This window comes from Lissotriton vulgaris, chromosome 6, assembly GCF_964263255.1.
Source record: "Lissotriton vulgaris chromosome 6, aLisVul1.2, whole genome shotgun sequence".
NCBI lineage: Eukaryota > Metazoa > Chordata > Amphibia > Caudata > Salamandridae > Lissotriton > Lissotriton vulgaris.
In genome coordinates this window covers 1,863,820,330-1,863,964,508 of record NC_141694.1, presented here as the reverse complement: position 1 = coordinate 1,863,964,508, position 144,179 = coordinate 1,863,820,330, and the positions used below count along the sequence as shown (strand labels likewise).

Below are 144,179 nucleotides of genomic sequence, written 5' to 3'. Positions count from 1 at the left end.
CAAAAATAAATGAATGCACTGTATACCACGTATCTCCACTCTAACCCCATAACTTTAATTTAACTATAGCATTAATAGTTAAGCAGAATACACAAGTTTTAGTTCAATGCACTGCTTATTACTTCACATATCACATCACTCAATGTTGTCCTATAACAACAAACATTTCTAGTAGGTCTCAAGGCAAATACAAGAGTGTGACCAATTATATTGCAGTGGTAACTAAGTTGTGTGATTTTGGTGCACTTACAGACTCATTAATCATTATTTGAGGTGATAGAAACTGCCACTACAGTTGAACACACTGCTCAATGTATTAAAAGATGAAATCTACCTCAGAAACTATTGTTGAAAACAAAGTAGAGACATTAACAGATGAGGTGTGAAAAGGCAAGGAATCAAGACAAAACAAATGTAAACAAATCATGGAAGTGGGGAAGTTCAGATATTTCCATTGCTGTAGAAGCAACTATCTAGCTAACAGCCAGTGTTGTCAAGCACAGTGTACAGTTTGCAGAAAATGCAGTAAGAGAGGTGTTTTAGCAAGAGTGTGTAGAGAAAGTGACGATACAGTAGTAACACTCATGATGACACCACTCAGGAAGAAAAAGAATTGTATTACACATACTCAATGTAAATCTTAATGAAAAGTCGATTTTCCCAGAATGTACAGTATGCTTAGATGGAAACACAGTTACTATGTTTGCTGATTCCTGTTCCCTGCACACGTTGCTAGTAGAGATGATTTTAATCAATTCCAAAATTCGGATGACCTCAAACCTGATATTTCTCCAAGTGGATACACTAAAGATTCCATTCCTTTTTAAGGGATGGGGAAAGTTTGCACAATTTTTGGGGAATGCTCAACTTTCAGAAAAGTGTACATTTTAAGAAGGTGCAAAAATGTATTGGGTCAGCAACACCAAAAGGAACTGGGTACCATCCTGGAAACCGAATAGAAAGGAGTTGTTTCTTCTGGTTGATCAAAACAAGGGTGACACAAATATTTGTGATGAGTTTCCAGGATTGTTCGCTGAGAAATTTCCAACATAGGATTACATTAAAGGTGGGAGCAAAACCCAATATCCACAAGTCATGTCCAGTACCTAACCTTATTAAAGTGCTGCTAGAGAAGGATCTGGATAAATTGTTTACCTTAGGAATCATCCAACCTATTTTATGTTCAGAGTGTCTAGCTCCTATAATTTTGGCCACTAAAGCTTAAGGTAATAGTTTACACAAATATTTGGATGGAGAGACATCCCTTGCCATGTATAAATGAGATGTTGAGTGCAATGGGGTAATCATGCTGCTTTAGTGTAATTGACTTATCTATGGCCCGTTACCAAGTAGAGCTTCATCCTGAATCATACCTTTGACTGCATACATAACGCCAGTTGGGACTTATATGTTCCTCAGAATGTCGTTCAGCCTAGCATTTTCTGCAGCAATATTTCACAAAATTATACAGCTAATTTAAAGGGAATACAAAACACATTGGGGCATATTCTCAAGAACGTGTGATAACCATCACAAAAGTTACTTAACGCAACTTCCAATATTGCAGTCTATTGTGGGAAAATTATGCCGTGTTAACCAAGCATTCTCAACACGGTGGTACCATGCGATAGTCTCCAGGTAACGCGTCAACTGACTGTGTTAAAATCAATGCCATGACGCAAAAATGCAAAACACAAACATACAAAAAGCTGCGATGGGGCCAATCGCGATACCAAAATCAGCAAAAACTAGCAAGAGGCCTGCAATCCACACGCATCAGGCGGGAAAAATCACCGTAAAAGTAGAAAAAACTGCCAAACAACAGCAAAGCACAATGGATGTTGCCGGAGCAAGTACGGCGGAGGACCAGACCCCCACAAGTCCCCTGGAAGACCTGCCAGGGACCTTGGGGTCAGTAAAGGCCAAGGAGAAGAAGAGTAGGAAGAAGTGTTTTAGTCCACAGGAAAACAGGATCCTGATAACGGAAGTGGTTGAACACCATCAACAACTGTTTGTCACCTCCAATGTTTCATTGACAACCAAAAATGGTATATATGGAAGTCCATCATGGACAAGGTGAATGCAGTGCGAGTGCTGAAGAGGACAAGGGAAGAGGTCAAGAGGCGCTGGAATGACGTCAAGCACGAAACCAAACTGAAACTCGCCAACAACTGAAAGGCAGTAATGCAGACTGGAGATGGGATTCCTGCACCACAGGAGGACCTGGACGAGATGGTGTTCATAGTCATCAGTGGGGAGACGGTGACTGGAGTCGGGGCACCAGACACTGCTCAACCTGACTAGACACAACAGCAACAGAGTGAGTAACAACCAGGGACTGGGGGGACGGGGGAGATGGGCACAATAGCACATCTGCGGACAAACCAATGCCTAGACCCCAACTCCGACCAAGAGACCAATGTACCAAAGTATGCAACACCTTAGCAGTGTATAAGCACAGAAGTCAAAGGCATATCCCAGAAAAGAGACACAGGGCAGCAAAACAGAGCAGCAGGGGCACCCCCCGAAATGTAGGACACACACATAGCATGCAGAGCGCAGCAACACTGACAACAATGTGGCACAAACCGCAACACGTCCAGAATAGAACACAGGACACATCTGGTGCCGACTGTGTGTAGACACTGGCCAATCACAAGTGGCAGACAGACAGACAACAATCGTTATTCAGCTGAGTGTCAGCCATGAAAGAACACATAATAAATCGACATTTCACAAAAGTTAACATAATAATATTTAGCCAGCATAACCAATGCACTAAAAGTCATTTCCCAACAATATGCCAAAGCCAGACTGTGGAGATGTAGTTATAAATCATCATGCAAAACAACAGTTGATGGTTAGAATGCAGAACAATGTCAAACATTCAACCCAGTACAGAGATCTGGGCCTAAATCCATCATTTTTTTGCATTCCACACCACCCCAGTTCAAGCATCCTAGGAGAGCATGGGACTCACGTCTGGGCATACCCATCCCACTCGGGTGACAAAATGCAAAACCATGGCCATGTCTGAACTGGGGTGGAGTGGAGTGCAAAAAAACGATGGATTTAGGCCCAGATCTCTGTACTGGGGTGAATGTAGAACATTGTTCTGCATTCTGTCCATCAACTGTTGTTTTTGCATTTGTCACCCCGAGTGGGATGGGTATGCTCAGACGTGAGTCCCAAGCTCTCCACACCACTGGAGTCAAGCTTTCCTAGCTGAAGACGGCTGATAGCCAGAAACCGGTCCTAGGATGCTTGATTCCGGTCCAGAAAAAGCCTTGGCTTGGCAGTTCGGGCTGGACTGTTCCCATGAGGCACAGGGTCTAGGCTGATTTGCATATGGCCATGTCTGAACTGGGGTGGTGTGGAGTGCAAAAAAACGATGGATTTAGGCCCAGATCTCTGTACTGGGGTGAATGTATGACATTGTTCTGCATTCTGTCCATCAACTGTTGTTTTTGCATTTGTCAGCCCGAGTGGGATGGGTATGCTCAGATGTGAGTCCCATGCTCTCCACACCACTGGAGTCAGGATATCCTGGCTGAAGACGGCTGATAGCCAGAAACTGGTCCTAGGAAGCTTGATTCCGGTCCAGGAAAGACATGGCTAGGCAGTTAGGGCTGGACTGTTCCCATGAGGCACAAGGTCAAGGCTGATTTGCATATGGCCATGTCTGAACTGGGGTGGTGTGGAGTGCAAAAAAACAATGGATTTAGGCCCAGATCTCTGTAGTGGGATGAATGTATGACATTGTTCTGCATTCTGTCCATCAACTGTTGTTTTTGCATTTGTCAGCCCGAGTGGGATGGGTATGCTCAGACGTGAGCCCCATGCTCTCTAGACCACTGGAGTCAAGCTATCCTGGCTGAAGATGGCTGATAGCCAGAAACTGGTCCTAGGAAGCTTGATTCCGGTCCAGGAAAGACATGGCTAGGCAGTTCGGGCTGGACTGTTCCCATGAGGCACAGGGTCAAGGCTGATTTGCACTTGGCCATGTCTTAACTGGGGTGGTGTGGAGTGCAAAAAAACGACGGATTTAGGCCCAGATCTCTGTCCTGGGGTGAATGTATGACATTGTTCTTAATTCTGTCCATCAACAGTTGTTTTTGCATTTGTCACCTCAAGTGGGATGGGTATGCTCAGACGTGAGTCATATGCTCTCCACACCACTGGAGTCAAGCTATCCTGGCTGAAGACAGTTGATAGTCAGAAACCAGTCCTAGGATGCTTGATTGCGGTCTAGGAAAGACATGGCTTGGCAGTTCGGGTGGATGGTTCCCATGAGACACAGGGTCAAGGCTGATTTGCATATGGCCATGTCTAAACTGTGGTGGTGTGGAGTGCAAAAAACGATGGATTTAGGCCCAGATCTCTGTACTGGGGTGAATGTATGACATTGTTCTGCATTCTGTCCATCAACTGTTGTTTTTGCATTTGTCACCCCGAGTGGGATGGTTATGCTTAGACTTGGGTCCCATGCTCTCCACACCACTGGAGTCAAGCTATCCTGGCTGAAGACGGCTGATAGCCAGAAACCGGTCCTAGGATGCTTGATTCCGGTCCAGGAAAGACATGGCTTGGCAGTGCGGGCTGGACTGTTCCCATGAGGCACAGGGTCAAGGCTGATTTGCATATGGCCATGTCTGAACTGTGGTGGGGTGGAGTGCAAAAAAACAATGGATCTAGGCCCAGATCTCTGTACTGGGGTGAATGCATGACATTGTTCTGCATTCTGTCCATCAACTGTTGTTTTTGCATTTGTCACCCCGAGTGGGATGGTTATGCTTAGACTTGAGTCCCATGCTCTCCACACCACTGGAGTCAAGCTATCCTGGCTGAAGACGGCTGATAGCCAGAAACCGGTCCTAGGATCCTTGATTCCGGTCCAGTACAGACATGGCTTGGCAGTTCGGTCTGGACTGTTCCCATGGGGCAAGGGTCAAGGCTGATTTGCATATGGCCATGTCTGAACTGGGGTGGTGTGGAGTGCAAAAAAACGATGGATTTAGGCCCAGATCTCTGTACTGGGGTGAATGTATGACATTGTTCTGCATTCTGTCCATCAACTGTTGTTTTTGCCATTATAAATCATCAAACAGATAAATTCATCATTTAAAAGAAGTAAACGAAATAATGCTGGCTGACTCTTTCTTATGTTTAAAACTCTTAATAATGGTTTTAAAAAGGCATATCAAAAAATCATAAAGTGCAGGGTGCTTTGTGTATAGTCTGAGTCACATGGACACAAATCAAGTTTGGCATCACAGTAGGGTGGCCTGCGAGTGGGGCTGCATGATGTGGGGGGTGCTATGTCCGCGGGCCCTAGGCTAGTGGCTTGCAGCGGTATGTGGTGGGCCCTCTTTTCCACACGCCGGTGGTGGAAGGTGAGCAGTGAGGCCTGGGTGCGCAGGTGCATGTATGCACGCTGGGTGGTGGGAGGGACTGGGCTGCAGCTGCCTGGGTGCGCATGGGTGGGAATGCACCGCTGGATGGCGGGAGGAACTGGTGTGCAGCTGCCTGGGTGCACAGGTGCGGACAGGCGATGATGTTGCGTGCAATTGTATATACCATGCCATTCATGTATTTGGACTCTGTTTCAGATGTTGGATCTGTTTCAGATGTGGGACCTGTTGGACTGCACGACATACCGGCACGTGGTGGGAGACACACCAGTGACAGCAGGTGAATAGTGTGGCCTGGGTGCGCAGTGCATATAGTCAAGTTCTGAGCTGGGATGGTGCAGTGAGCTAAAAAACGGTGATGGATCAAGCCCTGATCTTTGGACTGGGTAAGAGTGGTCTGCTTAATTCAGACACTCTGTTCATCACCACCCCCTTTTCTGAATCATTTTTGTCCACCATAAGCGTGGAAGGGTATACTCAGATGTGAGTCCCTAGCTCATTGCACCATCAGGATTCAAGCAAGCCGGGCCGAAGACGGCTGAAATGCCAGAAACCGGTCCCCGGTAGCTTGTTTCCTTCCCAGTATAAGAATTGGCTTGGTAGTTTGGTCTGCCCTGTTCCCATGATGCACTGGGCCAGGGTCAGACTAATTTGCATATAGTCAAGTTCTGAGCTGGGATGGTGCAGTGAGCTAAAAAACGGTGATGGATCAAGCCCTGATCTTTGGACTGGGTAAGAGTGGTCTGCTTAATTCAGACACTCTGTTCATCACCACCCCCTTTTCTGAATCATTTTTGTCCACCATAAGCGTGGAAGGGTATACTCAGATGTGAGTCCCTAGCTCATTGCACCATCAGGATTGAAGCAAGCCGGGCCGAAGACAGCTGAAATGCCAGAAACCGGTCCCCGGTAGCTTGTTTCCTTCCCAGTATAAGAATTGGCTTGGTAGTTTGGTCTGCCCTGTTCCCATGATGCACTGGGCCAGGGTCAGACTAATTTGCATATAGTCAAGATCTGAGCTGGGATGGTGCAGTGAGCTAAAAAACGGTGATGGATCAAGCCCTGATCTTTGGACTGGGTAAAAGTGGTCTGCTTAATTCAGACACTCTGTTCATCACCGCCCCCTTTTCTGAATCATTTTTGTCCACCATAAGCGTGGAAGGGTATACTCAGATGTGAGTCCCTAGCTCATTGCACCATCAGGATTCAAGCAAGCCGGGCCGAAGACGGCTGAAATGCCAGAAACCGGTCCCCGGTAGCTTGTTTCCTTCCCAGTATAAGAATTGGCTTGGTAGTTTGGTCTGCCCTGTTCCCATGATGCACTGGGCCAGGGTCAGACTAATTTGCATATAGTCAAGTTCTGAGCTGGGATGGTGCAGTGAGCTAAAAAACGGTGATGGATCAAGCCCTGATCTTTGGACTGGGTAAGAGTGGTCTGCTTAATTCAGACACTCTGTTCATCACCACCCCCTTTTCTGAATCATGGGTGCGCAGTGTCGGCACTCTCCCTCCCTGTCCCTCTCTTCTTTTCTCTGTGTCTCTCTCCCCCTCTCTGTCTGTCTATCTCTCTCTCTCCCTCTCTGTCCGTCTATCTCTCTCTCCCCCTCTCTGTCCGTCTATCTCTCTCTCCATCTCTCACTTTCCTTTGCTCTCTCTCTGTCCCTTGATGTGTGCAGGACAGACCTTTTCATCATGATTTTTGTCTTGCAGGCTGTGACCTACGGAGTGTCCTGAGGGGTGCCGCCATGTGTCTTCATTTCTATTCTGTGTTTGTTTTAATATATTTTCATTTGTTACTTCGAAGGAGAATGTGTGTTGCTCATTTTTGTGTCTACACATACATGTAACCAGATGTGATTGTGCAACATCAGGTGGAAAATTTGGTACGTGATTCTGTATGGTTGATGTGACATGTCTTAGTCCGGGGGATCAGGGAGGGGTGGTCCTGGGGGGGTGGCGTGGGTGCTGTGGCCTTCTTGGGTGTCTGGGCTGCATGATTAGTGGCTCCATGGCACTTGTTGTTCTTCAGGTTTGGCTCTGACCTTGGCTCCTGTTAGTGGTGCTGGCTGTGGTCCGACTTTGCACCAGTTCAGAGCAGGTGATAGTTTACTGCTGCTAACATGCCTTATCGCATGTTTTGTGATCTTATCGCCGAACTGCCTGGTCATTGAGAATGTTGCAAAGTGCTGTTGTCGCAGCTTTGTGCTTGGGAATGCCTACTCTGCATCTCATTAGTGACAGTTACAGGGGTCATCTGGGGCGATGTTTTTTGCAGTTGCTATCGCCGGTAAACTGGTGCTATGGGCTGTTAGCACCAGCTTGTGAATGGGGTGATAGATTTATTGTGACTTTGGCTGTGATAAAGTGCTGTTAACTCGGCGATACCTCCTTGAGAATATGCCCCATTGTGCTTCAAAGATGATATTTTGATATATGGGTCATCGGTTGAAGAAAATGATAGAATTTTAAGGAAAGCTCTGCGCAGACTCACTAATGCTAGTTCTACAGTTTAAAAGGAAAAATGTCAATTCGGGGTTAGCTCAATTGATTTTCTAGGTCAAACTATTTCCAACGAAGGATTTAAACCCAGAGTGCATCTGGCTGATGAGGTGAAAAGATTGCAAAGTCCATCTAATAAAGATGAATTAGAGTCCTTTTTGGGTGTTGTTGAGTACATTTCCAGGTATGTATTGGATTTCTTAAAAAATGTGACATGTTATATGAAATCCTAAAGAAAGTTTCTAAATATGAAAGGAGTGATTTTTGTCAGGAGGCTTTTGACAATCTAAAGATGGATATAATTATCTTTAGGGGTATTTGACAGCAAGAGAAAGACCATTATCAGAACTGATCATAGTATTATAAGGACATAATGCCACCCTCTTCCAATTTGTGAATGGAGAATAGAAGGTAGTTGCCTTTACATCCAGACACCTGTCCAAAGCGAAGGTAAAATTGAGATTCTCCAATCAACATACAGAGAGAATCTCTATTTCATTAAAGACAAAGGAGGCTAGCATTATGCATAAACCTTTTATTGCCGCCCCTACATGCAGTCCTTTAAAGAACATTAAGCACATCATAAACAAAAACATTCCACTGTGGAATATTCAAAACAGTATATAACTCCATGTTACTGTGTCATTGTCCTCTTTAAGGCTGAAAAATGTTTCTCTTGATTTTCTTGTAATAAATTCTTACAATAAAGTGTTATCTGAAAGCCAGAAAAAAACTGGTAATATGAAAAATCTTGGTCAAGTATGTATATAGCATACACTGTAAAGCAATATCAAGTTAATGATGAATCATGGCAATGGGGCGTGGCTAGGCTGCTGACCAAAATGGCAAAAACAACAGGTGATGGTCCGAATGTGGATCAATGTCACACACTCAACCCAGTCCAAAGATCTGGGCCCAAATCCAACATTTTTTTGCACTCCACACCACCCCGGGTTAGACAATGGCGATATGCAAATCAGCTCTGACCCTGTGCCCCATGGGAACAGTCCAGTCCGAACTACAAAAGCCATGTCCTTCCCAGAACGGAATCAAGCATCCGAGGACCGGACCGGTTTCGAGGTAACACCTCTCATCAGCCCGGCTAGCTTGACTCCAGTAGTGTGGAGTGCCTGGGACCCACGTCTGGGCATCCCCAGCGCACTTAGGGTGGAATTGGCGAAAATGGCAGCGCGGCGCTGAATCTCCACGTGATGGACCCAGCAATTACGTCCTATTGGATAATTATACAAGATGAATAAAGCCGGAACGGATGCCCACATAACTCCAGAAGAGGTGACTCCATGGTGTATTCGATAGCTCCTCAAACAAATGGAATCTGCTCAAACTCAGCACGGAACAAGACGGAGGGAGGAGTCTACTGCTGCAATGCTGTGCTGCCTAGAAGAGGACCCTGCCACTGCCCGTGCTTGATTATAAGCTTCCGGGCTACAACATCGAAGGTGCGGGGTCCCACCCTTGCTACAAGTGAGGTGAGTGCTCCTGGTGCGCATTTCCTTCCTCCTCTGTGTCGTATCGTCTCTGCCTGACTTTGTCTAGAGACAGGACAGGCAATACAGGAAGGGGCGGGGACCAAGAGGGAAAGGGAAAGTTAGAGGTTAAATACGAGTAGACACGAGAGAATAAAGACGTGTTTAAATCTACTCACGGCTCCTGCGCTTATTGGGGGACAAAGGCGACACTGGCGATGAGGGTGGGATTCCAAACACCCACTTCATGCCTTAACGGTCCCAGCCGTCCGTGCACGGCCTGGAAACAGAGAGCCTGCAGCCTGTCACTAGCGGCACGAAAGAGTGCGGAAAAGGTGAAAGACGCTCTACACGCCGCGTCGGAAGCTGCCTAGGAGCACGACGGCTCCGAAATCCATGAAAATTTCCTGCATTCAGCTTCGGTTGGTGCACCAAGGTAGCCCGACTTTAAAAGAACTGCAAAGCTGGCGCCCGAGTCGGAAAACGGCGCGAAACTGAGGATGACACCGGTGAATGTCCCCGACCCTGCCAATTGTGAGCGGAGAGCGTGAGGGTGTGTCCCGAGCGCTGGAATAACCGGCAAACTTGCATTTCATAAATAGGACAAGAAAGAAACTGGGACTTTCAAGTGCAATACAGTGTGTCCTGAGTGGCGGCCATTTTGAAGTCAGGCACCAGCCACAGACACCCTTTGAATTTCCGAGGTCGGCCATTTTGGAGTCAGGCAACACTGAATTTAGTACTAAAACTGCCAAATAAACCCAGTTAGAGCCAAGCAATATTGAACCCTACATCCAAACGGCAGAATAAATCAAGCAATAGTCAGCTGAGTGACTCGATTAAGCCGAGATGTCTGTCACTAACCCAACAGGTGCTCCAGGAGGAGGAGCAGCAGCTCCAGCCACACCAGTAGCCCCAGCCACAATACCACCGCTCGCACTGTCTCCCCAAGTGCTCATGGGAGTACCACATCTGCGGCCACCGGACCCTTTAGAGTTGACGTCCGGAAACAGCATGGGGCCTAAGTGGAAGAGCTGGGCTGAAGACTTTGAGGACCATATGACCGGGTCTCAGGTACAAGATCCTAAGCAAAAACTAATAGCTTTGCGAAATTTGGTGGGAAAGGACATTGCACAGATCATCAAAGAACTGCCTGCCGCAAATGCTACCTCATACGATGACGTAAAAGGAGCCCTTGATCGGAGGTTTCTACACAAACGCAACTTAGATTATGAGCACTACACGTTTAATCTAGCATCCCAAGAAAAGAACGAGCTCATGTGCGACTTAATTGTGCGCATCCGGCGATTAGCCCGACATTGCGAGTTTGACGCTTTCAGCACTGAAGACGCGTTGCGACTGCGCATAATCGAAGGCTGTCAATCCGAATCGCTGCGCCGGCGACTACTGAAGAAACACTACACTCTTGAGGAAATCACAGCAGTTACCCAAATCAACGACCAAGCAGAGGACCATGCAAAGAAAATGGAAGTTAATAAGACTGGGAGAAAGGAACAAGCATTCAGACTGCAAGCCCACAAAGAGAAGAAGCACCGGACAGATCATCCCAAGTCAAGCAAACCTGCCCATTTCGCGACCTCCCAAAAGATGTCATCACGTCAAGAATCGCGACACACTAAGACTAACAAGGCGGCACCAACGTGCTGCAGGTGCGGCCAAGAGTCCCCCCACTCAGGACAGTGTCCGGCCATTGGCCAGCAATGTCACCGTTGCGGATGAGAGAACCACTTCGAAGTGGCTTGTCAAACTCGACAGTCAGGACGAAGATCGTCCACGTCGCGATCAAACACACAACACCACGCTCGCGCAGTGAAAGGAAGAGAAGGACGCTCCTCTAGCTCATCCCAGTCGAGTGTACATTCTGCCAGCTCATATCAATCACGAAGATCGACATCCAGTGAGTCATCATTAGCCACACCTGTATCACAAGATAGTGATGAATACATCTGTATGGTATCAGACCCGGACCGGCTGAAAAGATACCCAAAGCTAGATATCCGAATCGGAGATTATCCTGCAAAATTTGTACTAGACTCTGGAGCCTCTTTAAACTACATCTGTGCCCTTGAATATCAAAGCAGGAAGCCACGACCGAAACTAGAACCCGCAGCCATCCGAGTATACACCTGGATGTCCAGAAAACCATTGCCATGTTTAGGTCGCTTCAGCATGACTCTATCCTACAAGGATCGAAAGATTCCAGCCTATGTTCATGTAGTCGAAGGCCCGGATCTGGCTGATTGTTTACTTAGTCTGCCGACGGCGGAACGGTTGAAACTCGTGGACCTCCTTTACATGACCGAGGATGCCCCGGACATTGTCTCTAAGTTTCCAAACCTCTTGAAAGGACTAGGAAAACTCAATCAATTCAAAGTAAAACTACACATTGACGAACGAGTGACTCCAGTGGCACAACATCACAGAAAAGTGCCTTTTCACTTACAACAAGCAGTTGATGATGAACTCCAAGAGTTACTAAAAACAGACATCATTGAGCGCACGTCAGGGCCAACCATGTGGGTATCACCAGTGGTGGTGGTGCCCAAGAAAGGGCAGGACAACAAAGTGTGCCTGTGTGTGGACATGCGCGCGTCCAACACAGCCATTGAGAGGGAACGCCACCCAGGACCACACATTAGCGATATGATCGCTTGCCTCAATGGAGCCACTGTATTCTCCAAGCTCGATCCTAATAAAGGATACCACCAATTGGAACTACACGAAATATCACGGTATATCACAACCTTCACAACCTACCAAGGACTCTTCGGCTACAAACGCCTAAACTTCGGCATATCCTCGGCTGCCGAGATTTTTCAAGAAGCAATACGGCGAGTGATTCAAGGGATCCCGAATGCTTTCAATTATAGTGATGATCTCCTGGTATTCGGAAAAGATCAAACTGAGCATGACACCGCTTTGGACTGAGTATGCCACGCATTACTGAACGCTACCTTAACTCTGAACCCAGACAAGTGTGAGTTCCACAGATCGACCCTGAAATATTTCAGACACATTTTTTCCAAAAACGGCATGAAGCCAGACCCGGAGAAAGTATCCGCTCTTGCAGACACTCCAACTCCACGAGAAGTCAGTGATCTTCGATCATTCTTAGGGATGGCAAGCTACTGTGCACGCTACATTCAGGATTATGCTACCATCAACTACCCCTAAGGGAGCTCACCCGTCAAGGCCAGCAATTTTTATGGACAGATGCCTGTGAGCACTCCTTCAACAAAATCAAAAACACGGTCAGCTCTGCCATCAACCTAGCATATTTTGACACCAAGAGAAAAACTGAAATTACGGTTGATGCCAGCCCGGTGGGCCTGGGCGCCATCCTGGCGCAGTATCAAGAGGACTCAGACCAACTTCACATCATCGCCTACGCCAGCCGCAGTCTCACCGATACTGTAAAGGCATACTCCCAACCTGAGAAGGAGAGTCTTGCGGTGGTATGGGCCTGCAAGCATTTTCACCTCTTCGTATATGGCAAACACTTCACCATCATCACGGACCACCAAGCTCTCATCACCATATTTGGAAACCCCAAAGCCAAGATGCCTCCGCGCATTGAACGGTGGGGTCTACCTCTCCAGGACAATCATCCACAAACGAGGAAAGTCGGAAAATCCAGCAGACTACATGTCCCGACACCCTCAGACGCATACCAGCGAGAAGTGCTCGTTGGCGGAGGAGTATATCCACTTTGTTATCGACACTGCATGTCCACCCACAGTGCCCCTGGAGGCGATCCGTGAAGCATCTAGCCAAGATCCCGTCTTTCAAGATGTCGTAGCTTGCATACGCGACAACTCATGGAGACACGTGAAAGATACACCCCAAACATCCGTTCAGTGTGTCCAAGAACTTGTAGCGTTCAAGCACATCCAGGAAGAACTTTCCATCAGAGAGGATGGTCTGCTACTGAGATGGGGAGGATAGTGATCCCACAAAGACTACAGCAAGGAGTGATCAACCTTGCTCACGAAGGTCACAGAGGAATAAGCGCCACCAAAAAGGCCCTACGAGAGCATGTCTGGTTCCCGTCACTTGATCAGAGGGTGGAGGCCACTCTCAAGGACTGCGTCTCATGCCAATTAGTGAGCGTGATGAACCGCTAGCCCCTCTTCAAATGTCAGAGCTACCAGATGGAGTATGGCTACAAATCGGCATTGACTTCTTCGGCCCTTTAAAATCAGGCCAATACATTGTCGTCATCATGGACGAATACTCCCAATTTCCGATTGCACACCTAGTGTCATCTACTAAGGCGACAGCAGTAATCCCAGTCCTTGATGAGACATTTGCGGCATGGGGTATTCCGCTGAGAGTCAAGTCTGACAACGGGCCACCGTTCAATGGCAACGAATTTGCAGAGTTCGCAAAGCACCTCAACTTTAAGCACAAAAAGATCACACCCTTATGGCCTCAAGCTAACGGCATGATGGAGCGCTTTATGGGAACTCTGAAGAAAGCAGTTCAACAAGGGTACTGGCTCGCCGAGACATCCAACAAGCTTTGAATAAAGTGCTGCGGGCATATCAAACCACACCCCACAACAGCACCAACCAATGCCCAGCCACTCTGATGTTAGGGAGAATTCCCTGCACCCGGTTGCCTACACTCGACAGCGCTCTACAGCACCAAACTGTGAACGTCAATCATGACACACTGGTCAAACTAGACCATGACAAGAAATTGAAAATGAAGACCTATGCCGACCGACGCAGACATGCGAAACACACGGACATCCAAGAAGGAGATTGGGTGATGGCTCGGCGTGACCGAAGAACGAAAGCAGACAGTCGTTATCTCGCCCATCCCTTGAGAGTTCGTAGCCGGAAAGGAACTATGATCACAGCGGAGGCCGATCGCAAACGGATAAATCACAATTTCTCACACTTCAAGAAGTGCAACTCCAGCAGCCACGATGAGATCCAGCCATATGAGTCCTCCACTGACTCGGTGAGTCAGAGTGAAGATAGTGACAGAGATCACCTTAGTCCGGCAAGGCATGAAGAATCTACGAGTCACCGAATTAGGACACCGGAACAACTTGGTCACCCCCGACGACATGCCAAGTGACCAGCGTACCTCATTAAAGAAATCTGAGAGACAGTAAGACTTTTGTACAAAAGGGGGATGTATCGTATCATCTCTGCCTGACTTTGTCTAGAGACAGGACAGGCAATAAAGGAAGTGGCGGGGACCAAGAGGGAAAGGGAAAGTTAGAGGTTAGGTACGAGTAGGCACGAGAGAATAAAGACATGTTTAAATCTACTCACGGCTCCTGTGCTTATTGGGGGACAAAGGCGACACTCCGTTCCTGCCAAGCGCTTATCCATCCCGCTTTGGTTGGGGCAGGCGTGCCAATTCTGTACTGCTACCGGAGGCCCCGCGGTGATAGGGTCTGCGGGTGAGCCTGGGAGGCAGCCTCCCGGCTGTTTGTATCAGCCTGCACGGGGGGAGCGCCACAATCTGGGAGTGCGCCACCTGATTCATAGGGTGGAATTCTTTAGTGCCATGAGAACCATGAGGAGACATCGGCAGTATATGACGGCCCTGAAACACCGACTGGCAGGAACGCACACTGTTGGGCAATTTTGAGGCTGGTCACCACATGAAAATTGTTAGCGATGGCAGGGGAGCTTTGATCCGACATGTTGATGACCCGCTGTCTACACATATGGCTCGCTCGGTGGCATGAAGGTGGCTATAACCTAATAACTCCCCACAAGTGCTGAAACGAGATGCGTTACTAGATGGGGCCTTGAGACCCCTGAGACTTCCCACACACATTGTGATTGGGCCCTGAGGGGAAAAATTACCCAGTTGCTTTGACCAGAGGCTTGCTATAGATAGATGCTTCCATCCACCGGACATATGCAGGAAGACAGGGGTCACAAAGACCCTAAGCAAAGGCTGTTGCATTTTGGCCGCAGAGAGAGTGCAGGCAACAAGTAGCAGCATGGTTGAAGCCAGACAAGAGGCCGCCCCTGCAGATGATCCTTCTACAAGCCCGACTTTCCTTTGACAGGAGCTGAGGGCAGCTTTAGAGCATTAGATGGCCAGTTCGATGCTGTGTAGGAATTCTGTTGAAGCTACAAAAACAGCAGCAGTCTTAAGAGCACAGATGCAGCTAGGTCTTCCCCCCTCACAGTGGCTCAGTGGCCAGCGTTGAACTCTTCTCCGCTGAATAATTCAGGGACCATTTCATGAGTCTCTGTGGCTCCGTTCCGAATGTTTTTTAACTGTATTGTGATAGCATAACTAACATGTTGAGTTGATTTACTGCAATGCTGGGATTCTGACGGGGCGTTGCCTATCCCCTGTGTGTTTAGCACGTTAAAAGTGTTATTAGATTGGAATGTATCTTACTTACCTCCTGCTTCTACATCTAGGATGTTTACATGATACATTTGGTTACCGTTTGAAGGGGGAGGCTCCTTGCGTAGGGTTGCGCAAGGATGGGTGCGGGGAGGTGGGAGGGAATGTTCACAGCTTTTGGTTAATACAAACTGTATACCAACATGCTTACTGTTTCATGAAGAGGTTTTACTATGATGCACTACATTCTTCTTTAAAATTTCGGTTAGATGACAACATTGAATAACTTGTCCACCTACTCTGACCTGTCTCTGATAACATGGAATGTAAGAGGCCTCAATAATGCTAGAAAAGGGAAGCACATACTACATTACTTACAGAGACATAAAATTGAGGTAGCTTTTTTACAAGAATCTAATTTATCTAAAACCGACATCACCGATTTCGCATCTAGCTGGGACCCAGATCGATAATTTTCAAAATATAGCACACACGTAAGGGGCACAGCGATATTGATACATAAGCGTCTCCCTTTCCATCTACACAAGACTCACTGTGATAGGGAAGGTCGATATACCTTAGTGGTGGGGAGGCTGATGGGCCATAGCGTGGTATTTGTGTGCTTATATGCCCCAATACCGATGGCCCAGAGTTTTTTCATGACTTACACTCTCAAATCTTGCAACTAGATGCAGAGCACGTATTTATGTGGGACGATTTAAATCTGCTGTTAGACCTTTCCATAGACAGCTCCTTCACCTCCACTGACACAAAACCGCGGGCATGCTGAGCACTGTTGGAATTGTGTGACTCTTTGAAGCTGTTAGATGTTTGGAGATGACGCAACCCGACTGGCTCTGCTTATTCCCATTACTCAGCCGAGCATGATACATGGACCAGATTGGACTACTGGCTGATCTCCCCGGGGCTGGTTCCATGGAATAGGAACACCCAGGTCCTCCCCAGAACGTATTCAGATCATTCCCCGGTTGTGATGGGGGCTCTTATTCCCAGACCAGAGGGATGTGAGAGGCAGTGGAGATTCCCAGGGGGGGCCCTTAACAACGACATGTTCCAATCCAAACTTTGGGAAGCAATAGAGGATTATTTTGAGATAAACACTGGGTCAGTTGAGTCCTGGGTGACACTCTGGGAAGCCTTCAATGCCTATATGCGGGGTGTCTGTATTTCTAAACACGCTGGGGTGTTGAAGGATCTTAGGGCCACACTGTCTCATATTGAAGTGTTGGACAGGGAGCTGCTGGACTTAGTCAATGTTTAAACCTACTGACTGAGTTCAGAAAAGCGGCAGATGGGAAACTCATTTCCCAACCAAATATGCCACTGCTTGCCATTACGGAGAGAGTGAGAGACCTGGCCGCACACTATTGTGACTTTTGAGGCCCACATATGGAAGATCTTGCGTCACCGAAATCAGATCTTTGTCAGGCCAGATCCTCACAGAAACTCCAGAAATTCAGGATGAGTTTTTAACATACTACGATGCACTATACACATCCAGAGTAACCCATAATGAATCAGACCAGGTGGAATGTCTGGTGGAGAGAGCCTTGGTCTATCTGGAAACATGTATGCAAGAGTTCCTAGTGGAACCTTTCTCAACTGATGATATCATATGTGCTATAGAAGCACTGAACGGCTCCACAGCCCCGGCGCCTGATGGCTTTATGGGTGACTTCTATAAGTCTTATAAGGATCTATTGGCGCTGCGCTTGCTTGAGGTGTACAACGAGGCGCTAGAGCAGCAAAAGTTGCCCCTAACTCTGGGAGAATCAGTAAATAATCTACTGCCTAAACCGGGAAAAGACCGACTAGCATGCGGGTCCGACAGACCACTGTCCCTCTTAAATTTAGATTATATGTTGGCCAAAATGATTTCTTTAAGGGTCGCCCTGTTGCTAGACAGAATAATTTCCCGGCTCGGTCTGGAATCGTCCCCCACAGATCAACCTCCCTAAACTTGAGAACCTTGTTTGTTGTATTGCATAGGATAGCTCCAGAAGCCCCAGCTGCAGCAGTCCTCCTAGATACCGAAGAAGCCTTTGACTCCCTAGAGTGGCCCTTTTTCCTAAAAGTGATGAGGAGGATGGGTATGCCCTAATGTTGCATTGACCTGACAGCACTGTTATGCTCCACCCTGACTGCGAGACCTCACTTAAATGGTATGTTATTACGTTCATGTACTCTCGCACACGGTACTAGGCAAGGTTGCCCTCTATCGCTGCTACTTTTTATATTAGCTATGGACCCTCTGGTCAGACATTTTCAGGAAAGACATTTGCAGAGAGGACTCTGGTTCAAGATGGGCCCTCTCCTTATATCTCTATACGGGGATGACATTACCTATACGTTTGGACCCCACAAACGAACGTTGAGCCCCTGATCAGGGAAATGATATGTTTAGGCCGGTTTTCAGGCTTGGGCATCAAATGGAATAAGTCAGTGATATTACTTCTCACCAGCAGCACCAAGCAGTGGAGCTGTGAATTCCCTCTTGAATGGTGTGAGGATTCGACCAAATATTTGGGAATATATATCCATATGGATACAGAACAAATATTCCAATTGAATTACGGCCAGGCTATACATAAACTAAAACTGCGGGTGGAGAGATGTTTGCGGCTTCCCCTCTCGTTTGCTGGCCGGGTCGTGTTAATAAAAATGATAGTCCTCTCAAAACTTGTATATTTATTCAACAATATCCCCATCCCACTCCTGAATAGATTCTTTCTGACGTTACGCTCTCACCTTATCAGACTAGTTCGGGGGGGCAAAAGACCTAGGGTTAGCTGGAAGGTTATGACCCTGCCGCACACGACAGAGGGGGATTTAATGTTCCAAACCTTCAGTTATATTACCTGGTTGCACAATGCGGTTATGCCCACTCCTGGTTTCACCCCATGCCTGGATTCCATACCTTAGACCAGAGGCCGATTTGGTCCTGCCTCTCTCAATGTTGCGCTGCCTCTGGGACTCCTGCCGGACCACTGTCCACTGGGTTTTCTAGACAGAAAATATTTTCTTTCTTCTTTTTCAAGGTGCATCTTTTAGAGGCTTTTATTTATTTTTGATGTTGCTCTGTCTAACTTTGGACTGCCTTGAGCCATTTCCAGAGTTTTACAGCAGAGTGTGTGATGACTAGCATAGGTTTTGTTCTAGAAGGGAACATAATGTGCGTAGAAATAGTTTTACACTTGACTTATTTGAGTTTGAAAGGTTTTGTGAAAAGAAAACTTTTTTGAAATGTCATGCATGCCTTAAGGAGGCGCATTTTTTTTATGTGAAGGCCTGTCAATCACTGTTAGTAGATTCGGTTCTTGTCAGAAAACTATGGGTGGTTGCATTGGAGGGCCTCTGACTCCCTATAGGACGCCCCTTGATGCAATCTAGTGCTACGTAATGCAAAACACTACTTTCTATCACTTTAGGACTTCTTTTCAGCACACAGGAAGATATACACTTGATAGAGATGCTTGTGCCTTGATAAATCTGGCCCTGAGAGTTTATTGAAATAGACGTTGTGCTCACAAGGCATACCAAGCTACTAGGCTCACAGAACGTGTATGTATTAGATGCAAAGAAGGCTAATAGGCGCCAAATTTAGAGATACATACAATCATGCATCTCCATTGAACCCTAACAGAGGGATTATCATTCGGTGTCCAATAATATCATAGCAAAAAGAAGTCCAACAGTTCAGACAGCCTCCAAGAGAGACAGCCATATTGGAACATTGGAATGTTGAGAGCTCCATTGAAAACAATAGAGTGCTCGGGGATTCTAATGGCCGGTAGAAGCCCGGAGCTCCAACATTCCAATGTTTGTTGCTGTGAACAAAAGGCCTCAGGGAGCCCGAGGGGATTTCTTTTACAAATTAAAACATTCTGCCCTTTAGTATACATGTTGGTTTCAGCATTCAGGGGGACGACAGGCTCCTATGACCTTGGGCATTTAGTGCACTCCATCCAGAAAATCACAGTGTAGAGCCCTCAAAGCACGGCCTTTAATGTTGCTCTGCTCTTGCCTATTCTGTGTTTCATTTAAATATTACACAAATACAGCGGTGCAGTCAAGGACACTGCTCTGGGTACCAGCCAGAAGAAATTGTGTACTCGATTGTACCGCTGAAGGAATGTAATATGTAAAATAAATATAGACTTATGTAAGGTACAGAAGCTTAAATGCCATTCTGTGGGCACTCTACACTGTGAGCCCCAAAACAAAGAGAGCACACATGGTGCTGACCTACTTTATTATTGATTCTTCTCCAAGCTGAAGGTATTTACAGAGCTGAAAACATAATCTCACGCTGCAAAACTCAAATGGAAGACCATGCAAAAGCAAGAGTACCTACCGCTCTATATTTCACTCTCTCTGCACTTGATCCAATGGATTGCACACAGAACATCCCTAACAATACACTGTTTCTCCACTGAAGAAAGGGGTGCAAGCTCTCCCTCTATTGCATACCAGTGTTGCAAGTTTGGGCAGTGTGAAAAAATACATCAAAGCATCATTTTTGGTGAAATAAGTTTTATAAATAAGATATGCATACGAAGTGAGAAACATTATATTCCTCAGGTCTTTCTTGCCATACGGTAGGGTCAAAGTTCCTCAGCTTCACCTTCAATGTTTGAACCCTGAGCAGGTAGGGTGACCAGCTGCTTTGGAAGTGAATTCTGGACAGTCAGAAAGGGTCAACATTTAGGACAAAAATTCAGGGCAAAAGGTCAGTTTTACAGACACATCTGAGGAGATCACACAATAATATAAAAGTAGGTAAATCGATGGCCGACATGTCAAAATAACTTTATATTCTTTGGTTTGTATAATCCATAGCAGAAATGAGAACACATTCACATGTAGCTGGATGTATGTAAGGATTAAAAAAATAACAATCAGACATGGCGAGCAGACTCTGACAGCTTCATGCACATTCCCTGCAAGGGTTCAAATCATAGCATGGGAGAAGTGACACCACACTTGCCAAGCACTCTGGCATAGCTTATCTGTGCTGCAAGCTACACAGCAGGTTGCTTGGCTCTATGGTCTGCAGGATCAAGCTCTGAAAACTACCATGATACGCCTGGCAATTTGTGTTACAGAAACTTGACTAAGTCACTCTGTTTAGGGGCAAGTGGTCAAAATACATTGCATTTTTCTGCCTCTCCAGTCTGTATATATAATATAAGAGACTTGCTAAGCATTCATGTGTTTGGGACTACTACATAACTGGGTTGTTTCTTCTGACCTCCTAGTGCTAGTTCAAGTCCTTGGCTCTTCTGTGCTGTTGTGGAAGAAACCCATTCTGCACAGGAAAGCACAGTACTGGGCCACATATCCAATGTACTGGCTATTGAAAATCCCTCTAAAAGGGTCTCCACTGTGTGGGTGATGAACAATACTCTATCCATCCATTGAATTCACTTGTATCATAGTGTGTCTCCTACAAGTCCTTCACCCACACTGGGGTTGGAACCATAGGACTTTTATTGAATGCCAGGACTGACTGTTTTCTACTGTGTGTTGAGTGTGAATATTAATCTTAGGATCAGTGACTCAAGCCGGCCTTTCATATTTGTTTAACTTACATCTGTATTGCAGTACCTCTGGTTGCAAGCATTTCGACCACATTGTTTAGGGAGGATTTCTTTGCAATACCACCCATTGTTTTTATGGGTCACTGTCTCAACTCTGCACATATGTCCAGGTTAGTATGAAGTATGCAAGTCCATCCTTAGAGTCTTTCTGGCGACTCACTCTTTTATTCCAGAACACTACACATGCCTAGTGAGGATGCATATGGCGTAGAGTTTCCTAGGACTCTTGTTGTGCAGGCTCTGTACCAAGGTTGAGTTCCACTACATTCCACCAATTGGAATGTCCTCATCCACATAACAGCAGTCAATTAACTTCGTCTTAACAGATTCAAGCATTTAGCACTAGCGATTTCCTAACCACGATAACCCTTTACAGAGGCAATACATGATTCGTGTTTCCAGGGACAGCCATGAACCATGTAAATAGGTTGTTCCTGGTGTGCACACCAATCGACACCTCTCCATCACACCTCACACACCTCAAGAGAGTGGGCATCCAGGCACCTCCAACAGCGAGCTATGTCCCTCTTAGCCAACAAATACACCACCCTGATAGATATTCTTTCTGCTCGGGAATCACCAATACCCTCCAGCAGCCCCAGCAATGCCTCCCGCGGACCTAATTTGATCTGATGACCCAGAACTGGAGAAACCTCATGATGTATTCTACTTCAGAAGGATGTCAGACATGGGCCGGACCGTGCCACGTGAAATAAATCAGCGTCTGAGGTGTGGCATCACACACAGATAGTCGGCCCTCTACCGCCCAATCCCTGTAGTAGTCGCCGGGATAGGTATGTGGCATGTAGATAGTTAATCTAAATCATTCTCGACAGGGAAGATGTAGCCACCTCCCTCGACGCCAGGTAGGGTCTCTCCAGTCCTCATCGTCTAGCTCTCCCACCCAGCCCTCCCATTTGTCATGGAGTTGCGGAAGTGAGTCCGGGGCATTGCTGAGCAGGGACCCAAAAATCACAGAGATCGCCTCTTTCCCAAGGCAGCCCATCAAAAGCTTTGCCTAAAGTGGGCTGTATTTAGGATTGTCCGTGTCTTCAGAGATATGAGTGAGGAGGACATGCCGCAATTGTAAGTAGTGAAAGAATTGTATATCATATAATTAGTATTAGTCTTGCAGTTCTTGAAAGATATTAAAAGCCCACCCTTATGAACATCTCCCAGATTCATAATGCTAGTGCGATCCCATTGAGAGAACCCCACAAGGCCAGCTCCCTGGCTCAGTTAGATAGCCCACCACATGGGGGTCAAATCCATGAGGCGACAAGTCGAGCGAGTGAGGCACAAGGCCGCGTTCCAACAAAGTACTGTTACCCGAATGCAAGATGGAGCCGTGAGAGTGCCGTATAGAAGATCCAACAGTCAGTCAAATCCCAGAAAGTACAATTCAATGTAATAGGTAGGGTCCTCCCAGTCCCCAGGTAAATAAATAAAAGCGTTTTTTCATGAATATGAATAATTTACTACTAGGCATTACTGTTTCTAGCATTCTTGTTAATTTAACAAGTAGCTTAACCGATGTAGTAATGACCAAGCCTGAACTCCTCATTCGGCAGATCACAAAAGAATTGTTGAACTGGGTTCATGACCATTGTCTTCTCCTAAGTCTCTCTCTACCTAGCTCAATACCTTGCAAGGGTAGTCGGTTGCTTACCTTAACTTCACCAGTCCATCCCCTGCAATCATGTAGTGTAGTTCTTATATTCCCAATAGGATCTGCGCATTGGAATAGTATATCCTATAGATATGAAGTATCTAAACATGATGATGCCCTCAAATTTCAAGACCCAGGTGAAAGGTTACTTTAGTAGAATCCATGGGGCATAGACTCAGGAAAAAGTGTACACTACCTATCCTTGGCTAAGAATTACCATATTGTATTCTCTGCACTATGATGTCCCTTTCTTGCCTGTGTAGGAGGTGTGGCATAGGCATATATGCAATTAGCAATTTCGTTGGTGTACTTCTAACCACAGTAACCCTGCCAAAAGTAAGATCTGTCAATGGTGGAAATTAATAGCACAACAGATTGGGGGAAGGGGGTTGGGAATTGTTCATGGTGAGGTGGATGGGGGAATTAGGGAAAGGTGAGATATAGACATACACAACACTCACTAAGTCCAGGAGCATATCGCATCTGTCATGGAAGGCAGATGACCTTTTAGATGCCAAATGTAGTTTTTTCAGTCCCCAAACTCTCAACTTTATCAATCATTCTCTATCCTTGAAAAATGAAAAAAGGAGGAACCAGCAAAGATCAACAAATAGATATAATACAAAAAGAGAAGTCCTATGGAATGCAAAAAGGAAAATTATTATTATTGAAGAATCAAGTTAAGCATGGTGCATGAAGAGTCAGGAGGTGGTGCATAGGCTAGCTCAGTAATGTGCCAATAACTAAGAGCGAATCTCAAACCAATCCCAGACAACCAGACAACTAGCTGCATGTTGTACCAATCCCAGACAGCAAGCTTCATGAACCCGTCTGATCACCGCAACAATGTCAACATTTAGCTATGCCGATCATGTGACATATCCAGGCCACAAACAATTAGAGTTTACAGCTTGAACCACTAGTCTGTATTTTTCCAATCAACACACCTTTCTCCAGACTACAGGGATAGGCCACTTTGAGTATTCTGATTCCTACAAAACTAGATAGGCATTGTTTCCTCATCTGGCTGTTGTCAATGATACTACCATTGTGTTCAAAAAGAGATCAAAATGTTGAACAAGATTATTAAAAGAAAATGAGCAATAGTCTAGGTACACTGAGTGATCTTAGATGAACCCAGTCTTTAATAACCTGAGTAATAAAAATGATAATCAAGTAGCATAACAATACCAGTGACACATGGAAAGTAAACATTTATCCTGAATGATCACTCACCCAAACATTACATGTTAGGTTTAGTTTACCTGTAAAGACATTCTCAGCCATCGCATGAACCATCATCATTTGGAATTCATCATTGGAAGTCACCAGCATTGCAACACCTTCCTATGCTGTGCAGTCTTTTGAACATTCACTGGAAGTCCAGCATGAAAATGAAACAAAGATTTGTGATGGAAGGGATCTTCTTGTTCTTTTTATGAAATGGAGGCTGCCACCGCAGACGGTACAGAACGGGAATATTGTTGCAAAAATATCGACTTACCTAAATATCGCTGCAAAAATATCTACAGGAAGAAATATCGATGACAAAAATATAGTCTGACCAGAATATCGACAGACAGGTAAGTAATATCGATAACATTAATATAGTTGTAATAAATATCGTTTACAAAAACATAGTTTACAAAAATATCGTTTTTTAAATAATTATAAGTAATGTAGTGTTTTTAATGAGTATTTGTAGTCAAAGTAGTATTTTTTGTAGTATTTTATTAGTTAATAATGTATTTTATGTTGAATTTAGTATTAATAGTTCCGTAGCGGGTTGTGGGTTTATAGGGGAGTAGGGTGGGAAGTAATTTAAATATAATAAAATAATAGATTAATTAATGTTTTAAATGAATATAAATAGTGTAATAAATAATAGTTAATTAATTTCAATTAGTTAATTGATTAATAATTATGTAATTAATTATGTTAATTTTTTAATTAATTTTAGGTGTGTGTACTGGAATTTTTTAGTGAAAATGTAGTAAATTAATTACATTTTAATTGATTAAATATTTAATTAATGATTAAATAATTAAAAATAAATATTTGTTATTTTATAAATGACTAAATACATATAGGCCCACATGCATCATTGTGTCATTTTGCATTTCTTAATTTGCGAAAAATAAGGAATCGCAAATTAGGAAGTGCAAAATGCTATGCATCATTTTTTTCGGTATTTCTTTGTGATTCGGTAAAAATCGCAATTTTTACCGAATCCCAAAGAAATACCGAATTCTTAAGTTAATTTTCGCAATTCCCATTGATTCCTATGGGCCAAAAGGCCCATAGGAGGCAATGCAAATTGCGAGTGGCACTTAGAAAATTTCATGGGTGCAGGGGGGGTCCAAAGGACCCCCCATGCACCCCTGAAATGTATTTTTCGCATCATGTTGCACACACACATGTCCTAAGGACATGTGTGTCCGTAACATGAATGTTGAAAAAAAAGCATTTTCAACATTTTAAACACTTTTTCCAAATTTACCGAGTGGTTCAACCACTCGGTAAATTTGGCACCCTATTTGCGAATTTTCACTTTTTGAAATAATGATGCATTGCTTTTAAGAAATCGCACATCTGCGACTTCTTAAAAGCACCCGCAATTTTAGAATTCGCAAACATGTTACGAATTCTAAAATTGCTTCATGCATCCCAAAAAGCACTTTTGCATTCGCAAACGGCCGATTTTAAGGAATCGCACCGTTTGCGAATGAAAAAGTGCTTGATGCATGTGGGACTTAGTAATTTTTACCCCTACGCTTTCCAACGCTTTCCCTACTGTTGCACCCTCTGGAGTGGGAATAGTAATTTTTACCCCTACGCTATCCAACGCTTTCCCTACTGTTGCACCACCTGGAGTGGGAATAGTAATTTTTACCCCTACGCTATCCAACGCTTTCCCTACTGTTGCACCCTCTGGAGTGGGAATAGTAATTTTTACCCCTACGCTATCCAACGCTTTCCCTACTGTTGCACCCTCTGGAGTGGGAATAGTAATTTTTACTCCTATGCTATCCAACGCTTTCCATACTGTTGCACCCCCTGGAGTGGGAATAGTAATTTTTACCTCTACGCTATCCAACGCTTTCCCTACTGTTGCACCCTCTGGAGTGGGAATAGTAATTTTTACCCCTACGCTATCCAACGCTTTCCCTACTGCTGCACCCTCTGGAGTGGGAATAGTAATTTTTACACCTACGCTATCAAATGTTTTAACTAATAATATATTGTATATTTTAATTATATGTATGTATTATTGTTGTTATATAAAGTAATGTGTTAAATATATGTATATTTACACATTTATTAAGTTTATAATGAAAAAGTGTAGTTAATTTGTTTTAAATAGTTAAAAAATAAAAGTAATGTAATGTATTTTGTTAATAGTACTTATATTTATTTATTATTTAATGTAATTTTAATTAATTTAGCTCCATGGCTGCTAAGGCAATTCCCCTCCTGTGCTGGGAAATTGCTATTTTCATTGTTTTATGACGAGCTGGGCTCGTCATCAGTGTATGAGGAGGCTACACCATGACGAGCCCAGCTCGTCATGAGTGTGGAAGGGGTTAGAAAGTCGATATTTTTTACATCTATATTAATTACAACAATATTTTTGAGTAGATATTTATGTACTTACAATGTTTAAGTATAGGGTGCCGATATTTTTGTAAACGATATTTTTACAACTATATTTCTGTCATCTATATTTTTGTAATCGATATTTTAACACCCTACCACCGCAGACTATGATATCATTACTCGTTTCACAGTCTCCTGTTGAACTGATAGTGAATTAGTCTTTTTCACCTATCACTGCTCAGTCAGCCTTGAACACACATTTCTGTGTCCTCCGTGATTAATTGCCATGCAGACTGGTCCATTTCAGTTCATGTACAATAGCTAGTGCAAGTGGTAATACGGCACACCAAATATCTGTATCTATTTTCTTTTTTTTAAAGCAGTCATGTCTGTTTTTGTGTTATTTGTATTATAAATTTAATGAGGAAAGACTGATACATTCTGAGGATGAAATGTCATTTTATTTTAATCATGGTCAGTCTCTTCACATTTGGAGGAGGGAGATGAGTTATCCTGACCATGATAACAACTGTCACAGCTGTACTGAACACACACTCCGAAGTCACCAAGCTATCAAACATGCTAGATACTTAATTGCTAGCCTGTTTCGGGCTAGTTACTGTTCCTTCTTACCATGCCAAAAGATCAATAGTAATTTTTCATTTAAAAGTGAAATACTAAACAACCAAGTCCTGAACAAAGAAGAAAGAGGAGTCTTCAGAACAGGATGAGGAAGTTGCTGCTGTGGCTGCAGTAGCCTCATCAGTCTCTTAACACTTTCCTCCTGTTAAATAAAGGATTTTGAACTATCAATTACCTGAATTATCTGCATGTGTGTTCATCAAAAGAACTGCAGTTCAGGTTTGGAATTGCCACTTCACACTCCAAATGATCCGCTCTGTAAAAAACATAAACCTGAAATGCATGCTGACTGACAACATTTGGAAAATGCTGATGGCATTCAAGCTGATCATGTTGTGTCCATGCTTCTAGCATTAGAATTTCACCTCTAATGAAAAAAGGGCAGTAGATTTGGGCGCCCCTGCAGTGTCGGTCAGAAGGTGATTAATCGGATAGGTATATAATAGAGTAAAAATTCTTTGGGCTTTATTTTATATTTGCCCTGAAGTTATTTTTGATGAATACTCTTTCTCTCATGATTCACCATATTCACATGTATTCTTTATTTGAGATTTTAATATGATAATGTCTGAATAATTGTATGGTTTGTGGCAATTTATTACAAAATGATTTATTTTCTGCTGGATTCTGCAAAGGTGTCCTCAACTAATATATGATCCTCTTGTAAAACACATATTATAAGAATATTTGTTTTTAAATGATTTTCCCTTTAATTGAAGTCTTGTTACTGATGTTGGACATTGGCATAAGCTCAGTGGTTAATTGAAATTAACAAAATTACATCAGGTATGGTGTAATTGAAACTTCTCCCAGACCTAAGTCAGACCCCTTAGGACTGGGAAGCTTGCACCCAGTAATAGAAGTTCTGAGGGCTGTCTCCACCATCCCACCTTCAGCTGGGCCCTTTGAGTCTGTGAAACTTGCTCCAGGCTGTGGAGTTTCCGGGGAGGTGGGCACCCAAAGCCCTTTGCAGCAGGGACTCTTGAGTCTGAGAAGCTTGCACCTGGTGGTGGAGTTTCAGAGGAGGAGCGCTGAGCCCCTCTGCAGTCAGGCCCCTTGAATCTCAGCAACAAAGACTCCATGGATGGTGCCACCAGCTCCTCCACAGCTGGGCTCTTTTAGCCCAGGAAACTTTCTCCTGGCTTTGGAGTTTTGGGGGTCCTCTGCAGCTGGGTGCCTTGAGCCCATGAAGATTGTGCCCAGTGGCAGAGTCCACGGGCGGGCACCAGCAACTCTCCTGACACAGGGTCCCCTAATTCCTGGAAATGTGCACCCATCTGCAGAGTATCCTGGTGCAGGTGCCATCAGCCCCTCCACAGCCCGGTCCCTTGAGTCTGGGAAGCTTGCCCCCCGCAGCAGTGATTATAGGTAGTGTAATAACAGCCTGCTGCACAGTGTCAGTTGGCCACAGTGTCTGTTATATAACTAGACTTTTCTATTTTTCTTATCTGTAGAATCAATAGAGGATCTTCAAAATCAGTGGACGGTCTTTCAAGGAGCCACAGATCCCACTGTAAAAAGATTTCTTTTTTCTTTTTACTTTTCAACACAGCTGAAGTCTTTCAGGACCTTCTGAAATGGGCTTAGGGGGCCTCACCCTTCTCCATTATGTGCCCTTTAGTCATTTCTTTCAGGACATTTTCCCTCATGTTGCAGCCAGTCAAGCAGATCCTTTCTGATCTGTGGATCCCACTTTGGATCCGCGGATCTCAAATGGCCAACGGGAAAATAAAATTCCTCAGCCAAAAGGATTTGAGCATTTGTTAAATTTTTGATTTGCAGATCCTAAACTTCCAATAAATCTTTAACATTTACTGAGGGTTAACCCCTTCATGCCCAGCCCAAGTCTGCCCTCAAATGCTGCTTTCTCGAAAACTACTGAACCGATTTGCAGCAAACAAAATCAACAATCTTGAGTAAAGATCTAAGTTTGTGCAGGGTTTGGTAACATTCAATTCAGACGTTTTTCTTTATCGATGAGCAATTGTTTTTATAGGAATTAAAATGCAATATTATATGTATTTAATTGCACAACATGCAGTGGAATAAAAACCCACATTTCACAGTGAACTATGACATATTTTGCATTTCCCACTGAAATACAGATTTTATTTTCATGAGGCTAGTCGCTTAAACCACTCTGCAGAGTATTATAATCATTCAGGTTACTAGGATTATGTAGCACGGAGGAACACATTGTGCTGCAATGTTTTCCCAATTTTGCAGCAAAAAAAGACAAATTGTATGGCACATTTTCTGGCACCATTATTTTTCTACATTTTAGCAAGAGGTTATGTAGAAATTATATGATAAATACAATAAATTCATAATTTTTGGGAAAACAAAACATGTACTCTTTAAAAATGACCTAAAGGGAAATATGTAATATGGTCCTATTTTGCCATCCCATGGTACTATTGACATTAATCAACGGATCACTGACAGAATATCATAAAACACAAATATTGTGTGGAAATATGATTGTGTCAAAGATATCGAAGGCCAAAATATTGAGAGGGTAAGTGCAAATAGGTAAGTATAGATTTACTATTCTTAACTCCACAGCTATGCATCTTGAAGATATATAAATATACTAGCTTACCCGTCGCTCGTTGCTGCGATCTCCGAAGAAAGAAAATTCAAGGAAACTCGTTATGATAACATTCAATTTACATTGTGTCATTTTTATTGAAACTTATTCATTTTAATATGGAAAACATTTCAAAGTGTCGTTTTAATTCTATTTATTCATTTAAGTGCTTGTGGATACACAATTTTTTGTTTTTCCGTTTGGTGCGTACATCAGTATTTGAAAGATTATGAGGGCCCTGGGGGGCCGATAGTTAAACAATTTTTATGCCAGAAACCTTCACGGGAGTGTACTCAACAACTTCCCAAAGTTTCCTGGCGAACGGATGAATGGTGTTTTAATTCTATTTATTTGTTCGAGTGCTTGTGAATACACAATTTTTTTGTTTTTCCGTCTTGTGCGTACATCAGTATTTGAAAGGGGGAGTATGGCTTGGATGCCAGAGGGAATTGGCGGCATGAGCTGAAGGCTCCGCATCTAATCCCCCAAATTATCCTGAAAACACTGCAACGACCAACGCGGATGCGATTCTCCGCATGCCGCTGGCAAGAGGAACCGTAGCAGCACCCCCGTGACAGAAGAAAAGCACCCGCAGACTGACCGACGTACCAACCGGCGCCTCTGCGAAACCTGGGAACGGGAGCGCCCGACAGTGACGGCCGTTGCCGGGAGTGGCGACCGGGGCGATAGAGCCCCGACAGAGCACGGCGCTAACAAAGGAGCTACCCTCAAAGCACGGGAGAGACGGCTGCCGAGGGTGCAGCGGGAGGCGCTGCATACCCGGTGGAACACTCAGCTCAACCCCGGTCTGCCCTTGCGGCTCGGTGATGACGACGCAGGATCACAAAATGGCAGCAAGAATGGAGCCCCGATTCCCGGCAACGACCACGAAGATTGGAAAGATAGTAAAGAGACTGAGAGCTCTGTCAGAGGCCGGACACGCAGGAAATCACCCCGTCTCCGGAGAAGGTGTCCTATGCGCTGCTGGCAGAAAGTGTGCACGAGGACTATGAAGTAGGTGGAAGTTGGGGCGGAGTGAAATCGAGTGAGGGTGGATTGCTTGGCCCTGCAAAGGAGAGGCCCACAGCTTCTGGTGTAATCCGGGTAAGGTCTTGCGCCCTACACTGGACCAGCTTTCACTGCATGCCGAATGGCTGACAGACTCTAAAGATCAAGGGCCCAAAGGGAATATAGCCTTTTGTGGCAGGGAAGGGCAGAGGCAGCGCACCAGCAGCGCCACAGCGAGAAGGTTGGAGGAAGATGACAGGCTGACGCTTGGAGGCGCTGGGGGCCCAGGGGAGCAATGGCGCCGAGAGCTGGTAGGTCCAGGCCTGGTGGACGACTGCAAGTCACGACCTAGAGTGCCTTGCTGACCGGAGACGGGAGCTGGCCGCTGTTGGGGTGCGAGGGGCTCGGACCTGCCTTGAGTGGGTGCGCCGAACGGACATCACCCAAAGCACTGACAAGACTTCTCCTACTTAAATACGATTTGGGCTGATTAACTGCGGATCACCGTTTAGAAAACCGCAACAGATGATAGAGGGCGCATGTACCACGACGGGGGTGACCCACACCTACGCGCCAAGAGGGGCACTCAAAATGATAACCCCCACAGACCTGGCTATCCCTAACACCGTAGCTGCCCGTATTCCCACGCTTTGAGAACCACTGACTCTACAAGGATCCTAGCCAGGAACCCCCATTTACACTACGGCCACGAGGGAACCCCTCACACTGAGGAATCTAAAGACTCAGCAAGCGCTTCATGACCATGGAGAAGAATAAGGGAAAGACAGAGGGAGCCGCTCTCTCGGAAACACCGGAGAGCTCTGCCCCAGGGTCCTCAGACCTACAACAACTCCAGGACCGCATACTGGAAGCTATTGCGGCAACAAGAGACACTTTGCAACAAGACATTGCGCAAGTGGCGTTGGGCTTGGGGCTCCTGCCCGCGGACCACGACAGGCTAAAAGACAGGGTCAAGACTACAGAATACGCCCTGCAGGCGTTGGCCCCTGCGCATAAAACATTGGAGGCATTGATGGCGGACGCCCATAACCGGATACAATCATTGGAACGGAGAGCTGAGGATGCTGAAAACAGGAGCCGACGCAACAACGTCCGCCAAGTGGGCCTACCGGAAAAAATAGAAGGAGGAGACATGATCAGCTATCTAGACAATTGGTTCAAGACGACGGTGGTGCCGGAAGGCCTCTCCCCCTTCTTCACGCTCGAGCGTGCCCACCGCATCCCGGCTACTCCTCCCAGACCAGGTCAACCGCCCAAACCAGTAATAGCCAGGCTACTGGATTACAAGGACAGAGACTTGCTGCTCCAAAGAGCCCGAGATGCGGGGCCATTCCAAGTTAACAATAGCACGGTATCAATGTTCCCTGATTACACCTATAAAAAGCAGAGGCTGCGGGCCTCCTTCTTGTCCATCAAGCGAGAACTCAGAACAGAAGGCATACAGTACTCCTTGCTCTTCCCAGCCAAGTTACGCGTGATGCTCGACGGCAAGACGTTGTTTTTCTCTACGTCGGCAGATGCATGGGAGTGGTGGGAGATGTACAAGGCGGGCAAGGACGGAGCAAAATGCCAGGAGATGGAGGAACGACGACCACCACTGGTGCGGAAATCGCAGAGACTCCGTAGAAGACGGCAGGGACCTCGGAAACCCTCGATGTCCCAAACGAAGGGGGAGAGGAAGGCAGCGCTGCAGGCGGTGGTGGCACTCTCTGGAACTGATGCTTCCCCTTCGAAACGAGGTTCAGAATCGGAGGGCCATATCTTGGGCTCGGAAACGGACCAATCAGAGGTGCACAGCGCCAAAGGCCCGAAAGTGACACTGCAAAAGTCGGAGGAAATCCTGAGTGGATGATGGGTGAGCGGACATTGGTGGACACTACTGATAACCGGGGAGTCTATGCTAGGTAATGCGGATGACTGTTGCAGACTGCGAAGGTGCACAGTTGCTGTTTATGGGGGGACACTGGATGCGGGGGCCTGGGACTGGCGTAGCTGCCTTCCGGTTTGTAGCCGCACTCCACTAGCCCTTAAGACAACCGCAGTGACAACTGCGGATTAGGCGAGAGGTTGGGTTGTTCACCAGAGTTTGGATGGGAACTGATAGACTGATATTGGGTCCTGTTCTGGGGGGGTGGGAAGAGGGGATTTTTGGGGATGTTATTCACTTGGAACCACTTGTTTTTGTTTTGTTGGGAGGTGGCACACAACGGTGACCTTGAAGAAATGTTGGGGAATTTTCTCCACTGGCGCTAGAGCGAGCAACTGGCTTACACCACATCTGTTGTTCTGGGACAATGGCTAACTCAGGCACTTTGAGATGTATGACCTGGGAGGTGAGGGGGTTACACACAATGGCGAGGAGACATAAGGTTCATGCCTATCTAGTACGTAGGGGAGTGCCCATCGCATTCCTTCAAGAAACGCACCTGAAAAAACAGGAGGGTTTAGCTCTACAACGCAGATGGCGAGGGCAACTATTTAACACTACTTACTCCGCATTTGCTAGAGGCACACTGATTTGGATCAGGGCGGGTACTCCATTCCAACTAACCAGACAGTCGATAGACCCCGAGGGCCGATACGTGGCCATTGAGGGCAAGCTCAGGGGCAGGGATATGGCCTTATGCAGTATATACGCACCAAACACAGACCAGCTGTCCTTCCTGACAAGGCTTTCAGGAGCGCTTGCGCACTATCTGACGGGCCCTATAGTGGTAGGAGGGGACTTCAACTCAGTGGCGGACGTTACTCCTGACAGATCTCATCCTCCGCTAGGAGACTCCCTAGTACACAGACTCACTAGAGGGAGAATAGACTGGCAGGGGAGATGGGACCTGATAGATACTTGGCGGACTCAACACCCCAATGACAGGGACTATTCATACTTCTCTAGTCTACATGACCTACATGTCCGACTTGACACAATACTATGCTCCTCGTCAGTGATGTCAACCGTTGCGCGAACTGAATACCTTGCCAGGACAATATCAGATCATAACCCCATGCTAGCTATTATAGATTGGATGCCCAAGACCTCATGCGTTCCAACTTGGAAGTTGCGGCCTGAGACATTGGACGATGAACCCTGTTCCATGCAACACTGGAGGAGGGGATAACTCAGTATTTCGCAGAAAACGCTGGCACATCGACATCTAGGGCAACAGAATGGGAGGCATTTAAACTAGTTATTAGAGGGCACTGTATCGGGAAGTACGCAGGGGCACGTAGAGCTCTGTTAAGTGATCTCGACAAAGCGGAGAAGAAACTGAGAGAGGCGGAAGTAGCTCGAGCAGGCCACCCTGAACTCCAGGAAGCTGTTAGTGAGGCTAGAGAAACAATGGCAGTCGAGGTGGAACGACTACGCAGTTTCGACTACAAGGCTTATACACTTCGAGCTCACACTGATGGGGACAAGGCTGGGACGCTGCTGGCGTGGCTGGCTAACCCAACTAAACGAAGCTCCCCTATCCTAGCACTAGAAGGAGAAGAGGGTTGTACGATACATACTCAAACTGAAATACTGCAATGGTTTCACTGCTATTATGAAATGCTATATAGAAGCGCGCTAGAGATAGATGGTTCTGACATTGATGCTTTCTTGGAGGGGCTGCTTCTACCACAGCTAGACCAAGATCAGGCAGAAGAACTGGCCAAGGATATAGAACTGGGAGAGATCAGGGGAGCTATTGAACGGATGGCCCGCAACAAAACGCCGGGAATGGACGGACTGCCCGTAGAATTCTATAGCAAATATGTAGACCTGCTGGCACCTCGACTCCAAGTGGTGTATAGGGAGGCCAAGACGGCGGGCCGCTTGCCTCAATCAATGCGAGAGGCGCTAATGATCCCCTTGTTGAAATCAGGAAGGGAGAGCCACAGTACGGATTCATATAGACCATTGTCCATGTTGACTGTCGATTATAAAATATTAAGTAACATTCTGGCGGCCAAACTGCTACAGCATATGACTGACCTGATTCACAAAGATCAATCCGGATTCATCCCCAAGCGCAACACGACTACAAATATCAGACGGCTTATAGGACTACTGGATGACACCCATCCGGAGGCACCTAACCCAAAGATCCTATCAATAGACATCAAGAAAGCGTTTGACAGCTTAGAGTGGGAGTATTAATATAATATTATGCAACAATTTGGGTTAGGAGACGGCTATATTCACTGGACATAAGTGCGTTAAGCCTCGGCAGTGGCAAGAGTACGGGTGGGTCCGCTCATCTCTCAGCAGTATCCGGTAGAGCGCGGAACGAGACAAGGGTGCTCGCTGTCCCCCCTCTTGTTCGCGCTAGCGATTGAACCCCTTGCGGTGGTGGCCCGGACAGGGAAATATTATAAGGGTTTAATCAACAAAGAGGGACATCAGTTTATTTCCTTGTATGCGGATGACCTGTTGTTATTCCTGGCGGACGCGGGAGCGGCGATGAAGGGAGCGGAGAGATTACTAATGCACTTTGGTGACCTCTCGGAATAAAAGTTAACTGGTCCAAGACCTGCTTATTCCCTGTGAGACGGGGGAGGCATGTCCTGACATCCGTCCCTTACTCAAATGGGAGCCCACCTGCCTGAAATACCTAGGGGTATATATATATCACACGGCAGCAGATATGCTGGAGGGAAATGTGGGCCAATGCATGAGAGCGTTGAAGGGTAGCATGGCCTTCTGGGCAACCCTGCCGCTTTCGGTCACGTCCCGGATATCACTATTGAAAATGATAGCGCTACCGCGCCTTCTATATTACTTCCGCACACTACCTGTGTGGATCCCCAGTTCCACCTTCCGACAGTTGAAATCACAACTGACCTCATTTATTTGGGGATCGGGTAGAAGCAGAATTGCGCTAACAACGCTCTCCCATTCGAAAGACGAGGGGGGCTTAGCGGTCCCAGACTTTGAGCTTTATTATATAGCAGCTCAGTTGCAACTTTTCATGCAGGAAGTAGCGAGGGTCTTCCGAGGTCCAGAAAATGATAGAGAGGGAGGTACCCCGCGTCATGTCCTCGCTTATATATTCCTACAGCAGCGGCTAGCCACTAGTGACTTGACGCTTGAGGAGAAGACGTTCCGGCTTTGCTGGAATCGCTCCCAACGCCGAGCGGGTATGCGACATCCTTACGCACCTGAGATTCCTCTCGGAATGATAACGGTGCTACCTCACGGAGGAGATTGGTCACAACTACATGCTTGGGAGGACGCCGGGCTGCAGGTTCTTGGCGATCTGTATGAGGATGGGGCGCTTTTGCCGTTCCAGACACTCCAAGAGCGGTTTGACCTCCCGAGAGGAGGATACTTACTACACGCTGCGGTCACTAGAGCTATGCAAGCACACTGGAAGGAAGGGATACTAGAACCCACAACAACTATGGCCTGCCAGTACCCCATGATGGCAGCGGGGACCTACAAAGCAGTCACATGCTTATACTCTAGAATGATCCGGGAGAATCTGCCGCTGTTGACGGCGCTGAAGGTCAAATGGGAGACGGATCTGAATAAGGAGATCCCCGAGACGGCCTGGATGCGGATTGTCAGACGAGCACGGAAGAGTACGAGGAATGCACGCTTTCAGCTGATACATTTCTTTATCCTCCATAGGGTCTACTTAACACCTGGTAAAATCAAGAACTATTTCAGAGCAGCTGAGGCAGCGTGTCCTAGATGTACCACGGAGGGGGCAGAGCTGGACCATATGCTGTGGTCCTGTCCAGCATTGGAGGATTACTGGAAGGCTGTGGGGGACAAGTTGAATGTGGTTACGGAGAGGCAGCTGCAATTTGACATGGCTGCCAGCGTGTTACATTGGTTCCCGCACACTCCCAAAACTAGGACCACAAGCAAATTTATAGACATTGGACTTCTTCTGGCCAAGAGAGAAATCACGAGGCTCTGGAAGACGAGATCAGGTCCCACGTACAGGAGATGGCACAATGAACTACTAAAATGGGCCGCTAGTGAAAGCACACTCCGATACCAAATGGCACGTCGAAGACTAGACAATAAGGCACTGGAGTACAGGCCTTAAGTGACTGTACGTCGCACGACGAGGAGGAAGGGCCTGATGCTGACATTGACAATCCCCAAGACACGCCAGGCACATCACATGATTAGACACTTCTTTAGTCCTAACCACACCCACAGATGGGGACTAGACAAGCTCGCTGGCGTAGGTGGTGAAATTCGGGGGGGAGGGTTGGGTAGTTGAGAATAAGTTATAAGTTCAAGGGGGAAGGGAGATGGTTTTCAGAGAAAGGGGAACAATTAAAGGGGAAGAAAAAGGAAAAGCGGACATGGAAAACGTTAAAAACTGATTACAGATTGATGTGGTGCTCTTGTTTCTATCATCTACCCACTTAAAGCCGCCCGCCCTCTGGGATGTGGGCTTAGTGGCTGTGTACGGAATTGAATAGAGCCCAGCATACTGTTGAAACCAGAGATAGCAGTTTTGTATGGAAGAATTGTGTGACCTGTAAATCTGCAATAAAAATTACTTTAAAAAAAAAATCAGTATTCGAAAGATTATGAGGGCCCTGGGGGGCCGATTTTAAAACAAAATGTATGCCAGAAACATTCGCGGGAGTGTAGTCAACAGCTTTCCAAAGTTTCATGGCGATCGGATGAATGGTGTTTTAATTCTATTTATTTATTCGAATGCTTGGGGATGCACGATTTTCTTGTTTTTCCGTCTGGTGCGTACATCAGTTTTCGAAACATTATGAGGGCCCTGGGGGGGCCGTTATTTAAAAAAAGTTTATGCCAGAAACCTTTGCGGGAGTGTACTCAACAACTTCCCAAAGTTTCATGCCGATTTTTTTTTTTCCGTCTTGTGCGTACATCAGTATTCGAAAGATTATGAGGGCCCTGGGGGGCCAATATTTAAAAGAAATGTATGCCAGAAACCTTCACGGGAGTGTACTCAACAAATTCCTAAAGTTTTATGGCGATTGGATGAATGGTGTAGTAATGCATAAAGGACAAACAGACAGACAGACAGACAGACATTCGTTTTTATGGATATAGATATATTGTCAAGGTGCTTATAAGTGAAGTTATGTGTAGTCAAACATTGCTTACCTATAGAAATTTACTTTCACAGTATTTCAGACCTCCATATTCTTGACACAATCTTTTGTCCACAAAATATTTTTACATCCATATTTTGTCTGCACACCTAATAAAGCTCTCATCCTTGAGCCCCACGGCTAATGATGTCTCCAGATTCGCTCGGTGACAATACTGGACAACATTGCCTGGCTACCTGTTAAGTATACTGAAAATATTACATGTAAGAGTTCCCTGTGTAACGTGGATTTTATTATCATAATGTCAGTCGTAAGCCACTCTGGGGAGCTTTACCATTGGTTTGGCTACTAAGGTCAAGCAGCATAGAAGATCAAATTATGCAGATTTCTGAATTATGCTGCATAATTTCTCTCTGGTAGGATTACTTTCAACTATTTTATCTAGAAATTACAATGTAAAATCCGCAAACTTTGCAAATTATGCAGCAAATTATGTGGCAAATGCAGTCAACCTGAAGTTATCTGGTAAATGCTGCAGCCACAGAATCACATATGTCCTTTGGCCCTCAGCATTGTACATTGTTTTTCAAAAAGTTACTCACAGTTTTTTTACCTAAGAATTTGAGATTCAATTATTGCCTGTGGCGAGCTGCTATTTCAGGAAAACAGGCTCTGTGGCCAACCTCTGCTGGGCACAGTCCAAGAAGGTGTGCTGCAAGTGTTGATCATTCACAGAGCTTTGGACACAGAGTCTGGTCAGAGGCCAGAGGTCAATCCCTCGCTGCAGGAAGCTGTAGGCTGTGCACGGTGGAGTTGGACACCCAAATATGGTTGGGAGCTGGGAAGTCAAACAAAAATACAAACAGCACTTTAAAATGATGGTTAGCATTGGTCATAATCAAATAATCGATAATGCTCAATGTATGTGTAAAAAAGCCTCTGAAATTCACTTACAAAACACTGTAAAATACAGCCACAGTTATTGAAACAACAAAAAAAGAAAAGCACAAACAATAACTTACACAACAGCAATGCAAACCATAATTGCACATCAAATGTGCTGCTTATTACCTCACAACACTTACCAATAAATAACAACACCCAAAGCTGAATTGTAAATAAAGAACACATAATCAAACCAGTTAATGGTGCTACACCTAAAGTTGTCTCTTTCAAAGTGATAAGTATAATGTGACATTTACTGTATCTGTAAGATGATTTACAATATTTGAAATTGCATCTGAGTCATCAAGGGTGAGGCCCTGAGTGTTGCACTTGGAGTGGGAGTTATGGTTTGCATGGGTGTTGTGAAAGTCCTCGGGTGTATTTCGGTGTTCTGTTGGCTTTATTTCGAAACCATAAATATGAATTGTCATATCATGCTGCTGAGAAGGATGCTCCTGCTCCTTTAGTTGCCCCGTTGCATTGATCCTACCAGAGCACTGAGCACTGAGGTGTCCCAAGTACGCGATTTCTCACCAGCACAATTACTAGCCTAGTTCCAACTGCCACCTGGCGACGGCTAGGCGCGGGCGGGCGGGCGCAGATGGGCTCGCCTTTAGCGCGCTGCTGCTCGAGTCTGCAGTGTGCGTCTGCTGCACGTCCGCTCTGAACACTTCCTTTTAACAAGGTGGAAGTGGGCATGTGGAAAGAGAAGGATGCAACATCTGGAACGCTGACCGAGAAAGAAATGGAACTTCCGGTGCGAGGATTGTTGGTGCGGGTCCCTCCGCTCAAGCGGCACAGGCCGTGGTGGAACTGGGACTGCATGTAAGAGAGCAAGGGAGGTTGGCCCAGTGAAAGATTAAAAGATTAAAATGCAGTTTGCGCAATAGGCAAGGCAGGCAGCAAGTTACAGCGTGCCATATCTGACCTGGTTTATGATTCCTGATTAAGGCTGCTCGTCGGCTCTGAACACTTCCTTTTAACAAGGTGGAAGTGGGCGTGCAGAAAGAGAAGGCTGCAGCGTCTATAACGCTGGCTGAGAAAGAAATGGAACTTCCGGTGCAAGGATTGTTGGTGCAGGTCCCTCCACTCAAGCTGCACAAGCTGTGGCAGAACGAGGACTGCACGTAAGAGAATAAGTGAGGTTGCGCAGTGAAAGATTAAAAGATTAAAATGCATTTTTCGCAATAGGCAAGACGTGCAGTAAGTTATAGCGTGCCACGTCTGACCTGGTTTATTATTCCAGATTAAACTGTGTCTATAGATTGGAGTTTCGATGATTGGCTTATTTGGCTTACTACCAAGTCCCTAGTATTGTGCACATTTGTGCCCAGGGCCTGTAAATAAATGCTGCTAGTGGGCCTGCTGCACTGATTGTGCCACCCACACAAGTAGCCTTTCAAAAGGTTCTGAGATCTGCCACTGCAGTGTCAGCGCACAGTTTTTACTGCCATGTTGCCTAGCAAGTGCACCCACTTGCCAGGCACTAACCTTCCTTTCTCTTACCGATAAGGCACCCTTAAGGTAGGTCCAAGCTACCCCCATGGTCAGAGTGCAGTCTATGTGACTTGTATTGGTGTGTGTGATATGCCCTGATAGTGAAATAATGTGTATTTAGTTTTTCACTAGTGAAAGGTTGTCCGTCCCACAGGCTTAACATGGGAGTTGCCTTGTAACATTTTACAAGCATAACTCTCCATTGGGATAATATAGAGGAATGGAGTTTAGGCTCTCTGAACTCAGAATTTAATAACACATCTTTTTAGGAAGTGTTTGAAAATGTAATTATTAGAAAGTAGGCTTTTTCTTGTTTAAACATTCTGTGTGCATCTGCTGGTTTGTGTACGGACTGTCTGGTTTTGGAGTGACAGGGGCTGGGGATGTGTATTCACTATAGACAGGTTGAGGTGTGTCCTGTCGTTCCTAGGTGACCCATAGTTGGCCTGAATAGGCCAGATCTGCATTTAGAGTGGTGGGAGGAGTTTTCACTATCACCTGAATTGGTAGTGTCTCTTCTGCAGAATGCTGTCTCCACCTCCTGTAGTGAAGCTGGGCTAGAGAGGGCCAAACTGGTTTGGGCTGGGCTGGGAGACCTTTGCACAAAGAGAACACAGAGAAAATATGGTATACATATTGGGGCCCTGACCCCAGGACTTTAGAACTCTTTTGGATCAAGGAATCTGCAAAGAAGAAGAGCTGGAGAAGCTGTGAGGAGGAACTACCACTTTGCTGGGTGCTTTGCTGTGTTGGCCTGCAGTGGATGCTTCTGTCTTGGCCACAGAAAGGACTGAATTACACTTTATGCAACTTATTTGTTTATGCTTATCCAAAGCCTTGAGGTAGAAATTGACCCCTGTTCAAGAAGTCTCAGGAACAGCACACAATTGTGAAGTACATCTGCTTCCTTCAATGGGATCTGTGCGTTTTGTGCTACAACAGAAGTAAAAGCAACCCGACGCCATCAATGATGTTGTTGCTGGCTCTATGTCCTGAATGCACCACAGAGGGCACAGCCATACTTAGCACCGCAACCCTGGTCTCACTGTTGAACCCACCCGATGACGCCACCGAGCCACTGCTTGCACAGTGATCTGTGGACTTTGCACCACTTCACTTCACACCGCTTTCCTGGTATCCCCGACGATAACGCTCCACACCGATATCAAAGCAGCTGCTTGTACCGTAGTTTGAGGGCACTACTTGTACGTTACATGACCCACCCCCATCCTACAATGCAGCCTTGGCCCTACTGACGCCATCGACTCCAGTTTGTCAGCCGATGACAGTGCTTCATCAACAATGCTGCTGCTTGCACCATGATCTGCTAGCACCGCAACGATGTTTGCCCCACTTTGCACTGCAGCCCAGGTCTTACCCATGCCACTGGATGCCGTCATAAAGCCACTGCCTGCACTGCGACCTGAGAGCACTGCACACCGCATCGCTGCACTTTGCACTGCAGCCCTGATAACTGCCAACGCCAGTGCTCCTGACTTCAACGATTCGCTCTGCAACATGTGTGACCTCAAGGGCTGAGGACTCCTACGAAGTCCTCCGAACTGGCGCATGTCAACACTGGATCTTCAGAGCTGACCGTGAGGTCCCAGAAGCCCTACATTTCTAATGGTACTCTTTTGCCGTTCTTCCCGACACCATAGCTGGCCCATGACTCCGCAGTCTGCCAGAACTGTTTGGATTTGTTGTTCACAACCCTGTGATAGCCCCGAATGGAGCTATCGACCTAAAGGAACTGTTTTAAGTCTATTTTCGCTAATTGATATCTCTAAGAACTGTATGGTAATTTTCATCACTTTTGGTCTTGTTGTGCACAGATAAAACATTGCATTTTTATCTAAAGCTGGTGTTATGTCCTTTTGTATGGTGTTCACTATATTACTGCTGGTTATGCGCAAATGTTTTACACACTGCCTATGAGATAATCCTGACTGCTCGTGCCAAGCTACCAAGGAGGTGAGCTGGGGTTACTTTAGAAGTGAATCCCTCTTATCCTTAACAACTTGCCAACTAGAGACCCCCATTTCTAACAGCCTTCTTTTTGTTTTTCCTGATCTTGTGGTGGTATCCACTTTAGGAAGCCCTGAAAGTGTCCTTGCCAGTGTCTTTTTGGCTGGTTTTCCATTTCCTCTCTAATTGTGTGCTTTGTCGTTTGGCTGATTGGATTGCATCTGGCCTACTTTCTGGCTCTTTTGTGTTGGCTGTGTTTGAGGGGTGCAAGAGTGCTGGCACAGTCAGATAATCAATTGTTGAGTTGCTCTTTGTTGGCGTTTATGTTTCTGGTGAGAGTGAGGGTGGGTCTGGTCTTACATGGAGCATTGGTCCAGTCTGCTTCTGTGCTACTGCTCCTGCTGCGTATCATCTGGCTGGTGTTGGCAGGTGTCTTGAGATGGGATGGTTATCTGAAAGTGGATGATGGAGTGATCGGCCAAATGAGGGGTATAGTGGAGGTGAACTTGACTCTGTTGAAGATAGCGAAGAAGGGGTAGATGGTGTGTCCAGTGGTGTAGGTGGATTCTGTGATGTGCTGGGTGAATCTGAGGATGTTGAGGCTCTCGAGGAGCGCTTGGGTTGGTCTGGTTTTCCAAGAAGAAATTGAGGTTTCCTAGGGGGATGTAGGCTCTGGAGTCCAAGATGATGGTGGTGACGAAGTCCGTGATGTTTTGGGTGAATTGGTTCTCAGTCCGGGTGGGCGGTAGGTGAGTGTTAAGTTCAGAGTGATATTTGATGTTTTTGGGAGCTTGAACTGAAGGTGCTCCATGGAGGGGAACTTGCTTTCAATGGTTGTAATATAGATGAGAAATTCCTTGAAGATGATTTTGACCCCTCCCCCTGGTTTATGTTGTCGGTACCATCTTGTGATCTTTATCCTGCTGGGATTACTGTGGTGCTTTCTGGTACAGATGAGAGGGTCGAACAGGTTTCTGTCATGAATAGGAGGTCCAAGGTGTTGTTGCTAACCAGGTCCTAAATCTTTATGGTGTATTTGCAGATTGAGCGAGTAATGAGCAGCATGCGTGAGAGTGATTTTGGAGTGCTGGTTTGCTGGTTGTGGGGTCGGCATGCTGTGGGTGTACAGAATGGTTGTATGTGGTGCTTGTGTTGTTGGTCTGGTGTTGTATGTGAAGTGGCAAGTATTGCATGAAAAGGCTCCTTGTGTGGTGCGTTGTGTGGCACTGCAACAGTGGGGGATCAGCAGCAGGGGTTGAGGGAATGTTGGAGTGCAGTAGAGTACCTCTGGGGAGCCTGGGTTCCTGGTGCTCTGCAGGATCCAGGCATGGATGGGTGCAGACAGGCTTGCATTTGACATGTCTTTGGCATGTCAGCAGCGTGCCTCCTGCACACATCCGCTACAAATCTGTGCTGCGGTTGCCTTTAAGTAGGTCTAGGAGGTAGGTGGAGCTTAGTGGGAGTTTGCGAAAACAGGAGTGGAGGAGAAGAAAAAAATGAGAAGCTGGTAAGAAGCAGTGTGGAGGAAGGAGAGAGCATGGGAGGTGGGAAGCGAAGAATGGCACACAAAGCAAAAGCATGGAAAGGAAGGGAAAAAGAAGAGGCATCAAGAGATGCACACAATGGTGAAAGAGGGAGCAACGAAGACCCAAAAAGGGCGAAAGCAAGCAAGCAGAGGCCCAAGGGTGAACAAGATACGGGAATCAAGAGACACAAGACTCAAGGGGATCAAAAGAGACACATTGGGTGAAAAATAGCAAGAGAGAGAGTTAAGAGGCACAAGAGTCAAGAGGCTCAAAAGAGGCACAGAGGGTGAAAAAGAAAGGGAGGGAGACACGAGGGAGAGTAAGAAGAGAGCAGTACGTGCATGGAGCAAAAGACAGGTAAATCAAGGCACAGGTTCCGGGTAGGCAACGGTCTTGACTAGTGGGTGGACTAGTCCAGGTAATTCAGGGCCTAGGCACCTGCTTCCTGGCTGGTCCACACTTGGGCCGCCATTACATTGTTCATGGGAGGGGACTGGGCAAGGGGGCAGGGCTTAACATAAGTGTGGGAGTAGCAGTTAAGGAGTAGTCTCTGCTGTTGTCAAACTATGGTCTACCTGCATTTAAATCAGTGGGCAGACCATAGTATTAGCGGGGAGTGAACTCTATTGCCACTTCCCTCTCTGCCAAGAATTAAATCATGCCCTATATCCAGAACTGAAATGCTCCTTATATAGAAAACTTAGTCTGGGGACGTTCCCAACTGAGGAAAATGTAGTCCGGTGCGGCAGGCTTCCAAAGTAGAATGATAATTGAGATTGTTCTGCTGGTGGAGCAGATACTGTTGTGCACTTTATGCTATTTTACCTTAGGTTACTTAGGCCTGTAAATCCACGCTACTTCATCTATTGAACCTAAATGGTGCTCGAACCATGGTTTGACTATACATTGATTTTAGCAATAAAAAGCATTACAATAATATTTTAAGTGCAGGGTTTTGCCTGCAAGAACCTTGTGATTTATGTACTATTACTCATTGCTTATAGCGCGCTGAGATGTTTATGTTTCGAATGTGGACTACTACTAAGGGCCAGATTCCAATGTGGATAGGAATGCCTCCTAACAGCATGTGCTCTGTCCAAATCGGATCGGGCACGTGTCTTTCTGACTGGCTCAGAAAGGTTTCTGACCAACCAAGTACGATGCGAGTTAGGCATTAGAAATATCCAAATCCTAACCGAAGAGCATTTGGAATGACAGAGCCATACAAAGCTGAATTGTCAATCAATCAATCAATCAAAGCATTTATATAGCGCACTACTCACCCGGAGGGTCTCAAGGCACTGGGGGAGGGGGGGGTCCGCTACTGCTCGAACAGCCAGGTCTTGAGCTGCTTCCTGAAGGCAAGGTGGTCCTGGGTCAGGCGGAGGTGGGTCGGGAGGTAGTTCCAAGTCTTGGCGGCCAGGTAGTAGAAGGACCTTCCTCCTGTGGTGGCTCTTCGGATGCGAGGGACGGCGGTGAGGGCGTGGCCGGTCGATCGAAGCTGGCGTGTGGGAGAGTAGAAGTTGAGGCGGCTGTTGAGGTATCCTGGGCCTTGGTTGTGTAGGGGTTTGTGTGCGTGGGTGAGGAGACGGAAAGTGATTCTCTTGTTGACCGGGAGCCAGTGCAGATCTCTCAGGTGTCCGGAGGTGTGGCTGCGACGGGGGATGTCCAGGATGAGTCGTGCTGAGGCGTTCTGAATCCGCTGGAGTCTCTTCTGGAGTTTGGTGGTGGTTCCGGCGTAGAGGGAGTTGCCGTAGTCCAGACGGCTGGTGACGAGGGCTTGGGTGACCGTCTTCCTGGTCTCGGTGGGGATCCACCGGAAGATCTTACGTAGCATTCGCAGGATGTTGAAGCATGACGAGGAGACGGCGTTGACTTGTCTGGTCATGGAGAGGGAGGAGTCCAGGATGAAGCCCAGGTTGCGAGCGTGGTCTGTTGGTTTGGGTGCACTGCCCAGGGCCACCAGGAGTTGTCCCAGGCGAAGGGTGAAGATCCCAGGATGAGGACTTCCGTCTTGTCCGAGTTCAGTTTCAGGCGGCTGTTCATCATCCACTTGGCTACGTCTGTCATCCCTTCGTGTAGGTTGGCTCTGGCGTTGGCGGGGTCGTTGGTGAGGGAGAGGATCAGCTGGGCGCCGTTGGCGTAGGAGATGATGTTGAGGTTGTGTTGGCGTGCGATGGCTGCGAGGGGGCTCATGTAGACATTGAAGAGGGTTGGGCTGAGCGAGGAGCCTTGAGGAACGCCGCAGATGACTTCGGTGGCTTCTGATCTGAACGGGGGGAGGCGGACCCTCTGCGTCCTTCCGGCGAGGAACAAGATGATCCATTCCAGTGCCTTCTCCTGGATTCCGACGTTGCTGAGACGCTGCATTAGGGTACGGTGGCAGACAGTGTCGAAGGCCGCGGAGAGGTCTAGGAGGATGAGGGCCGCTGTTTCTCCGTTGTCGAGCAGGGCTTGGATGTCGGCGGTGGCTGCGATCAGGGCGGTCTCGGTGGGCCACGTTTCAGAACGACCGAGTACGATGCTGGATTTGGACAGCCTTTCCGAATCGTGCCATCCGACTTGAATCAGCAGTCAGAATCAGACTTTGGGGGCATGTAGCGGACCCCCTACACCATGAGCCTTCCCAATCGGGACTGTGGGGGTTCCCATGGGTCCCCCTTTACCAGCCATGCAGAGTTTGGCAGGCACCAGAGGGTGCCCGCCATAAGGTGCCCAATTTTCCCAAGCCACCCCTTTGTTCAATGGGAGCCTAAGCATTCGATCGGAACATAGGCTCCTCTTGAAGCCAATGGGAGACCGACCAAATCGTATCTGGAAGTATCCGGATGCATCGTACTTGGTCGGTCAGCCTCTCCCGATCCGAGTCGGTCGGACATCCTTCCCAAACCCATTTGGTCAGGAAGCTTTCCAAACCACATCAGAATTGGGCCCTACATGTTAAATATATTACCTTAACGCCAGAGACGTTTTTTATGATATAGGCATTTTGAATTGTATGCAACTGTCAAGAATGAGAGTCCCAGGTTAGTTGTGTGTACCTGTTTATGATATGCTTTTAATTCATATATTGAAATTTTATAATGATGTGTTGTTACTTATGTGGTACATATTAGACTATGTAATGCCCAGTTTCAACAGTCATTTCATCTGCATTGGTATTTTTTATTGTAAAGCAATTTGCTGATGATAATAAATTAATTGAATGATTGACATTCCAATATATTTTCTAATGTTATACCAAAATTAACACCAAAGATTTTTGAAAATAAACACCGCTTTACGTTTAATTGCCCCTCTTCTTCGACCTGGAAAGATAAAAAAAACACCAAAAGTAGGATAAACATGCTGTTCTCAAGTTTTAGGTAAGTGGAGGTGTAAAATGTATAGTTATCTGCTGCCGCAGGACCCTGTGGAACTACCAGCAGGAATCATGGGAGAAAAACAACAAAATGCACAATCTGATTGGTTGATCCTGTGGGATACCCAAAGCACTGCCCAGTGTGATTGGCAGGATGCAACACGGAGACAAATGTTGCCGTTTTAGGACTCTGGGACTCGGAATCCTGAGTCCTGAAAAACCAAAAAAAAGTAAGGATTGGGTAGGCATACCCTGACCCCAGCCCATGTAGGGGGTTCCCACAGGAGGACAAACATAAACACATGTTTTGGGTTTGCTTTGGTCCTATGGGACTCTCATGGGAACCAGTCTGGCCCCCATCCCCTGAATGGTCTCCCACTGGACAAATTAACCTCACCTATGACTATCAGGAATTGACAAAGGCAGGTGAAAACCCTTCTCCAGAGACTGAGATCTAAGCACCAGTGTGTAAATCCCACTCAAGCAGTAAGTATATAGGTGTATGTGGAAAGCTTGGATTGTCTGTGAAGTTTGTGAACTCCCACAAAATGGAAGGTTTGTGAACATTCAGAAACTGCTATAATTCCACTTTCCAGCCTGGAAAGAGTTGTATTTTCACCTCGGCCAAGCAGTAGAATAAATCCCTTCCCAGGGTAGAATCAGGAATGGGTCACCACCAGGAGGGTAGTCGAAAGGATTTGTCCAAGGGATCAAATAATTTTATGGCAGACAAAAAGAAACATTCCTACTGTGGAGCTCTCGGCCGTCGAGAACGGGGTGCTGTGAAACGGATCCCAAACTTGAAAATCAGGTGATTTCCCAATGAATCTATATTGAAATGTGTGTAAGATGCAACTTTGCATACAGTTTGGAAAGGGAATTTGTGAACTTCAAAAAGTAGTAAAACTACACTCATGTTATGTTATAAATTGTTTATATAGCGCCCATCACCGCCGGTCTCTAAGCGCTTAACAGAAGAACATAACACACTGTTACCCAAACCCTCAGCTGTCCCCCCAATTAAGTTGGAGTCATTGCCTTTCTGAATAGGTGGGTTTTCAGTTTTTTTCTGAAGGGTAGTAGCTATGATTCTTCCTTCAGAGTGGCCAGGAGCTCATTCCACAGTTGCGGGAGAAGCACAGACAGGGCCCTACCTCCTCTGGTTTTTAGCTTAAACCTAGGTTGGATCAAATTGAAAGTTTTTCCTGAGCGCAGAGATCTACCAGGAACATATCTCTTCAGACGTTGCTTAATGTACTCTGGGGCTTTCCCAAAGAGTGCCTTATGGGCCACACATAGACACTTAAACTGAACTCTGAATTTCACTGGTAGCCAGTGCAGCTTCTGGAGCAGGGGGGTTGCGTGCGAATTTCTGGCCAGGGAGTAGATCAGCCTTGCTGCGTCGTTCTGTACTACCTGCAGCTTCCTCAACAGCTTCTGTGGCAAGCCGAGATATAAGGCATTGCCATAGTCAAGTCTTGAGATAACCGTGGCAGATACGATCGATTACAGGGTGGAGGCTGATAGAATGGGGACTAGCTTTCGTAATTGCCTCAACACATCTGTGCAAGAGCCAACAACAGGTGAAACTTGAGGGGCCATCGAGAGGTCTGCATCAATCCTCAGACCCAAGCTTTTTACCACCATCCCAGGAGACGGGGTGGTTCCCAACTCAGGGGGCCAGTACAGGTCACTCCAGGGATCCTCTTTGTTGCTGAACACCAGCACCTCTGTTTTATCAGCATTCACTTTCAACGGATTGTTAGTCATCCAGTTGACCGTGAAACTGAGCAGGTTCCTCACTGATTCCTAGGCCTCTTTGGTGTCTTCCAGCTGAACCAATAGCTGGGTATTGTCTGCGTAATTGAAGATTTCACAATTCCTACGCATAAGCTCCTCCACCAGCGGTTGTAAATAAATATTAAAGAGTAGGGGGGATATTGCCGACCCCTGGGGCACACCCCATGTTACTTCACTAATCCCAGACAACTGGTCTCCCAGCTACACCCTCTGAGTTAGTCCTGACAGGAAGGATTCCAGCCACTTAAGCACCTGGCCTGTGATCCCCAGCTTCGCTATACGGTCCAGCAAGATTGTATGGCTGACCGTATCAAAAGCCGCCGACAAGTCTAAAAGAATCAGGGCGCATGGCTGTTTATTGTCTACCCTGACTCTCAGCTCGTCGGCGACCGAGGCCATGACTAGTTCTGTGCTGTGTTGGGGCCGAAACCCAGCCTGCCTGGCATGAAGGAGATGGTGTTCCTCCAGATGACCGGCTAATGTGCCCAGGACGTGTTTTTCTAGGATCTTACTCAGGAATGGTAGCTGCGAGATAGGCCTATAGTTTTTTAAAGCCTTCGTGTCCGTTCCTGCTTTCTTTAGAAGTGGGGAGACCCTAGCTTCCTTCATCTGAGTTGGGAGGTAGCCTGCTTCCAGTGAGTTGTTCAGTAGACTCAGCACCTGGGGCTAGATACGTGGCAAGGCCATTTTAAAAATTCTTGGGGGGCATGGATCTGTGTTAGAGCCTGATTTGATTTGTCCAACAAGTTCCGCTAAGCGCTTGTCGTCGATGGGAGGAAAACTGTTCATAATCCTAGACGGCACCTGAGCCACCAGACTGGGCAGCATAGTTGTAACTGGCCGTGCATTGATATCAGTAATGATATCCTGTACTTTCTGAAGAAAGAAACTTTAGAAAGAATCACAGTCTGGTTGATCACTCATAGAAATTTTCCCACCCCACTGCGTGAGTTCCCTTAATATCACAAAGGTCTCTCGCTGTATGTTAATCGCCTCCCTAATTCTTCCCTCAAAGAAAGCTGACTTTCTCTCCAAGATGTCTGCCTTCTATTTTGAGAGTAGAGTTTTAAAGGTTTCAGCCTCTACTTGACAGTAATTGAGTCTCCGCCTTCTCTCTGCCTTGCGGAGGGCTTGCTTCTTCTCTTTCAGTGAGGCATCAAACCATGGTGCTCCCTTCCCTTTAGATCTAGTCCTCTCCATCCGCTCAGGGGCTAGTTTATCTAGAGCAGCGAGCATCCAGGTCTTTAGCACCGTAGCATCCTGATCCAAATTGATACCACTCATTTGTACTACTTTGTTGTGAATGGGCCCCACTGGACCTCCCTATTGGTGAAACTATTCCTAATTGTTGATTCATTTTGATTTGATTTTGTAAGGCACCTTCACCTGTGCAGAGCGCGAGGGTGAAGGTTTTGTTCAAGCAGATAACTTTTCATATGATTACAATAATGAAATGTGTCAACAATAGTTTTTAAAAATTTGCATGTGTATTACTTCAGTTATTAATTTAATCACAGGAGTGTCCACGGCCATGCTGATTTTATCAATTTCTAAACAGTAGCCAGTCCTGGATCCAGTGGAAGTTGTAGAAAGTAAAAAGGGCTCTTCAAGATACAGTTTACCTTCTTCTCTTGACCCATTCTGCCAGGGGTCCCAAAAGCAGTGCCAGGGGCCACAAGGGACAGCTCCATAGTGTGTGCTTGGAGGTCCTGGTGCAGTGACCCTCAGCTGTCCTGATCATCATTTCTGCTGTCCTGACCCCCTCAATAGCCCCCTTCAAAGGGAGTACTGGCCTCTGATGGAGGACTCCTTTCAGCAACTGCACACAGGCCTTATTTTCAATAAGGTTAGATTCACCCATGGCCTTAAATGTTGTTTATGTAATCACCGACATTTATGTAACATGCTCATCCCTTGAGGCATTTCCAAAGTGAGTCACTGGTCTCAAACATTTGTTCTGTCTCTAACGAAATTAGTAAACAGTGAAGGAAGCCGGTTTTTCTGGGAGTGCCTGTAATGCTTCAGCTTGCGACAGGGATACTTATAAACCATCCTTGGCTGGTGTCCAGTCTGTCTTTGCCAGCGTCATCCTTCCCTCCGTCTCCTCCTGTGTTATCCTATAAATCCCAGTCACAGGAGCAGCAGGATTCAGATATCACTGTCCCCGCCATGATGAAGACTGCAACCGCCATCTTGCTCCTGGCTGCTTTCCTTGGGCTCAGCATGATGCCTGCAGTGGAGGGAAAGACCTATCCTATAGGTGAGTGCACAGGCACCAGATGTACAGGCACTTCGGGTGGAGGGAGAGGGCTCTCCTGCAGGTGAGTGCACAGGCACCAGATGTACAGGCACTTCGGGTGGAGGGAGAGGGCTCTCTTGCAGGTGAGTGCACAGGCACCAGATGTACAGGGACTTCGGGTGGAGGGAGAGGGCTCTCTTGCAGGTGAGTGCACAGGCCTCAGATGTACAGGCACTTCGGGTGGAGGGAGAGGGCTCTCTTGCAGGTGAGTGCACAGGCACCAGATGTACAGGCACTTCGGGTGGAGGGAGAGGGCTCTCTTGCAGGTGAGTGCACAGGCACCAGATGTACAGGCACTTCGGGTGGAGGGAGGGGGCTCTCTTGCAGGTGAGTGTACAGGCACTAAATGTACAGGCACTTTGGGTGGAGGGAGAGGGCTCTCCTGCAGGTGAGTGCACAGGCACCAGATGTACAGGCACTTCGGGTGGAGGGAGAGGGCTCTCTTGCAGGTGAGTGCACAGGCACCAGGTGTACAGGCACTTCGGGTGGAGGGAGAGGGCTCTCTTGCAGGTGAGTGCACAGGCACCAGATGTACAGGCACTTCGGGTGGAGGGAGAGGGCCCTCTTGCAGGCGAGTGCACAGGCACAAGGTGTACAGGCACTTCGGTGGAGGGAGAGGGCTCTCTTGCAGGCGAGTGCACAGGCACCAGATGTACAGGCACTTCGGGTGGAGGGAGAGGGCTCTCTTGCAGGTGAGTGCACAGGCACCAGATGTACAGGCACTTCGGGTGGAGGGAGAGGGCTCTCTTGCAGGTGAGTGCACAGGCACCAGATGTATAGGCACTTCGGGTGGAGGGAGAGGGCTGTCTTGCAGGTGAGTGCACAGGCACCAGATGTACAGGCACTTCGGGTGGAGGGAGAGGGCTCTCCTGCAGGTGAGTGCACAGGCACCAGATGTACAGGCACTTCGGGTGGAGGGAGAGGGCTCTCTTGCAGGTGAGTGCACAGGCACCAGGTGTACAGGCACTTCGGGTGGAGGGAGAGGGCTCTCTTGCTGGTGAGTGCACAGGCACCAGATGTACAGGCACTTCGGGTGGAGGGAGAGGGCTCTCTTGCAGGCGAGTGCATAGGCACCAGGTGTACAGGCACTTCGGGTGGAGGGAGAGGGCTCTCTTGCAGGTGAGTGCACAGGCACCAGATGTACAGGCACTTCGGGTGGAGGGAGAGGGCTCTCTTGCAGGTGAGTGCACAGGCACCAGGTGTACAGGCACTTCGGGTGGAGGGAGAGGGCTCTCTTGCAGGTGAGTGCACAGGCACCAGATGTACAGGCACCAGGTGTACAGGCACTTTGGGTGGAGGGAGAGGGCTCTCTTGCAGGTGAGTGCACAGGCACCAGATGTACAGGCACTTCGGGTGGAGGGAGAGGGCTCTCTTGCTGGTGAGTGCACAGGCACCAGATGTACAGGCACTTCGGTTGGAGGGAGAGGGCTCTCTTGCAGGTGAGTGCACAGGCACCAGATGTACAGGCACTTCGGGTGGAGGGAGAGGGCTCTCTTGCAGGTGAGTGCACAGGCACCAGATGTACAGGCACTTCGGGTGGAGGGAGAGGGCTCTCTTGCAGGCGAGTGCACAGGCACCAGGTGTACAGGCACTTCGGGTGGAGGGAGAGGGCTCTCTTGCAGGCGAGTGCACAGGCACCAGATGTACAGGCACTTCGGGTGGAGGGAGAGGGCTCTCTTGCAGGCGAGTGCACAGGCACCAAGTGTACAGGCACTTCGGGTGGAGGGAAAGGGCTCTCTTGCAGGCGAGTGCACAGGCACCAGATGTACAGGCACTTCGGGTGGAGGGAGAGGGCTCTCTTGCAGGCGAGTGCACAGGCACCAGGTGTACAGGCACTTCGGGTGGAGGGAGAGGGCTCTCTTGCAGGTGAGTGCACAGGCACCAGATGTACAGGCGTTTCACAGTCTGGATGAAAACTTCACCTGAGGGATGGAAGTTGTGTCTCCTTCTGGAGCCTCACTGCACAATGAAGGGAATAGTCAGGCGAGTCTGCATAGAGTTGAGGAGCTTGAGTAGTGAGAGAGGGAAAGCCCAGGATGTGTAAGGCACAGTGCCCATGTTCAGGGTCTGCCTCACGCACTTGAAAAGAGCAGTTGATCCACAACTCTCAACAGGCAGCGGGGTACAGGTTTCAGGCGGTCAAGGCTTGAAAATTGGCTTTCAAAGCCTCAGTCTGCCTTGTAAAGTCTCCAGCTCCTTGCCAGAGCAACTCGTCTAGTCTGGGTTTTTCTTTGCATTCTGAGACTTTATTTCCTGTTTTTTCCTTTAGAAAATAAGGACTACACTACAAATCCCAGAATGCAAAGCCAAATTCGAAAAGATGAGCTATTTCCGATGGACTTGCAAACCTTGAAAACTCTGTACATGGACTATTGGGGAAGGGTAAAACGGTCCTACTTTTTCAGGTACATTGACCACTTGTCACCAAATAGCACAGAATAAAAGGACCCACCTGCTTGGTGCGATCCTAATCAGATTTAGGGGAAGTGGAGCATTGAAGCAAGCATCCCAAGGGAGCAGAACTCCTTAGAGTGGGGCCACTTGGAGGAAGTCCTTACCGAACTGTGTATTAACAAATGAGGCTAAAATGGTGCATTTTCCAGCACTGTGTTTGAACATATTTGGTCTAAAAGCCATACGTTTTGGGGCCTGTTCTGTAAAGAATGTCCTGAAATATTCTAATACTTCATGAACTAACACACTCCCCAGGGGCATTATTTCTCCACAGCAGCACACCATGTGTCAGAAAGTCCAGTAGACACACTGGCTGTGCAGAGCTTTTCACAGGGTTGAAATTTGCATTGCTAACTAAGCAAAGATATGCCTTAAAGTGTAATTTAAGAACCTCATAAAAGGCGACCCCCTTAATGCCTGGCTGGAGGTGGGGGATTCTTAGTAGCATTCGGACAACCTTTGTCTGTGCCTGGTATGTTCTGGGACTTTCCAACTGGTCCTGGGGTTACCAAAGGGGACCGGAGCCCGACTCATAATTGGATGTTAAGTTAAGTGTGCATATTTTTGGGGTTTTAGTGTCATGCATCTTCTAGGATGACAACCATATCTACTGATGAAGTGGGTGTGGTGTTTCCTGGGAGCCCATGGTGTTTCTGGATACTGCAGTACTTGGATAAATAGAGTATGTTCCGTCATATGCAAGCGCGTGGACGATGAGGGTGGGACACGACACTGTGAACACGCTGATAGACAAGTGTGGCCTACCTGTGCTGCATGCACTCAAGGCGCTCCATCCAATATTTGCTCATGAAAACTGTGCAGGTGAAACAAATTGAGAGAATATGAGGCACCCAGAGATCAGACACTGTTCATTCACCCCATTTCTATAAGACATGTAAAAACACCAAAGAAGCCCATGTTTAGGCTGTGAGGTTGACCCTGCAGTTATTATTACATGTCCATTCACTGTCTCCTCTAACACACTGTAGGTGTGGAGGAAGGTGCTGTCTCTGAGTGTGATCCTGTAGTTATTGCTCCATGCCCTTTCACTGTCTCCTCTGACACACTGCTAGGGATGGAGGAAGGGGCTATCTCTGACTGTGACCCTGTGGTTATTGTTCCATGCCCTTTCAGTGTCTCCTCTGACACACTGCTAGGGATGGAGGAAGGTGCTATCTCTGACTGTGACCCTGTGGTTATTGTTCCATGCCCTTTCAGTGTCTCCTCTGACACACTGCTAGGTGTGGAGGAAGGTGCTGTCTCTGAGCGTGGCCTTGTAGTTATTGTTGCATGCTCATTCACTGTCTCCTCTGACACACTGCTAGGGATGGAGGAAGGGGCTATCTCTGACTGTGACCCTGTAGTTATTGTTCCATGTCCATTCACTGCCTCCTCTGACGCACCGCTAGGTGTGGAGGAAGGTGCTATGTCTGAGCGTGATCTTGTAGTTATTGTTGCATGCCCATTCACTGTCTCTTCTGACACACTGCTAGGGATGGAGGAAGGGGCTATCTCTGACTGTGACCCTGTAGTTATTGTTCCATGTCCATTCACTGTCTCCTCTGACGCACCGCTAGGTGTGGAGGAAGGTGCTGTCTCTGAGCGTGGCCTTGTAGTTATTGTTGCATGCCCATTCACTGTCTCTTCTGCCACACTGCTAGGGATGGAGGAAGGGGCTATCTCTGAGTGTGACCCTGTAGTTATTGTTGCATGCTCATTCACTGTCTCCTCTGACACACTGCTAGGGATGGAGGAAGGGGCTATCTCTGACTGTGACCCTGTAGTTATTGTTCCATGTCCATTCACTGCCTCCTCTGACGCACCGCTAGGTGTGGAGGAAGGTGCTATGTCTGAGCGTGATCTTGTAGTTATTGTTGCATGCCCATTCACTGTCTCTTCTGACACACTGCTAGGGATGGAGGAAGGGGCTATCTCTGACTGTGACCCTGTAGTTATTGTTCCATGTCCATTCACTGTCTCCTCTGACGCACCGCTAGGTGTGGAGGAAGGTGCTATGTCTGAGCGTGATCTTGTAGTTATTGTTGCATGCCCATTCACTGTCTCTTCTGACACACTGCTAGGGATGGAGGAAGGGGCTATCTCTGACTGTGACCCTGTAGTTATTGTTCCATGTCCATTCACTGTCTCCTCTGACGCACCGCTAGGTGTGGAGGAAGGTGCTGTCTCTGAGCGTGGCCTTGTAGTTATTGTTGCATGCCCATTCACTGTCTCTTCTGCCACACTGCTAGGGATGGAGGAAGGGGCTATCTCTGAGTGTGACCCTGTAGTTATTGTTGCATGCTCATTCACTGTCTCCTCTGACACACTGCTAGGGATGGAGGAAGGGGCTATCTCTGAGTGTGACCCTGAAGTTATTTGTTGCATGTCCATTCACTGTCTCCTCTGACACACTGTAGGTGTGGAGGAAGGGGCTATCTCTGACTGTGACCCTGTAGTTATTGTTCCATGTCCATTCACTGCCTCCTCTGACGCACCGCTAGGTGTGGAGGAAGGTGCTATGTCTGAGCGTGATCTTGTAGTTATTGTTGCATGCCCATTCACTGTCTCTTCTGACACACTGCTAGGGATGGAGGAAGGGGCTATCTCTGACTGTGACCCTGTAGTTATTGTTCCATGTCCATTCACTGTCTCCTCTGACGCACCGCTAGGTGTGGAGGAAGGTGCTATGTCTGAGCGTGATCTTGTAGTTATTGTTGCATGCCCACTCACTGTCTCTTCTGACTCATTGTTAGAGTAATGAGTGCTGTAGACAGCAGTAATTAGTAGACAGCAGTAGATTGAAGAACACAGAGCGATGAGTGGTAAGGTAAAGAGTGGATACTGAAGAAAGCCATAGAAAGAGCAGTGTAGAGAAGAGTGGGAGAGAGAAGCAGCAATTAGTGAAGAGAAGTGGACTGATGAACATTATGATGAAGAGCGGAAGAAAGAAGTGAACGTTACTGGTGAAGAGCCATAGGCCGAAAAGGAATAATCTGAAAAGACATAGAGTAAATAGTGGAACAGTGAATAACACTGGAGCGATGAGCAGTGGAGGTATGAACGCTGAGGCAGGGAGTGGTCGAGTGAGGAGTGTGAAGAGAATATCGGGGAATGAAAGAATGCAAAGAGGTAAATACAGTTGAGGCACGAGGATGAGAGAGGAGGTCAGGTGAAGCGAATATAGAGCTAGTATGTGGGACAAGCTAAAATGTCCCTCATATTCATAGAAATGTCATAAAACTGCACTTCTGTCAACTCCCTTTGATGCAGCTTAATGGCATATTATTTCCCTTATTCCACATGAGTAATTCTGAGAGTTTCTTAGTAGCCTGTGACTGTAGTTCTTCTGTTAACGCCTGTGAGCTGTGCCTCTATTTCAAAATGTTAACAATCCTCCTGATGTGTTTCATTGCCAGAGATCCAGGGACTTGCCCCAAAATGTTGCTCGATTGCTTGTCCCCAGTGCCTCCTTCAATGTATCAGGGTGACAATGGGTGCTGAAGAATCAGACGTGCTGCGACCAGTCTGGGATAAAATGTGTAAATGCTGTGATAAGTAGAGTGTCCATAGGATCTCTACTTTTTCAAGTCAAGAGTCAATTATTAATCTCTTTTGATGTTTTCCCACATATCAATAGTCGAGAGAAAGAAGGAGGAGGGTGGTAAAGGAGAGTGGGGTGACACAATATGGAGGGATGTAGAGAGAAGAGCGGCAAAGTGAAGTGCGATACAGAAGATCACTAGGAATGATAGGGTGGAGTGAGGAGGAGTTGAGTGAAGTGTGGCAGAGTCATGAACAGTAGGGAGAAGAGCAGTAGAGTTAGGAGTGGGATAGAGAGGAGTAGTAGAGTCAGGAGTGGTATAAAGAAGAGTAGTAAAGTTAGGAGTGGGATAGAGAGGAGTAGTAGAGTCAGGAGTGGTATAAAGAAGAGCAGTAGAGCCAGGAGTGGGATAAAGAAGAGCAGTAGAGTTAGGAGTGGGATAGAGAGGAGTAGTAGAGACAGGAGTGGTATAAAGAAGAGTAGTAGAGTTAGGAGTGGGATAGAGAAGAGTAGTAGAGTCAGGAGTGGTATAAAGAAGAGCTGTAGAGTTAGGAGAGGGATAGAGAGCAGTAGTAGAGTCAGGCATGGTATAAAGAAGAGTAGTAGAGTTAGGAGTGGGATAGAGAAGAGTAGTAGAGTCAGGAGTGGTATAAAGAAGAGCAGTAGAGTTAGGAGTGGGATAGAGAAGAGTAGTAGATTCAGGAGTGGTATAAAGAAGAGCAGTAGAGTTAGGAGTGGGATAGAGAACAGTAGTAGAGTCCGGAGTGGTATAAAGAAGAGTAGTAGAGTTAGGAGTGGGATAGAGAAGAGTAGTAGAGTCAGGAGTGGTATAAAGAAAATCAGTAGAGTTAGGAGTGGGATAGAGAGGAGTAGTAGAGTCAGGAGTGGTATAAAGAAGAGCAGTAGAGTTAGGAGTGGGATAGAGAGGAGTAGTAGAGACACAAGTGGTATAAAGAAGAGCAGTAGAGCCAGGAGTGGGATAAAGAAGAGCAGTAGAGTTAGGAGTGGGATAGAGAGGAGTAGTAGAGACAGGAGTGGTATAAAGAAGAGTAGTAGAGTTAGGAGTGGGATAGAGAAGAGTAGTAGAGTCAGGAGTGGTATAAAGAAGAGCGGTAGAGTTAGGAGTGGGATAGAGAGCAGTAGTAGAGTCAGGCATGGTATAAAGAAGAGTAGTAGAGTTAGGAGTGGGATAGAGAAGAGTAGTAGAGTCAGGAGTGGTATAAAGAAGAGCAGTAGAGTTAGGAGTGAGATAGAGAAGAGTAGTAGAGTCAGGAGTGGTATAAAGAAGAGCAGTAGAGTTAGGAGTGGGATAGAGAAGAGTAGTAGAGTCCGGAGTGGTATAAAGAAGAGTAGTAGAGTTAGGAGTGGGATAGAGAAGAGTAGTAGAGTCAGGAGTGGTATAAAGAAGAGCAGTAGAGTTAGGAGTGGGATAGAGAGCAGTAGTAGAGTCAGGCATGGTATAAAGAAGAGTAGTAGAGTTAGGAGTGGGATAGAGAAGAGTAGAAGAGTCAGGAGTGGTATAAAGAAGAGTAGTAGAGTTAGGAGTGGGATAGAGAAGAGTAGTAGAGTCAGGAGTGGTATAAAGAAGAGCAGTAGAGTTAGGAGTGGGATAGAGAAGAGAAGTAGAGTCAGGAGTGGTATAAAGAAGAGCAGTAGAGCCAGGAGTGGGATAAAGAAGAGCAGTAGAGTTAGGAGTGGGATAGAGAGGAGTAGTAGAGACAGGAGTGGTATAAAGAAGAGTAGTAGAGTTAGGAGTGGGATAGAGAAGAGTAGTAGAGTCAGGAGTGGTATAAAGAAGAGCTGTAGAGTTAGGAGTGGGATAGAGAGCAGTAGTGGAGTCAGGCATGGTATAAAGAAGAGTAGTAGAGTTAGGAGTGGGATAGAGAAGAGTAGTAGAGTCAGGAGTGGTATAAAGAAGAGCAGTAGAGTTAGGAGTGGGATAGAGAAGAGTAGTAGATTCAGGAGTGGTATAAAGAAGAGCAGTAGAGTTAGGAGTGGGATAGAGAACAGTAGTAGAGTCCGGATGGGTATAAAGAAGAGTAGTAGAGTTAGGAGTGGGATAGAGAAGAGTAGTAGAGTCAGGAGTGGTATAAAGAAAATCAGTAGAGTTAGGAGTGGGATAGAGAGGAGTAGTAGAGTCAGGAGTGGTATAAAGAAGAGCAGTAGAGTTAGGAGTGGGATAGAGAGGAGTAGTAGAGACACAAGTGGTATAAAGAAGAGCAGTAGAGCCAGGAGTGGGATAAAGAAGAGCAGTAGAGTTAGGAGTGGGATAGGGAGGAGTAGTAGAGACAGGAGTGGTATAAAGAAGAGTAGTAGAGTTAGGAGTGGGATAGAGAAGAGTAGTAGAGTCAGGAGTGGTATAAAGAAGAGCGGTAGAGTTAGGAGTGGGATAGAGAGCAGTAGTAGAGTCAGGCATGGTATAAAGAAGAGTAGTAGAGTTAGGAGTGGGATAGAGAAGAGTAGTAGAGTCAGGAGTGGTATAAAGAAGAGCAGTAGAGTTAGGAGTGAGATAGAGAAGAGTAGTAGAGTCAGGAGTGGTATAAAGAAGAGCAGTAGAGTTAGGAGTGGGATAGAGAAGAGTAGTAGAGTCCGGAGTGGTATAAAGAAGAGTAGTAGAGTTAGGAGTGGGATAGAGAAGAGTAGTAGAGTCAGGAGTGGTATAAAGAAGAGCAGTAGAGTTAGGAGTGGGATAGAGAGCAGTAGTAGAGTCAGGCATGATATAAAGAAGAGTAGTAGAGTTAGGAGTGGGATAGAGAAGAGTAGTAGAGTCAGGAGTGGTATAAAGAAGAGTAGTAGAGTTAGGAGTGGGATAGAGAAGAGTAGTAGAGTCAGGAGTGGTATAAAGAAGAGCAGTAGAGTTAGGAGTGGGATAGAGAAGAGAAGTAGAGTCAGGAGTGGTATAAAGAAGAGCAGTAGAGCCAGGAGTGGGATAAAGAAGAGCAGTAGAGTTAGGAGTCGGATAGAGAGTAGTAGTAGAGACAGGAGTGGTATAAAGAAGAGTAGTAGAGTTAGGAGTGGGATAGAGAAGAGTAGTAGAGTCAGGAGTGGTATAAAGAAGAGCGGTAGAGTTAGGAGTGGGATAGAGAGCAGTAGTAGAGTCAGGCATGGTATAAAGAAGAGTAGTAGAGTTATGAGTGGGATAGAGAAGAGTAGTAGAGTCAGGAGTGGTATAAAGAAGAGCAGTAGAGTTAGGAGTGGGATAGAGAAGAGTAGTACAGTCAGGAGTGGTATAAAGAAGAGCAGTAGAGTTAGGAGTGGGATAGAGAAGAGTAGTAGAGTCCGGAGTGGTATAAAGAAGAGTAGTAGAGTTAGGAGTGGGATAGAGAAGAGTAGTAGAGTCAGGAGTGGTATAAAGAAGATCAGTAGAGTTAGGAGTGGGATAGAGAGGAGTAGTAGAGTCTGGAGTGGTATAAAGAAGAGCAGTAGAGTTAGGAGTGGGATAGAGAGGAGTAGTAGAGACACGAGTGGTATAAAGAAGAGTAGTCACAGATAGACATAATATCTACGTCCTACCTTGCCAACAGCCTGGGGTTTTATGAGGGCGAAAGAGGGGTGGCCCGTCCCATCCTCCTCCGTCCCCGGACGGCCACAGACGGCAAACCCTTAGCCCGGGCTTAGCCCGGCGTCCCGCCCGCATCCCGCGAGGGAGGGAGTACGCCAATTTTATGCGCCTCCTGGCGCTTGTAGATGGTGCTCGGCAGGCGCAGTGCCTGCTGGGGCTTGTGGTTCCCCTGGCCCGCCCTCCACACTGCGGCAGCTCTCCAGGTGACCAGGGAGGCGTGCGGCGGGAGGCGGGATACGGGATGACTCCTACGGCAGCAGCGAGGCGGCAGGTAGGCAGTCCGAGCAACTTTGCTGCAGAAGGAAACGTGGCACGGCAAGTTCAGCAAATGAAAGGTTCCCCCGCTCTGCAGGGAGTACGCCAATTTTATGCGCCTCCTGGCGCTTGTAGATGGTGCTCGGCAGGCGCAGTGCCTGCTGGGGATTGTGGTTCCCCTGGCCCGCCCTCCACACTGCGGCAGCTCTCCAGGTGACCAGGGAGGCGTGCGGCGGGAGGTGGGATGCGGGATGACTCCTACGGCAGCAGCGAGGTGGCAGGTAGGCAATCCGAGCAACTTTGCTGCAGAAGGAAACGTGGCACGGCAAGTTCAGCAAATGAAAGGTTCCCCCCAGAAGAGTAGTAGAGTTAGGAGTGGGATAGAGAAGAGTAGTAGAGTCAGGAGTGGTATAAAGAAGAGCAGTAGAGTTAGGAGTGGGATAGAGAAGAGTAGTAGAGTCAGGAGTGGTATAAAGAAGAGCAGTAGAGTTAGGAGTGGGATAGAGAAGAGTAGTAGAGTCAGGAGTGATATAGAGAAGAGCAGTAGAGTTAGGAGTGGGATGGAGAGGAGTAGTAGAGTCAGGAGTGGTATAAAGAAGAGCAGTAGAGTTAGGAGTGGGATAGAGAGGAGTAGTAGAGTCAGGAGTGGTATAAAGAAGAGCAGTAGAGTTAGGAGTGGGATAGAGAAGAGTAGTAGAGTCAGGAGTGGTATAAAGAAGAGCAGTAGAGTTAGGAGGTGGATAGAGAGGAGTAGTAGAGGCAGGAGTGGTATAAAGAAGAGTAGTGGAGTTAGGAGTGGGATAGAGAAGAGTAGTAAAGTCAGGAGTGGTATAAAGAAGAGCAGTAGAGTTAGGAGTGGGATAGAGAGGAGTAGTAGAGTCAGGAGTGGTATAAAGAAGAGTAGTAGATTTAGGAGTGGGATAGAGAAGAGTAGTATAGTCAGGAGTGGTATAAAGAAGAGCAGTAGAGATAGGAGTGGGATAGAGAGGAGTAGTAGAGTCAGGAGTGGTATAAAGAAGAGCAGTAGAGCCAGGAGTGGTACAGAGTAGAGTCAGGAGTGGTTTAGAGAGGAGCTGTAGAGTCATGAGTGGTCAAGAGAAGAGCAGTAGATGCAGGCATGATAAAGAGAGAAACAGTTAAGAGAATGAGAGTGATGAAAAGAAATCAAATGGTGGAGGAAAGACAAGAAGAGTGAATAGCGGTAGACTGAAAAGCATGGAGTGAGGTATGGTAGATTGTGGAACAGCAGAGAGAAGAGTGACCTTGTGGAATATGCTAAAGGGAGTTTTGGTGGAGAAAACAGCTGTAGTTAAAATATTGGCATGTGAGGAGCAATAGAGAGGAGTGGTGGGGTCATGACTGGTATAGTGAAGAGTAGGAGTTGAGGAGCGTTAGAAAAAGGAGTGGTAGAGTATAGTAGAGGAAAAATCAATAGAGGGAAGGACAGTAGAATAAGGAGAAGTAGCAAGAAGAGAAATAAAACAAACAGGGCAGAGTGAAGAGCAGCAGAGCTAATAGTGGTATAAAGATGAGAGCACAAAGAAGAGAATTAAAATGAGGACTGATAGAAAGAGTGATTGAGAGAAGTGAAGTAGAGAGAACAAGGGTAAAGAATAGTGGTACAGTGACGGACACCAGAGTGAACCTTTGTAGAGTGAGGAGTAGTAGACGGAGTAGTAGACAGGAGAGCAGTAGACTGTGGAATGATACATTGATGACTGATAGAGTGAGCAGTAGTAGAGAGAGGAGCAGTAGACTGTTTAGTGATAGAGTGATGACAGGTAAAGTGAGCAGTATTAGGATGAGGCGCAGCAGACTGTGGAATGATAGAGTGATACCTAGTAGAGTGAGGGGTAGTAGAGAGAAGAGCAGTAGACTTGAGTGATGACTAATAGCATGAGGAGTAGTATAGAGGGGAGCAGTAGACTGTGGAGTGATAGAGCGATGACTGGGAGAGTGATTAGTATTAGAGAGAGGAGCAGTAGACTTTGGAGTGATAGAGTGATGACTGGGAGAGTGATTAGTATTAGAGAGAGGAGCAGTAGACTCTGGAGTGATAGAGCGATGACTGGGAGAGTGATTAGTATTAGAGAGAGGAGCAGTAGATCTGGAGTGATGAGGGATGATTGGGAGAGTGATTAGTATTAGAGAGAGGAACAGTAGACTCTGGAGTGATAGAGCGATGACTGGGAGAGTGATTCATATTAGAGAGAGGAGCAGTAGACCCTGGAGTGATAGAGCGATGACTGGGAGAGTGATTAGTATTAGAGAGAGGAGCAGTAGATCTGGAGTGATAGAGGGATGATTGGGAGAGTGATTAGTATTAGAGAGAGGAACAGTAGACTCTGGAGTGATAGAGCGATGACTGGGAGAGTGATTCATATTAGAGAGAGGAGCAGTAGACTCTGGAGTGATAGAGCGATGACTGGGAGAGTGATTCATATTAGAGAGAGGAGCAGTAGACTCTGGAGTGATAGAGCGATGACTGGGAGAGTGATTAGTATTAGAGAGAGGAGCAGTAGACTGTGGAGTGATAGAGCGAATACTGGGAGAGTGATTAGTATTAGAGAGAGGAGCAGTAGACTCTGGAGTTATAGAGCGATGACTGGGAGAGTGATTAGTATTAGAGAGAGGAGCAGTAGACTCTGGAGTGATAGAGCAATGACTGGGAGAGTGATTAGTATTAGAGAGAGGAGCCGTAGACTCTGGAGTGATAGAGCGATGACTGGGAGAGTGATTAGTATTAGAGAGAGCAGCAGTAGACTCTGGAGTGATAGAGCAATGACTGGGAGAGTGATTAGTATTAGAGAGAGGAGCCGTAGACTCTGGAGTGATAGAGCGATGACTGGGAGAGTGATTAGTATTAGAGAGAGCAGCAGTAGACTCTGGAGTGATAGAGCAATGACTGGGAGAGTGATTAGTATTAGAGAGAGGAGCAGTAGACCCTGGAGTGATAGAGCGATGACTGGGAGCGTGATTAGTATTAGAGAGAGGAGCAGTGGACTCTGGAGTGATAGAGCGATGACTGGGAGAGTGATTAGTATTAGAGAGAGGAGCAGTAGACTGTGGAGTGATAGAGCGATGACTGGGAGAGTTATTAGTATTAGAGAGAGGAGCAGTAGACTGTGGAGTGATAGAGCGATGACTGGGAGCGTGATTAGTATTAGAGAGAGGAGCAGTGGACTCTGGAGTGATAGAGCGATGACTGGGAGAGTGATTAGTATTAGAGAGAGGAGCAGTAGACTGTGGAGTGATAGAGCAATGACTGGGAGAGTTATTAGTATTAGAGAGAGGAGCAGTAGACTGTGGAGTGATAGAGCGATGGCTGGGAGAGTGATTCATATTAGAGAGAGGAGCAGTAGACTCTGGAGTGAGAGAGCGATGACTGGGAGAGTGATTAGTATTAGAGAGAGGAGCAGTAGACTCTGGAGTGATAGAGCGATGACTGGTAGAGTGATTAGTATTAGAGAGAGGAGCAGTAGACTCTGGAGTGATACCATAGTCATCTGCAATATGTACAAAACACATTGACAAAGACAACAGTTACCACACAGGCGAAACGTTTTGGCTTTGCCAATGCTTGTTCTGGTTTATCAACATTCTGGGTGGGATTATTCTGCCAGGAGAGTTTTGACCTCTTTAAAGCTGGCACTGAGAGAAAGCACACTCGTTTGTTGTATGTTTTCCCAGGGCTGGTCACTTATCCGCAGCCTTGGCTCCACATCTCCTCCATTGGCTTGAGGTTTGCGATGTACTCTTCCATCTCCTCTCTGATTGGGTCTCTCCCTGTAGACTATAGGTAGTCTACAGGGTTAGAAGCTTTGCCTCAGGCACCTCCCAAGCAGCAATGGATGTTATCAAATCTCAATGAGGTTCTTGACTTATCAACCATTCCAAATACGCGAGGAGCTTCAGACTTCTGGCCCTCATGTTGGTAGGGGAGGCGCACTTGATGTCAGCCAGTGTGACAGGTTCTGGGGCTACACCATTCAAGAAGAAGTGCCAGCAGAAATAAAAGGATGTTTTGATTCAGGAATTCACATTTTTCTCTGTTCTGTGGCAGCCTAAAATCTTTCCTCTATTGTAGATTGCGAGTCAGGGATGTATGACATTACAACGCATGCTTTTACCACGCATGCTTTTACATCGCAACTTTTACAACGCATGCCTTGACAACGCATAGTGTTGAGGGGTGCTGGATAGTGAATAGTTTAATTTACTATTTCAACTCCAGTCCCCGTGGATAGTAGGGAAGGTTTTGGATAGTAAATTAAATCTATTCCCTATCCTAGAGCGCACCCAGCGCAATGCGCTGTAATGGTTTGCGTTGTAAAAGTTGCGATGTAAAAGCACTGCGTGGTAAAAGTTGCGTTGTAAAGGATGTTTCCCGCAAGTCAGGGGCTTAATTACAAGATTACAAAATCATATCTATGCGTGGCTTTGGATGGCCTCATGGGTATGGAGCAAGGCAAGGCAGCTCAAGGTGCTGCTTTGCCTAACTCTGCGCTCCGGAGGTGTTCTATGGCCGTTGCAATGGATTTTTTTACTCAAAACCCATGAATTTTACGCTGCCCCAGATTTGCAAGGTCATGTAAACCTGGGGAAGTGCCAAATCCTCACTCCTCCAGAGCCCAGGTTAAGAAGGAGAAATTGCTTTATTTCCTCTTGTTACTTTCTCCTGCTATGTGTGCTGCACGCTACAGGGCACAAAGAAAGAGGAAAAGACCTCTGAGGATTGTTTCTTTGCAGGTCGATGATCCTGCAGACAACACAGGCCCCCTTCCACCATGGAGCAATGGGGCCTGCGTTGGCGCCAGGCAGCTGAAACTGCGATAGCGCAAGGCGAAAGGACAGGAATGCACCGTAGTGCATAAATATGGTGCATTCCTGCCCTTTTAATTTGACGTAGTGCAGAACAAACAAAGGACTTCCTGCACTACCCTACAGCAAATCCCTGCAAATGAAGGCATAAGTCTACTGGCGTGGTCATCAATTGTTTTAGTGGGATCACTGTCTGTGACAGCACAAATGTCCTACCACACAGCGTTACCCTCAGTCTCTCGTGTAAAATGATACCTCACTTGTGTGGGTGGAGTAAGGCCCCTTCACTGCTAGGCCTTTTCCCCTCCTGTGCTAAGTCTTTTTTTGGTAATTTTGGGTACTTCACGCTTTGGCCCCTGTAACCTTTTGACCACATAAGTTATCCGTGCCAAATTGGCATCCTTTTCTTGCAACATCATGGTGATTTCAAAGGTACACAGGGTTTGCTGATTCCCCTGGAGGGGACCTAGAAATTAGCCAAAATACAGCTACATTATATTTGGGGGTGGGGGAAATTGGGTAAAAGTGCTGCTGATGAAAGAGTCTGTTTTTCTTCATGCAAATGGTATCAACAAAGGGTTTGTGGTGCTGAAATCACTATCTTCCGAGCTTTCATGGACTGAAAAAGGTTTGTCAGAAAACCAACATTTTTTAATCAGTTTTGGCATTTTACTGGGAAATAGCCTATTTTTGCAATTTTTGGTGCTTTCTCCACCCACACAAGTGAGGTATCATTTTACACGAGAGACTGAGGGTAACGCTGTGTGGTAGGACATTTGTGCTGTCACAGACAGTGATCCCACACAAAAATATGTGGAAAATGTTTTTTTTAGCAGAATTTAAGATTTGCATGGAATTCTGGGTTGGAAAACATTGGGGGATCCACGCAAGCCATGCCTCGCTGGACTCCCCCGGGTGTCTAGTTTTCAGAAATGTGTGGGTTTGGTAGGCTTCCCTAGATATCTGGCAAGCCCAGGGCCAGTTTTTTTGATGTCTCCTCAATATATTTTGGACCCTTGCTTGTTGGGGATACTTGGGGACCCCACACAAGTGAGGTACCTTTTTTATTGGGAGACCTGAGGGAACGTTGGGTAGTAGGAAATGTGTGTCAGCATAGTGATCACACAACTTTCACACACAAAAATTTCAGGAAAAAGTTATTTTTTCAGCAAAATGTGACGTTTGCAGGGAATTCTGGGTAAGAAAGCTTTTAGGGGTACGTGCAAGCCATACCTCCCTTGACTCCCCCGGGTCTCTAGTTTTCAGAAAGGAGTGGGTTTGGTAGGTTTCCCTAGATGGCTGCCGACCCCTGTCATAGATTTTCTGTTTTTACATTCTTCAATTGCATTTCATTCCATTTCAGTAATAAAGTATCTTCTTTTTTCACATTTGTCTCTCTCAATGTAGTGATAGTAAGTAGAGAAGGTGTATGCCAAGGTTTGGTAGAGGGAGAGCTATTCAGATACTGCACAACACAGTACTACAAATCAATTGCTTTTTGAGAGACCAGGGTCTTCTTTAAAATGTAATATGGAATGAAACCTTCAAAATACCAGCATGGCTGACTGACCACACCATGTACATGCTTTGCTTTCCCAATGCCCCCCTTACCACCACCACAGACCCGCAAGAAACTACTCTCACTCCGGTGGCATCAATACGGCCCTCGGGCACACCACAGACCATAATTTTTGGCCTCTGTGAAAATGTTTGCGAGTGCCCATGTCATAGGCAAATATACAGAGGTTGTGCCTTTTTACAATCGAAAAAAAATGCTAAAGGAAACCTGCTCCTTGGGGATGCACCAGCAGCAATTAGTGGTACTGTGGGCTAGTCTCTGTTGGCTAACCAGCAATAATGATGGCGCATTTGGGCTCCCTGCTACGCTGTGTTCTGCAGAGCTATACACCATAGAATACATGCATGGTGGCCTTTTTACCTCCGTCTATGCCATCCAGGCCAGGCACTGACAGCGCCACCACTATTACAAGCCACCCAGTCCAGGCACTGACAGCACCACTTCTATTACGTAACATCCAGTTCAGGCACTGACAGCATCACTTCTATTACATGTAATCCAGGCCAGGCACTGACAGCGCCACTTCTATTACGTAACATCCAGTCCAGGCACTGAAAGCATCACTTCTATTACGTAACATCCAGTTCAGGCACTGACAGCATCACTTCTATTACATGTCATCCAGGCCAGGCACTGACAGCGCCACTTCTATTACGTAACACCCAGTCCAGGCACTGACAGCACCACTTCTATTACGTAACATCCAGTTCAGGCACTGACAGCATCACTTCTATTACATGTCATCCAGGCCAGGCACTGACAGCGCCACTTCTATTACGTAACATCCAGTCCAGGCACTGACAGCATCACTTCTATTACATGTCATCCAGTCCAGGAACTGACAGCGCCACTTCTATTACGTAACATCCAGTCCAGGCACTGACAGTGCCACTTCTATTACATGTCATCCAGTCCAGGCACTGACAGCGCCACTTCTATTAATGCCATCCAGGCCAGGCACTGACAGCGCCATTTCTATTAATGCCATCCAGGCCAGGCACTGACAGTGCCACTTCTATTAATGCAATCCAGTCCAGGCAGTGACAACGCCACCGCTATTGATGCAATTGAGTACAGGCACTGACAGCGCCACCGCTATTGATGCCATCCACTCCAGGCACTGACAGCGCCACTTCTATCAATGCCATCCACTCCAGGCACTGACAGCGCCACTTCTATTACATGCCATACAGTCCAGGCACTGACAGCGCCACCGCTAGTGATGCCATGCAGTCCAGACACTGACAGCGCCACCGCTATTGATGCCATGCAGTCCAGGCACTGACAGCGCCACCGCTATTGATGCAATCCAGTCCAGGCACTGACAGCGCCACTTCTATTACATGTCATCCAGTCCAGGCACTGACAGCGCCACTTCTATTACATGTCATCCAGTTCAGGCACTGACAGCGCCACCGCTATTGATGCCATCCACTCCAGGCTCTGACAGCGCCACCGCTATTGATGCCATCCACTCCAGGCACTGACAGCGCCACCGCTATTGATGCCATCCACTCCAGGCACTGACAGTGCCACTTCTATCAATTACATCCACTCCAGGCACTGACAGCGCCACTTCTATCAATGCCATCCACTCCCGGCACTGACAGTGCCACTTCTATCAATTACATCCACTCCAGGCACTGACAGCGCCACTTCTATCTTTTTTTTTTTTTTTTTTTTTTTTAAATATCTTTTATTTTACCTTTCAAAAAAAAAAAAAAGCACACATTACAGAAAATAGAAAAAAACAAGAATGCAGCATTTTGTTCATACATTTGTTCATCTTACAATACAATCCAAATAAATTTCACGTTAAAACTATTTAACCGCCAAAGGGGGAAAACATATATCATAAATTAAATTATATAGTATAGTAAACACCATCATATTACATCAATAAAAAATAAATCAGCCTATTCCTGTTCTCCATTTCTCCAAAGGTCCCCATATCTTAATACCTCGTACTCTCCCACTCCTACCCTTTCTTGCATATATGTATTTTTCTAAGTTATGTATGGCAATGAGATTTGATAACCATGTTTGCAAAGTCGGGGGATTCTTATCTAACCATACCCTGGCTAACATTAATCTAAAGACAGCCGCTGCCATAAACAAAAACATTTCATCACCTGAATCCGCATACTCATTTCCAATATCCACACCCAGCATGATTAAGCCGACCGACAAGGTTATCCTGATCTTTAATGAATTGGTTAAAAAGTTTTCGACATCCTTGATTAGTGTGTATAATTGAGGGCAAGTAGCAAACATGTGGACGATATCTGCCTCAGTAGAGTTGCACCTGGGGCACGTAGTGCCTTCTGTACCCCCCCACTTCGCAATCCTGGCTGGGGTGTAGTATAGCGAAAATAGCGTTTTGTAGTGTTGGGATTGCAAGGGGGCGGAGCATAGGATAGACCGACCTAGCTCCAGTGAATCGTTAAATGATTCGGGTGTGACCTCTATCCTTTCCCCCCATTTGACCCTATGTTTATCTAGATCATCAGGTCTGTTTTTTGCCAGTGCAGCATATATTAGCCTAATGGAGTATTCCTCCCCTGTAATTAGCCCTTCCATCAACTCAGTTGGCTGAAAGCCCAGTGGACCTCCTTGTTTATTCCTAAGGAAACTCCTGATCTGAAGGTACTTAAAGAAGTCCCTTCTGTTTACTTTATATGTTCTAACCAATTCCTCAAATTGTATTATGCCCTCTGGTTTGACTAAGTCCCCAACTTGCTGTATCCCTTTACCCTCCCATTCTGCCATTAGTGCATCAGAAAAGATTTCTTCAGGGAATGATTTGTTTTTGTAGACTCTGGTGTACCTATTAAATCTACCCATGCCCGACTTCTTTAAAAAAATACTCCAGACTTTAAGTGCTGCCTTTAGGGTTTTGTGCGGCTGCCTTCTAAGGTACCCCAAATCCGTATAGTACAGGAATCCATTGACAGCGTTTTGTCCCAATATCATTGTGTAAGTTTCAATTGACATATTCATGGTCTTTGATGCCCCGCCACCTCCTCCAATTAATCCCTGCATGTACTGGAGTGCAGCCGCCAAAAAGTATAATCTAAAATCTGGTGCACCCCACCCCCCTCTGTCCCTTGGCAGGGAAATAAATTTATATGCCCTGCGAGTTTTCCCTCTAGCCCATATAAATCTATTGGCCAAGCTTTCCAACCTAATAAACCATTTGTTGTCAAAAATCAGAGGTATTGACCTGAATAGATACAAAAATGTAGGCAGGACCATCATTTTCAGCACGTTTGTGGTTCCAACCAATGAAAGATGTAGATTACTTATCCTTTCCAGGTCTTTTTTTACCTTAATAAGCAGTGGTTCAATGTTGCGCTCTACTAAATCCTCCAGTTTTACAGTAACATCAATGCCTAGATAGGTTGCATTGCTGACCACCCTGCTATCTAAACTTGATGCAAATCTATTCAGAATGATCTGTGTTTTAGTTTTATTTAGGTTATAACCTGACATCAACCCAAACTCATGCGCTTCTGCCTCTACTCCAGCCATAGCTATATCCGGATTCGGAGTCAAAATAGCCACGTCGTCAGCGTAGGCCAGAATTTTCACAGTGCATCCATTGAATGAGATGGGTTGAATAGCCCGGTTTTCCTCTAATTTACGTAGTAGTGGCTCAATATACAGAGCAAACAGTAATGGTGAAGATGGGCAGCCCTGCCGAGTCCCCCGTTGTACATGTATTAAATCCGAGTGCCCTCCGTTTACTCTGATTTTGACCACTGGGTCTCTATATAAAGCTTGTATAGCGCATATATAGCCTGACCCAATACCACACCACCTCATGGTTTCCCATAGATAGTCCCAGGCGACCCTATCAAAAGCCTTCTCGGCGTCTAAAAACAATGCTGAAAAAGGGTCGCCTGTAACATCTGCCACATCGATCGTAGTGATTAGCGTCCTAATGTGCTGAGTGGTACCCTTCCCGGGTATGAAACCATGCTGTGACGGGCTCACTAAATGTTCAATACAGCCTGCTAATCTCTTTGCCAACATTTTAGAGTAGACCTTGCTATCTGAGTTCATCAATGTGATGGGTCTGTAGGATCCCGGGAGGGTTGCGGGCTTCCCTTTTTTGGCAATAACAATTAAATCTGCGCCGCGCCAAGAATCTGGTGAAAGCCCTCCTTGTTGCACATGTATCATAACTTCAAACATATAAACCAACAAACAGTCACGAAATACTTTATAAAATTCGACCGGGATTTGATCAGGTCCTGATGCCTTTCCTGCTGGTAAGCTATTTAATGCATCTATAAATTCCTCCATACATAGGGTAGAATCTAACATTTCACCATCTTCTTTTGTAACTCTTGACGCACGCACACCTCCAAGATAGTTCCTAACTTCCTCCATATCCTCAGTATTGCCCTGTGTATACAGTTTTTCATAAAATCCTCTAAAAACCTCTCTTATCTGGTCTAAGCCTGTAACAATGGTGCCCGTTGGATCTAGTATCTCTTTTATTTCAGCATCCGCCCTTTGCTGTCTAGTTTTAACCGCAAGTATGTGACCCACCTTCTCACTACATTCATATAGTTCTTCTTTCTTAGCCAAATATTTTTCAGCAGACTTTTTCGAGAGGCTTTCAACTGCGTCCGCCTTAAGTGCTACTATTGTTAGTATTATATCTTCCAAGCTGGACTTAGAACTTACTGCAGAAACTAGTTTACCTTCCTCTATGATCAATTTTTGCTGAAAAGTTTCATACCTTAACCTCTCTTTCTTACGTCTATTCAACACATAGCTTAGAGTTTCTCCTCTAATGCCTGCTTTAAAACAATCCCACGTCTGCCCTACAGAAGCTGTCCCGTGGTTAATCTCCCAAAAAATCCTGATCCACTCTTCCATATGTTTCCTATATTCAAGATCTTGGAGCAGGCTCCTCTCAAACGTCCATGTGGACCTCGTTCTCCGTACTTGCGCAACCTTGATTGATAATGACAATGGGCTATGGTCAGATATAGTTCTTGGATATTTCTCAACCTGAGTCGCGTGAACCAAGGACCTAGAAACTAAAAAGTAATCTAGTCTTACCAACACCTGGTGAGGTGCCGAAAAAAAGGTACTACCATCTAAAAATGGGTGTTGGATTATCCAGAGATCTGCCAGTAGATTATTTTTGACCATATTAGTAATGGCCCTGTGTACTTTTTTCTTCCTGCCATTATATACTGCTCCTGTGCTCGTAAATGAACTGGTAGGATCATGCATGTTAAAATCGCCACAGCAAATTATAGGTTCAGGCCACTGTGCCATTTCTATATCTAAAAACTCCCAGATCTCTGAATCATCCTAGGTAGAGCCATAAATATTTATTAATGTGACATTGAGCCCTTTAACTTTTAGTTCCGTGATAACCCATCTTCCCCAGCGATCCTCTTTCTTTCTTATAACAGTCACTTCTCTACTTCTCCCCAGAATAACAACTCCCCTTGTCCTGGATCCCTGCCTGCTAGCTGCAAGTACATCAAAGCCCAGTTGGTTCATTAAGTAGATCTGCTTTTCCTCTATATGTGTTTCTTGCAAACATACTAAATCTGCTTGCAGATTTCTTAAGTACGCTGCTACATTTGTCCTCTTCCTTGGATCATTCAAGCCACATATATTTAATGAAACTATCTTACATGCCATTTTGTGCTGAAAAAAGGACCAACTCTTCCTAACCCAACTAACATTACCGACTTCACGCCCCCTCCTTCGCTCTTCCTCCCTCCTGCTTTACCAAAAAATTTAAACAACAATTTAAACAACAAACAAAATGCATAGTCAATGTGTGCTAATTGTCTTATCAAGATCATACGCTTCAACTGTTTTTTGCTTTCCCTTCCCCCCTGCCTCCCCTGCTTGACCCCCCCTCCCCTCCCTCTCCCTCCCCTCCCCCTATAGGCAAATAGGTCACTCATGACCTATGTGTGGACGCTTCCTGATTGAGTTAGTCGCACCCCTCTCCCGTCTCCTATAATGTGTCTCCCTCTTTCTCAAAAAATGAAATATTTGTCCCTCAGTGCCCCTCTTTCTTCGCCCTTTCCAAGTCCTGAATAAACTCCTGCGCTTTCACCTCTGATATAAACATCCTGACCTTGCCCTTCGTAACTACTTTCAACCTGGCAGGGAATAGCAGATATGCTTCTGAACCTAGAGCCTGAAACTCTGAAATCAATCTTCTGAGTCTCCACCTCCTTTCTACTGTCACATGACAGAAATCTGGTCTCGTGAAAAATGTAACACCCTCCACCGACCTTTTGCTATCTGGTCTAGCTTTCTGGATAAGCTCCTCACGGAGTAAGAAGTTCCCAACATAGACCAAAATTGCTCGAGGAAGTGGGGGTTTTGACCCTCCCTCGGCCCCGAAAACCTTCCGCTGGAAAAAGGGGAATCTGTGAGCTCTTTGTACTTCTACCTCCCACTGCCACTGGGACTCAGGGAATGCCCCCCTTAATAACTTAATCACAAAACCCCTTGGGTCTTGCCCTTCCAGCCCTTCTGCCACTCCCAAAATGCGTACATTGTTTCGCCTTTGGCGATTTTCAAAATCCTCCATTTTCCATAAAATGTCATCTGCTTTCTTCTCCTGTTGTTCTTTAAATTCACTGAAGCTACGAAAGTCATCCTCCATTTTACCTGTTCTCTCCTCGACCTCAGAGACTCTCCCTGCTAAGCCTTCATATAGTTTGTTAGTTTTCCTAAGCGTCGTTTGTATTCTCCTGAAGTCCTGCCTTGTTTTTCGGCTTGTAGATCTCGCTTCAGATTGAATTTGCTTCAACATATTAAACACCTTTCCAAGCGCATCTCCCTGGTTCGAACCTGCTCCTGACTCTTCTTGATATGTCTGTGATGTAGCTGAATAGTCCCAAACCAGCTTCCTTTCAGCACCCCTTGTCGGTGACCTTTCATGCCTATGCCTCCTTGTCTTTGTCTTTTTCAATGTAGACTCCTTATCGATATCTGTTTCTGAGGCGGTAGAGGTAGAGGCTGACCATGACTCATCCTCCTCATCGTCTTCACCCTCCCTCTCTGCCTCTTCCTCATCCTCCTCCTCCTCCTCCAGCTCGGAACCCTTCCTCTCCTGCTGAGCTGGGTCGGAATCCTCATCCACTGAAAAAAAACGGTCTCCCTCCAGTGAGCATATATCCTCCTTCTCCTTCTCCTTCTCTTTAGGGTGCCCAGTTGCTAACTTTCCGTGCGCCAGGCTGGCTGTGCTTCCCCCTGTAGGGTTGGGGTTGGGGGGTCTAGCCATTAGCTCCGCTTCCACCTGCATGATTGCCTGCATCATATCATTGGCTTCCTCATGGGTACTAGGTGCTACATTCTCCTTTATTACTTCCATCTCCGCCTCTTTGTCATTATCTTTGCCATTTTCTTTGCCAGGTTCTTCAGCCACCCTTTTTTTGCATTCCAGCAACCCCCTCTGAGCCAACACCCTTCCATCTTCGTTTATAGCATTAGTACTTGCGTCTCCCTCTGCCCTCTGTCCCGTAAACCCAGCTGTTACCTTGCTGCTGGCGTCCTCCTCGCGTCTCACCGAGGGCTCCGAAGGCTCCGTTGTAGGTTGCTTAGCAACTGCTGCCTTGGCGTCTCCCACGCTCTGAGCTCCTGCCTCAGCCGCCGCTGCTGCTGCTGCGTCCTCGAGGACGTTTCCTCGCCTTATTCCAGGATCGGACACTTGCTCTGTAACGCTGGACGCTCCGCTGCCTGTAGAGCCAGGACGGGTGAAAGTTTCAGGTAAGGTAGGCTGCGTGAGAGGGGTTGCTTTGGGTCTGGTTTTGGAGATCACTGCTCTCTCGTTTATTTTAGTGCGCCCGTCTCCCGGCGTTTTTTCCTTCACGTCCGATTTCATTTTGACCGGTGGCACAGGCACTTTCCTTATTGCGCCCTGGTTTTTGGCTGGTTCCTGTGTTTTCCTCACACCAGGTGTAACCGATGCCGTGAGGTTTAAGATGTTCTGATCGGTTTCGTTATCTTCTTTGCTTTTCTTTTTGTCGATCTTAATTGGTTTTGGCGGCATATTGTCTGGAAACACGCTTCTCCAGCCTTTTAAGCCCGATGCTACAAAGGTTACTGAGTGCTTAACCAGATTAACTTTTAAGAGCCCGAAACTCCGCTCTAGGTTCCTTGCCAACCTGCCAATTCCTGCTGCCGCCGCGTTACCAAAGTCTCTGAGGTAGCTGTTCTTTGACGGTGCTGCTCTTAGAAAAAAGAGCGACTCCAGCATCACCGTGTCTCGACTTTCATCTCCAGGCACGTCTGTAATAACCTTTTTAGATTTTTCCAGATGCGGGCTAATGAGGGAGACTAGCACTCCATTACACCAGCTTCAACAGTTTCGACAGGAGAGAGGTTTTAGTGCGACTGTTCACCTCAACCTGCCAGCGGCCATCTTGCCCCGTGATCTCGCGCCACTTCTATCAATGCCATCCACTCCAGGCACTGACAGCGCCACTTCTATCAATGCCATCCACTCCAGGCACTGACAGCAACGCTTCTATTGGCTGTATTTCTTCTGTAATATCTGTTATTCTCGTATTTCTTTGGTCTCATCCTGCAGCATGCAGGTATGGGCTGGTTGATTGAGCTAGGTGTAGAAGTTGTCTATACATTCCTCTCTCTGCCCTGTATTTGTCACAATCAGAAATATTCATAATTTTGGTTTGCTGATAGTGCGCCCTTAAAATTGACTCTCAATGCAATGAAAGAGGAGAGACAGGAATAACAGTGCGGCAAAGACAGAGTAGAAAAGAGGCAGAACGACTTGAAGACTGGAGAAGAAAGCTAGAAAAGAAGGAGCGAGAGAACCGTCGAGGAGAAGATGGGGCGAGCGATAACAGTAACAGGAATTAGAGACAAGAGAGGAAAACAAAAAGAACAATGAATGTAAGAAGGCTGGCAGTGAGAAGAGGAGACCAAAGAAACAAACCAGAGAGATCCACAGAGATGAGCGAGAGTGGTGGAAGAGAGTAGAGGGAAGCAGCAAGAAGGAAATGAGAGAGTAGCAACGAGAAGAAAAAAGGAAAACCAGTGAACACGTGAGAACCCGAAAGAGGCGGGGAGGAAACAGAAATAGGGGAAAAGCATATAAGAGTGGGGGAAGAGGCAATCAAAAAGAAAGCCAGGGAGAGAAAGGGAGGGAAGAGCCGCAGTGGGAAGAGAGACAGAAAAAGAAGTGCAAAGAGAAGATGTTCAGAGCCGAAGAGACAGAAGGAGATGAGGCAAAGAGGCAATAGGTAAATGCAGTAGAGACAAGCAATAATGAGGCAGGAGTAGAGGGAAGAGAGGCAGAGAGAAAACAAGCTTCAAGAAACAAGAGGAAGACGCTGCTGTGCTGTGCGTGCTGTTTAGGGGCGCCATGCTTTGTTTCGATAAACACCGAGCTTGTGAAAATCTAGATTTCAGTCTTTGCCTCTTTTCTTTCCTTTCAGTTCATGCTGGTTCCTGTCCTCTACCACCTCCTGGTCGCGTTGGTATTGTGTGTACCCCACAAATGAAAATTGATGAATGCAAAGACGACTCCATATGTGATAAAGATGCGAAGTGCTGCCCAGCATTCTGTAAAAAAGAATGTAGGAAGGCCGTGACAGGTATGTCTCCAACATTCAACCATTTATCCAGTAGTGCGTTTACTTGTGTAGGAATAGCTTTATAAGAGTAGTGTAAACCGACAGCTGGGGGTGGGGAGCCGGAGCCGTGGAACAGGCAGGGCCGGACTGACAAGGCCGGGCACCGGCAATCCCCGGTAGGCGGCCAGGGGTGGGGACCGGTTTTGTTGCTGGGCGGGGTGGGGGCCGGTTTTGTTGCTGGGTGGGGCGGGGACCGGTTTTGTTGCTGGGTGGGGTGGGGGCCGGTTTTGTTGCTACCAGGGTCGTGGGCCGGTTTTGTTGCTGGGTGGGGCGGGTGCTGGGTGGGGTGGGGGCCGGTTTTGTTGCTACCAGGGTCGTGGGCCTGTTTTGTTGCTTGGTGGGGCGGGGGCACGCTAACTCTACAGCAGTCACTGCTCATAGCTGCGCTGGTTGCCGCAGTAAGCATTCATTATCAGACCTGCTGCTGCGTTCCCGACGGCAAGGCATTCACGTGACGTGGGGGGTTCCCTTTAATGCAACCAGTGTATCCATTACTCTTGCTGAGTGAGCGGCACTTATGTTGCTTAAATAACGCTCCATTTTACAAAAATCACAACTGGCGCCTGCAGAGGGAGAGTGCAGTGGTCGTCGAGGGAGTCACCTGTCATTAGTGTCCACACCGCCAGCGCTCGCTCTGCACTGCGCACGTTACCACTTATATACCAAGGAAACTCATGAGACATAATTGTGGGAAAGCAGTGATGCAGGTTTATTTCGTACAACAGGTAGCTGATAAGGTGGGTCATCTTACAGGCGATCCAATGCGGCAGCCCCTCGCTGACCCGCATGCCTAGGGAGCCATCTTGCACGGCGAGTCGATGCTCTGACGGTGCAGTAAATTACCATTTATTTCGTTATACTCCCGCCCCCCCTGTCAGGGCGGAGCGATGAGGCACACCCCCGGTCGGTTCAGGCCCCCCGACCGCCCGAAGGACTAACGGGGCGCCGATGATGTTTCCTGGAACACCCTCGGCTCCAGGTTCTTGGCTCAGGCACCCTTACTGTGCCAGGCAGAGGTATTTAGACTGTATCCTTCTGCCGCAGAGGTACCCCTACTGTCCATCTGCTTCCAGATCGCCCTGTGACTCCGCCTGCAACACAAAACATGCCCATTAAAAGATTCACAACTTTCGCCCGCCGCTCTGCAACTGGGTTCAGGGTTCAGGGTGGGAACAGCGCAGAGCAGCCTAGGGAACCAGACGCGGGCAGAAGAGGCCGAGCAGAGTTGTTGGGCAATGAATGGTAGAGTGATTCGTATTAGAGAGAGGAGCAGTAGACTCTGGAGTGATAGAGTGATGACTGGGAGAATGATTCGTATTAGAGAGAGGAGCAGTAGACTCTGGAGTGATTCTATAGTCATCTGCAACATGTACAAAACACATTGACAAAGACAACAGATACCACACAGGCGAAACGTTTTGGCTTTGCCAATGCTTGTTCTGGTTTCTCAACATTCTGGATGGGATTATTCTGCTAGGAGACTTTTGACCTCTTTAAAGCTGGCACTGAGAGGAAGCACACTCGTTTGTTGTATGTTTTCCCAGGGCTGGTCACTTATCCGCAGCCTTGGCTCCACATCTCCTCCATTGGCTCGAGGTTTGCAGTGCACTCTTCCATCTCCTCGCTGATTGGGTCTCTTCCTGTAGACTATAGGTAGTCAACAGGGTTAGAAGCCTTGCCTCAGGCACCTCCCAAGCAGCAATAGATGTTATCAGATCTCAATGAGGTTCTTGACTTATCAACCACTCCAAATACGCGAGGAGCTTCAGACTTCTGGCCCTCATGTTGGTGAGGGAGGCGCACTTGATGTCAGCCAGTGTGACAGAGTCTGGGGCTGCACCATTCAAGAAGAAGTGCCAGCAGAAATAAATGGATGTTTGGATTCAGGAATTCACATTTTTCTCTGTTCTGTGGCAGCTTAAAATCTTTCCTCTATTGTAGATTGCGAGTCAGGGGCTTGATTACGAGATTACAAAATCCTATCTATGCCTGGCTTTGGATGGCCTTATGGGTATGGAGCAAGGCAAGGCAGCTAAATGTGCTGCTTTGCCTTACTCTGTGCTCAGTAGGTGTTCCATGGGTGTTGCAGTGGATTTTTTTACTCAAAACCCATGGATTTTGACGCTGCCCCAGATTTACAAGGTCATGTAAACCTCGTAAAGCGCCAAATCCTTATTCCTCCTGAGCTCAGGTTAAGAAGGAGAAATGGCTTTATTTCCTCTGAGGATTGTTTCTTTGCAGGTCGATGATCCTGCAGACAACACAGGCACTCTTCCACCATTGAGCAATGGAGCCTGCGTTGGCGCTAGGCAGCTGAAACTGCGATAGCGCAAGGCGAAAGGACAGGAGTGCACCGTAGTGCATAAATATGGTGCATTCCTGCCCTTTTATTTGATGTAGTGCAGAACAAACAAAGGACTTCCGTCACTGCCCTACAGCAAATCCCTGCATATAAAGGCATAAGTCTACTGGTGTGTTCATCAATTGTTTTGACACATACAAGGAGACCATCACCGACATGTATACCTGATCGGGAACCTCATATCTAATACTGAAACACTTCGGCAGCTCTAAAAATTCCATAGCTCAGCCTCTTCTAGCGCTGAAGTTTAACGTGGGCAGAAAAGGTTGCAATGTAATAAGATTTTTTAAAGAAGAAAAAGCTGATGCTATCCAGATTTCGCTGTTCATCCCTACCTAGCAGGTCATCAACCTTTGCTCCCTTGGAATAGTCACAGTTGGCGCATATGTACAGTTTGGTTCTTTTGGTTTAACCCCTTCGCAGCGGGGCAAATTCCCATGCTGTGCTGGGGGCGGGGGCGCGCACAGCGCCCCTGTGCTAATGACGAGGTCAGCTCGTCATGAGCCACGGTGGCCGTGTGCTTGTGACGAGCTGAGCTCGTCATGACCACACCCGTTTCTTTAGAACGTTGTTGGAATCTTCTAGAATTTAGGGGCTCAATTATGAGAAAGTAATGCAGTGCAGCATAGCAGGTCACCTTGCTGCATTGCAGTACGTGACAGGGAAAGGGCAGAAATGTGCCCTATTTGAGGTAAAACTCTGCTTTCCTGTCCTTTCTCATGCACTGGTGCCCCTTTGGCAGCCTAGTACCAACGCGGGCACCCTTGCACAATGGTGGATGTATGCAGATTCTTTTTTGTGCAGGAATGAGCACCTTCCTGCACAAAAACAGTAGTCACATTCCTCTTTTTATGTGTGCTGCAGAACATTCAGTTCTGGTAAATGTGGAACTGTGTCGAAAACCATGGGAGGTGGGAAGGAACACTAACGCAACACCCATGGAACAGCTTCCAAGGGCAGAGCTTTTCAATACGTTGTTCTACTCCAGATTTATATGAAGCTACTTAGTGTCACTCAAAGTGGCTTTGCGTGGCTTCATACAGTTTGTGTCGCACACGTACCATGTTGCGTGGTGCAAACATGATGCAAACCTCCTGCTAAAATTCCCCTTAGTTCCCCTTCGACTTTAGGGTGCAGTTAAAGTTCACTTGCCAGTGACGCAGCGCCATATGGTGGATAGTTCTGATGATGTGGAGGAGACTAGGTCTGTCTCACAGGCACCCAGAGCCAAGAACATGGGGTCAGACACTTTCATTTTATGAAGTACTGGTGGATACTGTAGACAAGCTGCATTTTTCTAAATTTGCACATGTAACCATCAACTTGAAGTTGATGGTAATTAGTGTTTCCTAAATCCACAGTTCGCATTTAGGAAAGGCTTCTTGCATGTGAATTAGGGATTCGCAAATTGCGATTCCCTATTTGCATTCGCAATTTAGGAAATCGCAAAAAAAATGCGATTACCTAAGTTCGGAATCCAAAAGCCTTTCATACATAAGGAAAAGGCCATTTTGCATTTTGTGGTTCGCATCATTTGCAAATGCAAAATTCTCACAGAAATTTCTTCAAACCTCGAAAATGTTTATTCCTTTTACATACACAAGCGTTTCACTTTAGTACATCAAATTATATTACTGCTATGAAAACTATAAATGAGAAGTTTTCATAAAATGTAAGTAGAAGAATTCATGCCTCCTCCCACCCTGACGACAATGCCAATAGTAAGCTAAGAGGCACATCAGATGTCAGGTGGTCCCCTCTGATTTGCCTGGGTTGTTATTATTCATGGAAAAAAATATAGTTTATTGAATCAAACCCAAGAGAACCTTTTGTACAGTGCCTATCCTGAACACATATATTTCAAGGTGTTCTTACATGTGATAATGAAGAAAAGGGAGGCAAAGTTAACCCCTTCACTGCTAGGCCTTTTCCCCTCCTGTGCTAAGTCTTTTTTTGGCTATTTTGGGTACTTCACGCTTTGGCCCCTGTAACCTTTTGACCACATAAGTTATCCGTGCCAAATTGGCATCCTTTTCTTGCAACATCATGGTGATTTCAACGGTACACAGGGTTTGCTGATTCCCCTGGAGGGGACCTAGAAATTAGCCAAAATACAGCTACATTTTATTTGGGGGTGGGGGACATTGGGTAAAAGTGCTGCTGATGAAAGAGTCTGTTTTTCTTCATGCAAATGATATCAACAAAGGGTTTGTGGTGCTGAAATCACTATCTTCCCAGCTTTCATGGACTGAAAAAGGTTTGTCAGAAAACCAACATTTTTTACACAGTTTTGGCATTTTACTGGGAAATAGCCTATTTTTGCAATTTTTGGTGCTTTCAACCTTCTTCCAGTTAATGGTAAAAATGAGAATGAAAGCAATAATGGATCCTGGGAAGCTATATATTTCTAGAAAGTAGACAGAATTCTGAATTTAGAAAAGATTCATTTGTGTAGATCCTTCAAGGTTTTGTTATAGAAACTATCAGTTGAAAATACGAAAAATTGAAAATGAGTTGAGCAAAAAAGCCATTACTGCCAAACGTTTTCATCTGTAACTTCTTCTAGGTATGCAGATTTTTAAAAGCAATACACTGTTACATCCGCTGGACACTTCTATGAAAACTGACCCTTTTCTTGCAAGGGGCCTAGTTGTAGACTTTGAACCATAGCTGTGCCGGCACCTAGGGAAACCTAGAAAATGTATACATTTTTATAAAAATAGACACCCAGTGGAATCCAGGATGGAGTGACTTGTCTGGCTTTGACCAGGTTCTATTGCCCAGAATCCCTTGCAAACCGCAAACTTTGTAAAAAAAAACAAAACACATTTTCCTCACATTTCTGTGATGGAAAGTTCTGGAATCTGATTGGATCCACAAAATTCGACGCACCCTGCATTTCCCATAGTCTTCTGATAAAATTGTACCTCACTTGTGTGGGAAGGCCTAGTGCCTGCGACCCAAAACAGCCCAAAACACAACATGGACATATCACATTTTTATAGTGAAAACTGACCCTTTTTTGCAAAGTGCATAGCTGTAGATTTTGAACCCTGGCTCTGCCGGCAACTAAGGAAAACTAGCAAACCTTTACATTCTTTAAAACTAGACACCCCGGAAATCCAGGATGGGGTGACTTGTCCGGCTCTCATGAGGTTCTGTTACCCAGAATCCTTTGCAAAACTCACACTTTGTAAAAAAAAACATTTTCCTTACATTTCCGAGATGGAAAGTTCTAGAATCTGTGATACCTCACTTGTGTGGTTGTCCAATGCAGAATTGGCTAAAAGCATATATTTTTTTAATGTAGCACCTAGAATTTGCTGTCCTATACCCTTAATCCCTATGTATTTGGCTCATCCCAGTAACAGGCCCTTACTCCACCCACACAAGTGTGGTATCATTTTACACGAGAGACTGAGGGTAACGCTGTGTGGTAGGACATTTGTGCTGTCACAACCAGTGATCCCACACAAAAATATGTGGAAAATGTTTTTTTTAGCAGAATTTAAGATTTGCATGGAATTCTGGGTTGGAAAACATTGGGGGATCCACGCAAGCCATACCTCGCTGGACTCCCCCGGGTGTCTAGTTTTCAGAAATGTGTGGGTTTGGTAGGTTTCCCTAGATATCTGGCAAGCCCAGGGCCAGTTTTTTTGATGTCTCCTCAATATATTTTGGACCCTTGCTTGTTGGGGGTACTTGGGGACCCCACACAAGTGAGGTACCTTTTTTATTGGGAGACCTGAGGGAACGTTGGGTAGTAGGAAATGTGTGTCAGCATAGTGAACACACAAAAATTTCAGGAAAAAGTTATTTTTTCAGCAAAATGTGACGTTTGCAGGGAATTCTGGGTAAGAAAGCTTTTAGGGGTACGTGCAAGCCATACCTCCCTTGACTCCCCCGGGTCTCTAGTTTTCAGAAAGGAGTGGGTTTGGTAGGTTTCCCTAGATGGCTGCCGACCCCTGTCATAGATTTTCTGTTTTTACATTCTTCAATTGCATTTCATTCCATTTCAGTAATAAAGTATCTTCTTTTTTTCACATTTGTCTCTCTCAATGTAGTGATAGTAAGTAGAGAAGGTGTATGCCAAGGTTTGGTAGAGGGAGAGCTATTCAGATACTGCACAACACAGTACTACAAATCAATTGCTTTTTGAGAGACCAGGGTCTTCTTTAAAATTTAATATGGAATGAAACCTTCAAAATACCAGCATGGCTGACTGACCACACCATGTACATGCTTTGCTTTCCCAATGCCCCCCTTACCACCACCACAGACCCGCAAGAAACTACTCTCACTCCGGTGGCATCAATACGGCCCTCGGGCACACCACAGACCATAATTTTTGGCCTCTGTGAAAATGTTTGCGAGTGCCCATGTCATAGGCAAATATACAGAGGTTGTGCCTTTTTACAATCGAAAAACAATGCTAAAGGAAACCTGCTCCTTGGGGATGCACCAGCAGCAATTAGTGGTACTGTGGGCTAGTCTCTGTTGGCTAGCCACCGCATTTGGGCTCTGTGCCATGCTGTGTTCTGCAGAGCTATACACCATAGAATACATGCATGGTGGCCTTTTTACCTCCGTCTATGCCATCCAGGCCAGGCACTGACAGCGCCACCACTATTACAAGCCACCCAGTCCAGGCACTGACAGCGCCCTTTCGATTGAGGCCATCCAGTCCAGGAACTGACAGCGCCACTTCTATTACGTAACATCCAGTCCAGGCACTGACAGCATCACTTCTATTACATGTCATCCAGTCCAGGAACTGACAGCGCCACTTCTATTATGTAACATCCAGTCCAGGCACTGACAGCATCACTTCTATTACATGTCATCCAGTCCAGGCACTGACAGCGCCACTACTATTAATGCCATCCAGGCCAGGCACTGACAGCGCCACTTCTAATAATGCCATCCAGGCCAGGCACTGACAGCGCCACTTCTATTACGTAACATCAAGTCCAGGCACTGACAGCATCACTTCTATTACATGTCATCCAGTCCAGGAACTGACAACGCCACCGCTATTGATGCCATGCAGTCCAGGCACTGACAGCGCCACCGCTATTGATGACATCTTCTCCAGGCACTGACAGCTCCACCGCTATCAGGCACTGACAGCGCCACCGCTATTGATGCCATCCACTCCAGGCACTGACAGCGCCACCGCTATTGATGCCATCCACTCCAGGCACTGACAGCGCCACCGCTATCTATGCCATCCACTCAAGGCACTGACAGCGCCACCGCTATTGATGCCAAACAGTCCAGGCACTGACAGCGCCACCGCTATTGATGCCATCCACTCCAGGCACTGACAGCGCCACCGCTATTGATGCCATCCAGTCCAGGCACTGACAGCGCCACTTCTTTTACATGCCATACAGTCCAGGCACTGACAGCGCCACCGCTATTGATGCCATGCAGTCCAGGCACTGACAGCGCCACCGCTATTGATGACATCTTCTCCAGGCACTGACAGCGCCACCGCTATTGATGCCATCCACTCCAGGCACTGACAGCGCCACCGCTATTGATGCCATCCACTCCAGGCACTGACAGCGCCACCGCTATCAATGCCATCCACTCCAGGCACTGACAGCGCCACCGCTATTGATGCCATCCACTCCAGGCACTGACAGCGCCACCGCTATTGATGCCATCCACTCCAGGCACTGACAGCGCCACTTCTATTACATGCCATACAGTCCAGGCACTGACAGCGCCACCGCTATTGATGCCATCCACTCCAGGCACTGACAGCGCCCTTTCTATTGAGGCCATCCAGTCCAGGAACTGACAGCGCCACTTCTATTACGTAACATCCAGTCCAGGCACTGACAGCATCACTTCTATTACATGTCATCCAGTCCAGGAACTGACAGCGCCACTTCTATTACGTAACATCCAGTCCAGGCACTGACAGCATCACTTCTATTACATGTCATCCAGTTCAGGCACTGACAGCATCACTTCTATTACATGTCATCCAGTCCAGGAACTGACAGCGCCACTTCTATTACGTAGCATCCAGTCCTGGCACTGACAGCATCACTTCTATTACATGTCATCCAGTCCAGGCACTGACAGCGCCACTACTATTAATGCCATCCAGGCCAGGCACTGACAGCGCCACTTCTATTACATGCCATCTTCTCCAGGCTCTGACAGCGCCACCGCTATTGATGCCATCCACTCCAGGCACTGACAGCGCCACTTCTATTACATGCCATACAGTCCAGGCACTGACAGCGCCACCGCTATTGATGCCATGCAGTCCAGGCACTGACAGCGCCACTTCTATTACATGCCATCCAGTCCAGGAACTGACAGCGCCACTTCTATTACGTAACATCCAGTCCAGGCACTGACAGCATCACTTCTATTACATGTCATAACAGTTCAGGCACTGACAGCATCACTTCTATTACATGTCATCCAGTCCAGGAACTGACAGCGCCACTTCTATTACATAACATCCAGTCCAGGCACTGACAGCATCACTTCTATTACATGTCATCCAGTCCAGGCACTGACAGCGCCACTACTATTAATGCCATCCAGGCCAGGCACTGACAGCACCACTTCTATTACATGCCATACAGTCCAGGCACTGACAGCGCCACCGCTATTGATGCCATCTTCTCCAGGCACTGACAGCGCGACCGCTATTGATGCCATCCACTCCAGGCACTGACAGCAACGCTTCTATTACATGTCATCCAGTTCAGGCACTGACAGCATCACTTCTATTACACGTCATCCAGTCTAGGCACTGACAGCATCACTTCTATTACATGTCATCCAGTCCAGGCACTGACAGCGCCACTACTATTAATGCCATCCAGGCCAGGCACTGACAGCACCACTTCTATTACATGCCATCTTCTCCAGGCTCTGACAGCGCCACCGCTATTGATGCCATCCAGTCCAGGCACTGACAGCATCACTTCTATTACATGTCATCCAGGCCAGGAACTGACAGCGCCACCACTATTGATGCCATCCAGTCCAGGCACTGACAGCGCCACTTCTATTACATGTCATCCAGGCCAGGAACTGACAGCGCCACCGCTATTGATGCCATCCAGGCCAGGAACTGACAGTGCCACCGCTATTGATGCCATATAGTCCAGGCACTGACAACGCCACTTCTATTACATGCCATACAGTCCAGGCACTGACAGCGCCACCGCTATTGATGCCATGCAGTCCAGGCACTGACAGCGCCACCGCTATTGATGCCATCTTCTCCAGGCTCTGACAGCGCCACCGCTATTGATGCCATCCACTCCAGGCACTGACAGCGCCACCGCTATTGATGCCATCCAGTCCAGGCACTGACAGCGCCACTTCTATTACATGCCATACAGTCCAGGCACTGACAGCGCCACCGCTATTGATGCCATCCAGTCCAGGCTCTGACAGCGCCACTTCTATTACATGCCATACAGTCCAGGCACTGACAGCGCCACTTCTATTGATGCCATGCAGTCCAGGCACTGACAGCGCCACCGCTATTGATGCCATCTTCTCCAGGCTCTGACAGCGCCACCGCTATTGATGCCATCCACTCCAGGCACTGACAGCGCCACCGCTATTGATGCCATCCAGTCCAGGCACTGACAGCGCCACCGCTATTGATGCCATCCAGTCCAGGCACTGACAGCGCCACTTCTATTACATGCCATACAGTCCAGGCACTGACAGCGCCACTTCTATTGATGCCATGCAGTCCAGGCACTGACAGCGCCACCGCTATTGATGCCATCTTCTCCAGGCTCTGACAGCGCCACCGCTATTGATGCCATCCACTCCAGGCACTGACAGCGCCACCGCTATTGATGCCATCCAGTCCAGGCACTGACAGCGCCACTTCTATTACATGCCATACAGTCCAGGCACTGACAGCGCCACCGCTATTGATGCCATCTTCTCCAGGCTCTGACAGCGCCACCGCTATTGATGCCATCCACTCCAGGCACTGACAGCGCCACCGCTATTGATGCCATCCAGTCCAGGCACTGACAGCGCCACTTCTATTACATGCCATACAGTCCAGGCACTGACAGCGCCATCGCTATTGATGCCATGCAGTCCAGGCACTGACAGCGCCACCGCTATTGATGCCATTTTCTCCAGGCACTGACAGCGCCACCGCTATTGATGCCATCCACTCCAGGCACTGACAGCGCCACCGCTATTGATGCCATCCACTCCAGGCACTGACAGCGCCACCGCTATCGATGCCATCCAGTCCAGGCACTGACAGCGCCACTTCTATTACATGTCATCCAGTCCAGGCACTGACAGCGCCACTACTATTAATGCCATCCAGGCCAGGCACTGACAGCGCCACTTCTATTACATGCCATCTTCTCCAGGCTCTGACAGCGCCACCGCTATTGATGCCATCCAGTCCAGGCACTGACAGCATCACTTCTATTACATGTCATCCAGGCCAGGAACTGACAGCGCCACCGCTATTGATGCCATCCAGTCCAGGCACTGACAGCGCCACTTCTATTACATGCCATACAGTCCAGGCACTGACAGCGCCACCGCTATTGATGCCATGCAGTCCAGGCACTGACAGCGCCACCGCTATTGATGCCATCTTCTCCAGGCTCTGACAGCGCCACCGCTATTGATGCCATCCACTCCAGGCACTGACAGCGCCACCGCTATTGATGCCATCCAGTCCAGGCACTGACAGCGCCACTTCTATTACATGCCATACAGTCCAGGCACTGACAGCGCCACCGCTATTGATGCCATGCAGTCCAGGCACTGACAGCGCCACCGCTATTGATGCCATCTTCTCCAGGCACTGACAGCGCGACCGCTATTGATGCCATCCACTCCAGGCACTGACAGCATCACTTCTATTACATGTCATCCAGTCCAGGCACTGACAGCGCCACTACTATTAATGCCATCCAGGCCAGGCACTGACAGCGCCACTTCTATTACATGCCATCTTCTCCAGGCTCTGACAGCGCCACCGCTATTGATGCCATCCAGTCCAGGCACTGACAGCATCACTTCTATTACATGTCATCCAGGCCAGGAACTGACAGAGCCACCGCTATTGATGCCATCCAGTCCAGGCACTGACAGCGCCACTTCTATTACATGTCATCCAGGCCAGGAACTGACAGCGCCACCGCTATTGATGCCATGCAGTCCAGGCACTGACAGCGCCACCGCTATTGATGCCATCTTCTCCAGGCTCTGACAGCGCGACCGCTATTGATGCCATCCACTCCAGGCACCGACAGCGCCACCGCTATTGATGCCATCCACTCCAGGCACTGACAGCGCCACCGCTATCTATGCCATCCACTCCAGGCACTGACAGCGCCACCGCTATTGATGCCATACAGTCCAGGCACTGACAGCGCCACTTCTATTACATGCCATACAGTCCAGGCACTGACAGCGCCACCGCTATTGATGCCATCCACTCCAGGCACTGACAGCGCCACCGCTATTGATGCCATCCATTCCAGGCACTGACAGCATCACTTCTATTACATGTCATCCAGGCCAGGAACTGACAGCGCCACCGCTATTGATGCCATCCAGTCCAGGCACTGACAGCGCCACTTCTATTACATTCCATACAGTCCAGGCACTGACAGCGCCACCGCTATTGATGCCATGCAGTCCAGGCACTGACAGCGCCACCGCTATTGATGCCATCCACTCCAGGCACTGACAGCGCCACCGCTTTTGATGCCATCCAGTCCAGGCACTGACAGCGCCACTTCTATTACATGCCATACAGTCCAGGCACTGACAGCGCCACCGCTATTGATGCCATGCAGTCCAGGCACTGACAGCGCCACCGCTATTGATGCCATCTTCTCCAGGCACTGACAGCGCGACCGCTATTGATGCCATCCACTCCAGGCACTGACAGCATCACTTCTATTACATGTCATCCAGTCCAGGCACTGACAGCGCCACTACTATTAATGCCATCCAGGCCAGGCACTGACAGCGCCACTTCTATTACATGTCATCCAGGCCAGGAACTGACAGCGCCACCGCTATTGATGCCATGCAGTCCAGGCACTGACAGCGCCACCGCTATTGATGCCATCTTCTCCAGGCTCTGACAGCGCGACCGCTATTGATGCCATCCACTCCAGGCACCGACAGCGCCACCGCTATTGATGCCATCCACTCCAGGCACTGACAGCGCCACCGCTATCTATGCCATCCACTCCAGGCACTGACAGCGCCACCGCTATTGATGCCATGCAGTCCAGGCACTGACAGCGCCACCGCTATTGATGCCATCTTCTCCAGGCTCTGACAGCGCCACCGCTATTGATGCCATCCACTCCAGGCACTGACAGCGCCACTTCTATTACATGTCATCCAGTCCAGGCACTGACAGCGCCACTTCTATTACATGCCATACAGTCCAGGCACTGACAGCGCCACCGCTATTGATGCCATCCACTCCAGGCACTGACAGCGCCACCGCTATTGATGCCATCCAGTCCAGGCACTGACAGCGCCACCGCTATTGATGCCATCCAGTCCAGGCACTGACAGCGCCACTTCTATTACATGCCATACAGTCCAGGGACTGACAGCGCCACCGCTATTGATGCCATGCAGTCCAGGCACTGACAGCGCCACCGCTATTGATGCCATGCAGTCCAGGCACTGACAGCGCCACCGCTATTGATGCCTTCCACTCCAGGCACTGACAGCGCCACCGCTATTGATGCCATCCAGGCCAGGCACTGACAGCGCCACCGCTATTGATGCCATCTTCTCCAGGCACTGACAGCGCGACCGCTATTGATGCCATGCAGTCCAGGCACTGACAGCGCCACTTCTATTACATGTCATTCAGCCCAGGCACTGACAGCGCGACCGCTATTGATGCCATGCAGTCCAGGCACTGACAGCGCCACCGCTATTGATGCCATCCATTCCAGGCACTGACAGCATCACTTCTATTACATGTCATCCAGGCCAGGAACTGACAGCGCCACCGCTATTGATGCCATCCAGTCCAGGCACTGACAGCGCCACTTCTATTACATTCCATACAGTCCAGGCACTGACAGCGCCACCGCTATTGATGCCATGCAGTCCAGGCACTGACAGCGCCACCGCTATTGATGCCATCCACTCCAGGCACTGACAGCGCCACCGCTATTGATGCCATCCACTCCAGGCACTGACAGCAACGCTTCTATTGGCTGTATGTCTTCTGTGATATCTGTTATTCTCGTATTTCTTGGTCTCATCGTGCAGCATGCAGGTATGGGCTGGTTGATTGAGCTAGGTGTAGAAGTTGTCTATACATTCCTCTCTCTGCCCTGTATTTGTCACAATCAGAAATATTCATAATTTTGGTTTGCTGATAGTGCGCCCTTAAAAGGGACTCACAATGCAATGAAAGAGGAGAGACAGGAACAACAGTGCGGCAAAGACAGAGTAGAAAGAGGCAGAACGACTTGAAGACTGGAGAAGAAAGCTAGAAAAGAAGGAGCGAGAGAAACGTCAAGGAGAAGATGGGGCGAGCGCTAACAGTAACAGGAATTAGAGACAAGAGAGGAAAACAAAAAGAATGATGAATGAAGGAAGGCTGGCAGTGAGAAGAGGAGACTGTCAGGTTCTAAAACCTGGAGGGCGCGCAGGCTGACGGCGCGCCATTAAGGACTCACGCGGACACCTTATTCAGTTCGTCGCGTGGTCCCGACTAACTCGGGGACACGCCCACCTTTATTTATGTAACCTACGCGGCGCCGTGCGCCACCGCGTATGCGTACGTCTACGTACGCTAATCAACTAGACCGCAACTGTGCGGTCACAACATTACATTCCTTTTCACCTTTGGTATGAACAAATATCCCCCCCCCTTTTCAAAAGTCTTGCTCTGAGTGTCCCACCAAAAAACAAAACATGGCCATCCGGCCTGTTACCAGTCTCTTCAGGATCTCTCAGCCCACTGCATAGTCCGCCATTCTGGAGGAGGGCACCGGGTTTCTTCTCAGCCCATAGCCGGCCGCTTGGCCACGGAACAGCACTCGCCGGGGTGGTTCACTGGAGGGAGTGCTTGTGCCCGGGGGGCTCTGGGGGTTCTCAGGGAGAGTGGCACTGGAGGTGCCGGAGGCTCGTGGTTCCTCTGCCGAGTCCATGCCCCACTCCTGTGTGGCGGCTTCGGGAGTGCTTTCTGGCCGGGTTGGTGATGCTGTTGATCCTCCCTTCTTCTCTGAGCTGGATGGATCGTTCTGGGGTTCGGCAGCTCTTTTGAAGAATGATACATTCCTGGTGACCGTTTCTCCTTCTCTTTGTGCGGTGACCATGGTCCCGTTTCGGGCAGTGACAGTCCATGGTTGCGGCTCAAACGGGAGCCTGAACTTGCTTCCTGGGTACCTGTCTCGGACGTACACTCGGTCATTTTCGGCAATGGATGACTCTTTGGACTTCCGCCGGAAGCTAGCATAGTCGTTGGATTTTTTCCTGTTGTGCACAGTCCTCCATGATTCTGCACTGGCGGGGTTCCAGGTGGGGTGATTTGGGAGGGTGTCTCGGATTATGCGTCCCATCGTGGACGGACCTGGGGCTGCCTCAGTGGTGCGGTGGGGGGTGAGCCTGTATTCTCGGAGGAAGGAGTAGATTCCCCTTTCCACCGATGTTCCCTCCGCATGGGCAATCCGGATGGATTTGTTCAACGTGCGCATAAATCTTTCCACTTCTCCATTTGATTGCGGCCATCGGGGTGTTATTTTCCGGTGTAGGATCCCCCACTCCGCTAGATACTCCGCAAACTCTTGGCTCTGAAAGGGGGGACCGTTGTCGGTCTTGACTCTCACGAAGATGCCATGGGTTGCGATGGTTTTCTCGAATTTGGCAATCACCTCTTTTGCGGTGAGTGATGTGATAATCTCCACTTCTGGATATTTCGTGTAGTCATCCATGATGACCAGCATGTGTCTTCCATCGGGCAGGTGGCCGAAATCGGCACTGACGTGTTCCCATGGTCTTTCTGGGCCAACTTCTGTGATGACTGGCGGTGGGTTTTCTGGGAGTCCCGCAGCTTGGCACCACTGGCATTCTTTGACGGCCCGTTCTACCTGCGAGTCCATGTCTGGAAACCATAGCTTAGCACGAAGTCTGCTTTTTGTTTTCACCACTCCTTGGTGTCCTCGGTGAGCGAGGGCAATGGCTTGCTGCGTGAGGGTGGCCGGCATCACGATTCTGGGCCCTCTCAGCACGCAACCCTGGCTATCTACTGACAGCTCCTCCTTGACCCTCAAGAACGCTTCTAGGGCTGCTTTTGCTTGCGGTGTCCTCTGGCCCAGTGACGCTTGGAGCGTTTTCCACTCGTTGGTGCGTATGGCATTCGAGACAATCTGGAAGATCTCGTCATTTTGGGTGGCTTCGATGATCATTTCCATGCTCATGGGGAGCGGCCTGGATCTTTCGACTACCGCATTCACAAATGACTCAGTGTCTTCAGCATCTTCCCTCTCTCCCGGGGTGGCTGCCCTCGGATGGCGTGATAGAAAGTCCGCTGGGTTGGTGGCACCCGGTTTGAATTCTAGCAGGTAGTCATATTCCTGCAGCTGCAGGATCCACTTCTCAATCCTGGGCGGTGGTTTTGATACTGTTCCCCTGAATAGTGGAATTAGGGGCTTGTGGTCTGTGGAGACGGTGAACGGGTGTCCATACACGTACATGTGGAAATGTCTGCACGCCCAGTGGATAGCTATGGCCTCGCGTTCTATCTGAGAGTATCTTTGTTCCGTCTCTGTCAGCGATCTGCTGGCGTATGCAATCGGTGCCCAGTTATCTTCTCCTTGACGTTGCGTGAGGACGGCACCCAGACCGAATGGACTGGCGTCGACGGCGATATTGGTCTGCTTGGAGGGGTCGAAGTACGAGAGCGTCTTCTCTGCCGATAGGGCTGCTTTCGTGTTTTGGAATGCGTCCTCCTGCTCTACGCCCCACTGCCAGGGGGTGGATGTCTTCGTGAGCTCGCGAAGAGGTCGGGTAATGTTGGAGAGGTCCGGGATGAAGCGACCACAGAAATTGACCATTCCTAGAAAACTCCGCACCTCGGAGATGTTTGTCGGGGCGGGGGCCATCTGTACATCTTTGACCTTCTCTGGGTCAGGGGCAACGCCTTTGTCTGAGAAGGTGTATCCGAAGAAACTGATGGTGTTGCGGAGGAATTGGCATTTTTCGCGGTGCAGGGTGAGGCCTGAATCCCTGAGTCTTTGCAGAACTCCCCTCAGCCGCTGGTTGTGTTCTTCCACAGACTGGGCGTATATCAACAGGTCGTCGCTGACGTTGAGTACGCCGGGGAGCCCGCTGAGCACTTCGCGGATAGTGTTTTGGAAAACTTCTGCGGCACTCGATATGCCGAAGTTGAGCCGGCGATATCGGCGTAGGCCCACATGGGTTGAAAAGGTAGTGATGTACCTGGAATCTGGGTGGAGTGGAAGCTGGTGGTAGCCTGAGCGGAGGTCGACTTTGGAAAACCATTTGGCTCCATTGAGTTCGCTCAATATGTCGTCAATAGTGGGTGTCAGGTGACGCTCCCGCTTGACTGCGGCGTTGGGTAGGCGCATATCCACGCATATGCGCACCTGCCCTGGCTGTTTGGGCTTTCTCGCTACTACGATCGGTGACACCCAAGGCGTAGGCCCATCCACCTTCTCAATTATTCCTTGTCTCTCTAGGCTCTCGAGCTCTTCTTCAACCTTCTTCCGGAGGTGGAAAGCAATTCTCCGGTGCCGGAGTGCCACCGGTTGGATAGACGGGTCAATGTGCAGCGAAACTTCTTTCCCTTTCAGGCACCCGATGCCCCTGAACATGTCGTCAAATTCTTCGATGATGGTATCGAGTTCGTCTTCTAGGACAGCCATGGCGTAGAATATGAGTTGAAGTTCCTCGGCGGCTTTTCCGCTAAGTAGCATGCCACTCCCTTCTTTTGTCACATATACGGTGGAAGGGACCGTCCTGTCTAGGTGACAGATGTCCGTTTGGAAGCACCCGATGAGTGGTATCGGGGTTTTCTGTCCGTAGGCGAACACTCGGATCTTTGCTTTGTTCAGGGTTGGCTTGTCCCGCAGTTGGTTATACACGTCTGCTGCCATTAACTCGATGGAGGCCCCTGTGTCTATAGTGGCTCTCACCTCTTGTTGGTTCACCCTTATGCGGCACTTCGGGAGGCGCTTCTTCTTCCTGGCCGGCTGATCGATGGCAAACACATAGTGTACGGGGTAGTCATGGACATCGTCATCCATATCTTCGCTATCGGGGCTGTCTCTGATGGCGTGCGCTGCTTCCGTCTTCTGTTTCGAGGACCTGCATACCGATGCGAAATGGTTCCATCGCCCACACGCGCTGCATTTCTTGCCGTTCGCCGGGCAGTCTTTCGCTCTGTGAGGTGTGCCCCCACAGTACCCACACTCCTTCCGCCTGTCCGGTGGCTTCTTCCCTCCTAATGACCTTTGTTTGGGGCGGACAGCGTGCACTTGTTCTGCGATGTTGGGTTGTTCACTTTTAGCCGGTCTGTGTAGTGCAGCCTCCATGTGCGAGGCTCTCGCCTTCGATAGTTCCTTGGAGCGGCCTAGTTTCAGGATCTCCGCCAGGGGTTTCCCATCTTCTTGGAGGATTTTGACCCTGAGATCGGAAGAATACATATTCTGGATTATCTGACCACGTATTTCTTCTTGCTCCTCCCTGAATCCACAGGTGCTAGCGAGCTCCATCAGTCTCCCGTGGAAGGCATCAAGAGACTCATCTGCCTCCTGCCGGGCTTGGCGAAAGAGGAAGCGGTTGTAGTCCTTGCTGACCATGGGTTCGAAGTAGGCGTTAAGCGCTTGCAGGAGCGTGACGTAGGTGTGTGGCGTGGCTTCTGTCAGCGTCTTGTAGATACGGTGAATGTCCTTACCTCCCAGGTGCAGGAGGAGTGCTCGGCGGCGGTCCCTTGCTGTCCCCGCACCTTCGAAGTAGAAGTTGAGGCGCTCCGTCCAGTCCTTCCATCTTGGCGCCAAGGAGGCAGGTGCGCCGTCGATCACGAAGGGCTCGATTGGGGGGATGGTCGTCATCGTTGCGCGGGCACTGGATGTTCCACTAGGGGCGCTGCGCTCTGTGTCGTGAGGCGAGGCTCCTCCACGTGGGGATGGGCGCCACTGGCAGGGCAGTCGCTGCTGGGCACTTGTTGCTGATCAGCGAGAACGTGCGCCGCTCTCGCGAGCCATAAACAGCATGCGCTGTGACCAGGAGGCACTACGAGATCACGAGGCAGGGCGACTCTGAGGTGGTTCCAGTCACCTGTCCTCACACGGGTCACGGCCAGGGCCTCGCCGGGCCAGGCGGGGCAGCGCTTTGAACCTGGGCCGGATCGCCGATCTGGTGCAGGCTGCGCGGGGGGCACAGCGTGGGGTCAAACACCCCTCGTCGCCATTGTCAGGTTCTAAAACCTGGAGGGCGCGCAGGCTGAGGGCGCGCCATTAAGGACTCACGCGGACACCTTATTCAGTTCGTCGCGTGGTCCCGACTAACTCGGGGACACGCCCACCTTTATTTATGTAACCTACGCGGCGCCGTGCGCCACCGCGTATGCGTACGTCTACGTACGCTAATCAACTAGACCGCAACTGTGCGGTCACAACATTACAGAGACCAAAGAAACAAACCAGAGAGATCCACAGAGATGAGAGAGGGTGGTGGAAGAGAGTAGAGGGAAGTAGGAAGAAGGATATGAGAGAGTAGCAACGAGAAGAAAAAAGGAAAACCAGTGAACACGTGAGGAACCGAAAGAGGCAGGGAGGAAACAGAAAGAGGGGAGAAGCATGTAAGAGTGGGGGAAGAGGCAATCAGAAGAAAGCCAGGGAGAGAAGAGCCGCAGTGGGAAGAGAGACAGAAAAAGAGGTGCAAAGAGAAGATGTTCAGAGCCGAAGAGACAGAAGGAGATGAGGCAAAGAGGCGATAGGTAAATGCAGTAGAGACAAGCAATAACGAGGCAGGAGTAGAGGGAAGAGAGGCAGAGAGAAAACAAGCTACAAGAAACAAGAGGAAGACGCTGCTGCGCTGTGCGTGCTGTTTAGGGGCGCCATGCTTTGTTTCGATAAACACCGAGCTTGTGAAAATCTAGATTTCAGTCTTTGCCTCTTTTCTTTCCTTTCAGTTCATGCTGGTTCCTGTCCTCTACCACCTCCTGGTCGCGTTGGTATTGTGTGTACCCCACAAATGAAAATTGATGAATGCAAAGACGACTCCATATGTGATAAAGATGCGAAGTGCTGCCCAACATTCTGTAAAAAAGCATGTAGGAAGGCCGTGACAGGTATGTCTCCAACATTCAACCATTTATCCAGTAGTGCGTTTACTTGTGTAGGAATAGCTTTATAAGAGTAGTGTAAACCGACAGCTGGGGGTGGGGAGCCTGAGCCGTGGAACAGGCAGGGCCGGACTGGCGAGGCCGGGCACCGGCAATCCCCGGGAGGCAGCCAGGGGTGGGGGCCGGTTTTGTTGCTGGGTGGGGCGGGGGCACGCGAGCTCTGCAGTAGTCCCTGCTCGTTGCTGGGCTGGCTGCCGCAATAAGCATTCATTAACACTCATTTACCAAATAGGCACTGACCCGGCCGGCGGCTCAGACCGGCGGGAGTCGTTACAGTAAGGTATCTCTGCAAGAAGTGCCTCGTGATGATTCTTTATTCTCTCTCCAGGGCAAATAATAATCATTATTATAAGACACTCCTAAGGGACGTCTCAAGTGTTTCACATTGCCCTCAGTCTCAGCTGCCTGCAGGTTGCACTGGTTCAAGCAGACAGCAGCTATTTCAAATCAGGAAGGTGAAAAACACAGGCGGCTGAGATATTTGTTTTTTGGGCTAGGTCTGGGCTGCTCAACTACCGCATACGTGCATGCATAGTTGGAGAAATTCTCGAGATAAAATCCAACTTACTCAAGTAATAAAAATTTAGGAGCCATACTAATCCCGTTTTTGGCATCTTTGCTAAGACAACCGAGAGGTGCGGCTGTTTTGAGGCAGGTGTGACGGTGGTGTCTGGTTGAAGGGTCTCAGAAGGATGTTTATAGCCATTAAAATATAGGCAGCGCCACACTGGAGGACTACAGTCAGACGATTATGGGAATACATGGGTAAAGCCATCTTTTCCTAGGTGACTGACCTGCGTGATCGAGTGGAACTGAAATATTCCAGGGCAGAGGTAGGGACATCCCTTTTCGAATGCAGTTCTGCAAACATTTCTAACAATATTTTTGGTCAGCAGAGAGACAGGAGCTGACTCCGGATGTCATGTGCACCATGAAAAATGTACAGTACGTAGAAGTCTTATGGTGAGCTTTGGGTGGAATCAGAGTGAGACGATGGTGATCCTTGGGTGGAATCAGAGTGTGACGATGGTGAGCTTTGAGTGCAATCAGGGTGTGATGATGGTGATCCTTGGGTGGAATCAGAGTGTGATGATGGTGATCCTTGGGTGGAATCAGAGTGTGACGATGGTGAGCTTTGTGTGCAATCAGGGTGTGACGATGGTGATCCTTGGGTGGAATCAGAGTGTGACGATGGTGATCCTTGGGTGGAATCAGAGTGTGACGATGGTGAGCTTTGAGTGCAATCAGGGTGTGACGATGGTGATCCTTGGGTGGAATCAGAGTGTGACGATGGTGATCCTTGGGTGGAATCAGAGTGTGACGATGGTGAGCTTTGAGTGCAATCAGGGTGTGATGATGGTGATCCTTGGGTGGAATCAGAGTGTGATGATGGTGATCCTTGGGTGGAATCAGAGTGTGACGATGGTGAGCTTTGAGTGCAATCAGGGTGTGACGATGGTGATCCTTGGGTGGAATCAGAGTGTGACGATGGTGATCCTTGGGTGGAATCAGAGTGTGACGATGGTGAGCTTTGAGTGCAATCAGGGTGTGACGATGGTGATCCTTGGGTGGAATCAGAGTGTGACGATGGTGATCCTTGGGTGGAATCAGAGTGTGACGATGGTGAGCTTTGAGTGCAATCAGGGTGTGACGATGGTGATCCTTGGGTGGAATCAGAGTGTGACGATGGTGATCCTTGGGTGGAATCAGAGTGTGACGATGGTGAGCTTTGAGTGCAATCAGGGTGTGACGATGGTGATCCTTGGGTGGAATCAGAGTGTGACGATGGTGATCCTTGGGTGGAATCAGAGTGTGACGATGGTGAGCTTTGAGTGCAATCAGGGTGTGATGATGGTGATCCTTGGGTGGAATCAGAGTGTGATGATGGTGATCCTTGGGTGGAATCAGAGTGTGACGATGGTGAGCTTTGAGTGCAATCAGGGTGTGACGATGGTGATCCTTGGGTGGAATCAGAGTGTGACGATGGTGATCCTTGGGTGGAATCAGAGTGTGACAATGGTGATCCTTGGGTGGAATCAGAGTGTAACAATGGTGATCCTTGGGTGGAATCATAGTTTGACGATGGTGATCCTAGGGTGGAATCAGAGTGTGACGATGGTGATCCTAGGGTGGAATCAGAGTGTGATGATGGTGATCCTTGGGTGGAATCAGAGTGTGACGATGGTGAGCTTTGAGTGCAATCAGGGTGTGACGATGGTGATCCTTGGGTGGAATCAGAGTGTGATGATGGTGATCCTTGGGTGGAATCAGAGTGTGACAATGGTGATCCTTGGGTGGAATCAGAGTGTAACAATGGTGATCCTAGGGTGGAATAAGAGTGTGATGACGGTGAGCTTTGAGTGCAATCAGGGTGTGATGATGGTGATCCTTGGGTGGAATCAGAGTGTGACGATGGTGATCCTTGGGTGGAATCAGAGTGTGATGATGGTGATCCTTGGGTGGAATCAGAGTGTGATGATGGTGAGCTTTGAGTGGAATCAGAGTGTGACGATGGTGATCCATGGGTGGAATCAGACTGTGACAATGGTGATCCTTGGGTGGAATCAGAGTGTGACAATGGTGATCCTAGGGTGGAATAAGAGTGTGATGATGGTGAGCTTTGTGTGGAATCAGAGTGAGATGATGGTGAGCTTTGGGTGGAATCAGAGTGTGACAATGGTGAGCTTTGAGTGCAATCAGGGTGTGATGATGGTGATCCTTGGGTGGAATCAGAGTGTGCTGATGGTGAGCTTTGGGTGGAATCAGAGTTTGACGATGGTGATCCTAGGGTGGAATCAGAGTGTGACGATGGTGATCCTAGGGTGGAATCAGAGTGTGATGATGGTGAGCTTTGAGTGGAATCAGGGTGTGATGATGGTGAGCTTTGGGTGGAATCAGAGTGTGACGATGGTGATCCTTGGGTGGAATCAGAGTGTGATGATGGTGAGCTTTGGGTGGAATTGAAGTGTGATGATGGTGATCCTTGGGTGGAATCAGAGTGTGACGATGGTGATCCTAGGGTGGAATCAGAGTCTGACGATGGTGATCCTAGGGTGGAATCAGAGTGTGACAAAAGTAAGTGAGAGGTGGCAGTAAGAGGGCTGAACCAGGGAGATTAGGTTAGAGGCTGGGTAGAAAGGAGAGGTTAATCGTGAATGGAGAGTAGATGTGGATGTAAAGACACTGAACCGGAAAGGGACAGGAAGAGCCAGGCCGTTGGGGAAAAGGGCTGAGGCAGTGCTTTAAATGGGCTGGTACTGAAACTTCTTATTTTTATCACTGTTAATACCGGCCCTTCGCCATTGACTAGGAGAGTACCAGTACTCATGAAAGGTAAGCTCCTTGGCTCCTAGTGCTGGTGAGCGGTAAAACACCGTCACTCCGCATTTTTTACTCCGCATACCTTTACTCCTCATACTATTATAACGCAGGTACCGTTACTCCGCAAAATTTTACAACGCATGCCATTATATATGATACCTCTGCAACTCTCTATCCTCATTCTTCCACAACAAAATCGCCGAAATACATAACAGCTTTGAAAACCAGTCCGAAAACCAGTCCACTCCACCCACCTCCGAACCAAAACCGCACTCTAACTACCTTTGCGCCTGGTACCCAATCACCACCGAAGACACCATCCGCCTGATGAACTCCATCCACTCAGGATCGCCAACCGACCCATGTCCCCACCACATTTTCAACAAAGCAGACTCCATCATCGCCCCCCATCTCCGTGATGTTATCAACTGTTCCTTCAACTCCGCTACCTTCCCGGAAAAGTGGAAACATGCCGAACTCAGCGCCCTTCTGAAGAAACCCACAGCAGACCCCACTGAACTTAAGAACTACCGCCCCATCTCGCTCCTCCCATTCCCTGCCAAAGTCATCGAGAAAGCCGTCAACAGTCAGCTCGCTGCCTTCCTCGAATCCAACAAATCCCTCGACCCTTCACAGTCCGGCTTCCAAGCCAAACACAGCACCGAAACCGCCCTCATCGCAGCAATAGACGACATTCGAACACTACTGGACAACGGAGAAACAGTTGCCCTCATCTTACTTGACCTCTCCGCAGCCTTCGACACAGTCTGTCATAGCATCCTCATACAACGCCTCAGCAACGTCGGAATACAAGGAAAAGCATTGGACTGGATCATCTCGTTCCTCGCTGGAAGAACCCAGAGAGTCCGTCTCCCCCCTTTTAGATCAGAGGCCACCGAAGTCATCTGCGGCGTACCGCAAGGATCATCACTCAGTCCCACCCTCTTCAACGTATACATGAGTCCCCTTGCATCCATCGCGCGCCAACACAACCTCAACATCATCTCCTACGCAGAGGACACCCAGCTGATCCTCTCCCTCACCAAAGACCCAAACACCGCCAACACCAACTTACACGAAGGAATGAAAGAAGTAGCCGAGTGGATGAAAAACAACCGTTTAAAACTAAACTCGGACCAAACGGAAGTCCTCATCTTAGGGTCATCCCCCTCTACCTGGGACGACTCATGGTGGCCACCGGCCCTGGGAACCGCACCCATACCTACGGATCACGCACGTAACCTGGGCTTCATCCTGGACTCCTCCCTCTCGATGACCAGACAAGCCAACGCGTCTCATCATCATGCTTCACCATTCTAGGCATGCTCAAAAAAATCTTCTATTGGATCTCCACCGAACAAAGAAAGACAGTCACTCACGCACTGGTCACCAGCCGACTGGATTACGGAAACACCCTTTACGCTGGAACCACAGCCAAACTACAGAAAAAACTCCAACGCATCCAAAACGCCTCAGCCAGACTCATATTCGACATCCCTCGGCAAGCTCACATCTCCGGCCACCTGAAAGACCTCCATTGGCTCCCTGTCAACAAGAGAATAATGTTCCATCTCCTCACCCACGCACACAAAGCCTTCTACGACCTAGGACCCGAATGCCTCAACACGCCACTATCCTTCTACACCCCCTCCCGCCAACTACGATTGTCCAATCAAGCCCTCGCCGCAATTCCGCGCATCCATAGATCCACCATGGGGGGAAGATCCTTCTCCTACTTAGCGGCCAAAACCTGGAATTCTCTCCTCACCCATCTCCGCCTTACACAGAACCACCTAGCCTTCAGAAAGCAACTAAAAACTTGGATATTCGATAAGTAAAGCACCCCCCTCCCTCAAGCGCCTTGAGACCCTCTGGGTGAGTAGTGCGCTATACAAATTTTGGAACTTGAACTTGAACTTGAACGCATGCTTTTACAACGAAATTCGTTGTAAAAGCATGATTGGTAAAAGCATATGTTTTTTATATTTAAGTGTAAGGTAAGTATATGGTTTTAGTTTGGGCGTGTTGGAGTATATGTTTTAGGGGTTCAGAGGTATTTTAAGGGTGGGTTGGTGTACAGGGGTATTTAAGGGTTAAGGGATAGGTTTGGGTATTGGGGTATAGGGGTATTTTTAGGCTTCAGGGGTATGTTTGGGTTTTGGGGTACAGGGGTAATTTTAGTGTTCAGGGCTAGGTTTGGGTTTTGGGGTACAGGGGTATTTTTAGGTTTCAGGGGTATGTTTGGGTTTTGGGGTGCAGGGTATTTTTAGGGTTCAGGGCTAGGTTTGGGTTTTGGGGTGCAGGGTATTTTTAGGGTTCAGGGCTAGGTTTGGGTTTTGGGGTGCAGGGGTATTTTTAGGGTTCAGTACTAGGTTTGGGTTTTGGGGTATAGGGTTATTTTTAGGGTTCAGGGGTAGGTTTGGGTTTTGGGGTACAGGGGTATTTTTAGGTTTCAGGGGTAGGTTTGTGTTTTGGGGTACAGGGTATATTTATAGGGTTAAGATGGGTTAGTGTTTAAGGGTGTTGGGGTATTTTAAGGAGTAAGGGTGGGTTTGGATTTGGGGTGCTGGGGTATTTTAAGGGTTCAGGGCTAGGTTTGGGTTTTGGGGTACAGGGGTATTTTAGGGTTCAGGGCTAGGTTTGGGTTTTGGGGTACAGGGGTATTTTTAGGGTTCAGGGGTAGGTTTGGGTTTTGGGGTATTTTTAGGGTTCAGGGGTAGGTTTGGGTTTTGGGGTACAGGGGTATTTTAGGGTTCAGGGGTAGGTTTGGGTTTTGGGGTATAGGGGTATTTTTAGGGTTCAGGGGTAGGTTTGGGTTTTGGGGTACAGGGGTATTTTTAGGGTTCAGGGGTAGGTTTGGGTTTTGGGGTATAGGGGTATTTTTAGGGTTCAGGGGTAGGTTTGGGGTTTGGGGTACAGGGGTATTTTTAGGGTTCAGGGCTAGGTTTGGGTTTTGGGGTACAGGGGTATTTTTAGGGTTCAGGGGTAGGTTTGGGTTTTGGGGTACAGGGGTATTTTTAGGGTTGAGGGGTAGTTTTGGGTTTTGGGGTACAGGGGTATTTTTAGGGTTCGTGGGTATTTTTGGGTTTTGGGGTACAGGGGTATTTTTAGGGTTCAGGGGTAGGTTTGTGTTTTGGGGTACAGGGTATATTTATAGGGTTAAGATGGGTTAGTGTTTAAGGGTGTTGGGGTATTTTAAGGAGTAAGGGTGGGTTTGGATTTTGGGTGCTGGGGTATTTTAAGGGAGCAGGGGGTATTAGTTTTTAGGGTGTTAAGTGTATTTTTTTTAATTGTATATATATATATATATTTTTTTTTTTTTAAATTATTTAAAAAAATCTAAATGTAAAATATATATTTATTTATATACATATGCATTATTTGGTATATTTATATATTTTTATATTTATTTGTATGTATTTAGATATATATGTGTATACACTATATATATATGTACATATATATATATATATATATATATTTATATATATATATTCAATGAAAAAACCATTGGTTTTAGGCCATATATAGTTAGGGATTTGCATTTACAAAACCTTATTTTACTCGCATAAAACCATTGAAATTCCATATATAGTTATAAGCGCTAACTATATATCGCGCACCCGCAATCCACTGCTGATGATGTCACATATTACATCATTCATGACATGGTTAGTGACATCACTGATGACATCACTGATGACATCTCAAATGACATCACTGATGACATCACTGATGACAACATGCAGTGACTGTATGTTTCTGTAAAGTTAAAATATCTCTTACATATTGAAGAATGAGTGGATATATAAGTGTCTGGATGAAGGATTTAGTAGGTGCATGACTGACTGTATGAGTGAGTGATTAAATGTGTCTCACTGAGTGCATGGGTTAGTGACTAAACTGTCTTAATTTGTGCATCATTATGTCTGTTGTTCTGTAAACTGTTGCATGTGTTGATAAGTAGCTATATGAGTAACTATATGGGTTATTGATTGGTTGCCCAAGTATTTGTATGGGATACTGAGTGTGTGTGTAGGTGGCTGGGAGGTGTATGACTCTGTGCATAGATGTGTGAGCAGTTGATTCACTAGATGTATGGTTTCAAAAGTGCATGTGGAAACAGCTGTATGGGCGGTTGACTGTGTGCATGAGTGCATTGGAGAGTGAATGGATATCTCAGTGCTACATGTCAAAGTAAGTACATATGTAAAACACAGTACATGTGAGAGTTGACATATATAAATAACTGTGCATAAGAGCCAGTGAATGTGTGAGTGGCTGTATGGATCATTGTGAACTTGTATCAGGGATTGTATAATAGAGTAAATATGTGTTAGTATATGTTTGAATAAGTAAATTTTGTATAACTGTATAGTTGAGGAAATGGAGGTGTGATTGATTCTTTGCATGACTGACTAGGTGTGTGAGTAACTCCATGGATGAGTGACAGTCTGTGAGTGTCTGTTTACACTGATTGTATCTAAGGTTATATTAGAGTCTGAAGAGGTTCATCGTATTATCACATGAATGATATCATCAGTGATGTTATCAGTCATGTCAAATGAGATGTTTTCAGTGATGTCATCAGTGATGTCATTTGAGATGTCATCAGTGATGTCATCAGTGATGTCACTAACCATGTCATGAATGATGTAATATGTGACATCATCAGCAGTGGATTGCGGGTGCGCGATATATAGTTAGCGCTTATAACTATATATGGAATTTCAATGGTTTTATGCGAGTAAAATAAGGTTTTGTAAATGCAAATCCCTAACTATATATGGCCTAAAACCAATGGTTTTTTCATTGAATTTTCAAGGTTTTGTAAATGCAAATTCCTAACTATATATCCACTATAACCTATGGTTTTTTCTGTGAATTTCATTGGTTTTTTAATAGCAAATATGAAAAGCTTTAAAATGTCAAGTACGTGATAGATAAAAACATTTTCGTATTTATGCACGCTGATGTGCTTTGAACGCTGCACCCCCCCCCTCCCCTCTTTTGTCTTAGTAGTACTCTCTCTTTGCAGATAGTGAACGGTAGTTAACGCAAGCCTTTGCCCCCGTTGTAATCCGTCGTGCCTGCTTGTCTCTCCATTTGATTGATTGTTGTCCAAGCATTTACTGTTTTAGAATTGGTTCTCTTTGGATCATTCTCTATTTACAAACAAGCACAAAGTCGCAATACTCTGTTTAGTCTTTGCAGATAGTGAAAAATCGTGTAAAAAAAATAAAAGTAATCGAGCAAAATCAGTAGGCCACTAATTGGATCTCTTTTTGACCTCGCTAAAATAGAAATATTAGGAACAACCCTTCATGAGAAATACGAAAATAGTGAGATGAACTGAGCTCCACACCATGAGGGCTGCAAGACAGCTCGGCTCCATCACCCATCCCGCACAAAATAACGACAAACCCTATGCAAATATTAAAAATATAGACAACACACCAGCAAAGAAACAGGGTAAAACATTTTATTAAAAAACTATTTACATAACGTTGGTTTATAAGATGATATCAGTAGTGGACCGATGTGTGAATAGATCAGAAGCAGCACAAGGCTCCAAGATCCGGATGGCAAGCTCCTGGATGTTGGGTGCCATAGTTTAGAGTTCTGAATTTGAGCCTTTTTCAATGCCTGTGCTTTGTTGAATCAAAATGGCGGCTTGACACAAAGCTGACTCAAGCGTTGCTACTGATGCTATGCAGACCAAAACTGGTTTTCAGTTTGTACATTTTTCTAGATTTTTCAATCCAAGTTTGGTTGACTTTGTAGAACGATGGCTTCAAATTTTCAACATACGGTGTGGTGGCGCTGACTGGGAGGGGGCGCTTCGCTCCTGCCCCCTCCCCAAGTAAGATTTTCATACGTGAAAGTACGTTAATGGTTTTGGTCCCTGAGATGCTTCGATGTCACTGCCATTCTCAAATAGCATAAGTTCTGGATGTTGGGTGCCATAGTTAAGAGTTCTGAGCAGTGCTTGTAACACTGTCTGAAGCTTATTTCCACCTACTGCAGCTTCACTATTCTCAAAGTAAGTGAGTGTCGTTTGTGGACCTGACTGCATTAGAAAACAATGTGATATGTTAGCTTCCTAAACAGCTTGATGGAGGCCCCTGAGGGGCGGTGTGATGGCCATGGACTCGGAGAAGACGCTTGGCTCCGACACCCTCCCCAAGTCTTATAGCACTGGTGTAGCCTGAGATCGCCCCCGACATAGGCGGCCGGCTCCCGGGGTCCGGCGGAACTTTTTGCCTTTTGATGACTCTTCAATTCTGGACCTTGTCCCACAATCCGTTTGACCTGAAGACAAGCTGTAGTGGGGCGCCCCTTTACCGTTTTAGTTGCCATTCCGCCCGCTTTTGCTACACTGTGCCTCTTCCGCCATTCAGCTGTTTACCGCCCGCTCTTGCGACTACAGCGTCTCGCTCATCATGTAGTTGAGTTGCTCCCGCTCTTGCGGTGCAGCGATAGGCGGCTGCCACAGGACTCTCAAAATGGCGGCCGGCTCTTCGGTTTTGGGCCTGGTCCACTAAAATGGCCCTGGGACACCTTGGAACTCGGACGCTTCCCTGATAGGGCTTGGCTCCCATTCTCGAAAAGCGTCCCCTCAGCCGTGAAGATTCTACAAAAGTCTTGGGGGCCTCCGACTCCCGCAGGCTTCTGGTGGGGAGCGGCTGCCATGATTGCTCGTGGAATGGCCACGACGGAGCTACGAGATGGTAGTGGTCTCATGCTGACGCCAGCTTTAGTCTGAAACATCCAGAAACACTGTAGACTACCAATTCGATCAGTTCCGGTAGCGCCCCAACATGACCCGGAAGAGAAGAACTTGCCCTCCCCTCTTTGACTGATGGTTCTTGTTGCCTGTCCCCTCTGTTGTCATTTAACAGAACTTTTTGGACTGCTGAAAGGGGTTGTGTTCTGAACGCTGGTTGGTGGAGACATTTTGACTATATTCTTGACCTACGTTGTCGCGTAATGCGTTATATGACACGCCGCGTTAGCGCACCCGGAAGTGATCCGAGGCGCGGCGCGCAGCGCGTAACGTAAGCATAACAGGTCATGTGACTTGTTAATAAAACTTTTCATTGGTTCATTTTACTTTTGTTAATTTAATGATGAAAAGCTTGGTCATATGACCTAAAAATTACGCTTTTTATTGTTTTCGAACAATATTTTTTTTTCAAACATATGTTATAATATTCCAGGCTAATGTACTTTCCCGGAAAATTTACAACTGTCTTGCAAGTAAAATATATTCCTTTTTCGAGAAAAAGGGCGTTTCTTCCTTCCATGACGGAGCCGTTGAGTAAAAGAGATTCGGCCTGCTGTCTTAGTCGCCGATACGCCTGATTATCAGATTCTTATCGATCACTTTATGTTGCAGACATGAAAAACACAACTGCCCTTGACCATTTATCTTTACTGCGTTCCTACATATTATACCTTTTATCCGTCATGTAATTGGACTGCTTTATTTCACTTGCCTTTTACTGATTCGAAAACAGTGACTAAAAGTAAAAACTTTACCAATGTAAATACTACTACCGTGTTTTGTTTTAAAAACCTTTATTGTGAAAATGTCAGTATACAAATACGGGCCTATAACCACGTGGGCCGGCCACGGAGCAAACTGAAATCGTATATGATGAGGAGACATTTACACTGTAGAGGAACGTAACGAGCGGGCCATTAGGTTGCAAGAACTAAGGTGTCTAACAGTTGCGGAATCGGTGGACATACATTTTGTAATTAAAATAGGACAGGGCCACTTACAATAACATTTTCTAGATATACATTTGCGGGCAAGGAGTTACGAGTCCCATTTATACCGGCGCCATTTTGGGCGAGGCCGGGCAGGTCCAAGATATAGTCAAAATGTCTCCACCAACCATCGGCCAGACCAGAACCCCTTTCGGCCCTTTATGCTACAAGATGGTGTCTTCCATTCAGAAAATATTGTTGGCAGCATTTTGAAAGGAAACAGAAACAGCCGTTCTCCTAGTGAGTTTCACATTGTTACATTTAGGAAGAATGTTGAAGAGTAGTATGTGGAAAATCTGAAGTCATTTTTCTACAAACTCTCAATCAGACTTGGATGGAAAAAAAAACCCTGAAGAATGTACAAACTGAAAACCAATTTTTGTCTGTATAGCATCAACAGTAACGCTTGAGTCAGCTTTGTGTCAAGCCGCCATTTTCATTCACTCAATAGCGTCCCCCTACACACATTCAGGGACCTGGTCGTGTCTTCAGATGAAACAGATTGTAGGAAAAGAAGCAGAAAGGAAAAGGAAAAAAGTTCCGCTGGACACCACCTTGGGCAATAGTGAAGCTGCAAAAGGTGCAAATAAGCTTCAGACAGTCTTCAACTTACTCTGATTCTTATAATAAACTTCAGATAGTCTTACAAGCACTGCTCAGAACTCTCAACTGAGGCACTCAACATTCAGGACTTGCCATTCGGATCTTGGCGCCTTGGGCTGGTTCCGACCTATTCACACATCGGTCCACTACTGACATCACCTCATAAGCCAACGGGGCACCCCACGCCGACTTTCGGCGCAGCATTGTAGGATGGCCACACCAGTGCGGCAACTTGCTGGACACAACATCGGGGCCATCCAGATCTCAGCGCGTTCGACTCACTGTACCGCAACAGTGACCGCAACTCAGCTGGACACGCCATCTTTCGGCGCAGCATTGTAGGATGGCCACACCAGTGCGGCAATTTGCTGGACACCACCTCGGTGCCATCCGGATCTCGGCGCGTTCGAGTCACTGTACCGCAACAGTGACCGCAATTCAGCTGGACACGCCGTCTTTCGGCGCAGCATTGTAGGATGGCCACACCAGTGCGGCAATTTGCTGGACACCACCTCGGTGCCATCCGGATCTCGGCGCGTTCGAGTCACTGTACCGCAACAGTGACCGCAACTCAGCTGGACACGCCGTCTTTCGGCGCAGCATTGTAGGATGGCCACACCAGTGCGGCAATTTGCTGGACACCACCTCGGTACCATCCGGATCTCGGCCCGTTGTGCTGCCTTCGTCCTATTCGCACATCGGTCCGCTACTGACGCCGCCTCACGTGCCAACGGATTTTCTACGCTTTTTGTAGCCCTATGCCGCATAACAGGTCATGTGACTTGTTTATAAAACTTTTCATTGGTTCATTTTACTTTTGGTTTCCTAAAGATGGAAGGCTTGGTCATATGACCTAAAAATAACACTTTTCATTGGTTTAGAACATTTTTTTTTCCCAAACGATGAAAGCCCCACCTTGTTTCTGGATCATTCAGACTGAAGCTGGCGTCAGCATGAGAGCACCACCATCTCGTGGCTCCGTCGTGGTCATTCCGCGAGCAATCATGGCCCAAGCCCTAGCAGGCAAGCGTCCGAGTTCCAAGGTGTCCCAGGGCCATTTCAGTGGACCAGGCCCAAAACGAGGAGCCGTCCGCCATTTTAAGAGCCATGTGGCAGCCGCCTATCGCTGCACTGCAAGAGTGGAAGCAACTCAACAACATGGTGAGCGAGACGCTGTAGCCGCAAGAGCGGGCGCAACTCAGCTAGATGGCCGCCACCTGGGGAGGCCCGTTCACGCCGCCTCCCCCACCCCCGGGCCGCCGCACGCCAATTTTCGGAGCAGCATTGTAGGATACCAAAACCAGTGCGGCAGTTTACTGGACATCACCTGGGTGCCTGTCGTACATGTTGTGTCAGCCATGTGACACTGGACACAGTCCCATCAACATCTCAACGCGTTCTGCTGCCTTGGGACTATTCGCACAACAGACCGCTACTGACGAGGCCTCCCCCCGCACCACCCAGGACGCCCCACGCTGTTTTTCTGTGCTGCATTGTAGGATCCCAAAACCAGTGCGGCACCCAGGCGACATCACGTGGGTGCCGTCCAGAACTCTGCACGTTGTGCTGCCTTGGGACTATTCGCACAAAAGACAGCTTCTAACCATTGTTGCTTTTTGTGTTGAAAAATGTTTAAATGTTTTTAGTTTTTGTTCCGTTCGTTATAGTTAATAGTTAATAAAGTTTTATAATCTTACTTTGTTGGAGTGTTATCTATTTTTTTAAAAACGGGTGAATGGGGCCTTGAATCGGGTTATTGTCATGTGTGGGCTTTGGAAGTGTGCTGCTGCAGGATCGGACATTTCAAACTCAAATGCACGTTCTTTTTCTTACCTTTCCGAAGCATGGAGCGCAATAGCAGGCAGAGAAAGGGTGATGCACGTGTTGAACACTACCTGACCTGGCAAGTTGCTGGCAGTGCCCCCCCCCCCCGCCCGCTCCTGAAAGAGGACACACACACACCGCCGCCCCGAGTACTTCACAAATCTTTAAAAGACCATGCGCTTGTTCATGAGGCTTAAATGGTTTATCACCTCTTCTAGAACCCCTGCATCGACCCTCTGACGTTTCCTGGAAAAATTACCATGTAACACAATACCAAGCCCTGTCAGCTGAAACCCCCAAGGAATCGTGGGGCATATTATCAAGGGGGTTTATCTCCGCTTTTTTGGCTTTAAAAGCCATGAAAGAGGAGATAAAATTATCTCCCTATTACCAAGCTGTCGCTAACACCAGTTAGTGACAGCTAAAAGGAGATAGCGACCATCTTGGGCCCCGCTTTGCATGTCAGTGATACTTATCACTAATGACATGCAAAGTGGCGTGCCAAGATGTTAGCGACTGGAAACAGTCCCTAACATCGCTATCTTCTATTACCAACTTTTGGAGATATTCGCGCTAAGCGCGAATATCTCCAAAATCTAACACCTGCCCTGAGCAGTTCTTAGCCATGTTATCCAATGGGAGGTGGATAACATGGCTAAGAGCATTTGCTCGATAATACATGAATATCGCTGACTTTTCTGCGATAATAGCAAGGTTTATCTGCGATAAAAATCGCCGATGTGCGGCGATAATTTTTGTCTCTAAACAAGTTAGAGACAAAAATTATCGCTAGTTGTTCGTAATATGCCCCCGGGTTTTTGCTTGCAGAAATCGGGAGGCGGGAGACTAGCACTGAAATCAGTAGTCACACGCCTGAATCGGGAGGGTTGGCATGTCTGAATTCTCTACAGCTGGGGCCATAAACTACATCCGCAGGGGTAGGTGATAGCCTAGGTCCGGCCTGGACAATCGGACACAGAGGAAGAGGAGTGTCAGAGGGTGCGGTAGTGAATAGGGTGAAAGGGAGGTGTCGGGAGGGCACAGGGTGTGATTCTCAGAGAAGAGCAGCGCAGATGGGGGGAAGTATATGGCCCATGCATGAGAGAGAGAGCGGGGATGACCAGTGCGTGGGGGAGATGCTTGCGAGGGTGGGGAGCCATGCTGAGGATCGGCGGCGTGCAGAGAGTGGGCCTGGTCAAGGCATCTAAAATGGCTGCCGTGCACGACAAAATTGTGGCATTGGACAAAAAGGCAAGATGGCGCAGACAATGTTTATCAATAAGGATTCATTTATAACAAAATATTTACTCGCAGTGACAAAATGGTGGTCAACACTTCCTGATTTCCATCGAATCGAACGTTAACAAACGTCACGCAGCAAAAAAAAAAAAAAGCTCACGCACAGAGCAGTTTTTAACCATGTTATCCAATGGAAGGTGGATAACACGGCTAAGAGCATTTGCTGGATAATGCATGAATATCGCTGACTTTTCAACGATATTCATGCATTGTGGCCGATGTGCGGCGATAATTTTTGTCTCTAAACAATTAAAACGAAGCACAAAATGGCGAATTCCCGTTTCGCTACCAGTTTGCGGCCCAGTTCGCGGCCCGTGAAGCGCTTCTACCGTGAAAAATCATTTTTTTTTCTTTTCCCCACGGGACCCTTTAATAACCCCAACAACATTCCTAGGGGGTCAAGAGGGGGATACCTTGCCCCCTTTCATTAAATTCCCCTTTCGTTTTTCACCTCTTCTTCTCTTTCGATCCTACCGAGAGACAAGATGGCGGCCGCTCCGGACTGTCACGCAGCAAAAAAAAAAAAAGCTCACGCACAGCCGCTGGAAGAGATGTATCAACATATATCAGCCTCCTCAGCCACCCTCAGGAAACATAGGGGATTAGGATACGTCTCCCGCACCCCCTTATACCTAGTAATTTAATTAACGAAGCACAAAATGGCGAATTCCCGTTTCGCTACCAGTTTGCGGCCCAGTTCGCGGCCCGTGAAGCGCTTCTACCGTGAAAAATCATTTTTTTTTCTTTTCCCCACGGGACCCTTTAATAACCCCAACAACATTCCTAGGGGGTCAAGAGGGGGATACCTTGCCCCCTTTCATTAAATTCCCCTTTCGTTTTTCACCTCTTTTTCTCTCTCGATCCTACCGAGAGACAAGATGGCGGCCGCTCCGGACTGTTTAGAATGTTGACAGACACCGGAGAGCCAATCAGCTTTCTGCGCGCAAAGTTCCGAAACGCGAAAAGTAAGCGGACCGGATCGCTGCCCGGAGCGCTGTTACAGATATATATCTTGATTTAAACGTTAATTTCTCAAAATCCACTGAAGCACATATATTGAGACCTAGCAAAGGCACATCGGGCTAACAGTCCCTACAATTTTGCCAAGTTTCGTGCAAATCCATTCAGCCGTTCGAGCTAAAAGTGAGTCCAACCGCCCTATGGAAAACTCAATGTAAAAAACGCGTTTTGGGACCCCCCTTTTTTCTCAGCCCCCCCTTGACGAAACCCCACCAAATTTTCAGGGGCTGCTCAGAAACAAAATGTGCCATTTTCCTGAAAATTCAGCCGATTCCGTCCACAAACGCCAAAGTTATTAGACATAGAATTTTCAGAAATCCCATAGGGAATTAATCCTAACTATATATACCTACTGGCGATAGCCAGTAGGTAATATATATATATATATATATACACATATTTATATATAGTGTAAGTACACTTTCCAAGTTTACCCCACATATAACTTCACCACACATGCCTTTACGTTGTAAAGGCATGCGTTGTAAAGTTATATGCAGGGTTAAATTTTGAGGAGTGATTGTACTGTGGACTAATGGCTCTGCGTTGTAATTAATGCGGAGTCATGGTATGCAGGATTTTTGAATGTGGAATTTCTTTACATATTCCTGGTGAGCACCAGGCTGTCCTAGAAGAATCTGTCTCTGACAGCCAAGACGCTTCTGTAGTCCTTAGCTCAGCCGCTTTTCTGTACCTCTGCTTATTTCTTTGTGTGTGTGCACACTTGAGGATATATAGCATTGTCCCAAATAACAACAAAGAACGGTATGACATTAAGAAGGTGCAAATATTACAAAACAAGGGAATTTTTTAACATATTATCCTTATTGCCTTTCATTTGGTGTAATGATTTAACCTGTTTTGTTAACAGAAATGCATTTCTGCTGCGTTTTGATATGTGCTGCAAATGGTATAAAAGTCATTATGTATCATCATATCTTGGCCTTAGCCCCGCCCATAGCCTCGCCCACTTTCCACACCTCTAGATCATTTTAATGAGTACCTGCACTTCTTTTTTCCCATTTAAAGCACTGAATCTACCTCTAATGCTTTGCAATATAGAAATATCTTTATGCAAGCCTCCAAAAGCATATGTAAATGTAAATGTATTTGAGCTTATATAGCGCACAGCTACCCGCAGTGGGTTTCCCGGCGCTTGCCTAGGGAACCCGTCCTGGTATTCCCCTGCGCGATAACCCATTTCTGGGCATCCCCAAGGTGAAAGCCAGGCATCCCGCCGTGAGGGGCCCTTGTGGAGATTAAGCAAGTTGTTGCCCAGAGTTACAGTGTGGGACTCCATGAATGGAATAGGCACCGAGGCGAGAATTGTCAGGTCTGGGGAAATTTGAGCCCAAGACCCGCCGAGGCGGGGAATTGAACCCTGGTCCGGGCCAGACCTCTGCATCAGGGTCTGCCGCTCCAACCACTTGAGCCACACTTCTCCACGTCTCCACATATCCTCATCGGGGGCTGACTCATTGCCCCATACAGTATGTGGCGTCAAGTGGAAACATGACAGGTTAACAGACAAAATGAGTGATGCATCCAGAGGCACTCTTTGTATAGTCTGTTCATAACCGATTTGTTTTGCTAAAAGAAGTCCCAGATAATTTTGGGGTCGATAATGTTTTGCAGAATTGGGGATCACAATCATCTTTAGAAATTAAATAAATGAGGGCATCTTGAAAAGTAGCTTGGTACATGGTATAATATGAGAAATAAGAAAAGAGATAAAAAAGGTTTAGCTAATAAAAGTTGGAAACATTTATAAAATTCTATGGTAAAACCATCTTGTCCAGTAGCTTTACCTTTTTAAATTAAACAAAGGGTTCTGGCAATCTCATCTAAGAAAATATATTTTTTTCCATGGATTGAAATCAAAATCACAGTTACATTTTTTATTGAGGGAATTGAAATAATCCGAAATATCATTGATCTGCAGGAGAGGAGATTTTCTGAAGTGTCAAGAGTTTTTAATAATTTCCAAATGGTTGGGATATTTCTCTGGCCCAGGAGCTTTACCTTTTTAAATTAAACAAAGGGTTCTGGCAATCTCATCTAAGAAAATATATTTTTTTCCATGGATTGAAATCAAAATTAGTGTTACATTTTTAATTGAGGGAATTGAAATAATCCGAAATTTCATTGATCTGCAGGAGAGGAGATTTTCTGAAGTGTCAAGAGTTTATATTAATTTCCAAACGGTTGGGATATTTCTAAATCATTACAATGTATTTATTTATTTATTCCATACAAATCATCCCGAAGGGATCTCTAGGCCCCTTTGCAGGGTGGGAGCACCCTGTAAGTGGGAGCTTACTAAGGGCCAAATGTAGGACGGCAAATACCGGTCGATAACGGCCGATTTCGGCCGTAACTGACCGGTATTTGCTGTTTGACATGTAGGGGGCCTTATAATTACAGAATCGGTATATTTACCTATTCAGTAAATTTACCGATTCTGTAAAATACCGAATCGGTAAATTTACCGAATCGGTAAATACAGATGTAGGTGGCACTTTAAACAGTGCCACAGGCCCTTACCGACTCGTTATTTACCACCAAAAACTATTTGGTGGTAAATAACGAATACTTGTGTACATGCACATCTGTGCATGTACAGCTGTGCCATGTGGCACACAGACATGCCCTAAAGGGCATGTCTGTGTGTCACATGGCACACAAGCCTGAATCAGGGGTGCAACAGGGTGTCAAAGTGACACCCTGTCCCCCTTGCAAAATCGGTAATTTTAATGAATCGGTATTTACCGATTCGGTAATTGACATTGATTCCTATGGGCCTCAAGGCCCATAGGAATCAATGGCAATTACCGAATCGGTAAATACCGATTTGGTAATTACCGAATCATACAGATTCGGTAGAAATTACCGATTTTTTTACCTACATCTGATTTACCAAATCTAGAATACCGAATCGGTAAAATTCGGTATTCTAGAGTCGGTAAATCAGATTTACCTACATCGGGCCCTAGGTGAATAACAATGTTTTCAAGAGTTTCTTGAATGTCCGAGCATGCTCAGATGGATAAAGGATGCAAATTCCAGTGATGGGGGGGGGGGGGGGGGGGGGGGGGGGGGGGGGGGGGGGGGGGGGGGGGGGGGGGGGGCGGGCAGGAATGAAAAGGAGCAGCTGACAAACCTAGTTGTTCCAATACGTTTGGGGCATAGAAGCAATAGATCACTCGATCTACGTTGCCGTGCCGCAATTTCTGCCTAAGGTAGAGTAGACCGTTCCCGAGCAGGGTCTTATACGCCAGGCAGAGAAGTTCAAAGAGGGCATGCTTTTTGATCATGAGCCAGTGAAGGGAGTGGAGAAAGGGCTCCGATGGGGAGCGAGCGGAAGATTCAGGATTAAGCGAGCAGCCGAGTTCTGCACTACCTGGAGCCTGGCCAGGAGGCCTTCACTTTAACCCACCAAAAGGGCATTGTCGTAGTCCAGGCGGCTCATTATCAATGCTTGTACCAGAGTTCTCCTGGCATGGAAAGAAGTCCACTGAAAGACCTTTTTGGGGGTTGCATGAGGCCAAAACAGGTTCCAGTGTCTGTTTTGACATGCTCACTCATAGTGAGCTTGTGGTCCATCATTATTCCTCGGTTTCCTCCGCATTTGTTGGGGGTAGATGGAGGACCCAGCACAGAAGGCCACCAGTCTGCTGACCAGGCTGAATGTGCTTTCCCGAACTGAAGGATCTCCGTTTTGGTCATCTTCAGTTGAAGACAGTTGTTGGACATCCATCTGGCTACTGTCAGTAAGATTTGTTTAAATCTTGCTTTGATCAGCATGGGGTCATGGTCTATAGTGATGATCAGTTGTGTGTCATCGGCTTAGGAAATGGTTTCAAACCATTGGATCTTAATGAAGTTTTTATTGGCTTTTAATTTTCATACAATTTTTCTTAATTTTGATATAAGCCAGTAGTTTTCATGCCTTGTTTTATTCCCCATAATGTCTACCCTGGTTTTAGGAAGAAATGAGGAGACATTTTCAGAAGAGTATTGTTTAAACTGTAATTTAGCTTAAAAAAAGTTTAAGGTATATGTGTTTTTGGAATTACCTTAAATACGTTCAAGATGTTTTCTGGTGGCTAGGGTATGCTCAGTTTTATTTCAGTAGTCTGACCCTTGACTCTTCAAGTAGGCGAGTATACAGATGTTTGCTTGATTTTCAAGTGCTTTCTATACCATACGTTAATTAAAGCAGGCCTACTATTTTTGGGTCCAAGCAAACTAGACATACATTTAAGTATAGGTATTGAAAAATGAGATACTTTCTTGTAAATTGTAAAAACTAACTAAAGGAGAATGGAGACAAGATGGTTTTTACCATGTCCAACTATAATAGCAGAAGAGAGGTGTCAGATTCTAAATGCCACGAAGATTATTTTTTTGTAAGTAAAAGCTTGATGTTGTATTTTAAGTCAGGAAAATTAATCCCTCTAAATCGTCTTTAGACAGTGCTGCTCTGGAAACTGAAACAGTGATTTTGTTTGTTTTTCTATGAGAAATGTACAAGCAGAGACTTATATTTCTTAATAAAAGAAACTGGAAAAGTTTAGGGGTATCATGGCAAAAGTGTATAGGATAATTAAATCAACATCATCTTTATTGAATCCAGACAGGCCCACAAAAGAGGGTTTCAACTAGAATTTAAGGGCCAGATGTACAAAATTTAGGAATTGCTTTTTCCAAATTGTCATTCTTACCAAATTAGCGATCCCCAGTGGGTCACAAATCAACCTACCTCAGGAATGTTAATAAGGTAGGTTGTAGTTTGCTACCTATTAGGAATCAATAACCATGACAGGGATTGTGGAGTGGTGAGCCACCATGTCTGAGACTGATATTGAGTAAAGCAATATTTTCTTTTTAATGCATCCCATAGTCCTCAAAAGGAAAACGGAATGTGTTTGAAAAATAAAAAATAAAAACACTTATTTTTTTAAGAGTAGGAAGTGGTGAGTGGGACAACTGTCCCTTCTTAAAAGCATATTTTGTTTATCATTCTCAAAGGGGTTCCAAGGGGACCTTCCTCCCTCACAAATGGTTTCAACTACCTTTCAATAGTCAGTAAATATTTTATGTTTTGCAACAATAATTCAGTCACAAAACATTAATACATAACACTGTGATTTGATATTTGGAAGGGATGCCCTAAACAAGCCCCTTTCAAATACCTAATCTCAAAACTCGATTACGATTTGGTAACAAGTTTCCAAATCGCAATGTGGCTCTCGGTCACAAATGGCCGTTTGAGAATTCTCAAAAAGTGTTCTACATGAAGGCCTAATTTATCTTAATTTGTTAAATGATGCAGTGAAATTGATTGTAATCATATCTTTAATAAAAACTCATAAACCACAGCCCTAAATATGTTATTATTGTAGGACGCCAAGAAAATCCTGAGCTGTTTAATATGTCTTTACAACAAAATGTATTTAAGAGTAGAACTTCATATTTATCAGAGTCTAGTCTTCTTTTTTATCATAAATTAATTACATGACGAAGTCCCTGCCAGCTCCTAAAAGGATTCAGGGAAAATGGCAAGCAAGTGATTCCAAGGAATTTTCTCTCTCAGCACCTCCAGGGCTGAAGGGGATTTGCCCAGGTTATTACATCGCGGTGCTGCTTTGGTGTTAGTGTGACTACAAGCGTACCTTACCACCGGAGGACCCATGAGGCAACATTTTAGCCACTTATGTGCATTAAGCAGTAATACCAACTAGGTATTAAGCAACAAAACAGGTGTGATCAATCCATATTTACTATTTATCATGCTGTGTGTGTGATGGAAATATATATGGCCACCAACTAACAGTTGGAATCAGGGAGCTAATTCCTTGGTCCTGATGAAAAGCCATGGGAATTTGCTTGAAACATGTAGACCTGTAGGAAGACAAGCACATTTCCACCTAGACTTCCCACTTTCCTTCCATTATTTTTTATCATACCACCTAGAAGATATATTAAAGGATTCACCAACCCACTAGGCAGTTATTTCTAACTTTCTAAACAAGACCCCTTCCACTGCTATTTACTTCTATCATCATAATATACTATTCAGTGCTCCCGCGCACCTCATACGTCACACCATGACCCGTTCCACAGAAGAACAGGAAGAATACAATGATGAAGCATACCACTAAGGGGCTAGCCTGGAGAGGTGAGGATTATTTGAGGAAACTAAAAGGGTTTTTCTCGTCATCATTTGGAGGGTTAGTTCACATCAGAACCAACAGATCTTCTTTTGTCTGTTGGAACATGATCAGTAGGAGGATGTGCCTTTCTGACAAGTTTTCCTCTTACCTCCCCCTGTTTTTTTTAAATATATTTAGGAAAATACAAATTGCCTGATTTAAAGGTTGGTGCAGAAGTCACTACGGCACAAACGTGACAGATTTCCTGACCTCCTTAGTACCAGTGCATCATATATAGGGTTACACGCTATTTGGTGTTTATTTGTGTAAACTTTCCATTTGTATTTATCCATTTACTTTTTTTGCCATCTTATTAGCATTTATCCATATTTATTTTGTGTTTTGTGAACAAATGAAGTCATACATCATATCTTAGCACATTTATTTATTAAATGTGCACTCACACTTTGATGCCTGCCAGGATTTAACACATTATACAGCCAAATGTATTAAAACAAAATACACACATGAAAATATTTGCACAATAGTACAAACCTATGTAGAGCTATGCAATGATTTTAGGAAATTATGGGAATCTGTATAGCTATTGGTCTGAAATTCATGGATGACAGCATGGAGGGTCACTCAAAATAATTCTAATTTTCTGTATTTTCCTCCTTAAAAAATAGAGAATGAAAACACACATGTTTCTGTCTGCATTTATCTCTACAAATAAAAATAACAATAAAAACTGGGAGCCTTAATTATATCCAATAGCACTTGTAATGAGGCGAATGGGAGATTCTTAATGTTTATGGTGGAGCACCTGTCCACCAATCTCTAAATTATTATTATTATTATTATTATTATTATTATTTAGCTTATAAAGCGCCAGGTTACTCTAAACCAGAGTGTCCCCGCGCTAGAACCCCAACAGATCCCTAACAGCTGACCAAGCTAGCAGGCTAACAATGCCACTGACCTTCAGACCGTCAAAAGAGAACTACCTTCGTCCTCCATACGAATGTTGAAACAGCCAAGTTTTACATTTTTTCCTAAACAGAGTTTCCGATGCACACATCGGTTGATCCACAGGCAGATCATTCCATTCCTTAGCTGCCAGGAAGCCAGAGGATCTTCCTCCTGCTCGACCCTTATGTACCCTGGGCACAGTCACTTTGGCTGTGCCCAACGATCTCAGGCTACGAGCAGGTTGATACATAGTCATAAGAGGGAGTAAAAATCTCAGCCCCTTTTGGTGGAGCATCCTGTGTCCAAAGGATAGGGCCTTAAAAGTAGCTCTAGCCTGTGTAGGGAGCAAATGCAGTTTCATCAAGGCTTCCCCTACTGATGCCCTCCTGGGGATATTCAGAATCAGCTGAGCCCCTAAGTACAGAATGTTACACTAGTCAAGGCGTGAAGTAACAAGGGCCTGTACAATAGTTCGTTTAGCATCAAATGGAAGTAGGTCCAAGATTTTACGTAGCATTTTAAGAATGCCAAAGCAAGCTCCGGCTACCGTGGATATCTGCTCTGAAAAGGACAGATTGTCGTCGAACCACACTCCCAGATTTTTTTCCTTAGCTTTCTGGACCGGAGTAAGTCCCAATTCCTCAACCCACCATAACTGAGACCGGAGTGAGGGCTGTTTACCAATAATCAACACCTCAGTCTTCCCCGCATTCAACGGAAGACAACTGTGTTTCATCCAATCAGCAAGCGCACCAAAACAGCTCTTAAAATCAGTTGCCATTGCAGATTCCTTTTGCTCCAGAGTAACAATCAACTGAGTGTCATCGGCATATGACACCAGTTTTACCCCATGCTTTAATACAATATCCGCCAGGGGGTGCATATAGATATTGAATACTGTCGGCCTGGGAGCCGAACCCTGCGGGACCCCCTGTGACAGATGGCAGACTCTAGATGTAAAAGGATGTTATATAACCTGGAATGTTCTGTTCTGCAAGACATTTTTCAACCACTCCCAGATACCGCCGCTGACCACAGCTTCCCTTAGCCTCTCCAATAACAGGCTGTGTCGAACGCAGTGCTCAGATCAAGTAGGATCCTTGCAGCTGTCCTACCTTCATCTGCTGCGGTTCTCAACACTTCCGCAACCAGAAGCAGGGCCGATTCTGTGCTATGAAGTGGCCTAAAGCCAGACTGAGTTTAATGGAGGACCTGGCTTTCTTACCAGAACATGGACAGTTGGCGGTTAAGATGTTTCTCCGCAATTTTAGCAATGAAGGGGAGCAGAGAGATCGGTCTCAAATTTTCTGGAAGTGCAGGGTCTAAAGAAGGTTTCTTCAGCAAAGGTACCACCATAGCGTGTTTCCAGTTGGTGGGTACCTGCCCCGAGCTGAAGGACATATTCAGTAATGCGGTGAGAACAGGAGCAATAGCCTCCTTCCCTAATCGCAAAAATTTAGGGGGAATGGGGTACAAAGGTGACCCTGATTTAACCACGTCCATCAATTGCAGGCTCTCACTTTCCCCAGGATAGTGAAAGATAAAGCTTTCCTTGATACCATGATCAGCTGCAGCAGGGACAGGAACAAAATGCCTACTGTTTTCTGGAAAGGTGGCATAGATCTTATCTATCTTGCCCAGAAAGAAGTTTGCGACCTTGTTGCAGTGATCTGTAGATACAGGAAGTGCTGTTGTCACACGTTCTAAAGAGGATAATTGTTTAACTACCTGAAAGATGTTCTTAGTGTAATTTTTTGCCAGCTCAATCTGTATAAAATTCCCTATGCACTGTCCTAATCTGTTAGTGATAAAACTTCAATGCCAATAGGTAGAGCTGCCTATTTTCCTCCAGGTAGTTCTTCCTCCGCTGGCGTTCAAGGTGTTTGCAACCTGTTTTCAGCTGTGCTAACTTTTCTGCAAACCATTTTGCAGATGCAGTCATACGTGTGCTTTTGCATGGTTTCAGGGCAATCAAGGATACCACAGCATTTTTGATCAAAAGGAAGACTAAGTCCTCTGCTCTCTCCATATCGGCCCCTAAGTCAGGCGTATTAGAGAGCAGTTTCTCCTCAAAAGTATCCTGGGTTAGAGCCCCCCATTCCACATTATTCTAAGCAGGGCTGTTTACCCTTCTTACAGAGAACCTCTCTAGGAAACCTCATCCTAAAATGGAGAATACAATGGTCGGATAAAACTATAGGGATCAGAAGCAGAGCTTCTCTGTACAATTAGTAAAAATATTGTCCGGCATGTAGCCTCTATTATAAGTAAATCAGGGTCTTAATGTATATTGTTGTTTTATTTATCTTTTATTAAGAGTTTAAATGGTTTGTGACAAACTAAGTAAAGCTACAAAAATACCCAATGATTGAATGCTATTTTCAAAAGTATCTGATTATGTAAGAACTTTTCAAGAAGCTTGTCACAATTATTCTGTTGATACTAACCTATAACAAGCCTCTGTGTATGTAGAGCTTTACATTGGCATTCTCAGTATGTGTTGTAAGTGCACATATATTGATTTGCGCCTCACTCACTGTGTTCTTGTTTATTTCCAGATCCCCCCACACAGTAGTGAATCCAGTCTTAAATGAAGCTCACCCTGTGTTCCTGGTACCATAGGGATTGTGGTTCCTTGCATCCTATGCCTTCACCACCGCAACAAGACAGTTAAAATGCTTAGTTTATAACAATATCTTCTTGGGGTATTATAGCTGAAATTCCCTAACTCTTGGATTGCACGGCTTCATCGGTTGGAACGGATAATGCTTCATTTAGTATCAATATCATCAATTGGCTCACTGTATACAATATATATGATAAAACCTCAAGGGCGATTGCTTCATTTCATGCAAACATTAACTTGTCTTGAAATGTTATCAAAAGCTGTACAATTGTTATTCTAAACTATTGTTCTTTACCATCAAGAACGGGTGATTTGTTTTAGGAAATCCTTTATCTAGTAAAGTGTCTTTTTCCTATGACTGTATTATTCAATGTAGAAGCTAAGCCTTGTGAAGGGTTTCATCCCGTAAAAGAGAGGATAAATAAAGTCATGTATACGAAATAAAATTATTAAAATATACTTTTTGTATTGTCTTGCGTTCATAATAAAAGTTACACTATACACCATTTACACCATTGATTCACATCAAAGTCCTTTGTAAAATATTATTTTTCATGCATACTGTAATTCATCATTTAATGTATAACTAACGTTGGTCCTTTGTAGCAGATGTGATTTCTTTGCGATGCCTGTGTTGTGTAGACTATTCAGAAAAGGGGGTGGTGATGAACAGAGTGTCTGAATTAAGCAGACCACTCTTACCCAGTCCAAAGATCAGGGCTTGATCCATCACCGTTATTTATCTCACTGCACCATCCCAGCTCAGAACCTGGCTATATGCAAATCAGTCTGTCCCTGGCCCAGTGCATCATGGGAACAGGGCAGACTAAACTACCAAGCCAATTCTTCACCAGAAAGGAATATTTTTGTCCACCCTAAGCGTGGAAGGGTATTCTCAGATGTGAAACCCTTGCTCATTGCACCATCAGGATTCAAGCAAACCGGGCCGAAGACGGCTGTAATGCCAGAAACCGGTCCCCGGGAGCTTGTTTCCTTCCCAGTGCAAGAATTGGCTTTTGTAGTTTGGTTTGCCCTGTTACCATCATGCACTGGGACAGGAACAGACTAATTTGCATACAGCCAGGTTCTGAAACTGGGATGGTGCAGTGAGCTAAAAAACGGTGTTGGATCTAGCCCTGATCTCTTGACTGGGTGAGAGCTTTCTGCTTAATTCAGAGACTCTGTCCCTCACCACCCCTTGTTGTAAATATTTTTGTCCACCCTAAGCGTGGAAGGGTATTCTCAGATGTGAGACCCTTGCTCATTGCACCATCAGGATTCAAGCAAACCGGGCCGAAGACGGCTGTAATGCCAGGAACCGGTCCCCGGGAGCTTGTTTCCTTCCCAGTGTAAGAATTGGCTTTTGTAGTTTGGTTTGCCCTGTTCCCATCATGCACTGGGACAGGAACAGACTAATTTGCATACAGCCAGGTTCTGAAACTGGGATGGTGCAGTGAGCTAAAAAACGGTGTTGGATCTAGCCCTGATCTCTTGACTGGGTGAGAGCTTTCTGCTTAATTCAGAGACTCTGTCCCTCACCGCCCCTTGTTGTAAATATTTTTGTCCACCCTAAGCGTGGAAGGGTATTCTCAGATGTGAGACCCTTGCTCATTGCACCATCAGGATTCAAGCAAACCGGGCCGAAGACGGCTGTAATGCCAGAAACCGGTCCCCGGGAGCTTGTTTCCTTCCCAGTGTAAGAATTGGCTTTTGTAGTTTGGTTTGCCCTGTTCCCATCATGCACTGGGACAGGAACAGACTAATTTGCATACAGCCAGGTTCTGAAACTGGGATGGTGCAGTGAGCTAAAAAATGGTGTTGGATCTAGCCCTGATCTCTTGACTGGGTGAGAGCTTTCTGCTTAATTCAGAGACTCTGTCCCTCACCACCCCTTGTTGTAAATATTTTTGTCCACCCTAAGCGTGGAAGGGTATTCTCAGATGTGAGACCCTTGCTCATTGCACCATCAGGATTCAAGCAAACCGGGCCGAAGACGGCTGTAATGCCAGAAACCGGTCCCCGGGAGCTTGTTTCCTTCCCAGTGTAAGAATTGGCTTTTGTAGTTTGGTTTGCCCTGTTCCCATCATGCACTGGGACAGGAACAGACTAATTTGCATACAGCCAGGTTCTGAAACTGGGATGGTGCAGTGAGCTAAAAAACGGTGTTGGATCTAGCCCTGATCTCTTGACTGGGTGAGAGCTTTCTGCTTATTTCAGAGACTCTGTCCTTCACCACCCCTTGTTTTAAATATTTTTGTCCACCCTAAGCGTGGAAGGGTATTCTCAGATGTGAGACCCTTGCTCATTGCACCATCAGGATTCAAGCAAACCGGGCCGAAGACGACTGTAATGCCAGAAACCGGTCCCCGGGAGCTTGTTTCCTTCCCAGTGTAAGAATTGGCTTTTGTAGTTTGGTTTGCCCTGTTCCCATCATGCACTGGGACAGGAACAGACTAATTTGCATACAGCCAGGTTCTGAAACTGGGATGGTGCAGTGAGCTAAAAAACAGTGTTGGATCTAGCCCTGATCTCTTGACTGGGTGAGAGCTTTCTGCTTAATTCAGAGACTCTGTCCCTCACCACCCCTTGTTGTAAATATTTTTGTCCACCCTAAGCGTGGAAGGGTATTCTCAGATTTGAGACCCTTGCTCATTGCACCATCAGGATTCAAGCAAACCGGGCCGAAGACGGCTGTAATGCCAGAAACCGGTCCCTGGGAGCTTGTTTCCTTCCCAGTGTAAGAATTGGCTTTTGTAGTTTGGTTTGCCCTGTTCCCATCATGCACTGGGACAGGAACAGACTAATTTGCATACAGCCAGGTTCTGAAACTGGGATGGTGCAGTGAGCTAAAAAACGGTGTTGGATCTAGCCCTGATCTCTTGACTGGGTGAGAGCTTTCTGCTTAATTCAGAGACTCTGTCCCTCACCACCCCTTGTTGTAAATATTTTTGTCCACCCTAAGCGTGGAAGGGTATTCTCAGATGTGAGACCCTTGCTCATTGCACCATCAGGATTCAAGCAAACCGGGCCGAAGACGGCTGTAATGCCAGGAACCGGTCCCCGGGAGCTTGTTTCCTTCCCAGTGTAAGAATTGGCTTTTGTAGTTTGGTTTGCCCTGTTCCCATCATGCACTGGGACAGGAACAGACTAATTTGCATACAGCCAGGTTCTGAAACTGGGATGGTGCAGTGAGCTAAAAAACGGTGTTGGATCTAGCCCTGATCTCTTGACTGGGTGAGAGCTTTCTGCTTAATTCAGAGACTCTGTCCCTCACCACCCCTTGTTGTAAATATTTTTGTCCACCCTAAGCGTGGAAGGGTATTCTCAGATGTGAGACCCTTGCTCATTGCACCATCAGGATTCAAGCAAACCGGGCCGAAGACGGCTGTAATGCCTGAAACCGGTCCCCGGGAGCTTGTTTCCTTCCCAGTGTAAGAATTGGCTTTTGTAGTTTGGTTTGCCCTGTTCCCATCATGCACTGGGACAGGAACAGACTAATTTGCATACAGCCAGGTTCTGAAACTGGGATGGTGCAGTGAGCTAAAAAACGGTGTTGGATCTAGCCCTGATCTCTTGACTGGGTGAGAGCTTTCTGCTTATTTCAGAGACTCTGTCCTTCACCACCCCTTGTTTTAAATATTTTTGTCCACCCTAAGCGTGGAAGGGTATTCTCAGATGTGAGACCCTTGCTCATTGCACCATCAGGATTCAAGCAAACCGGGCCGAAGACGACTGTAATGCCAGAAACCGGTCCCCGGGAGCTTGTTTCCTTCCCAGTGTAAGAATTGGCTTTTGTAGTTTGGTTTGCCCTGTTCCCATCATGCACTGGGACAGGAACAGACTAATTTGCATACAGCCAGGTTCTGAAACTGGGATGGTGCAGTGAGCTAAAAAACAGTGTTGGATCTAGCCCTGATCTCTTGACTGGGTGAGAGCTTTCTGCTTAATTCAGAGACTCTGTCCCTCACCACCCCTTGTTGTAAATATTTTTGTCCACCCTAAGCGTGGAAGGGTATTCTCAGATTTGAGACCCTTGCTCATTGCACCATCAGGATTCAAGCAAACCGGGCCGAAGACGGCTGTAATGCCAGAAACCGGTCCCCGGGAGCTTGTTTCCTTCCCAGTGTAAGAATTGGCTTTTGTAGTTTGGTTTGCCCTGTTCCCATCATGCACTGGGACAGGAACAGACTAATTTGCATACAGCCAGGTTCTGAAACTGGGATGGTGCAGTGAGCTAAAAAACGGTGTTGGATCTAGCCCTGATCTCTTGACTGGGTGAGAGCTTTCTGCTTAATTTAGAGACTCTGTCCCTCACCACCCCTTGTTGTAAATATTTTTGTCCACCCTAAGCGTGGAAGGGTATTCTCAGATGTGAGACCCTTGCTCATTGCACCATCAGGATTCAAGCAAACCGGGCCGAAGACGGCTGTAATGCCAGAAACCGGTCCCTGGGAGCTTGTTTCCTTCCCAGTGTAAGAATTGGCTTTTGTAGTTTGGTTTGCCCTGTTCCCATCATGCACTGGGACAGGAACAGACTAATTTGCATACAGCCAGGTTCTGAAACTGGGATGGTGCAGTGAGCTAAAAAACGGTGTTGGATCTAGCCCTGATCTCTTGACTGGGTGAGAGCTTTCTGCTTAATTCAGAGACTCTGTCCCTCACCACCCCTTGTTGTAAATATTTTTGTCCACCCTAAGCGTGGAAGGGTATTCTCAGATGTGAGACCCTTGCTCATTGCACCATCAGGATTCAAGCAAACCGGGCCGAAGACGGCTGTAATGCCAGAAACCGGTCCCCGGGAGCTTGTTTCCTTCCCAGTGTAAGAATTGGCTTTTGTAGTTTGGTTTGCCCTGTTCCCATCATGCACTGGGACAGGAACAGACTAATTTGCATACAGCCAGGTTCTGAAACTGGGATGGTGCAGTGAGCTAAAAAACGGTGTTGGATCTAGCCCTGATCTCTTGACTGGGTGAGAGCTTTCTGCTTAATTCAGAGACTCTGTCCCTCACCACCCCTTGTTGTAAATATTTTTGTCCACCCTAAGCGTGGAAGGGTATTCTCAGATGTGAGACCCTTGCTCATTGCACCATCAGGATTCAAGCAAACCGGGCCGAAGACGGCTGTAATGCCAGAAACCGGTCCCCGGGAGCTTGTTTCCTTCCCAGTGTAAGAATTGGCTTTTGTAGTTTGGTTTGCCCTGTTCCCATCATGCACTGGGACAGGAACAGTCTAATTTGCATACAGCCAGGTTCTGAAACTGGGATGGTGCAGTGAGCTAAAAAACGGTGTTGGATCTAGCCCTGATCTCTTGACTGGGTGAGAGCTTTCTGCTTAATTCAGAGACTCTGTCCCTCACCACCCCTTGTTGTAAATATTTTTGTCCACCCTAAGCGTGGAAGGGTATTCTCAGATGTGAGACCCTTGCTCATTGCACCATCAGGATTCAAGCAAACCGGGCCGCAGACGGCTGTAATGCCAGAAACCGGTCCCCGGGAGCTTGTTTCCTTCCTAGTGTAAGAATTGGCTTTTGTAGTTTGGTTTGCCCTGTTCCCATCATGCACTGGGACAGGAACAGACTAATTTGCATACAGCCAGGTTCTGAAACTGGGATGGTGCAGTGAGCTAAAAAACGGTGTTGGATCTAGCCCTGATCTCTTGACTGGGTGAGAGCTTTCTGCTTAATTCAGAGACTCTGTCCCTCACCACCCCTTGTTGTAAATATTTTGGTCCACCCTTAGCGTGGAAGGGTATTCTCAGATGTGAGACCCTTGCTCATTGCACCATCAGGATTCAAGCAAACCGGGCCGAAGACGGCTGTAATGCCAGAAACCGGTCCCCGGGAGCTTGTGTCCTTCCCAGTGTAAGAATTGGCTTTTGTAGTTTGGTTTGCCCTGTTCTCATCATGCACTGGGACAGGAACAGACTAATTTGCATACAGCCAGGTTCTGAAACTGGGATGGTGCAGTGAGCTAAAAAACGGTGTTGGATCTAGCCCTGATCTCTTGACTGGGTGAGAGCTTTCTGCTTAATTCAGAGACTCTGTCCCTCACCACCCCTTGTTGTAAATGTGTTGTGTAGACTAGCAGGCTTTTCAAAGGGAAACACTCAAATGCAAAGTTGTAAAGTGCCAAAAACTCCACCCTCATAATCAACACAAATGCTCTAATACTCTGTAGCAGCATCAGCTATTCAGGGGTGACTGGAGAACTGTCCTTTCGGAGAGATGGATTCAGCATATCCAGAAGTATTTGCCAACACACTAACATTAGTTCATAAAGGAAGATACAGCACAGAAAGTACAGTGATTGACAAGGATCACAAAATGTGGTCTAGCAGGGAAGCTGGGATTGAACTCCTGTTTCTCAATTTCACAGTGTGCGGTTCAACTATTGCATGAACCTCTTCTCCTTCCCTCCCCTTTAACACCAACGCAGAGTGCTTTCTGGTTACTTTTTGTGACGTTGAATAGGGAAACTGTGCTCAATAAATAAACCTATCACACTTAAGTCCAGCTGACACTAGATTTTTGAAAAACATGTACAAGGTGATGTTAAGGGAAGGCAGGGCACCAGGCCTTTGTTCTTTGTTGCAGATATTATTGGTTTGTAAGCCACCATCTATCCTGAACTTAACAAAGAGAGGAACTTGAGGAGATGCACAACACTTCTGTGAAGGAAATTACACACATTGCATAAATAAAAACACAGCCAAGATCCCCAGGATTGTATTCCGCTACAATAGCACAGAAAAGATAGTGTGACACAGGAATATTTTGTCAACAATACTGTCAACTCAAAAATATCATGGGGCAAAATAAAAATTGTAAGAATATATTTGGAATAATATTTGAACAATTTGGCCCATCTACATTTAAAAATAACATATTCACCTGCAGCACAGCAATGAGCATCATGTATGCCTTATTGAAGGCTTGTATCTTTGGGCATAATGTGACATAATATTGGGTACATATGTACGGTAATACTGTGCCTACAATATTGCCAACAAAAATATTGAGTTGATATACTTTGTATGAAAGTATCACTGGCAAGAATATTGTCAAAAAATGTAAGTCTATTCAATGGAAACATCCTTGTTCAAAAGATAAATAAAAATGAAATTCACCAGTTATAATTTACTGAGATAACTATAAGTTATGCCCTTGGCATGGAATGCTTATGCCTACTCATATTACATCACTCATGATATGCTAAGTTACATCATTGATGATATCACTGATGACATCTCAAATATCCCTGTGCTCCCTATGCAACAGCACACCCAAAGCTCATTTTAAGGTCGAGCCTAGACAGCGCTTGCGCTGTTACGTAGTGACCTGTTGTAGATGCTTTGTGGAGTTCTAAACCCCTCCCATTACTTGCCTTTGCTTTTTATTTGTTTATGTCAGTGTCCTTTACAAATCCTTGTTTGCTAGTTGTTAGTTCTGCAGCTTTGTCCCTACTTTTTCTCTTCTGTTCCTCCCACGCAGCAGGGACTAAGTACTATCTCATTACGCAGTGGTTGTTTATCTGTTCTTCAGGGGACTCTTTTTTCTTTTCTGCTGCTTGTAGAATGTACACTGTTGTGTGATCACTTTACATAATGTGCTGTGCTTCACACTTCTTATTGTAAGTCAGTGTTCTAGTTATCGCATACATGGCATGTCCTTCAAGTTTGCGCACATTCCAGTGCACCCACTACCTTCCAGGTATACATTTGTGTAATGCACATGCTCTCTTTTTGAGGGCACGCACTGAGGAATGGTGCGCTTGTCCCCAGCCACTACATTGCGCGGCCCAACATACCTTAGCAGGGTTAAGGCGCTTGTACAAGTAGTGCAACAAAACACGCGACAACCATTTGTCAACCTTGCTTTCCTACCCCATAAAAACAGCATAATCCTCCCCTATCCATGTAGTTTTCAGATGTGCTGCCACACCAAGCACCGTACTATTTATTACAATATTGAATCGTCTCTTCTTACTCCCTGCTGCAATTTTATTTAGCTTCTGTAAATTAGGAGGATATGTTTTGTATCAGTAGTGGGTGTTACATATTCAGCAAGTGACACACTGCTTCTGGGCGCTTGTTTATAGAAGTGGGCAAAATCTCTCTCTCTCAATGATCTTGTGCTCTCATATACAGGCTTATAAACGGAAGTGAAATTATGCGCTTTAGCTCAACTATTGCATGCCCCATCCTATTTTGTTCAATGATCCGAGCAGCCCAACACTGCAAGCATCATGGTATGGTGGCATAGAGGATTATTGTAATTGTGGTACTAATTTGTCACAATTGTCTAAGTGAGACAACCGAAGGAGTCAGGTCCGGAGCAGGACTGAGGGGGGCTGGACCGTAATATAATGAGAAACAATAGAAAATGCCCACACCTCAATAATTGGAATTATTTAGAAAATGACAAGTGTAAATCAATAACACCTGAACAGGTAATTTTATTTATACCCATTACTCATAATTTTGTTTTTTATGATGTTTCTTTTAGGAACAGAAAAAGATGCACTAAAATAATCAACACAATGACTGAACAACTTATACAGAATTCTAAAGAAAAGCAATCGATATAATACATGAACACACAGAACAAAACATATTCACACATCAATTCATTAATATTTACAAATAAATTCCTATTTCATGACAACCAAAGCTAAGTGACAACAAGAGCACAAGCTGTGTTTATTCTTTTGCACAGAAACACTTAATGTTGCAATTGGCTCTTACGGAATGCCGACGCGTTTCAGGTTCGAATGACACGTTTCCGAACCCCCATCAGGGCTTTGTGAGTTGTCTGTGTAAAACATAAAACAACAATGAACCTTTGTCGAAAGCCAAAAACTAACGTGTGTGCCTCAAATCAATAAGATTGTAAGAAATTGTACCTGTATGTATCAGGCTCCTAGAGTTTAGATGGTGGACAAGGGGGGCGGCACCTCGATAGTTTGATTCTATAATAGATAGAGCATACACTGTTTGAGAATTTAGGTGTTGCATTCTCATGTAAAAAGGGTGGCGTATTGTCATTAAATGCCACCTACCTCTACGTGCACCGTCCGGCGCCTCTTAGAGGGTGGAGGTTGTGGTCGCTGGTCTTGGAATCCTATTTAAAAAAACAACAGGCTAGTACTGTACAATGATATCAAACTTCTTAAGAATCGGGAAAAATTATGAAATGACCCCGTACCTCGCGTCTTGAAACTGCAGTGGAAAAATGAATTCAATCTGTAGTAGTGATTTGCGTACTACTCTCCGACCTAAAAAAATCGGAGCAATTGTCAACACTTGTACGTGTAACATAAGACTGCCTGAATAATTTCATTTAGGCGGACTAAAGCCTACCTGGGTTGGCCGCGTGTGTCTCTGTCACCCAGGCGTTTATGTGTGGAGCTCTTCAATTCGGTCCATAGTTCGTGGCGCACTGTGTGAAAGAATGTGGGACGGCGTGAATGTGGGGGCCGTAAGGGATTGTTTTTGAAACGCATAGGCGACCAAGCGAAGCTTGTTCTTACCTGTCGGTAGACAGTCGATGTCCCCAGTGTGAGGCTTCTGGTCGAATGCCTGACATAACGCGGGGGCCATCTTGGTTTGATTTAAGACGAGTGTAGTTAGCGTCCCAGTGCATTCTGGGATATGTGGTCCCATACCTTATGGTGATGGTGCCGAATGTTTGCTGAAAGGAAATTCGTGCCTACTCAGATTATTAATAAGTACTACAACGTTGAAAACACTCAATGATAAGGCAAAAAGGGCGCCATTGTTTGGGGCTGAGATATGAAAAACGTATTTACAAAACAAGTGTGTCCACCTTATTTATGTGAGGGGAGACTGTGTGCAAGACTGGTAGGGGGTCATTGTCTCATTCAAAGGAAGCTATTGTCGAAAACAGCAGTCAGATCCTTGATAATTCAGACATACTGTTCAAACCTGTGAGTGTGCTATTAAATTTGAGAATTAGGTAGGCTTCCTTTTGGAGTAACGCCTTGTCGACATCCGTTGGGCGCTGTGCTGTACCAATTGTGAAAAGTACCGACCATTTGAATTCCAATTCTGAATGGGATTTCTCCATGAAGTGTTCGACCATGGGAGCCGTTAGCACTTTCCTTCTTATTCTGGACCTGTGCTGGCTTATACGTAAGGTAACTTGCTGGTTCGTTTTCCCAATATAGATCTTTTGGCATGGGCACAGGATGACATATATGACGTTTTTGGTTTTGCAATTAGAGAAGCCAGAATGCTTCCATTTGATCCCCTGGTGATCAAATTCATTGCCTTCAATTGTGCTGGAACACGCCACACAATTGCCGCATCTATGATGCCCGTCAATTGGTTTCATGTTCCAGCAGGACAAGATGTCTTGTTTAGGTTTTGGCAATGCCACATCGGCTCTGACAATTTGTTGTCCGATGCTTTTGTTCTTTCTGTAAGCGAAAATGGGACGGGGAAAAGGGCATTCCAGCCCGTCTAATAGGTGCCAATTTTTGAGAATTGTTTGTCTCATTTTATGCGTGTCAGGACCGAATGTGGTCATGCACACCAAACGGTCAAGTTCTTTCTTTTCTTTTGTTTGCAACAAATACTCTCTCGGCGTGAAACGTGCTCGTTTGTAAGAATGCTTAAGGAGTTTCTTTGGGAACCCCCTATGTGTCATCTCTTCACAGAATGTTTTTGCATGGTGGTCAAAGTCACTAATCTCCGTGCAATTCCTGCGTATCCGCAGTAGTTGTCCATAAGGTAGATTAGTTTTTAAATTTCTTGGATGGTGGCTACTGTGGTGCAAGATTGTATTTTTGTCAGTGGCCTTCCTATATAGTGAGGCCTTCAGGGATCCATCCAGGCAAGTGACTTCTACGTCCAGAAAAGTCCTTTTAGTGTTGCTCGCTTCCATGGAAAATTTTATGTCGCTGTGTCTCATGTTGATCCATTCGTGGAATCTATTTAGATCGGTCTGGGTCCCCTGCCACAGGAGCCAGACGTCATCGGTGTAACGCCACCATTGAATGATGTTTCCACTGAATGGGTTGTTGTCTACAAATCTCATTTCGTATTGTGCCATGTAGAGCACTGCCATATCTGGGGCATAAGCACACCACATGGCAGTGCCCTTCACTTGCGTGTAAAATTGGTCATCAAATACAAAATAGTTCTTCTTAAGGGCGATTTCAGCCAACTTTCGAATGAAGCATGTAGGGACCCTATGGGGACGCTCTCACATCTCTAGATACAGCTCGATCACTTCAAGGGCCTCTTCCTGAGGGATTTGCGTGTATAGGGACGTAACATCCATTGTTACCATCATCTGTGTGAGGGGGTCGAATGATGTGCCTTCTAATTTAGTCAGGAAATCAGTGGTATCTCTCAAGAATGATTTCATGCTTTTGATAAAAGGTTTCAAGAAAAAATCAACATATTTAGATATGGGTTCCAAGCAGGAGTCCACACCGGACACTATGGGCCTTTCGGGAGGGTCGGCCAGGCTCTTGTGGATCTTTGGTAAAGGATACAGTATTGGGATGCGTGGAAACTTTTTCTTAAGGAAGTCAAATTCTTTGGGACCAAGGAATCCTTGCTCCTGGCCCTCAGTGAGTGTCTGTGAGATAAGACCCTGGATATGCTTTGTGGGATCTTCTTGCAACTTTCGGTACCATGTATCATTGTTGACCTGTTTCATGCCTTCATTTACGTATTGGTCTCTGGGCCATAGCACAACTGCGCCCCCCTTATCTGCCTGCTTGATTATCAGGGAGGGGTCCTCTTTCAGGCTTTGTATTGCTTTACGTTGGCAGAGACTGATGTTCTGGGGTACATATTTTTTGGTTCTCTCCATTTTATTAATGGATGCCAATAGCACCTGTTCAAAGGCCTGGACCTGTTTAGGGATGTTTTGGTGAGGGACAAAACTAGATTTGTTCCTTAGGCCTGTTGCTTCCTTGTCTACTGGTGTAGGTTGGTGAAAAAAGAAGGCCTGAAGCCTCAATTTTCTGTAGAACTCCACAGTCTCTATTTTCAGTTTAGTAAAGTCAGTCCTCTACTGGGGACAAACTTGAGTCCGAGATTTAATACGGACTCCTCGTGTTGTGTTAGGACTCTATCTGATAAGTTGACAATGACATTGAGTTTCTCTAAGATTTGTAAAATCTGTTTCTTGTTCGCATTTCCCATGCTGGTTTGTACCTGGTTTTTGGTTGCTGGCCCCTGTCTAAAAAAGAGACTTGTTTCCTGGGGTTGTTACCCCTGTTGTCTGAATCAGAGGACCCTGATGAAGAGGATTCTGAAAAAGTGGTAAATCGATTACGTGATCTGCCTTGGTAGTCGTACAGCGCCCTGCGTGAATCGACAAGGGAATTGTAGTCTTCTTTAAGGAAAGGGTATACCTGTTCGATTTTGAACGTCTTAATGTCACGTTCGCATTTAGAGGTTTTGTTGTTGATAGTAATGTCCTTAAAGACTTGTATGTCTTTCTCGATTTTATCTAGTAATGCTTTGGCATCGGTAATGGCTGGGTTTTCGACAATAGCTTTCGTTAACTCCTCAATCTCCTCAACCTCCTTGAGGCATAGACGTTGTGCGGTCTCTATAGTATGGACCATGAGGTCCCGGCTACATTTCGTGTTTATAAAGCTAAACCCTTTCTTATACTCTTCGTCTTCGGTGAAAATTACGGGTATATTTTTCACCTGGAGCCCCCAAAGGATAGTCCCTCCTTTCAAATATCCATGGAGCTCAGTTCTGACGTGCTTTTTACACAATCTTATGAGTTTTTCAGATTCGTTTTGTTGCTTCGCAGTAGTGCTTAATGAGATTGAAGCAAAAGGTGACGAGGCAATGAGAGATTGAATGTGGCTTTCACTGAAGGAAAGTGTGTCTTTCTCTGCCATACTATTTGAAGGGGAAGAGCCCTTCACCCAATTGAGGGAAAATTATTTTCTGTCCCTGACACTCTCGCGAGTAAGTACCCGCTCAATATTGAGACAACCGAAGAAGTCAGGTCCGTAGCGGGACCGAGGGGGGCTGTTCTGTGTTTTCATGTATTATATCGATTGCTTTTCTTTAGAATTCTGTATAAGTTGTTCAGTCATTGTGTTGATTATTTTAGTGCATCTTTTTCTGTTCCTAAAAGAAACTTCATAAAAAACAAAAATATGAGTAATGGGTATAAATAAAATTACCTGTGTGGGCATTTTCTATTGTTTCTCACAATTGTCTAAGTGCCATGTTTGAAATCCAGCTAGACTGGCTTCAAATGTCACCCTTGTGATGTTGACAACATGCATGTTATTGATATTTAGAGTTTGCAAAAAGTGACACAAAATTAAACATACCATATAATTAAATGCCCCTACATACCATGCCACAGCACAAAATACCATTCCACATAATTACACTCTATCACACACAATCCTTCTCCATATACCTCCAGTACACTCAATATCACATAATTGCTATCCACATATTTCCACTGCACACCATGCCATATAATGTCACCACACAATATAACCACAATACCACCACACACTGGTCAACAACTAACAATTCCAATCCAACTCACATAATTCCACTCAACACCACATACATCCACTCCACTGCAAACAAAAACACATGGGTACACGACATTGTAATTTCCAATGCCAATAGATCAAATTCTCAGAAATGCCAGACTTATTGCATTTCAAATGCTTGTTAAAATGTTTTCAAATTACAGACTCCTTTGTTAAACCACGTAATTCTGAAAGAGCACAGAAACTTTGGAGACGGGGTCAGAAACAGCCAGCAGAAGGAGACAAATGGATTGTAAGTAATCGTGACCCAGGTGAGAAGGTGCTGTCACTATAGGAAACTGTATTACAGTACCTTTAAAGATAAACTGTTGGGGGCGTGGACCAGATGGCGGCGAAGTAGGACGTTCTTTCAGTCCCTCCGGCGCCGCATATTATTTAGCTTTGATTACAGCCCTGTTAAGTGCCCATACACACCTAAATCTGCGGTGCCGTGGGTCCGGGTGCTGCCCAGCGGTGTCCGGTGCTGTTACTTTGCAATCCGGGCCGGATTGAGGAGGTGTGGCGCGGTGCAGCCCAGACGAGTGATGCGCCAGGTGAGCCTTGTGGTTGGAGAGGCGAGCGGCCCCGGAGTGGTGCGGGCCGCTCTGCGGAGCAGGTGTGCCTGGAACGGCGGTTGCGGAGGACAGAGCCAGCGGCGCAGCAGAGGCCTGGCTGGGTCCCTGCAGCGAGGGTGACGGCAGAGACTGGGCCCGCTGAGAACACTCTTTGGCTCCCGAGCTTCCCGGAGTGCTGGTTCGGCCTGCGACCTCGGCAGGCGGGGAGACAGTGGGGGCCGCCAGGGGACATCTGTACCCCGGCCCGCGACGCCGCTCAGAATCTACAGCCGGCGTGGGAGCGAGGAGCGGTGCCCCGGTCCTAGTCGCGGCGGAGGGGCCGGGCAGGCTACGCGGCTCCCTCGTGTGGCCGGGGCCTACGATAGGCCTGAAGCCCAAAGTGATTTAGGGGTGCCAGTGCTTGCAGAGGGGCACCTCCCCCGCTCTTGGAATTGGATTGCGACTCCTTGGTGCGGCCCGGGCCTACGGTAGGCCTGACGCCCAAAAGTGAGTTAGGGGTGCCAGTGCTTGCGGAGGGGCCCCTCCCCCGCTTTTGGAACTGGATCGCGGCGCCCCCGGGGATGCGATGGGCTCTGGGCCTGTTCGGCCGCCCCTGCCGGATGCCTGAATGCGACAACGCTGAACTCGCCTGGGGTACCTGATTGAGGCATAGAGCCGCGCTGTTCACAAAGAAGTGGCTATCCCCGACTGGCCTTGCTGTGGTGGGGTCCACACAACTGCAGAGGCTCCTGGCTGGCCCTTGGAGGGGATCATCGGCTGCCGGAGGGGTGAAGTGAGGGGCCTGCGCGCCCGGCCCAAACACTGGTGTGCGGAATGTGCCCGGAGGAGTGGAGGACATCGTGGTCCCAGCAGCCACGGACCCTGTGGTGCCTGGTACCCATCATCGGCATAACTCCAACGCAAAGCCCTGGGAGACGCCTGGAGGTGAGGAGCGGGAGAGGGTCCCGGGGTGGCTGAGATTCGGTCCGCAGACCAGCGGACGGTGGTGGGCCCGCTTGTAGAGTGGAACGCGGTTCGGTGGTTGGGGCTGTTGTTGCCCCCCCCCGTGGTGGCTTGAGTGGGCCTGGACAGTCGGTGAGGGACCTGGAACTGGACGCGGTGCTCTGCTGCCACTCATTGCGCTGAACTCAGAGGCGGTCAACCCCGGAACGTAGCAGACCTTAGGACCTGGGGTCTGTACGCTGGCCTGGCGAGTGAAATGAAATGAAATGAAAAATTATATTTATATAGCGCGCACATACCCTAAGGCCTCGCAGCGCTTGAACTGAATAGTGTGGTGAGCAGATAGCAAGGTTAACACATTTTGGCGAACAGGTAAGTTTTAATGTCTTCCTAAAGACCATCAGATTGCTGATTTCCCGCATATTCGGCGGGAGCGAATTCCACATCTTAGCTGCTAAGTGTGAAAACGCCCGGCCTCCCCAGCGAGCCTTATTGACTTTAGTTGTCGTGGCAAGATGAAGGACGCTGGAACGAAGGGTTCTCGATGGAATGTAAGGTACGACCAAAGGGCGCAGGATGGCTGGACCTGTTCGGTGAAAAGCTTTGTGCACAATGCACATAGCTTTAAAGTGCATTCTGGCAGCTATTGGGAGCCAGTGGAGTTCTTTTAAGGCCTTCCTTGCTGATTGCCCACGAGGGATGCCAAACAAGAGTCGAGCAGCACAGTTTTGCGTAACTTGGAGTCTGTTGATCACTGCTGCCGGGGCTCCCAGATATAATGCATTTCCATAATCCAGGCGGGAGAGTATCAAGGCCTGAACCATGATTCTCCTCACCTGGAAAGGAAGCAATGGGAGAATCTTCCGGAGCATTCTCAACAGACCAATGCAGGTGGAAGCAGTTTTAGTGGCCTGCACAGAGAAATCCAATGCTTTATCAAGCCAGACTCCGAGGCTTTTGATGTGGGGTTTCGGCAAGGGAGGAGCACCAAGACAGGCGGGCCAGATGGGAACCAGAATGGTCGGTGCGGAATTGCCCGGTAGCATAATCTCCGTCTTCTCCCCGTTGAGTCTGAGACATGAGGAATGCATCCACTTGGCTACTGCCTCTAGACAGGGCCCTAAGGTGTTGGATGAACCCTCTGTGTGATCCAAGGAGACCACCAGTTGGGTATCATCCGCGTAGGTGATAATACGCACACCGAAGGGCTGTACTATCCCTGCCAGAGGACTCATGTAGACATTAAAGCGTGGGGCTCAGGGCCGAGCCCTGAGGAACCCCACAGCTCAGAGGGTGTTTCGAGGATGCTACCTCACCCTCAAACACCTGGAAGAAGCGCTCATCCAGGAAGGAGGTCAGCCATTTCAGGGCCGCGCCCGACACGCCCATGCCATTTAGACGATGTAATAATGTGGCATGGTTAACCGTGTCGAACGCGGCACTAAGATCTAATATTATAATGGCTGCCTTCCCTCCCTGGTCCAGCACGGATCTTGTTTCTTCCGTTACCGCGAGTAGAGCAGTTTCGGTGCCATGTTGAGGGCGGAATCCCGTCTGGGAGGCACAAAGTAGGTCATTGGACTCCAGATACTCTACCAGGATGTTATTGATGTGCCTCTCCAGTAACTTACTCATCCATGGGAGAAGGGAGATGGGGCGGAAGTTGGCCAAGTTGTTCTGGTCTAATGAAGGTTTTTTGAGAAGGGCCCTAACCATTGCACATTTCCACTGGGCAGGGACCACGCTGGAAGCAATGGACGAGTTTAGGACATCTAAGATAACAGGACATATGGCCTCGCTGACTTTAAGGAGGGTCTGAGGAGGTGCAGGATCATTGGGAGATCCTGAGGTGACTTTGGAAAAAATTTTCTTCAATGCAATTGAGTCAAGAAGAGGGAACTCCTCGAGCGAGCTGTGGGCTGGGGCGTCCGTTTTAAGGTCAGCAGTAATGTCCCGCTTTTCTGCATCAGTAGGGAAAGAGGAATAGATGGCCAAAATTTTCTGAGAGAAAAAAGTTGCCAAATTATTACATCGAGCAAGCGCCCCAACAGAGGAGACGCACACAGAGGGGGGGGGAGATTAGTGACTTTGCTATTTTAAATATTTCTCTGGGTGAGTTAGCAGCTGACTTGATTTTAGAGTCATAGAATTGGATTTGTGCGCTTTTCATTTCACTCTTATATGATTTAATCGCGGCTCTATACTCGGATTTCTTAGATTGTGAGTATTCTCGCCTCCAGGCTCTCTCCAGCTTACGACACGATTGTTTCATGGATCTAAGGGTGGGGGAATACCATGGGGCCACTTTGCATCGTTTAATAGACTGTAGAGATTTTTTTGGGAGGACCTGGTCCAAAGTATCCGTGATCCAATTCTCATAGTTAGCCGTGGCTATACTAGGATTCATAGATTTGGAAGGCACGTGCTCATTAAGTGCCAATTCCCATTCAGCCAGAGGCAGCGAGGCCCATTTCTTACCCCGGTGCTTGTTCTTATTTTGTGACATAGGGGGAGTGTTAATAGGCCACGTAAAAGGTACTAAGTAATGATCAGTCCAAGGCAGAGGCCTAGGAATTTGCACTGTTAGACTATCAAGATTGCTAAAAATATGGTCTAGAAGATGGCCTTTAATGTGCGTTGGATGGAAACCTTTTTGCGACAGATTAACGGCTTGGAGATTAAGTCGAAGATTAGTGGCTGTAGTATCCTGGGAGTCATCCAAGTGCAGGTTCAGGTCACCCAGCAGTGTGAAATTTGCTGCCAGGAGCAACTGATTGGCAGCCGCATCTGTCAGCTCAGTAATAAAATTATTCAACGGGCCCGGGGGTCGATAAACTAAAATGCCCGAGAAAGTGGATGTTGGGGAGAACTCCAGAGTAAAGTACAGACTTTCACATGCTCGCATGGCCGGAATGGAGATGCGGCATCGGAAGATGTCTCTGTAAATGATGGCCAGCCCTCCACCTCTATGTATCTTACGATCTAATCGTTTTAGGGTGTAACCGTGGGGAATAGCCCATACTACGGTGGGATCCATTTCCAACTGGAGCCATGTCTCTGTTAAAAAAAGGGCATCAGGGTTGAGTTCCTCAATCAACATGGCTAATTCGGTACAGTGTCTAGGTAATGATCTGCAGTTAAGAAGATACATTTTCCGATCATATCCAAGAGGATGTATTGGAGTACTCGAAGCGGATACAACCCAGTTGCAGCTTTTACAATGAGCCTTAGGATTGGTCGGAATGACAAAATGCAGGCATAAGGGGCTAATACTAGGTCGTACATTCAGCAGAGAGGAAGCGCTATATGTAATACGAGGGCCTACCATGATACTTGGTGGAAGCAGAGCGCCAGCAGTGGAGCTGCCTAGAGGCCTACGGAGATGTCGACGGAGGGAGCCCGCGTGGGGTGGTCCCCATTGCTTTCCTAGCTTGCCTGTTGGCTCCTGCGGGGTTAGCTATGGCGACGGCAAGTGTCAGAAAAAATAAGACAGCGAAAGATGGGACCCCAAAGGGGGCTGTGTTGTCCGTCTCACCGGTGGCTGACAAGACCCCGCGGAAGGAAGATCCTGAGGCGCCGGCAACTAAGGCCTTCATGGTCGAGCTGTTCTCCGTGATCAAGGAAGACATCACAGAATTGTGACCCCAGCTGGCGTCTAATCTTCGCGAGGTGAGGAGGGACGTGGATGGTGAGGGTGAGCGGGTCGCGACCCTGGAGGAGCATGATCTGGGGACAGGAGAGGACATTCATCACCTCCAGCAAGACGTGATCCGCCTAACAGAACAGAATTTGGACCTGCAAGCCCATGCTGAGGACTTAGAGAATAGGTCTACCCGCAATAACATCCGGATTAGGCGGTACCTTGGAAGGGCGAGGGGTAGGACTTACGTGAATATGTGGGATCCCTCTTCAGGCATGTTCTTAATAAGGAGGGCTTGCAGGATATCCATCTGGACTGAGTGCATTGTGTTGGTCTCCCCGGGGACCGCAGGCCCCTCCTCCTGACATACTGGTATGTGTGCATGACTTTCAACTCAAAGAGCGGATCCTGAGGAAAGCCCGTGACCTCGCCCCCCTGCAGTTCCGCGACCATCGACCCTTGCTTTTTCAAGACCTTGCGGCCTCTACTCTGGTTAAAAGGAGAGAGTTCAAGCCCGTCACCAACTACCTCGTGAGCAGAATGTTCCCTACTCATGGGGGCACCCATTCCGACTCATCTTTACGTGGAAGACGAAGCTCATCCAGGTCCGGTCCCTGGAGGCGGCCTGCGACTTCTTGGGGCTGAACCGGCCCCAATCTGAGGCCGGCGGCTCTCCCAGTCGATGATGGCGGCAATCCGCGGAATGGCAGAGAGTTGGTAAGCCTGCTCCCACGGTGAACCCCGACTTATCAGAGAGTATGGTAGAGCGTGGGGCTGCGGTGGCGTCTGTGGCCCAGGTGACGGACACTTCAGCAGGCACTTGAGGTATGGACCCTTCATCAGGCCCTAGCAGGGCCAATAGCTGGCGCCAGAGGAGACGGTTCCCAAGAGGTAAATGACTAAATCTTCTATGTCCTGGTTTGGCAGGGAGTCCTGTATCAGGAATTGGATGAATGATTGGTTGGCGCCATGTTCCCCTGCCTTTGGGGCCTCTATTACGAACTATTGTCTGTTCCCTTGTTTTGAACTGTTGCGCCATGGTTTTTGGGGGTTTTGGGGAGGGGTTGTTTTTGAGGCTCTGCATCAGTGCTCGGGGGGATTAGGGGTAGGTTGGGGTGGTTGGGTGCCTCCGAGAGGTAATTCAATGGTCCATTTTCAGATCCCATGTCTAATGCTCTTAGCCCTTTTTAGCGAGTATGGGTAAAGATTTGAAAATTGTTAGCTTGTACGGGGTCTCAATAACCCTGTTAAGCGTGCAGCCATACTATCACTGCTGGAGAGTGCGGATGGGGATGTATGTCCGTTACAGGAGACTCACCTCCTCTCCAAAGATACTGAGAGGATGAGAGACAGGCGTTTTCCAGTACAGTTGTGGTACTCAGGTCCAGCGAAGAAGTAGGGGGTGGCTATCCTGTTTAACGCTAAAGATCACTGTAAGGTCCTTTCACAAGTGGTTGATGTCAAGGGACGCTTTCTGGTGGTCTGGATCCAATGGGGGGCCACGCATCTCACGATAGGCTCCCTGTATGCCCCAAATGAACACCAGGAGGCCTTTTTGAAGATGGCGCTTGCGGAGGTGCTGGCTTACCCAGATGCCTGTGTGTTGGTGGGGGGAGACCTGAATGTAGTAATGGATCCGGTGCTTGATAGATCGGCTGCGCGTTCGCCTCAAGCAGGGGCCATCTCACAAGGAGGGAAACAGTGGTTGCAAGAGGGTGATTACATGATGTTTGGCGTACTTAGCATCCCCTAGAGCACGACTTCACTTACTATTCCACAGCGCATAAAACCTATGCACGCTTGGACCACTTCCTCGCTACGACTTCGCTAATGCCCCATTTGTCTTCTGCAGAGATTTCCCCGTGCTCTTTGTCTGACCACGCCCTTATCTCTGTACAGATTGCATGTAACGAGCAGCGCCCACCGTTGTCCGGGTGGCGTCTTCGGGAATCTCTCCTTAACTCGGAATCCGTAGTTTCCCGCATAAGGGCCACGATTACTCAATATTTCGTGGACAATGACCGGGATGGTATGTCGCTGGGGTCCGTTTGGGAGGCCCTCAAATTGGTGGCTCGGGGGGACTTTATTGCGGTGTCTGCGTCGTTTGCCCGGATTCGTAGGGAGAAGCGCAAAGAGTTGAAGAGGGACGTAGGAGGTTTGGAGGCGATCCACAAGAGGACCGGGGATCCGCGCATATGGCGGGAGTTGGAAACGAAAAGACGCATGCTTAAGCATCTCGACTTGGATCGAGCGGAATATGCCCTCTTGCGCCCCAAGTTTTACCTCAGCGGGGACAAAGGGGGCCGGATGCTGGCACATAGGTTGAGAGCCCGGACACAGCGGAATGCCATCCAGGCCATTAGGGATGCAGGTGCGGTGGAGCAGACTACCGATTCCCTTATTGCAGACTCCTTCCTGCGGTTTTACCACACCTTGTACCGCCAGGAACCTTCGAAGCCAGAGTGGGTGGAGGAGTACCTTGCCTCATGTGGAATCACGCCGCTTTTCCAGACCTCGACTGCAGCGCTTGACGCTGCAATACGTATCGAGGAAGTCATCTCTGCGATCGCGGGATTGAAGCTAGCCAAATCCCCGGGACCGGACGTTTTTTCTGCAATTTTTAATAAAAACTTCTGTGTGGAATTAGCGCCCTTTTTAACTCGCCTTTTTAATTCATTCCTGGAGACAGGAGAGGTGACCCCCTCCATGTTGGAGGCCTCGATCACAGTTATCCCCAAGGCGGGGAAGGACCCCATGGAGTGTGGATCGTATGGCACGATCTCACTCCTCCACATCGCCGCCAAGCTTTTCGCTAGCATTCTGGCTGCTCGCTGGTTGTCCGCTTGTTCCTTCTCCTGCGTTGAGCACCATGTGAGGCTGCAGCCAATCATTCCTGTGCACCTCTGAGGCCGCCCTTA

At 47.0% G+C, this 144,179-nt stretch overlaps 1 protein-coding gene across 1 annotated transcript; it reads left to right on the top strand.

Annotated features, from left to right (window-relative positions):
- The first annotated feature begins 51,133 nt into the window (after window positions 1-51,133).
- LOC147709683 (antileukoproteinase-like) lies at window positions 51,134-123,010 on the top strand. Its single transcript, XM_086925533.1, has 4 exons — window positions 51,134-51,288; window positions 76,998-77,156; window positions 96,743-96,901; window positions 122,484-123,010. The coding sequence occupies exons 1-4, from the start codon at window positions 51,198-51,200 to the stop codon at window positions 122,498-122,500; spliced, it is 426 nt and encodes a 141-aa protein (XP_086781659.1). The 5' UTR covers window positions 51,134-51,197; the 3' UTR covers window positions 122,501-123,010.
- Window positions 123,011-144,179: the final 21,169 nt, after the last annotated feature.

Bases quoted from the DNA above. Each gene is read 5' to 3' on its own strand.
- LOC147709683 (XM_086925533.1), top strand. From the start codon at position 51,198: ATGATGAAGACTGCAACCGCCATCTTGCTCCTGGCTGCTTTCCTTGGG. The intron at 51,289-76,997 runs GTGAGTGCACAG...CTTTCCTTTCAG, and splicing joins GGGAAAGACCTATCCTATAG to TTCATGCTGGTTCCTGTCCT. The intron at 77,157-96,742 runs GTATGTCTCCAA...CTTTCCTTTCAG, and splicing joins ATGTAGGAAGGCCGTGACAG to TTCATGCTGGTTCCTGTCCT.